This window comes from Pelodiscus sinensis, chromosome 21 (genome assembly GCF_052426305.1).
Source record: "Pelodiscus sinensis isolate ZL-2025 chromosome 21, ASM5242630v1, whole genome shotgun sequence".
In the NCBI taxonomy this organism is placed as follows: Eukaryota; Metazoa; Chordata; order Testudines; family Trionychidae; genus Pelodiscus; species Pelodiscus sinensis.
In genome coordinates, this window is record NC_143072.1 from 20,501,336 (window position 1) to 20,623,231 (window position 121,896).

Genomic DNA, 121,896 nt, shown 5'->3' on the forward strand with positions numbered 1-121,896 from the left:
CTTACCACCGCCCCCGCTGAATGTGCAGTGCAGTCACTACAAAAGTTCTCAACACTCAGCCCCCTACTGCGTTCAGCTGATACGCGCGGCCCTGTTTTCAGAAGGGTTCCGTATGCAGCCATTGTGCTAAGCTCTTCTGACAGGCTGGCTAAATGGGAGCTGACCCCTTTACCAAATCTTGGCCCAGCTGTTGGGGGTTAACCCTCAGAAAATTCTGGCCTCTGGGTACACTTCCCTCTCAGTGTTGCTGTGGATGCGTTAGAAGAGTGACTACCATGTAGTACATACAGTACACTGAATCTTTATGGGTCTGGAATCCAATTCTGGATCATGTCACAGACCTGCAGCAGGTTTCCTTCATCTTCCTGTGCTGTCCAAGTAGCTGGTAAACTGAGAGTCTGGAATCTGATGTATAATTTGAGCCTTCTTTCCCCTCCCCCCCCTCCCCCCTCAGCATTGTCCAATTATCTACAGCTTCAATTCTACGGTAAAGAGTGTAAGATGCTGAACTGAAAACCCGGATCCCAGCACTCCAAAATCAGACAACATTCAGGTCTAGACCCAAATTATACAGCTTGTCCCATGACTATGTAAGGGGACAAATGCCCAGGCAGGTGGAGTCCTAACCAAGTAGGCCGTCTCAGAGCCACCTCAAGGGAGAAACCACAACTTAACTACAAAACTTTCAGTTGAGCTTTTGCTAAGCACCAAGTGGACCAACTCTGAACTCAGAGCCTTTTAGTAAAAGAAAAAAAAAGATACCATGGTGCATCCCATAAAGAAAACAACTATTTTTGTCTTGAAAGTTGTATTGTTCATTAAAGACACCTCACATGACCAAGCTGCTCAAGGAGTTAAATGTATTAAGCAATTTACAATTAATATAGAACTCATTCCAGAGATATCTACCAGAGAGTACAACAGGGCAATTAACCCACTAATACACTAGGCTATTACATCGCTATGTCTCTTATTTTAGCCTGAGGTGATTTGAAACGCATTGGATTAAAGGATATTACAGGAGATAGCATGAAAAATAGCTTAATGTAATGAGCCATCCCGTGATGTCTGCTATTAAAGATGATTTGCAGTTGAAAACTACAACATACAGTAGTTCAGCCATTTAGTAACATGAGTATATTTAACCCTTTTCTATACTGAATTTGTTAGCTAAATCAGGATGGTGGTTTCTCCCTCCCTTACCCCACCTTCAGTCCCTTTATCGGAGGATTATCAAACACACCTCATTAAAGTACAATAGTATCTTTGGGAGATTGGTGCCGGAGGTTGATAGAAAACCAGTAATCTGCTAATAAGTTTTTAAAAAGGAAATCCCCGAGAAAATAAATAAGCTCAGACCAAAGGAGGCTATTTGACTGTCAAGGCATTTGTGAAATGGGAACTTGTAGCAAATTTCTATACTAGCCTTAGGCCTGTTATATCCGTTTCAAATGGGAACTCAAACAGAACCGAGAAACAAAAGCACTGTATCTTATCATCTATCACTATCCATCTTCTTAAGGAAATAATGTTACCTTGCTAGAGGCGGGCTTAGCCGTTTGAACAAGTTCCACCCATTGGAGGAGGCAAGCCCACAGGAGAAGCCATGCCACAAACACCTCTATGCTAATGTGAGGCTGCCTGGAGCAATGGTGAGTCATAGCTCAACCTTATTTGATTTGCCCCTCCCCAAGAAACTGGACCCACATGCTTCATTATGCATAAGGGTGTCTTAAAATACAAAACCCACCTACGGGCCCAGGTCTGTTCTCGTACCAATCACAATCCAGAGTGACTCCAATGGGGAGACAGCGGTGGAACTGAAATCCGGATCTATTTCTTCAAACAGGTGCAGGCTCCTCTGCGCCCACTTCATAAAATCTGGGCATTGTGAGGTTTGAATGATTTCAGATAAAGGATTGGCCTTGTGTAACTGCTAATTTCATCCTTTAATTAGGCTTCACTCTTCTTCCTTTCGTTCATATTGGTTTATTCTCTAAAGTGGATTTAGAGATGAATGTAGATCCATGTAAGTAAAGCACTTAAGGATGTGCTGAAATTTAAGCAGAGGAGAACTGCCACTCATTCAAAAAACACGTCACTGAACAGGCGTAAAAGTTGTGCAGGTTGAACATCTCCAGTCTGGCACTCTCTGGTCCAGCAACATCCGTGGTCTGGCGTGATTTTAGTCAATTGTCCACTTATCAGGGGTATGGCCAACTTTGTTATAAACACTTTGTTATAAAGATGGTTGATAAGCCTTGAGTAGGAACAGGCTTATATAGGGTGTATCAGTCCAGTCAGACATTATTAAGCAGCATTGCAAGTGCTGCTCTATTTATTTGCTTCTGTGAAATAAAAATAGAGAGACCCACTCACTATAATATTGACCTCCCTGGTTCAGCAAATTCTCTATTTCAGCACTGGACAGTTCCCATGGCTGCCGGACTAGAGAGGTTCAACCTGTATTTGGAGAATATTTGGGTTGCCAGCTGGCAATTGTTATAAGGACCCTTACAGCTGCTCACACAAAATGCTAGCTTGCCGTTGCTGAAGAAGAGGAGACTGAAATCTCCATTGCAGTCCAGGTGACTTCACGTACCTCGCCTTAGCAGCGGCTCTCTCTTAGGGGCATGCATGGTTATGGATAGCCAACTCTAAAAGCATCTCCCAAAATGCTGATCTCTTTCTCAGTGATCAAAATAAGCGGTAGGATTGGTGTTAAATACAAATAATTTGGTTCCTCTGAATTAAAATTAAACAGGGACTTCCATTGACCGCTGAGTGATTTACATACATGACTTTGCATACCACACCAATCAGAGCCCTGCACTTAAACGTAAGGATCCACCAACCACCAGGGACTTTCAGACAGGTGGACCCAGAGCTACACAGAGGCAAACGTTTCAGACAAATAGTTTATCTGAAGGAAAATGCAGTTTCAGGTTGACCAAACTATTTGTGAATTCAGGTTGAAATCAACCCAAAATAATGGGGGCGGGGCGTGAAGAATTAGAAAAAGTCCAAACATTTTTTAAATGAAGCGTTGGACTTTTTTGTTTGGAAATGCAGTTTTACTTTAAAAGTGATCTGGATTTAATTTTGCTTTTTAAAAAGGCTACTAAAAACACCCCAAAACTTAACATGTCATTGAACTCAAAACATTTTTCTCCGTTTTTGGTGAGAAAAATGCTAAATGGTTCGAGTCTGATTTAACCCAAACCAAAAACAATTTATGATTTTTCCAGTTCAGCCACCAACCTGAAAATTCAATTATTCACTCAGCTCTACCTAGTGCCTTGGTTTGCTCTATGGGGATAGCTGTTTCCTTGTTGGCTAATGCACTAGACTTTATTTATTTTATTTCTTTAGATTTAAGTAAAAGTGGAAAAAAGATACACCTATAGAATTGTTCTAGGTGCCCAGACACATAATCTTGTAATAGCATAATATATCTAACAACTCCAAAACAACCAAGAATGCAGCAGGAAAAAGGCAACAGTGAATCATCCCACACCATAGAATCATAGAACACTAGAACTGGAAGGTTTGAGAGGTCATCGAGACCAGTTCCCTGCCTCACAAAGACCAAGCACCATCTACATCATCCCTGACAGGTGTCTTTCTAACCTGCTCTTAAATATCCCCAGTGATGGCAGTTAGCAAGTGTTTCCTAATGTTCAACCTAAACCTCCCTTGCTGCAGTGTAAGCCCATTGCTTCTTGTCCTGTCATCAGAGGTCAACGAGAACAATTTTTCTCCCTTGTAGCACCATGAGTGTGTCTAGACTACAGGTTTTTTTTGAAAAAAGTGGTCTTTTTTGAAAAACCTTCCCCTGCCTCTAGACTACTGCCGTGTTCTTTCGAAAGTAAATCGAAAGAACACAGCAGTTTTTTCGACTGCAGAAAACCTCGTTTTGCAAGGAAGAATGCTTTTTTTCGAGAGTGCTCTTTTGAAAAAAAGCGCTATGTAATGCAAACTGTGCTTTTTCGAAAGAGAGCATCCAGACTGCCTGGGTGCTCTCTTTCAAAAAAGCAGCTTGCTTTTTCAAAAGCACTGGTTGTAGTCTAGATGCTCTTTTTTGAGAGAGGCTTTTTTGAAAGTATCTTTCGAAAAAGCCTCTTTCGAAAGAAGCTTGCAGTCTAGATGCAGCCCATTTTAGATACTAAAAAATTGCTAACATGTCCCCTCTCAGACTTCTCTTTTCCTAACTAAACAAACCCAATTTTTTCTGTCTTCCTTCACAGGTCATGTTTTCTAGACCTTTACTCATTTTTGTTGCTCTTCTTTGGACCCTCTCCAATTTCTCCACATCTTTCTTGAAATGTGGTGCCTAGAACTGGACACAACACTCCAGTCGAGACCTAATCACCACAGGGCCCAGAGTAGAGTGGAAGAACGACTTCTCGTGTCTCGTCTCTAGGAACATACTCTAAACTTGCTCAAAAAATCCAATCAAAGATATGGCTTTTGCACAAGACTTGGAACATCACCAGACTCTGGCTACTTCAGTCCAAGGGAGTAAGGCTCAGATCACTGGGGCACTTACAGGGCATGCCCTATCAGGAGCCCCATATATAGGAGACCAGTTTTCAAAGCCACAGCTAAAAGTCGGTTAGCTCCTTGATTCTTTGCCAGTGGCTATTTTTGTACCATGCATCTAAAGAGGATAATGTTTATTGTGCTTCTTTCGCTGGGCATTTCAGTCCTCTTTGGCTTTTGCCAAAGTCAACAGTGTTGAGTCAATAGTGTGACGCTGTTGCAAAGAAAGCAAACATGATTCTAGGATGCATTAACAGGTGTGTTGTGAGCAAGACACGAGAAGTCATTCTCCGCTCTACTCTGCACTGATTAGGCCTCAGTTGGAGTATTGTGTCCAGTTCTGGGCACCAGATTTCAAGAAAGATGTGGATAAATTGGAGAAGGTCCAGAGAAGAACAACAAGAATGATTAAAGGTCTAAAGAACATGACCTATGAAGGAAGACTGAAAGAATTGGGCTTGTTTAGTTTAGAAAAGAAGACTGAGAGGGGACATGATAGCAGTTTTCAGGTATCTAAAAGGGTGTCACAAGGAGGAGGGAGAAAACTTGTTCTTCCTGGCCTCTGAGGATAAAACAAGCAGCAATGCGGTTAAAGTGCAGCAAAGGAGGTTTAGGTTGGACATTAGGAAAAAGTTCCTAACTGTCAGGGTGGTTAAACACTGGAATAAATTACCTAGGGAGGTTGTGGAATCCCCATCTCTGGAGATATTTAAGAGTAGGTTAGATAAATGTCTATCAGGGATGGTCTAGACAGTACTGGGTCCTGCCATGAGGGCAGGGGACTGGACTTGATGACCTCTCGAGGTCCCTTCCAGTCCTAGTATTCTATGATTCTATTGATGTCCCGACACTAGACAGCTCTCCAACTGACCTAACTTTCTCAGGGAAAATATAGTACCAGTAAAATGATGGCCATGTAATATACTAAGAAGTTCTTTCCTCTTATTTCTTCATTATGCCGTTTCTCCTGAACTGAGATAAGCAGCCAGACTGATAAAAGTGTTTAAGTATCTATTATGCATTGGGAGCTAGGTGCCTTATGAGCTTTAACAATCCAACCCTAACTCTTTTATCCTATCCTTCATGTCTGGATATTTTTGTACCTGAGCTGACTTAAATGCCACGAGCCCTATTTAATTTTTTTTAAACAATCTCTGTTTGTGCAGAAGCAGAAATGGTTAAAAATGCCAATTAATTTTCACAAGACACTTTACATCCCTGCCTTCCCTCTCCCTCCCCTTCCCCCCGCCCTTCCCCCCACACACAAACCCTCCTGTGACAATGTTCGGGTTTGCAGCTAAAAATGAAACCAAACACATTCTCAGTTTTTATTTTAAAATTATTTAAAAGCGGAGATGAGGGGGCAGCCTGCTAAAAATATCCAGAAAATGTCAAGCGAAGAGGAACATTTCCTGCAGAAATTTTCATGTTGGTTAAAAATCCATTTCTCAAGTGGGGGAGGGGGCAAAGGGATTTTTAAAAATTTCAACCAGCATGGAGGAACATAGGAATCACGAGATTGGATCAGAGCCATAGTCCACCTAGTCCAGTGGCCGGTCACTGTATAAGAATTCCACAGAACTCTAAAGAGATAACATCATAAAAGGTGGTGATGCTGAGGTGAATTTTTATAGTTAGGTAGTGCGGACAGTTCTTAGGTTTCACACACAAATACAGTCACTTTTTCTTAACTATCGTCGCCCCCGCTCCCACCCCCGCTTCATATGTTCTCTCATCTTATTTTTGGAGGAGGTCCTGTGTCATTAAAATATGAAGGCTCTTACCTCTGCCCTTCAGGCTGCCTCCTTAGCTAGACGTTGCTTTGCCATCTTCACTTGATAAAGCCAATCCTTGCCATCAATGAAGCTCAGTGAATCAGTCAACCAAAGGTGCTGAAGAACAACCAGGCCGGCATACAAGAGATGAACCATCACAGTGGAGAAAACCACAAGGATGTTCTGGTTCCCCTGAAACACATAATTGTCCTACTAGTGCTTTCAACACATGAGATAATCTCGGTTATGCAGCATTTCTATTGGATGCGAGGTAGCCAAAGCACAAGGTCCCTTTCATAATATTGAATAAGGATAACAAACAATACTGAACAGTTTGCATTGACATAGGGCCTTACATCCAAGGATCTCAAACAAAGGATCCTCATAAAACAAGCGAGTAAGTATTATTATCCCCATTTTACAGACTGCCCGCTGGATGAATGCATGACACTCCGTTTTATTGTTATAAGAACACAGCTGCATTTTGCCAATGAAAGGCTATGTCTAGACTGCAGGCTTCTTTTGGAAGAAACTTTTCCGGAAGAGATCTTCTGAAAAAACTTCTTCCAAAAGAGAGCGTCCACGCTGCCAAAGCACATCAAAAAAGCGATCTGCTTTTTCAAAAGATAGCGTCCAGACTCACTGGATGCTATCTCGCATGTAAACTGTGATTACTATGGGTGAAATGGCCACCAGGGCACCTGTGCTTTTTCCTCTTTCCTCTTCTCGTGAAACAACTCCCTCTTCCCTGTCTACACACACCTTTCTCCAAAAGAGCTCTTTCAGAAAAAGGCTTCTTCCTCATAGAAAGAGGTTTACCAATGCAGAAAAACCCCTCTGTAGTGTGGACATACCTTCAGAGGTTAGTGGCTGGCGATGCTATTGCAAAGTGAGGAATAGATCCCCATTACTCTCTGTCCTAGTGCTGCTTCTTAGCTGCCTCCCCTTTCCTGCAATCCATTACCCCACAAGCGCACCCTGCCCCACAGGCTTCAGTAACTAAATCCTCTACCATAATCTGGATGATCTTAATTAAGAGTTTGATTTGTGTTTCATGGGCATGTTTCAACCACCTGGCTTCCAGGGTATTCCTCGGCACCTGAAAAACAAAATAAAATAAAAAGACATTGTTTATAAAAAAAAGAATGAAATGAGGATTTTCATACAAAAACAATACCAGAAATGATTAACAGTAAGGAGTAAAACAAGTTGATCACAACTCTCAGTTTGGGATCAATCCTCTGTAAATCAGGAATAATTTCCTAGATGTCCCTGGGGTTACCCCAGTAAACAGTGGAAGCGTTGATAATGCTGCTAGACAATATTGACCTCCCTTGGTCCGGCAAATTCTCTGGTTCAGCACCAGTCACATCCCGAGGGTGCTGGACTAAAGAGGTACAACCTGTATATATAAAGCCTCTGAAATGAGGATCATCATCATTGATAATGATCCTCATTTCCAGAAAAGGGTTTCTCCTCTGAATAATTTAGAAGGCATATGACTGAAAAGGATGAAGGGGGGGAATAAACTCAGCATAAAAATCTCCTGGGTCAGCGGATCCTGACCTGAGACAATTCTGTATGGAAGTGGAAAAAGGAAAACAAAGCAAACCGCTTCCCCAAGTGAAGCACACACTCAACAGCCTCCATCAAGGTTCTAGGTGGAGGATAATGTTTCTCCATGAAACCTCCTAGGCAGGGTGGGAGCGAGTGTGGGGGAAAGAACTCTTTCTAATCAAAGAACTCGTCACTGTCACTTTGGTGCTAGCAGATGCCATGAGCAATCACGGGGATTCCGTGCCTATGAAATGCATTATTAACAGGTTACATTCATTGCTATCTTCCCCCCCTATTCCCGGCAACACGCTTTCTTTTTTATTTTACTCCAGGCTGTCTATATCCCAAGTGGCAGGGGAACCTGTCATTTCTTATTTTCTTCCAAAGGAACAAGTGATTTTGGAAGAGAGGAGAGGATGACCAGGCCTTTCTGACCTTTTCTCCTTCAATTTCACTCCTTCCTTCTCCTTGAACAAAATGGCAATCACACTAGGTGGAACTGACAAACTCATCTCTGTGTCACACTGTTACATATACAATCGGCACGTCACTTGGCATCAGGCGAAAGAGAGGAGCTATTGACGGTCGTGTGGCCCCGTGATGGGTCTAATCTCTTAGTAGATTTAAGCTTTCCTTCTGCGTCTCATGCTCTTTCGGAGTCTACTACTTAGTGCAGGGTGGGGCTACATAACTGGTGGATGTTGAATTCCATAGTACCAATGAAAAACTGCACTCTCCCTTTTTTGAAGTGTGTTTTTGGCTCATATGTGCATCAGCAAATTTTCCCATGAACAATTTAGACAGCGATCATTTGTGCCTTTCATTGTAAAAGATCACAAAGCACTTCACAGATCTTCATGGACTAAATCTTACCACATCCCTGTGTGGTGGATAAGTGTTGTTACCCCCATTCTACAGATGGAAAACTGAGGCAAAGAGACCTGCCCAACATCACTCAGAGCCAGTGACTGCAATCAGCTAGAACTCAAGAGCTCTGCCCACTATTCCATTGCTTCATCCCAAAGCCACACTCCACTGAAAGCTAAGGTGAGACGGTCATGGGAAAACCCATGTGATGGGCCAGACCCTTCTTCATCCTACCTTCTAGCACAACCATGATGAGAGCTGGGGTACAAAAACAACTCATCACTCTCAAGAGCCTGAGTAAGACACAACATAAACTAGCCGATTCACTTCTTTGAAGCTGCAAAGTTTGGAACTGTGGATCGTTTTTCTCTCCTCCATTCACCCTTACTCCTCTGTAATGCAGAAGGCAGGGTCACAGCGCCGCTCACTGCCCTTCATGAGGAGTCAACGGGTCTACCCAGGAGCGAGGGTGACAGGAGTGGCCCGCCATGGAGTGCCAAGAGAAGGTGAGGGATTAGAGGGAGAGTCACGAGAGCAGATACATCAGAACACGAGTACTTTTTTAAGCACAGAGGCATCAGGAGACACAATGAAAGGTCCGTTGGGAGGAAAAAGCTTTGGTGGCTCTGAAGGCAAACAAGAACCCCTGTTCAAGAAAGTCTGTAATCATAGGCCTGTCTTTAAGCAAAAGACTTACTCATGTGTATAAAGTTACTTGTACTATCTACAAGGGCCTCATCCTGAAGCAGGAATTTTCACCATTGACATAATGGCCACAAGATCGAGCCGAGGGAAAGAGAGAAGGCTGAGGTACAGGGTGCATAAGCTGTTCTAACCCAGGAGTACCCCAAATCAGCCTCTCAAAATTCTACTCACATGACCATCAAGGGCAAGCCATCATTTTGGATGGGTGAGAGCCCAAGCCGAAGATTAACATTTGTCATCCTTGTCATCATAATGATGAAAAGCGCAGAGAGCATCAACATCTATGGGTTTGTACAGAGCCTCGCACAATTACGGGCCATATTCTCGACTGGTCTGTAGGCACTTCCATAATTGGCATGATTATAGCAAAAACAATGGTGAGGGCCATGCAATTATATTTTGTCCTGGGGGTGGTATTTCCATAGGAGTTTTGTAGGAAGCCGTAGCCCTATATTTGTCCATACTCCCGTCTTTCTGTAGAAGTTGCCCTATGACATCCAGTTCTATATAATTTATTTGATACTGAGTGGGTTTTGCCTATCAGAGGGCAATGTTTCTGCCTGTCTCTGCCTACATGCACTGAACCAGCCAGCACACTCCAACAAAAATTCTGTCTTTACCAAGAGATTCTAGCCTAAGGCAGACTGCTATTCAAGCTGACTCGAGGACTGGCTGACTCACGGAGGTTCAGGAGAAGGAATCAGGGGATTTAAAAGCTACCATTATGAAATCAAAATGTGCCAACAAACATTAAATTGTACAATTTAGATAGTGGTTAGCAATTAGCACTTGATTGGGAGGGTGGAGGGTTGTTGTTATTGGGTTGATTGGTTGGTTTGCATTTAAAACAAAAGTATTATTTAAAATTTAATATGAATGTTTTAAAATTACTCTTAGGATCTCTTCACTTATAAAAGAGTAGGACAAATGCTGCAGCTTTTTTTTAAGAACAAATGGAATGTTTAACCCCCAGCCCCTATCTCACCCCTAGGTAAAGCATCATTTTAGTTAAATCAGTGTAAATAGTTCTACCTGGAATGCATTTACTCAAAACTACATATTCCTGGTAGGCATGATGTACCCTTGATAATTATTTCTAATATTGAATGGAAATGCATAGGAAGACAGCAAGGTCTTCATTCAGTGAGCGATTTTTCCACAGAAAACTCCCTTTTTTGAGGGTGGGAAGGATATTCAATGGTAACAGGAAGAGCACAGATTTTTGCACTCCTATAAATCATTATTACTGGAGTATCCCTGAGGGAATTAGGAGAATGAATCAGTTACACATACCACAATGTCAAGAAAGAAAGAAAGAAAGAAAGAAAGAAAGAAAGAAAGAAAGAAAGAAAGAAAGAAAGAAAGAAAGAAAGAAAGAAAGAAAGAAAGACTAAGTAACTAACTTTAGGAATCCTTTTATAATTCCCTTCACCTACTCCATGAACTGAACAGGCGATGGGATAAAAAAAAAGAGGAAGGAAGGAAAAAATATTCCGCCCAGCGCGCAGATTATCATTTGAAAAGATTCTGTGGCTATGTTTTTGTCCCTGGGTGATGAAAATGAAATTGTCTGATGTGTGCACTGTGTTAGATTTACCTTTGCAGGGTTCACCCACAATCAGTAGAGAGGGGTCATGCCACAATATGTCATCTCACAGCTCCATCACACCAACTCCAATTTATACGAGGAGGTATTATGCATTTCAAAGGAACCCCCTGCGCGTGGCTCTTGTTACTGATCTATATCACAGCTCGGCTGAGGGAAGATTAGTTCTGCTGCAAAGGCAACTACCCGTATTTGTTTATTATTATATTCTCCTTAAAGATGCACTATTCCCTTTTTTCTAAATGTCTAATTTGAAGTGTGCATTAAAGATTTCTGGAGGGTGGGGTAGTGAGGGGGAGTAAAAGGTGAGAAAAAAAATTGTACTCTCCCATAAGGAAACCTTAATAGTCTTAAGTCTCCCATGTGCCCTGCTCATTAAAAAAAAGAAAGAAAAAAACTATTTAAATGCAAATTTGAGTTGTAACTGGGGACTCCCCCAAAAGCTTCTCTAGAAGCACTAGGGAAATAGGATTCAGAAATCTAAAATGGCTGACAGCAGTTGAATGCCCACAGAAAATGCTTCCCTTCAAAATACCCTTTTCCTCTTTCCCTCTCAAACCCAGCTATCCCTGGGTTCTTCACTCCCCAGTTTTTGCAGCTGTGCGCCCTGGTACAGTTTGGCTGACTCGCACTCAGTATTAGTTATCACTGTTCTCCGCCACGAGTCTGTTTTACCTGAGGCAAAACACCACCCCGGCGAGCTAAAACTGATAATATTAGCCTTTCAACTTGTGCTCACTGTTGCTTTAATCAACGTTTTCTCAGAAAGTAGACATTTTTGTTCCTGATAAAGGCTCTGAAGGATTTAATGAGGACACAGAGCATTACAGAACCTGAGAAGCCACGACGCTTTATGTAAATCCATATGAATTTCTGAACGCAGCTTCACGTTGAGGAAGGACACCAGATCAACACACACAGAGAAAAGAAATCTCCACCAGCATCCAATAATTCAATGCAGCCTTTTATCTGTGGTGTCAGATTTCATGTAACCTGCAGCCCCTACACTTCAACAAGTCCTGGGAAGTTTTTGTAGCTAAAAATCATATTAGTCTGATGAGAAAAAATGATATGGCAAAAAAGGAGAATTATTCTAAATGGCTCACCTCAAAACCCTGCCTGGAATCTTTATGGCTTTAAAAGTAAAGCTGCCAAAGCAGTGAAATATCTCATTTCTTTGCCCACAGGTGTAACTAGCAATTTGAAATATGCATATACATACAGCCTGATTTGTTGTTATATGCCTTCCCCCTGCCTGCAGTACAGTATATACCCTTAATGTTCCACCGTAGATGTGCTGCTTAGTCCTGCTGCTTAGTCCTGCTGCTTAGTCCTGCAGTTTCATATAACGCCATAGAAGTGCACCATGTACCACATGTAAAAGAAAAAATAAAGTTCCCACCCCAAATTCACAAGGACCCTATACGAATCTTGGATGTTATGAAAATGGGTTGTAAGATCAGACACTAATTTAGTGCCATCATAAGAAAAAGTGCTCACAAAAATTAAGAGTTGTCCAGTAGGACATGCAGCATTATTGAGTTATTTATGCATTTTTATTATATATGTATGTCTCATATATTTGCTTAATTATGGTACAATTATATAATTTGTTATAAATAATTATTAGAAGTAGGCCATATCCTGAGGTCCACTGACTATTTGAAGGACAATAGTTGGGAAAAGGGAGAAATTAGAGAGAAAGTGAACAATGTATTCCTGAAAAGTTATGTTTTTTAAAAAAGATGAACAGAATATGCCTGTCTTAGCTTTCTATTTCAGTTGTCCACACAGCTTCTGTACTAGCTTTAATGGCACCAACTTTCTGTATCTCTCCAATGGGGCTGTGGCTATCCCTGGATATCAGTGTTGTACCTTACTCATGACAAGGCACTGATACAAATGACAAGGAATCTGGCTAATGCCCAGTTGTGTTGTCACTGGAGTTAACAGGGATTTTGCCTTAGGTTTCAGTGGAGAAAGAAAACTCCAGTTTAGAACTGAGACCTCAGAGCCAAACAGAGCATGCAGCACCGTGCTCCAGCAGCGATGTAAAGGGCCCAGGATTTTGAATCATCATGCCCCCCTGGGCAACTACCCCCCTCTCCTCATCAGTGGGCCTGTGCCCGTCTGTCTCTTTAGTCAGAGAACAATCGTCTGGGTTCAATTCCCTGCTCTACCGCAGACTTTCTGAATAACACGCAGTCTCTCGGGGTCGGTCCGTACTACAGCTGCGAGCGAGCCTCACACTTGTGAACTAAGAATGGCCATTTGGGCTTCCAAGCTCACCTGAGTCATTAGGCTTCCGAGCCAGAGCTCACGCCAATGCCGGAACACCCACATTGCTATTTTTAGCACGCTGGTGGGAGCCCCATTCTGCCTGCTGTGGGAGGCTTGCCCCCAGCTGTAGTGTAGACAGACCCTCAGTGCCTCGGTTTCTGCTATGTAAAAAAATGAGCATACCAGTTCTTCCCTACCTGCCAAGTGCAGTGAGAGGAAAACATATGATAGAGCCTGCAGCACTCAGACACTATGCAGGGGCAGTGATGTAAGTCCCTTAAACAGACTGAATTCCCCTCAAAGCCTAGCTCTGGGCATGTTTTAGCACCAGTGGTTCCGATCACCCAACTTACTGAGGTCAGCATGGTCTTGCTGTGTCACGTTGGGAAAGACACTTCACCTCTGTTTCCTCTCCCACTTTGTGTCTGGTCTGTTCAGACTGTAAGCTCTTTTGGGCAGGAACTGTCTCTCACAAAACAGAGTTCCAATCTTGGTGCCATCCTCTAAGTGCTCCAGTCATACAAATAATAAACACTTCTCTGAGACACATCTTGGTGCAAAATCCCCTAGTGGGTAGAGCACTGTCCTGGGACACAGGAGACCAGGTTTCTATTGCCAGCTCTGCCCTAGGGTATGTCTACACTGCATTGTTCTTTCGAGAGAGGACTGCAAATGCAGCCGAACGAAATTGCAAATGAAGCGCAGATTTGAATTTCCTGCGCTTCATTTGCATAATCGCGTCCGGCCGCTATTTCGAAATACCCTATTTCGAGATAAAAAACGCTGTGTAGAAATAACCTTTCTTTCGAAATAACCCTTAAACCTCATTTTATAAGGAGTAAGTATTATTTCGAAAGAAGGGTTTTTTTGTCAAAATAACCGCGTCTACACAGTGTTTTTTATCTTGAAATAGAATATTTCGAAATAGCGGCCGGACGCGATTATGCAAATGAAGCGCGGGAAATTCAAATCCGTGCTTCATTTGCAATTTCGCTCGGCTGCATTTGCATTCCTCTCTTGAAAGAGGAATGCAATGTAGACATATCCCTAGGCCTGGACAGGTCACTTTCCCTCTCTGTGCCTCGGTTTCTCCACCTGTAAAATGAGGCAATGATACTAAACCTACTTTGTAAAGGGCTTTGCGATGTAGGGGTGCAACATTTAAGATGACAGTCCACACATTCCAAAGGCAGCTTCCTATGCTCAAGAGTCCCAGTCACTCTCCCAGAAAGAACTGACTACTGGGATGGAACGTACTGATGATCCCATTCACAAACGCAAGTTACCAATGGGTAAACGTACAAACGTACCCTCTGTACAAGTACCGATAAGCACTGAACAGATCGCCTCATTTTTTCAGGAAGAACGGCTCTTGTGCAAGCTGTCTACACAGCTCCTTTTTGCGCAAAAGCCTCTTGCTCACAAACGGCTGCTAATTAATTATGCAAATGAAGCGCAGTGATATTCTACTCCATGCTTCATTTGCATAAGCTTTTGTGGAAGAAGGCTGCAGTACAGATGTAGCCTGAGTGGGTCATGAATTGATAGCAGCCTTTCCTACGCAGTTGGCCCTACATGCTCACTAGCTGTTCTTGGTAGCAAATCTGAAAGCTGGGTTTATTTAACCCTTTATTTTAATGAAGGGAATTTTAAAACACCTGAAAGGTGCTGCATGGACAGCTTGATGAGCAAAGTCCCCCATTCAGCCTAAATGCTATTCATTTCAGTGCTGGCGCTCTACACGGTGCCTGACCAATCTCACCTGGACGGATAAAGGAATGGGGGAAGGATGTGAGGTAACTGTCCTCTTGTCTATGTATTCCTTGTCCTTTCTGCTGAGACAGTCCACAACACTGTGAAACAGTGCCCACGTCCCGTGGCTTGAACCTCGCAGCCACACACAATCAGAGACTCACTAAAACGGAAGGCGAATCGTGTCTTAGTGTTTGGTCTTTTCATACCAAGACTGCTTTATAACACACACAAAAATCAACAGCTTGGTCCCCATCCCCACGACTCATGGTACAGTTCATATTATATACAGAAGGTAATGTTTGCATTCATTGTATTAGCATAGCCTCTTCCATCAGTGATGGAAGGGGACTTTCCATCGCTGTAAGTGATCCATCCCCCCAAAGGGCATTAGCTAGATCTGCACTCTCTTCCTTCAAACTAGCCACATATACACTTGTGGCGGGGGTAGATTGGCTTAACAGCAGGGTTCAGAGAGGTGTCATTTTTCACACCTCGGAATTCCGTAGCTATGTCAGCCTAACTCTTATGTGTAGACCAGGCCTAAGTGAAGTTGGTAGGTTACATGGGGTTTCAGTCAAGGCAGACCTTAGTTTAATGTGGCCTGGTCTATACATACACGTATGCTGGTCAAGGGTGCAAAAAAACCCATACTCCCAAGCAACACAGTTATGCTAACAAGCTCCTTGGGGCGAGGCAGCTACGCCAAGCACACAGGGCTTTAGATGGCATAGCTAATATAATGGGGGGAGACTGCGGGGCTAATATAATGTGGGGGACAGAAACTCCTGTCAGTGTACACTGTGCCTACGCTGGGAGGCATAGGCTTTGTAGTGTAGACATCACCTGAGCCGCTAAGCCCTGGGCTACGTCTACAGCATGGGTCCATCTAGCTATGTTATTCGGAGAGGCAAAAAATTCACACCCTTGAGACATGTCATTAAAATGACCTAAAACCCAGCATAGACACCACTAAGATCTAAACTATACCAGAAGGTCGGCTTAAGGTACGCAACACCAGCTACATAAATAATGTACCTTAAGCAGAGCTTGGAGCTGCCTCCACAGATGCTCCCATCAACTTCCCTTACTCCATGCAAATCACCCCAATCGGGGACACCCTCAGCATTCAACTTAGCAGGTGCTTACTAGACTCACTAAATCGAATGCTAGAAGATCAAACTCCGGCGCAGTAAATATAGACGCAGCCTCAGTCAGTGGAAGAATTCTTCCATTAACCTAGTTACCACCTCTACCAGGGTAGATTTACTACAACCACAGAACCCCCTTTCCCTTCTCCCGTCCCCCTGTCTCCCTTCCCCCTCTCCCCCCCCGTCCATTGCTATCGCAAGTGTCCACCCCACGGTGCTACAGGGACATAGTTGCAGTGCTGCTGCTGAGCCAGTGTAATACATGCAGTGTAGAAACACCCTAAAATAAAACTATAGGTTCCCAACTCCTAAGGAAAAATTAGTATTTTTAAATGCCAGACTCGAGGCTTATCCCAGTAGGCTAGAGACATTGGCGAACATTCTCCCTAGCATTGCATTGCAAAGGTTCCGTGACTTATCATTTTGTTCTGCCACTTTTTTGCACATTTTTTTGCAAAAATAAAAGATACATGTTCCCCCTCTTATGCTCTCCAGAGACCAGCCTAGAGAAAACAATTTATAATTGCTCCAGATTTATTAAGGTGGCAATGGTTCACAATCACACATAATTTTTATTTCTCTTTAAAATGGTCTTTTATACTGGGAGTTTGAGTCAGGGATGTGTGGGGCTCTAAAAGACGTGGGCATGTTTAAGTATGCAATGACCCTCATTAACTGCTCAACTAAGCTCATGCTTTAGTACAGTGGTGCCCAGCACTGACCTCCCCCCCCCCCCCGGAAGACAGCCGTGATCCCCTTTCGCAACCCACAGATTGTGCACCGCTGCTTTAGTAGAACGCAAGAGACAAGGACCTAGCTGTCCATTAAAATGCAAAGGGTGAAAAAGCAGCACTTTTGGGTAGGAGCAGTAGAAGAGTTTCATTCTTCACAAATGAAGACACCGCAGAAACCAGGCCAGTGTTTCAGTTGCTGCCTTTTCTTGCACTTAGGTAGATTCATGTCTAAGTCCTGCAATTCAAGGTTATTGTAAGAGGGGACAGTGACACAACCTAGTGATATTCAACCTTCTCCCTCAACCTCCCTTGCAAAGGCAAGCATGGGAAAGGCATAGAAATGTGATCTTTGGTAGTCAGTGCTGGGAAAATCCATAGGACAAGCCAGTTCCACACCTATAGCTCACAGAACCCAGCTGAACCTTCAGCAGAGGGAGCTTTCTGTTGCGTTTAATCCTCTCTAGTCTGATCCTCTCTGATCCAGCAACATCCACGTTCCAGCATGATTTTAGTTAGCCGGGTATTCACTTATCAAGTTTCCCGCGTTCCCATAAAGTGTGTTTACAGCCACCAGTCTTGGCTCTCAGTGTTCTGTGCTGTTATTTAGCTCTAATTTATCCCTAAGTGTCTTCTAAGAGCCCAGTATGCAGTGGAAGTGCTGGTAATGCTGCTAGACAATATCAACCTCCCAAAGTTCAGCAAATGCTCTGATTCGGCATTGGTCAGGTCCCAAGGGTGCTGGACTAGAGAGGTTCAAGCTGCAAGTGTATTTACACCATGACTGGTCACACTGATGTTAGTGCGTCTTTCTGTGGAGTATGGTGCTATTCACCAGGGCATCAGAATCTGGTGCCAGGTTAATAACATGCCTAGATTTTTTGTTGAATTTCAGCTCCCCAACAATGCCTAAGAGTTTTCAGCAGCAGTGAAAATCAGGCCTATTGTCCTTAAAAAGAAAACCCTTAATGACTTCTCTGTGCTTTGTATCTGAGGAGACCTTCTATCCACCCACCATTCTACTGATGTTTATTTTCTGCTTTCCAATTCATCTTGCATGCTGTTGAAAAGCAGCATTCCGGGGCTTAAAATATTTGTGGTCAACAAGCAACTCTGCACCCTGGCACATTAACCCTGTGATAATTATCTTTTGCAATCAACAGCTGGGCATGTTGCAGCTTATATTTTGGCAGTGATGACTTGCCTTATTTTCCTTCTCAGCTGTCACACCAGGTGTAAAAGCCCCACCCCAGGCATGACAAGTTTAATAATGTGTAATAATGACATTGGAGTGACCGGCACTGACTTCTTAGGAATCTACACAATGAATTCTAACCATCTGGCTTTCTTTGCGATTCCTCCACAAATCGCCACCCCTCGCTCTGGGCCAGATCCCATGGCTTCAAATGACCATGCGCTGGTTCAATTAGGAGTGGAAAATTAAAGGTGATACATGTCAACCCTTTTGCTGCACCTTCAGCGTGCTAGCATGAAAGATGAAGAGATAAACTCATATGAAAGAAAATGAGAATATTAATTAACACTGGAATAGGCTCATATTTCACTTTAAAGTACAAAGTACATTTATGTGGAATTTCATCTTACCCAGCATTTAAATGTTTTGTACTTTCAGCACTGCGTTAAAGCAAACGCAAGGTTGGAGAGCCAACTACAGCAATGACACGAATGGAAATCTACATGTGTGTCCAGGACCAGGATTCCCATTTGGTGCAAAACAATGTCCTTGCATTAATGCCAATGAAGGCATGTTAATTTATACCTGCTAAGAATCTGACTGGTAGTTTTTCTCAGGGTTTTTCCTATCAATCACCCATGAAAATCACATTCTACATAAACACCAATATGCTAACTGCACTACCGTTGGTACAACTTTGTTTCTAGGGGCCTAATTCTGCTCTCATTTACTCCAGTGTAAATTGGGAGTAATTCTGTCGAAGATAATGGAGTTTCACCAGTGTATAAGTAGGGTAAGAGACTGAAATAAAGTTTAATGCAAATGGCCATTTTGGGGAAATAGTGCTCCCAAAAGCTCCAACGTGAATTGTGAATATTTTTTGCTTAAATGAAAAATCTTTGCAGTATGGCTCATTAAGCTCCTTCATAGCACAGATAATCATTGGAAAAGAAAACTCAGAAACCCAGGGCCAGTTTCTAATCCCATTCATCATGGTGCAAATCCAGAGTAACACTATAAAAGCTAGATTCTGATCGCTCTTGCACCAGTGCCAATCAGGAGTAAATACACTGAAGTCGATGGAATTACATCTGTACAGAACTTGTGAGAGATCAGAATCAGGCCCAGTAGCTTTTAAGTCATTCTGGATTTACATTGGGGTAACTGAGATGAGACTCTGGTCCCAAGCCTACAGCTGTCTTCACGCTAATATAAAGTATCACACACATATTTTCTGAAAGATTTAAAGCATATGGGTGATGGGGTGGGCAAAGGGATTATGCCCCGCCTCCCCTCACATTCTTTGCCATTGAATTTCCAAGAGTTCCTGTTAAGAAAGAAAACTGTCTTCTCTTCTCCCTCCATTTCATTCTTGTTCTCAGTAAAACCACACTCATTCCACTACTTTGAAAGCTCATACTATGATGGGTGAAAACAATTAAATGAAAGAGAGTGGTAATACCCATGGGAAAACATTTTTAGATATGATATTACAATCTTGTTTCAAAATTGGATTTTGCCAAGAGGAATTACAGTTTATTATAAAACACATTTTCTTTTAATTTAATTATATAATCTTTGACTTCAGAAAAAGGATGCTTAAATCAGACTCATTTGAGTTTCTAGTGTATTCACCCATCACCTAGGGCAAATTGGTTTAAATTAGCAGGTGACTATATAAGTTCTAGATGTGTCAGACAAAACTTTATCTGTGAACTCTGTATAAATGGCCATCTGCCCCAGCCGCACAGCAGCAGAAATCATAGGGATTGGGGAGACGAGTTTTTAAAGAACAGTTTTTGCACTGCTCTCAACAAAACCAGATTTGGGACTTTTTTTCCCCCTTTGTTAATGTTTTGCCAGGTCAGTTCATCACACTGCATGTCTGCACTACGCCAATAAAAACTGATGACCTGCAGTTAGTTTCTACCAGGTGCATTAAATTCCCATAACGTGAACAGATCTTGCTAAGTCTACCATAGCCTCTTCTTTTGCAGAGATTACATTTCCAACCTAATGACAAGTGCAGTTTGTTCAGACATTGTAGGCTCTAGCAGCACAGTCATTGAACTCTTCCTACAATCCTTCATGGTGACCCAGACTACCAGAAGCACAATGCTAACGGGAGGCTTGCAAAATAGCTGGAGATGGACAATATTTTGTGAGTTAAGTTTCGCTAATCCCTTCCCATCCCACTTTTTTTTTTAATTTCCATAAAACATTATAGACACCTCTGAGCACCAAGTAGAAATCTGATGGAGAACAAGGAAGGTACCAGTTTCATTGTGAAGGCTAATTGCTGCTAAGTAGAATTCAGGTCATTTATGCCGCATGCTTCTGCCACCTGCCTGCTTTACTGTTGTCTTTGCAACAATCCGCACAGCACTGGCAGAAAGCACTTCTGGCTCTATTAAAGAGAGATAACCTCACCTCTCTTCCCCTCACCAAGATGTCTCCTCTTCCCATCATCTGCTGCAGGAAGGAAAAGTAAGGATGGGGTTGCCAAGCAGCACTGATTCTTTGCACTGAGGCGACACCTGTCATTCAGAGATTTCAGTGCCCTTTGGAAAAGAGAGAACTACTCTCCTACAGCTGGAGAAACCAATGCACAAAGAAGTTGTGACTTACCCAAGATGATAAAGTCAGCGAGATTCAGGTCTCCTTATTTCCTGTCACCACTCTAAGTACCAGACACCGCTGCCTTTCATGGAAAAAAAAAATCACAGGTGCTAATGGAAAGTGGGCAGTTTTGCATACAAACTAAACTTTATTGTTCCACATTTCTATTCAAATCAGGAAGACGAGCTACGGATGCTGCAACATCCATTTGATTGTCAGCCCTGCCTGGACTATCCTTATTTGAAAACACTGTACTTGTTTACACGTGGGAAGAATCTCGTGAGCTGGCAGGTCCTAAAGACTAGAAAATTAAAATGCTCATTGAGACCCAAAATTTCAAGCACCTCCACGTGTGACATTTATAGAAACAAATATGAGCATGTGGACACTGCACTTTACAAGTCAATACTTTACTATGGTTCTGATAGGAGAACAACAGCTTGCTTTGGTGCTACCGAAATTTCCATAGCAAAGGGAAAACACTGCAGTGCAGACAGCAGTGTCTTTTTAAAAGCACATATGTTATGAATAACATCACATAGGACATCTTTTATCCTAGATCTCTAAGCTCTTTCCAAACCATACTGGTATCATGTCTCATTTTGCCCAAGTAAAATATGTGCTTGCGTGCATACATGCCAGGTTCTTCAAACTGGTGTACTCCCAAATATTGTGTCTGCATGTCCAGAGACCTATTTTAAAAACCTGGCCACAAGTATCTATGGGTCAAGTCCTTTGTGTTGCAGAACTCCTGAGCTCTGCTAAGCTCTCATATAGAACCGGGTCTAATTTTGCATCCCTCCAGCGAAGTTTGCCCAGCTATTGCTGTCACAGCCAACCACTGAATGGTAGACACGTGTCCTGACTTGCCAAAAAAACCTGGATGACTTTTTCCTAACAACTATGCCAGAAATTCAGCCATAATTATAAGGAAAGAAAACACTGCCAAATGAAAGTGCAATTTTAGGTTTATAATTTATTGTACCCCAATGGATCTAAAATAATTAAAACTTAGACAGGTCCTTGGCTAACGATACTTTCATTCCTAAGAGCTGATAGCCAGTATGGAGCACACTCCTAGGCTATGTCTAGACTGCAAGCCTCTTTCGAAAGAAAGCGTCTAGACTGCACGCGGAACTTTTGAAAAAGCAAGCCGCTTTTTCGAAAGAAAGCAGCAAGTGAGTCTGGATGCTCTCTTTCTAAAAAGCCCTGTTTGCTTTCAAGAACGCCTTTTTTCGAAAGAGCACTTTCGAAAAAAGGCGTTCTTCCTCGTGAAATTAGGTTTACCGCCATCGAAAGAAAAGATTTAATTTCGAAAGAATGCAGCTGCAGTCTAGACGCAGGTGAAGTTTTTTCGAAAAAAGGCTACTTTTTTCGAAAAAACCCTTGAGTCTGGACACAGCCCTAATGGGCAACTTTCACTGTAGATTCAGATTTCTATACCACAACAGCATTAGAAGAGAAAAACTCTTTAAAAAAGACCCTATTTAGTGGGCAAGATGGCTTAAGGGCAAACACTAAATAAGCCCAAAGCAATTCTCATCAGAAAGTCAGCAGTAAGAATCTTTTTTTTTTTTTCAGTTATAAATTCCGAAGCCCTTACTAACTGGAGGGAGAAAAAAACAAAGTTTTGTAAAGGATTTTAAAAGGGGGATCCTGGTTTGTATCCCACAGTCTGTCTGCTGGACTGGATGGGAAATTATAGGGTCCCAGTTTTACACAGGCAATGTATTCTTTGCATAACCTAAAGGTACAATATGTTCCTAGAGAAGAACACTATGTAGTTTGGATGAAGATTTTCAAAAGCACAACGGTGAGTCAGGGCCCAATCCCCGCTGAAATGACTTTCTATCAAGCATTTGGGTTGGTAGGTACATATACATGTGACTGCACACGCATGCCTATGATGTCTTTCAACAGGTGGTGGGCACCTACCTCCCCTTTGTCTTTGAAATTCTCCCCGTTAGCTACTTAGGTTCTGATCCAGAAAGATACCAAGTCCTCCCAACCCTCCTCCCGCCCACCCAGTGACTTCAGCACTTTGCAAGATCAAACCCTAAATGGACAAGTCTTGCCGGTCGCTAACATGCAGATGTATTCCAAGTGTTGTGAAAACACATGATCTCAGCCATGGCTGGCAAATACACATTACAAGGGGCTGTTTCATATCTTTGTAGTAGCAAATCTCAGCACTTAACCAGTAACGCAATAAGTCCTATCAAGAGCACGCTGAAAGGTGGAATAAATTTCATGGAGAACAATGAGGGTGATGTATGCATATGACCAACCCACAATAAAACTGTAGAATGGTAGAAAAAAATGCATACAGTCAATACAATAAAATCAGCACAAATATAGGCTGTGTAAGCAAATAAATCTAACGATCCAAATATTTTACAACACGCACAGAACACAATTTTTTCCCCCCCAGAAATCTTAGGGTAAAAAAAAAATTATACTGTTTTGCATCTCGGTGTATTGTAAAGGCATCAGCGGCTGTCTGCACAAATTACCATTCATCTAGGCGTTGTTGTGGAAATTTTCAAGGGATTTGCAGTAATTATATGACAAAATGCTTGCAAATCTCACTCATTGCTGAATAGAAACACACGGGTCAAAGATTGAACACTCTCAGCTTGGTAATTTGTAAATGTCAATCAGACTGGGGGCCACTGGAGGCATAGAAGCATAAGCAGGGAAAAGCAGAGCGATTCCGTAGCAACCAGAAAAAGGCTTTTCAATGCAGATTATAAAAGGCATAGGATAGTTTTACTTTTCAGCCTTTAAAAAAAAATCTAACTGATCACCTTGCACCAAAAGAAGAGGGGAGATCAGAGGAGGGAATTGAAGAAAGGGAGGAAAAACAGTTTAAATAAAACTGGTGAGATTAAATTAACTGATACATACATTCGCGGTGGTAGATCGTTTGCTCTGTAATAAATATGGACTCCTATCTTCCCTTCTCCAAGACAGCAAGGAAAGCCAAATAAAATTAAAAGATACAACAATAAAAATTATAAATGCATTGCGGTCCCAGAGCCCAGCCGCCCGTAATGAAGGCTGTTGCAGAGTTGGTTAGTGTGTTATCCATTCAGATCGTAAATAGGTAGAAGGAGTCAAGGTAAGAGAGGTTTATTTACCCCTCCCTCCCCCTTGCGCCCTCCCAAAATTCGCTTCACCACAGGATGTACTTAGTTTAGGATTTTGGTTTAAAAAATAGTCAACGTAACTACTTACATTTTGCTGAAAATGGGATTTGGAACTGAAATGTTTTGAATTCAACAAAGGAAATAACCCAACCATCTACCTCTCCATGGGGAATACCTTAAAGTAACCTGATTTGCCTCTAAGGAGAAACATCTTTTATACAAGACAGATATTTCAGACACAATTATAGATGAGATCCTGAATGGACACTGAGACTTCATGGCGCTTGCCCTTAGGAGTTGCTGGCTTTTTTGCAGCCTGCCCTCTATTTCAATGCTTTAAAAACTGACGTTTTGGTTAAACATGGCAATATCTTTTAAAAAGGACAAAATGACAGGATTCAATGTTTTGTCTTAACAAGTACTATTGGCAGGGTCAGAGGAATTCCCCATCAAGTCTTCCCCAATGCCAGCCTGAACCTCTGCACTCCCAGGAGGCTGAATAGTGGCACACATCAGGCAGAACACCATAGAAACCCTCAGACCTGCTGTTTATTTATTAGGAAATGGGCCAAAAGGAGGGGGAAATCCCATTGTCTGAAGACCATGCCCTCTGAGGCGCTTACCACAAGACGCTGAGTCCCTCTGCTCTCGTTGATGTAAAAAAACAGAACAAGTGGGGAGCATTCGGAACCTATTTGGAGCAACAGTGTACAGAAAAAATCCATCTCTTTCACATGGCTTAATGACAGCGGTCCCTTTGCTTTCAAGCACAATGGCTGTGTCTATACTGGGCCACTTATTCTGGAAAAGCAGCCGCTTTTCCGAAATAAGCTGCGAGCTGTCTACACTGGCCGCTTGCTTTTCCGGAAAAGCAATGATGGTCTAATGTAAAATCGTCATTGTTTTTCCGGAAAAACTATGCTGCTCCCGTTCGGGCAAAAGTCCTTTTCTGGAAAAACTGTTCCGGAAAAGGGCCAGTGTAGACAGCACAGTAGTCTTTTCTGTAAAAAAGCCCCGATCGCGAAAACGACGATTGGGGCTTTTTTGCGGAAAAGCGCATCTACATTGGCACGGACGCTTTTCCGGAAAAGCATCCTGCCAATGTAGACGCGCTTTTCCAGAAATACTTATAACGGAAAAACTGTTCTGTTTTAAGCATTTCCGGAAAAGGGTGCCAGTGTAGACGTAGCCAATGAGCTTAGCACCATTTCCCCCCCCCCCACACACACACATCCTATATTTTGCTTGAATTTGGGGGTTCATATTGCTCCTGAACCTCAAAGTAAAACTGAGTAAAAACTACAGAGCTTCATGTCAAGAGGACAGATGGGTCCATGCCACAAAATTCAAATTCAGATCTGTGAACTTGGTCAATGTTTTGTCCTGGGAATTTCAATGTGGGCCCCTTCCCAAAAGAGACCCATATTCTGTAAAGTCTGGGGGGTTGGGGGTAGTTCTGTATTGAGGGTCACAGTTTGGGGCTCATTTCTTATCCCCGCCATATAAAATCATGAATCAGCCCAGGTTTGTTCAAAAGGGGCTTGATCCAAATTCCACTGAAGTCATAAGAAAGTAAGACTATCCATGAATCACCAACACTTCCTCTGCTTATTGGGTTCTCAGAAGACATTTAGGGGTAAATTAGAGCTAACAGCAGCACAGAACCCTGAGAGCCAGGACTGGTGGCTGTAAACAAACTTTATGGGACCATGGGAAACTTGGCCACATCCATTATAATTGGACATCCAGCTAACAAAAATCATGCTGGACCCAAGATGTTGCAGGACCAGAGAGTGCTGGACTAGAGAAGTTCAACCTGTGGCTTCAATAGCACAATTCTTTTGCCTAAAGTTACACACACTTGCTTACCTTACTGACCATAGGACCAACAACATCTCCATATGGATGGAGACAGACAATTAGCCTTTCACCTCTGGAAGTACTTCTTCCAGAGCAGGTTTAAGGCATGCTGGTCAAGGAGAAACAGAACAGAAGCTGCTCTACCTGTGCCTAGAGGTCTTCATATTGCAGTCCTGTCAGTCCAACCCAGTTTCATGAGCAATAAATTCACTCGAAGATAAGGATCTCAAATACACTTCAATACTAGCATATTATTCTGCAGTTAAACCAACCATTTAATGGCCTCAAAATATAAACAACATGTTCCCTTGGACGTGGTAACTACCAGGGCTAGAAAAGTTAAAATAAACAGAGCCATATGCAGCAGCATAGACATAGGCTCTGGACAGAACATCAGTGCATCAATCAAGGAAATTCTAGAGACTTTTATGAATAGCAGACATGAGGGCTGTGCAATATATTTTATTATAAAATATAAGATTTTTTTGCCACATGATCCCAAGAAAAAAAAACTGCTTACGTAATTGCTTGCATGGAGACATTCAATACCCCCTCATTACAGATCGCTAGGTCAAACCTTGACCACACAAACCACACAAAGAAAGGAGGGCAAGGCTAGTGTCATTAATGACATGGCAAACTGGCAGAACTGAGAGGGACAGGCCATTAAAGTCCCATTGTTTCCTTGTTCTATCCCCATTGTCAGGGAGACAGACAGACTTGCCGGGCCCCTGGGCAAGGTGGGGGTAGCTCCACACTCCTGGAAAGGGCAGAGTCTTCGATGGAAGGGGGGGCGGGCTGGGCAGCCAGTCGTCAGTGCCACCCAGAGCATGCTGCCCTATGGTCTCTCCCCCTCCTCCCATCCCCCCGCCCCAAGCCTTCAGAACCACCTGGAGAGCACCATGTGGCACTCCGGTGGCGATTTAAAGGGCCCCGGGGCAAATGCCCCCTTCTCTGCCCCCATCAGCTGGCCTGCCCTATGTCTGTCCATATCCAACTGATGACCCTTGTCTTATTCTTTTCGTTCAGTGTTTGCACAGCAGCGAGCACAGAGCTTCTGTTTATCAGAGGCTGGGAATGGCCCACAGGGGTGGGATCATGTGATGAGTCCCTGTTCTGTTCATGCCCTCTGCAGGCACCGGGCATTTGCCACTGTTGGCAGACAGGACCTTCGGTCTGACCCAGTAGGGCCGTTCTTATGTTCACGGAGTTCTCAGGCACTCCTGCAACACAAATAATAAATACCAGCATTGCCCATGCTGAGAGGCCAGAGCTCCCTACAGACTCTGTGCTGATTGTCCCTGGCAGCCCCAGGCTTGTATTCCTGAGCCTCTCTCGTCCTCTAGGTCCCTTCTGGAGCCTGGTCATCTTTTTCCAATTCCGCTCATCGTACTACACAGCTTTGCTGGGTATAGAATCACTGCAAACCCTGCTGGATGTTATCTTCCATCTACCAGTACTGCCTTGGGCAGAATCCCACTACATGTAAGTGAAACCCTCATCGGGAGGAAGGGATTTATCCTGGGAATGGGGGTCAAGAACTTCCTGCTTTCCTTCCGCCTTCCGAAACCCCAGCTCAGCAGCTGAATCGGGGTCCCCCAGCAAGCATATGCCCGTGGAGTAACTGTATCTTACCACAGGCCTTACCTGCACAGGGCTTGCCCTAGTCCTTATTCAGTCTCTGTCTCTCACATCACCCATGCTCTGCTTAATGAGATTTTCCCTGACTTGCTTGGCAGTGCACATATCACATAGGTCCCCTAGATATTGGAAGATAATCGTTAACACCACTCCATCATTCGTACAGCTCCTAGCACAGTAGGATCCTGTTCCATGACATGGGCTTCCAGGCCTCCCCCCTGCCATGCAATAATAATAATGATGATAAATCCTGCCTCTGATTATTGCATAATACTCTCCTTCTGCCTCTATAGTAGGACTCATGGGAAATATGCCATACCATGGGCTTTTCTCACTGTACTTATGTTGGAAAGGTTTGCCAAACAAAATAGTTAATAAACACGTAAGAGTTGCCATTTGTTCTTGCAACAGAAGATAACAATTGTTTGTTCACACACAAAATCTACATTCTTCCCTGGCAGCGTCGCTGTATAGTAATTAACTTGATTCAATCCCAGCCATGGATGGTTTCTGACAGAAAGCATTTAGATACTAGTTCACTGTTATCAACCGTAACCTTTTGGTGTAAGTTTCTTCTTTCACTGGTTTAAGATTCTTTCCTTGTGTGCCTGAAATAAGAACAGGAATGTGCACTTGTTTCCTATCCGATTGTTTTATAGGGGGAAATCCTATCACTGTGAAGCACCGGGAATCTGATACCTGCTCTTGTGATTAGCTCCACCCTCAACTGAATTTAATGAATCTGAGAAAAAATTATGAAGTACCATAAAGCCACTAGTATCATAAAAAGTATAATAAAATTGAGAAAAGCTATTAAGTTATAAATACAACCAATACATGCAACATCACTCAGACAGCAGAAACTAGCTATAAAATAAAGACACTTTAAACCCTCATTCTACAAGTGACTAAGTCTCTTAATTCACAAGTCACACTTTCCTTTATGGCACCCAATCCTATTGTCTGTATCAAGAGTTTTATAACATAGACCTTCCTGTAGCAGCTAAAAATACACATGTAGGACAAAGGAGTTCATTCATTCCTTTCATATCTTTTACCATCTCTCAGCAAATGGTTACACAGGTCTTCGCTCTGTTCTTACGAAATGTCTCACATACCCGATTCCCTAAATACTGAGGAAGTGCAAAAACCACTCTGTGGAGTTATTTTGTCACACAAGAATGATACAGGATAAAAAGGAGTTGGCACACATTTATTAATAAAAAAATCTGAAGTTTTCAAATACTTTGTACTTGCAATCCTATTGTTCCAAAATATACACAGTGCCAAATTCTGTTCTCAGTTGTATCGATGTATCCACTGGGGTCAACTGAGTGACCTTAAACTGATTCTGATATAACCAAGAGCCGAATTTGGCAGAGTTTGCACACACTGGTCAAGCTTCTGAACCCATTTATGCATGAGTTAGTATTCGTAGTAGAACAGGTTGAACCTCTCTAGTCTGGTACCCTCAGGACCAGCCCTGAACCAGAGAATTTGCTAAAGCATGGGAGGTCAATGCTGTCTAGCACCATTACCAACACTTCTGTGGCTTACTGAGCTCTTACAAGACAGTTACGGGTAAATTAGAATTCAAAAGCACAGAAAACTGAGAGCCAGGACTGGTGGATGTAAACAAACTTTATGGGACTGCAGGAAACTTGGCCACATCCATGATCACTGAACATCCTCGTAACTAAAATCATGCTGGATGACGGATGTTGCCGGACCAGAGAATGCCAGACTAGAGAGGTTCAAACTGTAGTACCACAGCTCCTTAGAAACCCCAGTCTTGGGCCAAAACAAATTGAACATAGAAGATGGCTGCTGTCCTAGAGAACTTGCTATCAAAGTAATTCTGCTTTTACAACTATTGTAACAGAAATGAGAAAATGGCCCATTAGACACTTGTTACCTTACATAGCATTTTCATCTAATGAAACCAAGGTTTACATTACATTGGGCCTGATTTTGTCACACATACAAGCACTATCTTACTCTGTACATAGTCCCTTTGAAATCAATAGTACTATTTGCATAGCAAGGTGCTACTGAATGTGACAAATGTCCACTTGATATATTCCATGTTAACTTGAACACAGATAGTACTTGGTTAGCAAAACGACTACCCAGAACTGCTGCATTCACTTTTATAGGCTTTAAAAAAAAATTTACAGAGTGGAACAATAATATGCTTTGCAACAACAAAAATAAATGTTTACAATGTGTGTTCCATTTCGATCACTATAACCTTAAAAGCAGATAATTACTTATCAAGATTTCTAATCCCTGTGAGATCACTTCTTGCTTTAATTTACTTTAAAAGTCCTGCATATTTTGAATATTCATTGAAATAATTTAAAAGCCCCACTCACTGCCCATTATGTTTACTGTTAGCCCAATAAAACAAATAAGTTAATGATAATATTTACTATAATAATTTAATATTATTTCACCTATGTATTGGCTGAAAGGTCAGCTTTCTCTTCAAGTGTAGCCAATTTAGTGAAAATAAATAACTACTATAAAAATATGCTTCAGATTCTAAGTCAGAGGCGCATGTCTCTGTATGTTTGTTGTCTGTGTGTCTGCATTTCTGAAGGGATTTTTGCTGAATTTCTAATTTAATTTTTGGAAACAGTATTAGAGCAAAAAACCTACAGCATGATTTTTCTTGGAAATATTAAAAATATATGATGGATAGTTTAGTGCAATTGCTCTGTAAAACGATGACTAGACAAAAACACGAGTGCCCAGCGGATTGACAATGAAACATGACCTGAAAAACCTCTTATAATACAACAGGCATTAGAAAATACATTTACCAAACCATGTACTCTAACTTATTTTTTTAACAAAACAAAATGAAATAAATAATGTATCCACCTGCTTTACCATAATAAAAACAAGCAAAACTTATCAAGACAGCTTTATTAGCTTGTTGTCCCATCTTGAGCCTATGTGACTTTCTTATTAATGACAGTTCATTAAGACACTAGCTAACTCTGACAAGTCACTATTTACAATGGGCTCTCATGGATACACAAAGAGAAGCGAAGGGAACAACAATAAGTTTATGAGGTTAATCTTCATTAATTTTAATATATATCCTACATTCCTGGCAATTATTAAGTTTTAAACGAAGTTTGTTAATATGCACATGAACTGTTGATCATTTCCCAACAAGATTGTTTATACTTCATACTGGATCGTTAAAATGTCAGAGATAGTTTTAACTTTTTTTTTTAAAAAAAGAGTAAAAGTACTGAGACCATAACATTTGTGAAAGAGACATTCATACCACCTAAACCATGCAAACTTCAGCCTGTCATAATTAAAGAACTTGTTCTGCATGTCATGATTTCATTGAATTTTCCCACTTATAATAATGGACGGGGGGATTCCAAGTTTTAATATATATCTTTCATCATTTTCTTCATGTTTTGCAGCAAGCCTTCAGTGGTTTCAACTTAGCACATTTATAGCAGTTAGACTTTCTTTTCTAGAAAGGATTGATTGGCCTTACTGGTAATTTTCCTTTCATGGATTCAACAAGATCTGGGGCTTTCCCCCTGTATGATATGTATAAAATACATTAGTATGCAACTCAACCACAGACTTTGGAAGCAACTCACAGTCCACAAATGTTTAGCCAACTAAAAGCAGGCGTGAGGGGAAGGGCTTGTATAATAAAAATGTAATCTACTGGGCTTTCTATTTTTTTTCTTTCTTACACTAAATGTGTCTGACAGGAGGTAAGCAATGCCAAACGTAATCTGAAATTCATCAACACAAATGGCTGCTGTTCTTGAGTGGGCAGTAATCAGAGGCTGTGTGGCAGTAATTGGCTGCTACAATCTATCTCCTCTCTCACTCTGTAAACATTCCACAGCATTAGACAACAGCCGAGTTAATTTCAATACGCCTCTTGCTATCAAATGAAATTGGCAGGGTAAATAGGAACCACTGTTTATTTGCTACTTACCTCTGTCTTGTTCAGCTTAAATACTGAGTAAAACCAAGTGCCATTAGGTCAGAAAGAAACTATACCGCCAAACATCTGGCTGCAAGCGAAAATGATATTAAAGAGTAAAAGAGACAAACATACCAGTGTAATTTTATAAATAGGCCAATCATAGTTAAACAGAATCTTAGTCAGAGGCTTTCAGTTATACTTGAATAGTAGAGGAAATTTTAATTTCCAGATTACCTAAAGTAATATTTAATATAATAAAATTATCTTAGCAGGGAATGAGTTCTGAATAGAAATGTATTAAGAAATGGTGAGTGATGTATTGTTTATCCATGTGAACTAATGAGGTCACAAACATCTAGCAATGAAATTCTGGGGGGGAAATTGTATATGCAGTTGATGCCCTTCAGTCTGAGAGGTATATAACAACACAAAGGACTGAGACTGTTTCTATTACAACAATGAAATCAGTTCAGCTATGACAATTTACACCATCGGAGGACTGGTCTCTGTATAAAACTTTTACTATTCATCCAAACTGGCCTCAAAAGTTACACAGCACTCTAAACCAGGGTAGATAATAAAATGTAGGCAGGGAGCAGATATGTATTTTCACATTTATATCTTTCCCAGAAACACACTCAGCAGCTACTTGGAATAATATTTAGGAAAACCTCTGAGAGGGTTTTCTCAGGGGTTGCTTTGTAGCTCTCACCAACAAATTAAGAATCTGGTAATTTACTTAGAGCAGCTCGTTATTTTTATTATTAAACCCGGTAATGTTTCCAAATATAAAGACACACGGAAAGGGGAAAGGGTAGTTCTTAAGGAAGTTATTTCTAATCATTTTCCTTAACTTAATAAGTGCTGTTATCAAGCGTGGGTGGCAGGTAACCAGTAGACCAGATTCTTCGTTTGATGTCAATAGAGTTACACCAGCGATGAATATGACCCATTTAGCCTCAGAAGTTGAATCGCTGACCCATTTGAAAATGCTTAGCTAGTGGAGGTCTACAGCTGTGTGTGTCTGGTGGAAGAGGGAGGCAGCTTGTCCCTCTGTTTTTAAACCATGGGGCCAAAGAGAGAAATTCAAAGATTTCTGTGGGAAAAATAAAACAAATGTGGAAAGGCAGCTCTTGTCTGCTGAGTAAATGACATATCTTTTGAGGTTGTCCTCACTAGCTGTCTGTATAAATAAAAAGCCTCCCCCCCTTGTCTCCATTTTTGTTCCGCAGAGCAGACTGTGCTCATTGTAGCAGTAAATGGAGTTCTTTAAAAAGGTGTAAGGAAGCTTTCTGTGTGACTGCTAGGCTGCCGATGGATCCCATAGATCACACTGAAATACAATGAAGCGCTAAGGCCGGGCCCGATCCTGCTTCCCTGGCACACCCACCGGGAGTTCTGAGTGTACACTCTCGTCTCCATCAGTGACTCTGACAGAAACACATGCCAAAGCCACCACATTATTTAATAAATGATGCTCAATACAACACTCTCCGTTCAGCGTGCAGCCTGAACGTGGAGAGTTGTGCGTCACACTCACAGTTCCCGCCTCAACTGCCCTACAATTAAAGAATTTTTCCCTCAGAAAGAAGTGAATTGTTCCTGGTTTTAAAAAGAGCACCGGATTGCACAGTAACGAACTGTCATTCTCAATTAGGAAGCTGCAATCCTGCAGTCAGGGGGGTTTATTGTGGGGGTTGCTGTTTGTTTTGGGCTTTTAGCAAGGGATGTTTCCTCAGTAATTTATGAGAATCCCTTCAGAAACACTGCTGTACAGCAGAGATCTAGTAGAGAGATATCTAAGTGGGCAATTAGAGAGCTCGCAATGAGATGACTTTAGTGTGTCTGGTGCATCAGCCAGCTCCTTCTGACCTCAACAGAAAAACTAAACGAAAGTTGGATCAGGCATTTAGCGTAGAGCAAACATGAAATCCTTTCACATTCATAAGTAATATCCCTACAAGACATGCTAGTTCCCTGGACTAGGGCATTGCGTAGCCTTAAACACTGCCAATGCACACCAAATAGTTCTGGCATTACGGACTGGTGCATAACAGCATGCCGTTGTGAGATGCAGTATCTGCATCCTCTAGAAAGGAACCTTTTATTGAGAGATGCTCAGTGGATTTCTTAGTGCTCGTGGAAGTAAGGAATTGACAGAGAAGAGGCACCAATCCAGGCAAGCAGTAGACGCCTGCTTCCCACACACAGCCCTGCCCATGCTGCTCAATTCTGAGCAGCTACATCGCCCCTTCTCTTCCCATCTTAGGGAATAAACAGTCCTGGATTGCAGAGCCAGACGGAGGCATGGGCGAGCCGAGCAGCTGCCCAGGGTGCCAACTGCTGGGGGGTGCCTGACGGCAGCTGTAAGGGACACTCGGCATCCCTTACAGCTGCCATCAGGCGACACGCTCCTGGCCCGCCCACATCCCCGCGGTGTTGGCCAGCAGCGCCCTTTCCCCCACAGCCACAGGGCTCTACACGGCCTGGTGCGCGTGACGACTGGGCCGGACTGGGCCGCACTTGCGCCGTGCGCCCTAGGGGTGGGCCCCGGGCTGCACGCCAACAGCTGTAGCTGGGCCGCGCACCCAAGGGGGGCGGGCCTGCTCCCCACAAGCAGGGCTGCGCATGCGCCATGCGCCCGGGGGCGGTGCCGTGCGCCCATGCCCGGGGCGCCAGAATACCTTGGGCCGGCCCTGCTGGATTGTCCTGCCTTGTTTGCTGGCAGCACACAGCCCCTTCCTGGACAAGGGGCACAAATGAGGTGAGACTGACTATTCATCGTAGCAATTCTCACACTCCTGTAAACTCTTGTGTGGATGTTCCTAAATGGGTTTAAAAATGGTTAGGTGAGGTTAGCTTGCACATGCGCATTTATCAACACAGCCTACACCAGGGTTAAATCAAATGAAGAGCATCCACTCAGAGCTGGCACTGGTTTAAAATCACACTTATAGTTGAACTACTTCAGATCTGTGTGTGGACCAGAACATTCGAGTAGAAGCTGGTTACCTCAAGCACGTTCCTACCTCACACATTAATAATTTGCTCTTTCTTAGGTCAGGTCCACACTGGTGGAGAAAATCGATGCAAGATATGCAACTCCAGCTACATAAATTGCGTAGCTGGAGTCGACATGCCTTGCACCAATTTCCTGGGGAGGCCTCATAGTGGCAGGTCCACAGGAGAAACATTCCCAACTTCTCTTAGTCTTCACAACAGCAAGGAGTATCACAGTGGACGAGGTCACTCTCAACATTCTTTACTAGACCCGCTAAATCAAACACTGGAAGATAGATCGCCACAGACTCGATCCTCCGATAAGTGGAGACAAGGCCACAGACTGCAAGCTCTTTGGGGCAGGAAAATCTGTCCATCATATACCTTGCACAATGACAACTCAATTTCTAATCGACACTGCTCAGAACTTATGACAATCAAAAAATATTAATCATTTGCACACATAGGGCCAGGCTCTCCTCTCACGCTGGTTTTACACTAAGTTCTGTGGAATCTTTCCAGATTTACACCAGTGCAACTGAAAGCAGAGTTACTTAGGATTTGAACAGAGTTTGAACCAACCTGCTTCCAACCTATAAACCCAACACGGTTAATGGAATTGCAGATCGAATGGAATCAGGGGAGCGCCACTTTAAACCAGGATAAGGGACAACAATCATAGATATGAAAGTGCTTAATCAGAGGAGCTGTAACCTCACCAACTTGGCTACATTTACATAACAGCACCTAACCAGGTGGCCCTAGAAGAGACCTGCCTCTTTGTACACCTGCCCACTATACCCCTCACTTGCCCTCTCCTTTGGCACACTGCATTAAACCCTGACCAAGGTAGGGATTGCGGAAACACTGCTTGATCATCATTCTGCTTCCCAAGAGAGGGCCCAATCCTGCAAAGGCATAAGCGCACATAGGCTGCCCTAAGCAAAGGAGTTTAAATGTGTTTACTCCTATGTATATCACTGGGGCGACTTGCTGGGGGTGCTCATACTTATCTGGATTAGGCCCTGAAATGGTTCAAGCATTTCAACCCTTACACCGCTAAATTGCTGCCACAGGCAATGGGACAACGAAATTAGCAAACTGGTTTCTTTAAGGGAGCCACAGAATTACAGTGCTAGAATTGTAGCATACACCAGCAGACTCAGCAGCAAGGACAAATTAGGAATGAAAACTACTGTATTGAGTCCAGAAATGACTCACACGGAATCTAATGGCCTTGCCCAAGCAATCACTGAAGACTGGCACTCTTCCTTTTTACTAAATGTGGTGTCCTACCATGGGTGGGCTTGTTGTTTTAAAGACACAGCTGAAAAGACAGAGGCCTTGATTATGATGTCACTCACAAAGGTTTTACGCTAATCTAAATCGACTCACTTCTGTGGAGTTGCTGCTGATAAACACCAGTGTAAGAAAGAGCAGAATCAGACCCAAAGTCTCTGTCCCAAAATTTGCTTTACTTTAATGAATAGCCAGCATCTGGGGGGTTGAACCAGATATGCTGCTTTTCTTTAGGCCAGGGACAATGGAAGGGGAAGAGATCAGGGGACTGCTCATTAGGTTTTACCCCTTTGAAGGCTTCCCATCCCTCTGATATCTTTGTTTATCCTGTGTAAAAATTTTATGGTATTTTATAAATACTAATTCATCCCCAGATTATGCCTGGCAAGTATGTATTATTGTCCCCAGTTTATATGCACAGAGAAATTGAGTGTTACACAGCAAGTTGATGAGCCCAAGAGTGCTAACTCACAATCCCCTGCCCTAATCATTGCAAGACACGTCTTCTTTCTTGCTTTTGTAATGCTGACAGGCAGAACCGAACCTGGGACCTCTGGAACTTAGTGCATAAGCCTTGACTGCATGAATTAAAAGCCACCTGGCTCTCAGCTAAGGCTGTAGAGCAGACTTGTTATTCTTTCTCTAAGTGGCCTTGGTGCCAATAGATGGGGCTATGCACCATGCCCAGCAGGTGTGTGGGTTACAATGTACTTACTTAGGTCTCATGATTAACCTCATTTACATTTTTTTCTATTAGACATCTTGCTTCAGTCTAGCTCGTCTGCTTTCACCTGGCTTGTTTCATTTGTGGATCCTCTTCTCCCTCGTTTTGATAGGTTCCTTTCTGTGGTTGTGATTGGTGACTTAACTTACGTTCCGGGAAGAAGATTTAGTAGAAGATGACATAGGGCCACCCAAGCATCAGGGCAAAGGGGCTTGAAAAGTAGCTGGAAAATGGCTGATGCATTTCTTAGAGCAAATAGTATCTGCACATTTTATCTGAATAAACCGTACCCACAAAGAAGCCATGTTCAATATATACAGTGATTTTTATACTGGAATGTATGGTGTCCCTTTAGTTTATGTCATAACAGAAAATATTGGAGAGGTTCGGTGCTTAACAAGCTCCAGAACTGAAGGAAACAACCTAGAGGCATTCCAAAACCAAAAACCTAATGACTGCCACAAACATATCCCAATATTACAATAAGTCAAATTGGAAGCCATCATAGCAGGTTTCACATGCTGCATTTTTGACCCCACAATCAAAAGTAAAACATAAACAGTGTTTGCCTTCTTTAAATAAACAAACAAATAAATAAATAAAAGCTAGGTAAAACATTTAATTAGGATCTGAATTATATTTACAAGAGATAACCTGGCTCCAGATAATTGTGCAAGCTGATAGACTAATAGATGTAAGTGATACTACCATAAAAAAAAAAACTAAGAAAATTACTCTGAATTTTCTAAACTGCACCCAACATTAGAAGAAGTCAAAACCGTTTTCAGCCTCATCGTTGAAAGCAGTTGGCATTCCTTGTGTTATAGACTGGAAACATGCAACTAACAACCTCAACCTCCCCACCCAGCTACGTCAGCACAGAGGATAATTTCTTCTGAAACAACCAATTGCATACTGTAAGCACTTCCTTTGAATGTCAGAGATGCACAGCCAAAAGGAAAAAAAGAAAAACAACTCCCCACCAAATAGCTTCATCATTATTTTACTTGCCTTTTCTGACATCAGATTACTTTGTTTGGTTTGGGGAGGGAGCTTGGACAGGAAAATAATAAAGTAATACTAAAAGCCACATTTTCAAATTTAACAAATGGGGTCACACTTTTGAAAGAACTCAATAATTATTCTAACGAACACTTGAACATCTGGCCATCCGTGCCACTATGGGATCTTCTGGGTGTGCTGCACTTTGGAGAAGCTGGGCCTCCTATTGATGCCTTCTTGGTAATTGATTGCTTTTAAAAATCTAGCTCCAGCAGTGGGTGCTGAGCACTTGAAAATTTGGCCATGAGCTCTTTTGAAAATCTGGCTAATAGCATCTTTAAGGCTGAGTTTAATTCTGCAGACCTTACACAGGCAATACTCCCAATTAGGTCAGGCTCGAAAAAGTGACAAGTCACTCTACTTAGCCACTCCTGGAAGAATCCCTCTGAGGTGTTTAATTCTGCTGGGGTTTGATCCTGCACCACTGGGGTTCTTGGATGCAGAATCTGACACCTGATTAGGGAAAGTATCAATTTTCCAGACAAATAATTAGAAGGGGGATTGTGCATGTTTTGTAGAGATTTGCTTAAGTACACTTTGTAAAATCAAACTAAATCCTTTATGGTGTTTCCAGTGCAGCTGAAGGGAAGAAAAAAACAAATCCATTAAAATACCACTTGTATTACTAATAAATTAACCAATAGTCAAATAATAAAATACTGCTTTTAGGTACCCCTCTTATACCATGAGACTCAATAATATTATTTTTTTTAAATAAGATAAATAAAAATGGTATTTTATTTATCAGTTAAGCAGCAATCACAAGGTATAATGAACTGCAGATACTAACCAAATTCTAAAAAATAGGGTCATGCACACCTTAGGACAGTGAATAATAACTAAGGAAGAAGAACATGATGAAAATCACATGCAAGAAAACAAAACAAAAATTTGAAATGCCTTTCTGCTCCCAAGAAAAATTAAACCAACAGATGAAAACTCTTTGAGCCTGAAATAAAATCACTGCTATTCCCCTATTTAATCCCCTTTTGCAGCAGCCTGTTCCCCACCCAGTTATTTCTTTCAGGAAATCAGAATCTATGCTGCATATTTTCAAACCATCTGTTAAATGGGAAAAAATCACCTGTTTTCTGAAAGCACTACAAATATATTTTTTTTATTTCAAGAGGCATAATAAATTACTTTAATTGTGATTACTGTTCTGCCTCTTCAGGCCAGCTAAATAACCCTATTATACTGAACATGGCTTCAAAATTTTCTATGGCATGAACTACAAGTGAAAAGAAACGGAGTAATTTATTTGTTTATTCTCATTCCCGTTGTATTTGTCACCGGAGACTCTGCACCCAAACATCCATTTGCCGCTAAAGAGATGACAGAATAAAGAATGCGGGAAGAGGGGAAAGTGCCTTTTTTCAAAATTAAACCTCCTCCTCTCAGAAAGGAGACTGTAATTTGGGGTGTTAATTTCCAGTCTTGTACAGTTCCCCTTTCCTTGTTATTTATTCTTATTGGTACACCAATACATTCATTACACTTCTGTCTCCCCCCATACCCTTTTGTTTTGTGTGTCACACAGTGTCCTGCACTGCAGTACTAGGTCGCATCGTCTAGATGTACATTCGTTTTTGCCTTTTTCGGAACAACATCATCATCATTGTTCCCGTCTATGAAGAGCTGCTTTTGGCTGCAGGGAAAATCTCCTGGACAGTGTTTGCATATGCCAATTAGGCTGCATAAGAGAGGTGTTTGCCATGCTAACTGTGGCAAAAGGGACTGAATTGTCCATTGCCACATATTTGATTTGGGGCAGAATAAACCCTCTCTTTAGAGCAATACAAAGGCATCATTCTTCCTACTATCGTCCTAGACATCCAAGTCCCAACCCATCATGCACTGGATGACCTACCAGGTTTTTTTCGGCAGCTTCAGGGGATTACCAGCTTAGTCTGTACAGGAAAAAACAACAAATGGTCTGGTAGCACTTTATAGAACAACAAAATATGCACAGCCCACTTCCTTTGATGAACGGAGTTTTTTTCCTGGCTCTAAATGTATATGATAATAGCATAAAATTACAGAGCTGCTATAAACCCACAGGCTCTCTCAGTTTGACCCTACAGCTCTTTAGGTTACATATATCGTGGGAGGAACACCTCAATCGCTAGACATTGGGCCAAACTACAAAATTCAGAACCAGATCTAAATTTTTCTCATGTCCAGGGATTGTTTTGGATCCAGTGTTTTCCTCTGTTCCACTATAGTAACAGAACACAGCTGGAAAGTTTGGCTCCAAACCTGAATCAGAATTTTTCCCAAAGTTCATAGGTGCTCAGAATTAGGGTTATGATTTTGGCTCATCTCTTGTTTCTAACTAGGCTCAAATATTACAGTGTAGCTACTTTGTGAACATTGCTTACATGTTAATCTACAGTGTATTATTCTGAGCATCTCCTCCCTTTTTTTCTCCATGAAGAGACACTCTCCTACCATAACGTATTTTTCCTTTCCTTTCCTACCAGAGGGATAAGAGCAGTAGTCAGAAATGTCTTATTGGTTCTGAGCAGCCACTAATGCCTTCATATTTCAGCTCTCTTACTCCTCAGAGGCATCTAGTCTCTCTTATACGGGCCAAATTCTGCCTTCATCGACACACATGCAATTCCCACAGAACGGTACCCACGTATCTGAGGCCAGGGATTGTCCTGATACGTGTGTGCAACTCACTTGAATGTGAACTGAAATAATATCCATCCACGGGAGAATTAGAATCCAAGACAGCAGCCTTCTAACAGTGCTCCTGACCCCTCTGTCTTACCGATACCAAGAAGTGCAAGTACTTGCCCATTCCTCTACCCTAAAACTCCCACCTGAGGCCCCCAAGCTGTCTCCTTATTGCTATTTTAGTCTTAAGATTCTCCTTGCAGAACAGATGGAAATACAGGCAGGCCTTGCAGCAAAGATGATAAAAACAGCAAACCCTCCCTTTCATGACTATGCTATAGAGAGATGAAAGGAGCAAACACTTGACCCGTCCCCCCCTTTGGCCAAAACTGTCTCAACAAGGGACGGTATCATTGCTTTTCTGCCCTGCCTCAGAAGGGACACGAGCTGTACAGAATTGAAGGAGCTATGCTCACCAGATACACAACAGGGTCAGATTTACCTTACAGACCCCACGGGACAGATTCACAGCTGGTATCAATTGTCAAAGAATGATTGATTTCAGTGGCCCTATGGAAAGTTACCTCAGCTAAAGAGCTGCCCCCGGAAGAACATGGGGAAGATGCTACTGACTGGGAAGGTGAGGGGGCGTGGATCACAAGGAACACAAATCATTTGAGGCAGCAAATCAGCCGGAGGAGGACAGAGCTCACACTTAACTTCTTTGAGAGAGAATTGGATATTAAAGATATGTTGGAGGAACAGGAGAATGCTAGTTGGATAGAAATCACAATGGAACTGAGCACCCACAATACCCATTGAGAGCAATAGCTTTCAATGCAAGAATAAACACTGGGCTTTTCACCTGAATATTTTTGCCTTACTGCAGTGTGTCTCTCAATTTGGTCAGCATGCCTCCCTTGTTACACACAGGAAAGGGGATGGGGGTTTGCAGAGGGTGAGGAAATGAGCCAATCTGAATAGTTATTCGCCAGTAAAGAAACAAAATTAAAAATAATAAAAATGATAACTGAGAATTTTCTTCCCATGTGGTGGTGAGTAAAGACACCGTCATTGCCGCCTTTTTAATTGGCACTGAAAGTGTGATTCTGCTCTCATGGATGCCAGTGTGAATATGGGCTGAGTGCATTCAAGTTATTAGGCCCAATCCGCTGCTGGGGGAAACTGAAAAAGCAGCCTGATCTGGCCAGAGAGAGGTGTAACACCCATGTGAAAACAGAATCAGGGTATGGTTTCTAAAGCTTGGCTCCCTGTACATATTCTGGGTCTGATTTTTCCAGCTCTCCGACTCCAATTTAACACACACTTAACTCTTGGTTTACACTGGACTGGAATGAATCCTTGTCTTAAGACACACGCTGTGTTCCATTCCTGTCCCCACACCCGTGTCTGCCTTGATGATGCTTTTGAGAACTAATATTTAATATGTTTATCTCTGTGCTGCCCAGAGCCCTCATTCAGGATCAGCCTCTGCCCAAGGGAGGGGCTGAACAAACATGCAGGAAATCACAGTTCCTGCCCTGGAGAACATATCCTTCAATGACGGACTGAGATCCCAACGTAACTGAATGTCTCTCCCGTCTGATCAGCCCAGGATGTGTCTTTTCTAATTTCCCTCTCAGGCACTCAGTATTTTGTCAGTTCACTGTACATCCCCCTTCCTGCAACATTAACCCCTCGTTCTCCTCATTCACCCCTCATGCTCCTATCCTGATGCTCTCTCAGCCTACATACCCATCACCTGCTATTTTATTGCCTGTCCAGCTTTAACCTTTCACTGGTTGTCATTCACATCCCCGTCTCTCCTTTTGATTTTCCTAATCCTCTAGCCAGCATGGTCACCAACACTCCAAGTCTAATTCTCCCTCTGCTTATCACAGATCATCCCCCTACAGCAGCACATAGACGATGACTTTCTATTGTCCGATAACTATTTTTTTGTCTTTTTCAGTGGAAGTTCAATTCTTTCCACTCCACGTTTCTGTTTGTAACTCCCGTTTTAATGCATTTGGTTTTGTGTCCAGAGGTATAAGGGTTTTGAGTATGGGTAGTTTGTGGTGGTGTTTTGAACTAGAGGCATTCTGGTCTTTTAAATCAGTAAGCGGAGGCAGAGGTAGCCAGGAGATTCTAACAGAGCTTTGACAAGAGACAGGAGTTCCGATCACCTCGTAGGAATATGGTACAGGTTTGGCTACATTTTTGCAACCAGGTGTTGTGAGCTACAAGGCAGAACAAGGCCCTTCCGTACCAATCTCACAGTGCTGAACAATTTCTTCTGCTCCCATCCTCAGTGCAAGCCCTCAAAAGGGATATTGACTAATATCACAGCTCCACCTAGTGCTTTGTGTTAACTATTTCCTCTGTGCTGAGACACAGACCTGGAAGGCTACACTCCAGTCCATAAGCTTGGCCTGCTAATTTGACAGAGAAGGGAAAAAATTAAAACATATTAAAGGTGTTAATAAGTGACTTATTTAAACGGAGTATCACATATTGAACATTAATCACTTTGCAGTAAAAGTGTAATTAAGGAGTCAGTCTGCCTTCTGGGGAAGGCTCGCTTGGAAGCCAAGGGAAAATGGTCTCTTTATTAACACAAATTATTTTATTTGGCTAAAGGTAATAATTCTAAGTGAGGTCAACGGGACTTCTGCACACGAGAATGGCACTATTGCCCGGCCAGTGTTTCCATGGTGACTGAGCTAAGTTCATCCTCCACACAGTAATGGATTTGCTCTCTTACCACCGGTTTGAATTGTTTCTGAGAAAAACAGCATTAGATCTGTCAGACGCATCTTCTCCTTGCCGGCAAAAGGAGAGAGGGAAGGGGGTGGGGAGAATTGGAGACATTTGAGAAACACATTTAAGCAATATACGGGACTTAATTTTTTTTTAATAGTAAAACATTATTTCCCTCCCTCGCCTCTTTTTTGAGGCTCTGCGAATTCCTTTCAAATAAATGGTAAGGAAGAGGCAGATTGTGAAGTGATGATGGACGTGGTGAAGGTGGGAGGGGAAATGAAAAGTGGTGCCAACCTCTATTAAAGACCCTTAAAATAAATAAAATGCCAAATTTCTCTGTGGAATTCTACCTGATACCAAAGCAACGGTTCTTGTAAGATTTAGAAGTATGGGGTCTTTTAAAGATCCAACCCCAATCTTACCTACCGTGGTGTAATCACTGTCATTAGGGCAGGAGGAAAATAAGGCTAGTCTATATGCAGATTTTGTACTGGTATAACTATGTCACATGGGGAGTATGTATTTGGGTTTTTTTTTTTTTTTTGCTAGGGGGGAAGGTTACCAATATAGTTATACTAGTACAACTGTGGATGCAATAATACTGACATAAAGATGTCTTATATCAGTATCGCTAATTCCCCTTCCCCTACAGGAATATGCTGTACGGATATAAGCACTTTTTACGTGGCGTAACGGAGTTCACACTGGGAGGGCTGTACTGTTTTAACTATACCAGTATAATTCAAGAGACAGGGACAAGACCTGACAGAGATATCAGGCCTGACTAGTATCGGTAAGATCACTTCATTATCACTCATTTCTTTCTCTACATACCGCAGCCCTTTTCTCAGCTAGTGTCAGTCGACTTCAGTAGAGATACACCAATTAATACCAGCTCCGCAGCCTGGCCTAGAAACATGGGTCCATACTTAGGAGTCCGAGCAGACATGGTGGGAGAGGGGTTGATCTTACTTTCTGCGCCAGCAAAACAAAAAAAGTTTTTTTTTCCCTTTGAAAGGCTTCGCTAAGAAAGGGGTGGAAAGGCCAAATCGCAACCTGGGGAAGCTACCAAAAATATAAGTTGCAACTAGGGTTCACGGTGGTTTCAACAAAAATACCGGACACACTTGACATTACAGCATAATCTACATGACATCTTATTTAGAAAATACCAGACATTTATATTTTCTCAGTTATATTTTCCCAATTTGTTTCCTGAACAGAAAGCTCAAATACTGGATTGTCCGGTTCAAAACCAGACACCTAGCAACCCTAGTTGCAACCATGCTCATATAGCTGTTTTCAAGCAGATGCTCTTGCTTCCAAAAGAAAATAAAATGTTCTAATGAGAAAAGGTGGAAGGCCCGCTACAGAGTGGAAGCTGAGCCGTGAGGTGGGTTCCCCAAACTGCTACCCAAGGTTTTCCTCCAAGTTCAAGTTGTAAATGCTTGTACTTTTGAAGCAGGGGACATGGCCATGCCATGCAGTGTAGTGACAACCCTGACAGTCCTAAGGGATCATGGATATGTTACAGTACCTGACACGCCTCTAATGAATACCTTCCACCTGAGGACCTCAAAGCGACGCTGCACACCAAGGAATGAAGCAAACATATAGTGAAGTCTGGGGTCTCTTAGATCAGTGGTTTTCAAATTATGGGTTGCACCCCAGCACTGGGTGATGGAATGTCAGGCACTGGGTCTCGTTGCTGCAGGGGGATCAGGTGACCAGTGGGGGTGCTAAGGAAGCTATTTGCCTATCCTGGCAGCGCAAAGTGCGCTGCGCCGCTGAAGTGACTGGCAGCAGGCCCAACTCCTGGGATTGGGCAGGGGAGAACGCACAGGGCTCCACGCATTGCCCCTGCCCTGAGCACTAGCTTCGCACTCCCATTGGCTGGGAACCTGCTTCTGGGGTGCAGCATGGTGTGTGGTGCCAGGAGAGGCAGGATGCTGCCTTAGCACCCCCACTGCACCGCTGACCGGGAGCCGCTCAAGGTAAGTACCTTCTGCCCCAGTCTGACACACCCCGCCCCTGCAAAACAGGAGCCCCCTCCTATAGTCAAAAGCTCTCCTCCTCAGCCCCACCCCGGAGCCTGCCCTCTAGTCAAATTATGTTGGGGTGCGGGCATCAACAATTTTCTTCAACTGGGTTATGAGAAAAAAAGTTTGAAACCTGCTTCCCTAGGACATCCGTCTGTTCTGTCAACAGGAAGATTTGTGAATGTGGAAATGGAAGATTTTGACTCCTTACAAAGCATTGCAGGCCACTTCCTCACCATGAGGGTGGGGTGGGGTCTGGCCTCCACAGACTGCTGCTGGCTGCAACTAGGACACTGGGTGTTGGCTCTATTGGCTTTCCCCACTGCCAGACTGAGCTGAAAAAGCCACATCAATGACAATTCCCACAGGAAATAAAAGGTGAGTTTCTGGAACAGAATAAAAAAGCAAACAGACTGAGCAATGGAAGGAGTAGAATAGGAGCATAAGGGCTTGTCTAGGAAAGGTAAAGGATAGGAAATGAAATTCAGCTCCCTCCATTTAGAAAACATACCAAATGGCATTTCCTTGCTTGATGAACAGGATGATTTCTTCTGGATTTATATACTTATACCCTCTGGCTTTCCATTTATAAATCACGAGTGCGCTCCTGTTTTTCATAAAAATCACTGAATCCTTCGGATAAAAAGTGCTACCAAGATCTTAACAGACTCAGACTCTGGGCTGCTCAGAATCTAGAGCCAGGTGGAGATCTTGTAATGGAGCAAGTCTGAAATCGATGACAACCCAAATGCATTCTCAAAAGCCCAAGAATCCTCCTCCGTGCCATACTGAAAACATACTGCAAGAAGAGCTCCTATTTATAAAACCGGTTTCCTTTTTATCCAGAGATTGGGACCACTATTTTATGGAGGGTAAAGATACCTCCACTAGAAGTCATCAAGCTATATTTTGCACCAGCTAATCAAAGCAGAAGGCACACCATAATTTGGGAAGGGTAACTTTTTTCCTTTCATACACGCTTAGAATTAGTCTATTCAAACTAAGCTAATTCGAACTGGTGCATCTAGACCTAAAAACTAGTTCGAATTAGCATTTTGCTAATTCGAACTAGCATGTCCACATTGAGTAGACCCTGAACCGAGGTTAAGGATGGCCGGAAGCAGTGCCGGCAGGGCATCAGATTAGGACTTAGAGCGTGGAGCTGCTCTCTCAGGCTAGCCGAGGCCTGTGCTTAAAGGGACCCGACCCCCACCCCGGACAGACAGTTCTCAGGGGTTCCCTGCTCGCTTGTCTAACTCGATGAGGGACAGCAAAGCAGTCCTGGCTTGGAGTGCCCTGAGTGCTCACACTCGGCACATCACAGCACTCGGCCATCAACCCGGCTGCACTTGCCGCAGGGAGGGAGGTCAATCGGGGGGCTGCAGGAGAGCTTCCACCCCGAGGAGCCCGCAGAGCCATCCCAGTCCTCCCCATTGGGGGCTCGTACCCCATTCCTCCCTCACCTCCTTCCACTTACCCCTCTCTAGCCCCCCTTCCTGATGTACAAAATAAAGGACACGTGTGTTCAAAAATAGAAACTCTCTTTATTGGACAAAACTGGGGGAGACTGGGAAAAGGAGGTGGGAGAGGGGAAGAGAGAGGGTGGGAGAGGGGAGGGCAACTAAAATGATCAGGGGTTTGGAACAGGTCCCATATGAAGAGAGACTAAAGAGACTGGGACTTCTCAGCTTAGAAAAGAGGAGACTGAGGGGGGATATGATAGAGGTCTATAAAAGCATGAGTGGTGTGGAGAGGGTGCATCAAGAAAAGTTCTTCATTAGTTCCCATAATAGAAGGACTACAAGACACCAAATGCAATGAATAGATAGCAGGCTTCAAACTAATAACAGAAAGTTCTTCTTCACAAAGCAAATAGTCAACCTGTGGAACTCCTTGCTGCAGGAGGCTGTGAAGGCTAGAACTAGAACAGAGTTTAAAGAGAAGTGAGATAAAGTCATGGAGGTTGGGTCCATGGAGTGCTATTAGCCAGGGGGTAGAAATGATGTCCCTGGCCTCTGTTTGTGGAAGGCTGGAGATGGATGGCACGAGACAAATGGCTTGGTCATTGTCTTCGGTCCATCCCCTCCAGGGTACCTAGTGTTGGCCGCTGTCGGCAGACAGGCTACTGGGCTAGATGGACCTTTGGTCTGACCCAGTACGGCCATTCTAAGCTCAGGGCTCAGGATCGGGGGTCTCAGTGGACCACCTTGATTTTCATGCACACCTGCTCCTGGGTGGCCAGGCTGGCAGCTATCCTGCCCTAGACGGCCACTTTCCTGTGCCTAGTGCGGAGGTCGTAGATGAGGTCCACGATGTCTGCACTAGACCAGGCGGGCGCCCGCCTCTTGCGGACCTGGGCAGGCTCCCGGGAGCCACCAGCCTGGTCCCGGGAAGAGGCGGAGGGCTGGGTGGCAGCGGGTGGCTGGCTCGAGCCGTGCCAGGTGCAGGATCTGCTGGCTGGGTGCTGGCAGGCTTGCACCTGGCATGAGCACCGTAGCCAGCCCATGCCCCTTTAAGGGCTCCGGGGCCAGCAGGGGGGCAGAAGAGTTTCCCTGGTGGTGCCCAGAGTGGCCACCATGGAAAACTGGGGAGGGCTAGCCTCCCACTAGTTCGAATTAAGTGGCTACACAGCCCTTAATTCGAACTACTTAATTCGAACTAGGCATTAGTCCTCGTGGAATGAGGTTTACCTAGTTCGAATTAAGCGCTCCGCTAGTTCGAATTAAGTTCGAACTAGCGGTTTGCTAGTGTAGCGCCTATCAAAGTTAATTCGAACTAACGTCTGTTAGTTTGAATTAACTTTGTAGTGTAGACATACCCTAAGAGAGTAGACTCTACCATTGCAGGTGGATTCTACTCTTCTTTTCCCTCACTAAAATTTTCAGGACGGTAGGAATGATATTTAAAGAATTTGCCCCAGAAAGACACTTTTAATTGTTTTCTAGTACCTTTAAAGCATCACACTGTTGTAACATAGTTCGCATCCCCACCTAACGTTACAAACACTGTGCAAGAGTGGTAAGATATCTTGCTATTGACTCGCTACAGGGGAAAGCTAATAGTCTATAGCATGGTTTTAGTTTGCACAGTTGTTGGGAAAGAAAATACTCCCTGACCATACTGGACGCTGAAATGTTATTACAATGTTCCACAGCCATGATGGAACCATGTTACCAATAGGACTTAAGCTGCAATAAGTCACTCATTACCTGGAAATACCTTCAGCTCCTTAAGATACAAAGTCTCATTTATAAACAGAGATCAACATGTTCAGATAGATAGATAGATAGATAGATAGATAGATAGATAGATAGATAGATAGATAGATAGATAGATAGATAGATAGATAGATAGATAGATAGATAGATAGATAGAGGGGGGTGTGGGGATAGATAGATAGATAGATAGATAGATAGATAGATAGATAGATAGATAGATAGATAGATAGATAGATAGATAGATAGATAGATGGGGGTGTGGGGATAGATAGATAGATAGATAGATAGATAGATAGATAGATAGATAGATAGATAGATAGATAGATAGATAGATAGATAGATAGATAGATAGATTCAAAGCCTCATAAATATATTAGTAAAATCCAAAACCAACTTGGACTGTAAAACCATGTTTCTCTACACACACATTCATGCTTGCAGAACTCATGTGTTATTCTGTCTCTGGTAGATTATTGTCTGAATACAATAGTGATTTATCTGTCTCCCATGTCGTGCCATTCGTTTATGTGCAGTATTATACATCGAACATAGCATTAAGATTTTACTATTATTCTTACCTTTCAATGCAAAAGATAAGAGTGTAAATCTCAGAGACAATGGATATGTCAACAGAGTTGTTCTAGTGTTACAATTTGGGTAGTTTTTGGTATGTTCTCTCACCTTGAACGAAGCAAAAGCTAATATCATTTTTCTCCCACCATGCACTAAGAATTGGCTTATCATGGAATCAAACCTAATTTAATTGTTCAATGGCTTAACAAAGTTGACACAAGCAGCGTGTCCGATATGGGAACATTAGCATCCCGGGTACCACTGAAACATTCTGTCAGAAATGAGGGGGAAAAAATTGTGAGCAAAACAATTCAGTCAGGGATCTCAGGCGCATCAACAATTTCCTTGATCTCCACACCCCCTTCGCCCCCGCTCTAAAATATATGTCCTGAAGGTTTCTAAATAGAATATAAAATACCAAACCTGCTTTTAAACTTTAATCAATGAACCCTCAACCTAGTTAAAGTCAGCAGTAAAAAGATAATCAACAGACAAAAGGAGCACCTGTGTAGAATTCTGCAGGGTGCATGGGAAATTCAGGGGGAGTCATGAGAAATAGAAGGAATTCCCTCTAGGTCATTGGTACCAATCCAGCCCAGATATGGTACAGCTGAGAATTTTGTATATCTGACAAAAAAACAAGCAGTCCTGTGTAGATATAGATATAGATATATATAAAGGTCATGATACTATATACCAACTTCCTAATGGTCAGGGTGGTTCAACGCTGGAATAAATTGCCTAGGGAGGTTGTAGAATCTCCATAATTCCAGATATTTCAGATCAGGTTAGATAGGCATCTGTCAGGGATGATCTAGAACAGGAGTCAGCAACATATGGCACGCCAGCTATAAGTGGCACGCAAGGTGATATTGAGTGGCACATGTGGAGGCCATGCTACCACTGGAGCCTTGCAGATGGCACGCAGCCGCAAGCCTGCAGCACCAGATCCAGTGGGCAGGCAGGGAAGCGAAGAAAACAAACTCACCCCCCTTTGCTCCCCTCCATGGAAAAATCCCCCCCACTGCTGGGCGTCCACCTCGGTTGCTCCCGCGGGGCAGGCTACAGATTGGGCTGTGCGGGGCCTGGCCAGGCGGGATGGGCTATCACGGTGCACAAGTGGCCAGTGCCCTCCCCATTCCCTGACAGCAGGTTAGGCTGCACCGTGCCCGGCGGCGGTGGGAGGAGGCAGTGCTGGGGCTGAGGACCCTGCACATGCAGGACGCAGGTGGGGGATCAGGGCCCTTTGGGGCTTTGCTCCCACAGGGACTCGGTTTGGGGGCACATAAACCTTGGCACGCCACTTCTGAAAGGTTGCCAACTCCTGATCTAGCTAGTGCTTGGTCCTGCCATGAGGGCAAGGGACTGGACTCGATGACCTCTCGAGGCCCCTTCCAATTCTAGCCGTCTATGATTCTATGATTCCCACCTTGCTACCCAAAGAAACAAACAGTCTATTCACAAGTTACAGCCAGTCCCACATAACTTATTAACAGCTAGTCAAGATTAATCAAGCAAAGAAAGCTAAAGCGGGTCCCTAATTAGTCGCTGATGATAACTATATTTGTCATTCTCTCCCAATTAGTCTACTGTACATTTAGGAGTTTAATTGCACCTTGTTCTTCATTTAAATGTCATCACGTGCATATATTCTCTTCATTCTTTAGTCAATTTGACAAAAATTTGACATTAAATATAGATTATCTTTAGATTTTCATAATTAACACAACTGAACTGTCTTAGGCCTAAATATTTCTTCTTACACTATAAATCTAGCCAGTCTCTTATAACCATATATTGTAAAGAACTACAGGAACTCAGCTCAATATTTCTTCTAGCACAAATCTAATAGGCCTGTGGCGTAAACAAATACAGGCTGAACCTTTCTAGCCTGGCACCCTCGGGACCTGACAGCTGCCGAACCAGAGAATATGCCGGACCCCGGGAAGTCAATATTGTTATCAGCCCTTCCACGGCTTACTGGGTCCTTAGAAAACATTTAGGGGGTAAGTTAGAACTAAACAACAGCACAGAACAGTGAACGCCAAGACTGGTGACTGTAAACAAACTTTGTGGGACAGCAGGAAACGGTCACACCTATGATAAGGGGACATCCAGCTAACTAAAATCATGCTGGACCATGGATGTCGCTGGACCAGAGTATACTGGATCAGAAAGGTTCAGCTTGTACATGCACAAATACACAAGCACACATTTTCCTTCTTAATGTCTTTCAGCATTCCTGAGTATGTGATCAGTGTTGAGGTGTCTACACTTACTGCATGGTTGAGCATGGTCCAATGCTATAAAAACTTACCTCACACATTCTGCCAATGTATCTCATTACTGACCTAGACCATTTCCTATTATTCTATTCTATTCTTAAGCCCCTCAGAGCACCTGGTATGTGGAAGCTCTTGTCTAGGTCTCTCTTGAGGAGCAAGAACACCACCTGCCATATTGCACTAAACCATGGCATGGACAATGTCTTCTAGGCACGCGGGACCTACTTTAACTCCCACTGAAGTAATGGAAGCTTTTCCATTAATGGAAGATTTTCAGCTGTTGCTGAAACTGCTGCCCAATGACCTGAACTTCTGTGCCCAACTGTTCAGCTGCTGAATGAAGTGGATAGGTCCAGCCTATTTAACTGAACTTTGCCCCTTTGAGAAATGTGTTAAACAGAAAAGAATCCCCTTCGTGATACTAACACAAATTGGGTGTTCGGTGCAAAGATAACATACCATCAAAGTGGCATTCAAACATCACCTTAAAAAGTAAGGTCTCCCATCAGCCTCATCTCTATGTTTTAGACAACAAAGTAGAGGCGTAAGCCACAGAACACCTGATGCCAGGTAAGAAATGAGGCCAACGGAACGGTTTACAAACTCTCTCGTGGATCAGCACTGAATCATTTAGAACAGCAGTCTCTGTAGTTATGATACATTAGGAAAATCTGCAGCATTCAATGTCCCTAAAAATGTCTGTGGGGCATTTGTCCCTAAAAATGTCAGTTTAGTTTTATAGAGAGCTGTAAGAAAAAATTCAAGGACACTGGCTGGTTCCAAATTGCCAACGGGCTGCATTTTTTTTGTCCCCTGTTATTTCCTTAACCAGGCCTATCCTATTTTTAGCATTTGCAGTATTGCAGCACAACAAGAGGCAAAATAGGTATAAACACACAGGGAAACCAACCTTCACATGTGGGGAGAGAAAATACAAGGTTGTTTTAAACCCAGAAGTTTTCACTTGTGTTAGGTGAATAGCTAATTTACCACAGGGAGATATGTAGATATGTAGCTGGATGTACCATAGGCTGCAATGACTACCATGGTACAGAGTAATGGAATGAGAAGATGTAAGCTCTGCCCCAACATCACCTCATGTAACGAATACAAAAGATTTTTAATTGAGGGTATTGGGCAGCTGCATTCTCTCTTTTTAGCTCCCAGGCTATCTGAAACCCAGGTTGTGCTGCCTAGTGTCAACCACGCAAGGCTAATCCAAAGTCTACTAAAGATAATGAGACCATTTCCATTGATTTTAGTGGGCTTCAGAATAGGATCCAAGCCCTGGCTCAGACCAAACACTTTTGGAAAGGATCACTGCCTATCTAACAAGAACCTGCTCTCGTCTGAGGTTGTGGCCACAATGCTGCTCCAAAATGAACATGCCTCACCGGAAAGAGCCACTGTTGATCAGAAGCACATGAAATATTTAATATAATGTGAAAAAAAAGACAACCAAAATTAGAGGGGTTTCCTGCTGTTTGTTATGATTGTGAAAAACGAACCCTCTTCTGCAAATAAGCTGGCTAAATCACTCTTAACTCTATTCTTTTTCACCCACATCACTGTATGATAGATTAACTGGCAGAAGAATTGGGGGAGGTTGGTTGTTGTGGCTTTTATAAAAAAAAAGTAGTTACATTTTAAAAAATAAGTCACTTAAGAGACAAAGTCCCTTCTTCAAAAGTACCTGTTTAGGCACTTAAATTCCTAACTCTCATTGGAATGCAGGTGCCTTAGGGCATGTCTACACTAAGAAATTATAATTTTGAAATAGCATGTCCACACCACGGGGAAGCCTCAAAATTAGTCCAAGGCAGGCTCCGTTAATAGGGACACGCTACCTCAACTTACAGCCCCAGGAAGCACTGGGGAGTAATAACTTCGAATTACTCAGGGGAGTAGTTATTTCGAAATAGCAACAGCGGAGCATCCACATTACCACTATTTCGAAATTACTATTCTGAAATAAGTGTTATTCCCCGAGGAAAGCAGGAGTACAGATTTTGAAATAACCACCCTGCTATTTTGAAATAATGGGCTTAGTTGTGTGGATGCTCTGCTTATTATTTCGAAATAAGGGGGGTTATTTCGAAATAACTCCCTAGTGCAGACCAGGGCTTAGTGACTTTGGGCCAAACCTACAAGTGCAGCGAGGTACCTAGTGGCATTTGCAAAAGCCCCTGGATGTCTAACTCCTATGGACTTCAATGGGACGCAGCACTTGCGATTATTGGACAGTTATACTGAAAGGACCACACATGGATTTAGGAATCTAATTTCAGTGTAAGTTACTTCTGTAGAAATATTTCAATGAAATTTAAAGAAACTCCAGTTTAACTCCTTCCATTCATATGCCAAGCAATTTGCCTGCTGGTGTGAAGAACTCTGAGCAGGTTACATCAACATTCCTGTAATGCTATAACAGGATGGCCTTTAAGACAAGGCATGTTCAGTGTTACACCCGGAGAGTATTCAGTTCCCAGGGATCCAGATGAAAAGCTATTCAATGTATTGACATTCAAGAGAAAGCTATTGCTGAAGCTGCTGCCCGCTGACCTGAACTTCTGTGTCCAACTGTTCAGCTGCTGAACCCTGTTAATAGATCCACCATAGTGAGGAAAATCATTCAGACATACTCTGTGAGACCCACTGTTCAGTACAAATAAATGCAGTTGCTGGCACCCAGGTATAACCAACCACCACTTACTACACTTTGGTGCACACCCTAGCAGAGTGATGCAGGAGGAAAAATAGTATTTCCCAAATACACAGATCTGGCACTGTGCAGGAGAAAAAGTATTGCTTTCTTCTAAACCCGATCCTGTGCTCTCTTTCCTTACCTGTCAGCTGGCAGACAACAACCAAAGATGGATTAAAAACCACATCCAGGCCTTAAAATCATGCAGCCACATCGGTAGGGAAATTCTTTTTCCCCCTCCTTTTAATTAGGAATAAGCAACCTTTGTAACCACTGAAACTCCTGCCACCATCTCCAGAACCAGTGGGGCCTTTTGCACGATATAGGGTGGCAGGTAGGTGGTGAGGTGTAGGGGGTACACAGGCTCACGTTCCAGCTGATGAAGCTTTCATTGTCACACAAAGCATCAGGCGCTGGGAAGTTTAGCTACATCACCTCTCTGAATTGCCTTTGCCTAGCTGCATATCATGCCTGTTTACTAATCAAGTTTATTAGACACGTCTACTTATATACTGTGGAAGCTCATAAGGCTAGTGACCTGAAATTCAATGAGAAATTGAGAGAAAAAAGGCATCTGCAAGTCAGTCATGGTTCAGTGTGGGTTGCTTTTTTTTTTTTAATCTGCTGGGAGCTGGATCTTCAGAATGACTAATCATGGGCAATTCCCAGTCATTAGCTCAGAATTCAAAACACCCCCTCTCTCCTGGCGCTGACACGCATCCTCTCCACGGGGACTCTCCGGGCAGCGGAGGCCATCTCACAAAGGACAACCCCTGCAGGAGGGCAAAGCAGAGAGGAAAACCAGTGTTCGAGGCCTGAGCAAGGAGAGGAAATAGCACCCATGTGAGAGCCTCCGGGTCCCAGAATAGACATGAGGAGTGGCTGCTATTGGCCTAAAGCAGAGCCAGTATCACCCTAGACTCAAAACAAACAAACCTCCCTTCCCCTTGAGGCTCTCAAACCGCCCCCCATCCAGCAATGAAATAAGCCTTAATGACACTGACACACGAAGATACATCCGTGATCTTAGCCTACTTTGCTAACATCCGTGATAGGAGCACAGAGTGGAAGTCCTAAGCAGGGTTGTGAATAGAACACAGATGCTTTCTGACTCCCAGTCATGGTCTGTAGCCAGAAGACCACCCACCCTCTGCCAAAAATCAATATCCCCTGGTGTGTTCAGCGTCAAGTAATAACCACCCTGACACAGACTGTATCAACATCCAAGACTAGGTTGGCTATTAGGAAAAACTATTTCACCAGGAGGGTGGGGAAGCACTGGGACCATCCCTAGAGGTTTTTAAGTCCCGGCTTGACAAAGCCCTGCCTGGGATGATTTAGTTGGGATTGGTCCTGCTTTTAACATGAGGTTGGACTCGACTTCCTGAGGTTTCTTCTGACCCTTTGATTCTATGATTATATCAGCATCCCAACTACTCTTTTTGCACAATTACAATTGAAAGGCAAGGGAAAATATATTGTATCCCTCTTAAGCTAGTCAAATATTTACTCCCGTCTCTGCTCTCTTTTTATTACAGCAGTTACTGAACACTTAAAACATATGCTAGCCAGATTCTGATACTCCTGATGAGTGACTTGAGAGATTGACAACATACTTGATCCTCCTTCCGTCCTCATCCCCCCTCCTCCTTGCATTCGCCTTCACATGTAGCAAGCTGCAAGAGTTCTGGTTTGAAAGACTGATCAGATGAGAGACTGTCACAGACCCTCACTAGCTGCCTCACAAGAATGCAAACTCACCAGCTATCAAACTCAGGGCTCTCTCACTCTCTCAATCTCAATGCTTTTATTGGAGCAACACCTTCAATTGCTTGGGGATCAAATAAATAAATACATACACCACTAAACACAAAGACAAGCAGGGCAAACCGAGATCCAAGATAGCAAAAGTGGGCTGATAATTTGCAAAGGACGACACAGTAGAATTTTATCAGATTCTGTCTTCCCTCATGCATTGGCCCCCCAACCTGCAACACCTGAGTCCCAGGATAACCAACTGCTGGTTTCAATTGCTAAAAGCACTACTGTCGCCAAGAGCATGGTAAGTTATTCTGTTGGATAACCAGAGCTCAGCACAGCTGCTGATGGTCAGCAGCTCCTGTTTTCCCTACCCCCCCCACAAGCAGAGGTCAGGTTTAAAAAGGAGGAAAATAATTCAGAAAGCTGCAAGCTCCTACCTGTGCCTTCTGAAGAGCCTCAATGCACTGAAAAGCCCTATTTCCTATTAAAAGCAAAAATCTGTCGGTCTGTACGTTCCCTAAATGCTCCGTGGTCCTGCAAGTCCAATGCAAGGCAACATAGCAACTCATTTTCCTGAGAGGAGGATGCAGTTGAATGAATGAAAAGGGGGGAAAGGAAAAGAGAAGGGGGGGAAAAAACCCATCAAGGAGTCAAAAAGTGTATTAGAAGCAAATTTGGAAAGAAATCAATGGCACGTAATTAGATTTGATTTTTTTTTCTTCACATTTTGTTTGGCTGGGGGTTATATATAGAATCTCTCTATAGAAGGAGTCAGGAGATTACACTGGAGAACAGGTGCCTGATCATGAGACTGCGGCCACTAAAGCATGACAGTTCCATCATCGCTGTCAGGAGGCACAAGATAAATAAATAAATAAATAACAGAGAAAGCAGCACAAGGAACAGAGAGCGGAGGGGGGGGGTTGTCTTTCTTTTTTCTTTTCTTTTTTTTTTTTTTTTGCTGTCTTTCCCCATCACTGCTACCTTGGCTCATGCAAAAGCAGCCAGTCAGCAGGAAACAGTAACGTGGGAAACCACAGCCATGGGCTGGAATGGCAGATCTGATCTCTCCTAGGGGACATCGCTCTGGAGAAGAGCCTCCCGCAGGCACCTACTCAGCCGCTGCATGCCCAGCCTGTCTCAGGCAGCTGTGCTGGAGCAGCATGTCCAGTCTCCTCCAGATGCCTTCAGCCAGTCCTCTCCCATACACTCTCCCTGGGGCAGCGTTCCCAAGTGTCCCACTGGCCCAGACAGCCCCATGTATCTCAGCGGCGGCAACCTCCCTCCCAGTATGGCACACCCATTTGTATCCAAGGGCTTGGAATTACGCCACCTCTGTGGGCCCGAGTCTGCTCTCAGTTGCGGTATGTGAAGTAACGCCACTAACATCCATGGATGTACACTCACCTAACAGCAATGCGGGAGGAACTCTGGGCCTGCTGACTCCCAGCGAGTGAAAACCCAGCCGGGCAAAAACGTCAAGTCGTTTTAAAGGTGCCTTCGCTTCATTAATATTCCATCCACGACCACCCTGCTGAGGAAGGAAATGGAAGAGGAGGCTGGAGAGGAGAGGACGGCAGCAGTAAAAAATGGGGGAAGCAAAGGAGAGCATGAGGACAGGTCTGATTTAACAGCTTTATCCTGCAAACAGCTGGCCCCAGTAGGAAGCAGGGATGTAAAACTGCATTTAAAAATGGAACTGCGGAAATGCTAAAATTCCTCATGGTTATCTATATATAAGCCTTATGCTGCAGAGCCCACAACGCAGCCAGCTCCCCGGGAGCCTGCGCGCACCAGCTCCCGGCTGCCAGCCCCGCTCCCGGGGAGCCGGCTACACTGCAGGCTTTGCAAGATAAAAGTTATACTTCAGAGCCCACACCAAAGCTTTCTTGGGAGCAGGGGCCAGCAGGGGCTGCTGGTCCCACTCCCAGGGAGCCAGCATGCAACTGTGATAGAAACCGATAAGCTGATGCTTATCGGGTAACCGTTTAAACAGTTACACTTTTACATCCCTGGCAGGTAGTAAGCACTAAAGCTCACATCCTCAAAGGTATTTAGGTGCCTAACTCACAATCAATCAATCTACCATGGAGGATCTGAGGTGATGTGCCTTCTATTCGACACCCCAGGGCGGTCAACATGACACACCGTAGTAAGTCTTTGCAGGATGTGGCCTTCATATCTTTTTCTAATACGCAGGAACTTAGAGGTGTCCCAACAGGTCATCCCCATTGGCAGGGATGGGAGGAGGGGAAGGTTGCCCAAGACAGAATGGCAGGAGCAGACCCATCTTTCATCAATGGAGTGTTAATGTCACTCCCTAAGGATGAAGTGTAGGCTCCTGCTCTTGACTCAAGTTGCAGAGCACCTGACTCTGTGTACCAGCCGCCTGATTCCAGCCCTGCCACTTGCAGAGTGCAGGGCACCTCAGCAGGAGCGCTGGCGACAGAGATTCAATATGCCTTTGTTTCATTGGTCAGTGTTTGTCCTCGCCCTGCTGCGAGTGATCTCACACATACGACCGGCCCGATCTTCCAACGTGTGTGGCATCCACAGCGCACACTGAAGCTAACAGAAGCTGCAAGTGCATCAGATCTCTAAAAATCAGGCCACTTCTTAGGATATTATAGGCCGTAGTATAGAAGTAACGGGCTCCAATTCCACAACAATTGCTCGTAGTTCAGGTGGAAATCACATAAAGCAGGAAAAGGACATAACTAGAGTATTTCCAGGTCCTGCCATCTGCCTTATCTTACCCCTACTGGACACTTTTCCTGCCACAGTCTCAGCCGTATTCCTCCTCAACACATAGGCTGTATCTACACTGGGCCACTTATTCCGGAAAATCAGCCGCTTTTCCGGAATAAGCTGTGAGCTGTCTACACTGGCCCTTGAATTTCCGGAAAAGCAACGATGCTCTACTGTACAAAATCAGCTGCTATTCCAAAAAAACTATTCTGCTCCCACTCAGGCATAAGTCCTTATTCTGTTCCGGAAAAGGGCCAGTGTAGACAGCCCAGTAGTCTTTTCCGGAAAAAAGCCCCGATCGCAAAAATGGTGATCAGGGCTCTTTTCCGGAAAAGCGCATCTACATTGGCCACAGACGCTTTTCCGGAAAAAGGGCTTTTCCGGAAAAGCAGCCTGCCAATGTAGACGCTCCTTTTCCAGAAAAACTGAAAACGGAATAGTATTCCATTTTAAGCATTTCCGGAAATTCATGCCAGTGTACACACAGCCATACACTTTAACAGCTTACACCCTCTTGCATCAATTTAATGGCAATTTATCAATGCGCAAACTAAACCTGCTCTGAATTGGGCCGTAATTGGCCCTGAATTGGGCGGGGTGGGGCAATACCTGCAGGCATATGAGGACTCTAAAGGCAAGTGCTTTGTAATCCCTCTACCCCTTAGCACACTGGCTCCTCCAAGGAGACTGAAAGACTTCCAAGATGACCCAGAACCCCTACCCTGTACATACGTGTATACAAACACACAGACACACACACCCCCAGGCTGGGCAGAATGCTAGAGGGAGTCTGCCCAAAGTGATCCAGAATCCCCCTGTATGCAGGCAAGCACACACACTCCTAAGGCGATCGAGAATATCTGCAAGCATTCCCAAGGCAATCCAGAACCCCTACAAAATGATCCAAAATACCTAGGCACTCTGGAGTTCTGGAGTTTAAAATAAACATCCTTGCACACGGTCATCTAGAACTGCAAGAAACAGGAGGATGTTTCTTCAGTTAATGTGCATCTGAGAGGGTGGTTGGATGGCAAACAGATTGATAACTCTCCCTTTTTCTCTTTTATTTGCAACCACTACATTATTCCTAGTCTCAGAGATTTTAAGGTCAGAAGGGAGCATTATGATCAACTAGAGTGGCCTGAAATAACCTCAGAGGGGTGGCCATATTAGTCTGTAACTTTAAAAATAATGAGTAGCCTTGGGCACCTTAGAGACTACCATAAAATATATAATGTCTTGAGCTTTTGTGGGTAAGACGAAATATATACATATATTGGTTTCTGTTATTTCCACTCCACTTCATCTGATGAAGTGAGTTTTACCCACGAAAGCTCAAGACATTGTATATTTTATGGTAGTCTCTAAAGTGCCATGGGACAACTTGTTTTTCTGAAATAACCTGGAATTTATGGGCTGTGGGCCCAGCTTTGTGCAAACAGCGTTTTTGTCCCAGTGCATTGCAAAGCTCTGCACCCCTCCACAACAGTGGTATTTATGGGGGAACCTACCATGTAGTGTTTACTCTGACCTTTGTGGTACAGAATGATATTAACGTACCCTCTGCTGGAGTTCCGCACAGAAACAGCAAGCTGATCGTTTTCACATACACGGAAATCGATTACCAGGCTGTACAAGACGTCAGAGTTGCCGGATTCCAGAAACACAGGTCCCCTTCTTTTGAGCTGAAAAAGAGAATGTATAGATTTTTAAAGCACCGCTGTGATCATCTAATCTGACCTCCTTTACAAGCCACAGCATTGCACTCAGGCTACGTCTAGACTGCAGGCTACTTGGGCAAGAAGCTTTTTGCGAAAGAGATCTTCTGCAAAAACTTCTTGCGAAAGAGTGCGTCCACACTGCAAAACCACATCGCAAAGCAATGCGCTTTTGCAAAAGAGAGAGTCCAGACTGCCAGGACTCTCTCTCAAAAGGAAACTCTGATTGTTATTTACAGAATGGCCACCAGGGGCACCTGTGCTTTTTTCAATTGCCTCTTTGTGCAAAAAAACCCTGTTCCACATCCACACATACCTTTTTGCACAAGAGCCCTTGCGCAAAAAGGAGTTATTCCTTGTAGAAAGAGAAATTCCTATTGCGCAAAAACCCCTCTGCTCTTTTGATTTTTTTTTTTTTTTTTGCGCAAAAATGCCCTTAAGGTAGTGGTCTCCAACCTTTTCATACCCAAGATCACTTTTTAAATGACAGAACAAGCCAAGATCTACCGCCCTGCCCCTTCCTTGAAGCTCCGCCCCTTCCTTGAAGCTCCGCCCTCTCTATTCTCCTCCTCTCCATCACCTGCTATCTCCAACCCTTATACTGCTGCTTCTTTCACCAATTCTTCAGTAGGAAGAGGTTTTCCCAACATTTGGCCTGTCTAGACTGGACCAAATGTAAGAAAAAAACCCTTCTTTTGGAAGCCCGCTTATTCCTTGTGGAAAGAGGAATATAGAGGTGACAGAAAGATCATGTTTGCTCTTCGACTAAAAGAAGTGGAAAAACAAATGCGTCCTTGGATGCAGAAGAGTTTTTCTGGGATGTCTCCGGAATCCTGAAAAACTCTTGCAGTCTAGCCGTAACCTTGGTGGGTTGAGACAGGATATGTAGGCTCTGGGGTGGGAATTAGGGATTTGAGTGTGGGAAGGGGTGAGAGGTGCAAGCTCTGGGAGGAAATCTGGATGCAGGAGAAGGTGGATAAGGGGACACTGGCTTGGGGAGAGGGCGCCAGGCCGGGCAGTGTTGGGGTCAGATGTAGGGTTAGGGTACTAAGAAAGCCACAGACTTCTGGATGTGAGGGTTCAGGAATTTGGGTTGGGGTATGTGAGGGGCTCAGGGCAGAGGGTTCCAGTGTATGATAGGCTCAGATGTAGGGTCTGGGGGAAAGGGGAGTGCAGGAGTGTTATGATGCTGTGGCCAGATGGGGCTTGGCTCCCTCCCACAGTATGCCCAGCAGAGTAGCTAGCGCCACTTCCGGAATTGCCGGAAGTGGCGGTAAGCTGCAATACTTCTGTCCATCCCTGGGAAGCCGACACTACCTCCATTTTCACTTGAGGTAGGTAGTGGAGAATCTCGGGGATGGGGGGAAATGAGGGGGCCGGGCAGGATGCCTCACGATCAACTGGTCGAGACCTCGTGATCGACCAGTCGATCACGATCGACCTGTTGGTGACCACGGCCTTAAGGTGTGCATGCTCCGCAAGTTTTTGCGGAAAAAGGGCTGTAGTGTAGACCTAGCATCAGTGATGCCTACTCCAAATCCAACAACATGTCCTTGAAGTAGTGCATGTCTAGAAAGCAAGCAAGAGAGTCTCCACCACATCCCCTTGGCAAGATACTCCAAACTTTAATTACTTGTAATGTTGTTACGATGTGGCTATGTCTACACTGGAGGGTTCTTGTGCAAGAACATCTTGCACAAGAACACGTCCACATGGCCATGTGCTTTTGTGCAAGAGCATTCATGGCAGTGTGGACACATTCTTGCACAAGAAAGCTCTGATGGCCATTATAGCCATTGGGCTTTCTTGCGCAAGAAATCTCTGCCGAGTGTCCACACTGCACTCTTGCGCAAGAGCTCCTGCACAAGAGAGCTTACACCTGTTAGAAAACAGTGTAGCTCTTGCACAAGAAGCTCTCTCTTCCCATGTTCTACTATAACTCTTCTTGTGCAACAGTGGGCAGGCAGTGTGGACGCTCCACGGGTTCTTGTGCAAGAACACACCAGTGTAGACATAGCCAGGGTGTCTGTATTATCCGTAGTAAGATTAGAGTTCAGACCACATGTAGGCTGTTAGGAAGCAACATTATCTGTATCGAGAATGTTTCAGAAGACTATCAGTTTAGTATCACTCTTTTTCTCTCATACACTCTTGAGCACATCTGACATTTCATCTGTTAGAGGGCAGTAAACACACACACAGTAGGAGTTCGAAATTCTCAGTGGAAAGAGATTCTGTTACAATCCTACCTTCTATCTTGTGTTGAAGCGGCCATCTGAGTGACACATGGGTCTGTTAAGTATCTTCGAAATCTACTTCTATTACAGTCTAAAGGGGGGGAAGAGGAGAGTTCTTGTGATCTGAAAAACATCATAGGCAAATTTCTATATGCTTTAAAAATAAGGGTTTTTTCTAATTCCCTCACATGCACCTGAATCGGGGAGTTTTCTGTTAGGTTCTGACAATTAACCCAAATATCTGCCTTTGATTCCGAACTAGTTTGCAAGTGCTAAGTCCTCAGGATGATATCTTTTGGCACACACAGTTATTTCCTATGTAAATACAGTTAAATGTGAAATGCTGAAAAATGTTCCACCCTCCCATGATTGTATTATTTGATAAAACCCATCGTGATTGTAAACCTCAGCCATCCTTACACACAGATATTTCAGCTTAAAAAAAAACTAGCATGTTTTCACCTGCTTACTAAAGGCCTTTCTTCTGATAGATATTTTGACATTGAAGACAACATTCTTCACACAAAACTTAAAGTAACAGACACAGACGATTGGGGAAATCTCCATATTTCTGACTTCTGCAGCAAATTCTTTGGTGAAATATATTTATACACACCTCTATATCTTGATACAGTAATTCTTTGTGTAAATATTTATCTAATTCAATTCCCTCAAAAAACATATGATCGCATTAAATGATAAAAGACTTAATTTTCATATATACCCCCAAAAATATATATGCCAAGATAATTTGACGCAGCTGTAAAGTTCTTGTAAGATGTAATTCCAAATCAGCATATTTTCATTGCTTTATGCAAAACTTTGCATTCAGATAGCAGGGATAGGGGATGGAGGAAGAAAAAGACACTGCCTGAGGTCAAAACAGAGAGATAGCTAGTTCCTTCTCTCCACACTACAAGAAGTATTTGTGCATCAATTTCTTTTTCAATAATTGTATTCTCCGGTTCTGCATGATATCAAGGGTATTTTCCTCTTTAAAACATGTTCTATATCAAGATACAGAGGTCTGAGTGATTATACATGCATATGCTTGATTCTCATTTAACATCAGCTCTTTTTATCACTTTGGCAGTGTAAAGGCTCCCGTGTTGAAACCCATAACATCAGCAAATTAGAAGAGTTAACAGTGGAGAGTTACTTAGATTATAAGCTCTGTCAGACAGTGACTCTCCTTTTGTTCTGTGTTTGTACAGTACCTCACACAACAAGGTCCTCGTCCATGATAAAAATACACAATAATAGTGTCTCACACAGTTGACTGAAGACCCCCTAAGGTAACCAAGTCCGATTTTTAAGGTGGTATCACTGTTCTGATTTCTGCATTCCTTAGGCACAGAGTGATGTCAGGGATATAATCTGAAAATTCTCAATTTAAATCATGCCTTTAACCATAAATGCTTAAAAAAAACAACAATCTATGTTTAAATTATAATTCACACACAGAGTGAGGGAGGACACACTGACATAGGCATGATCTATGAGAGATGTCTGTGTAACCCACACAGCTAGTGTGGTTACTGAGCAATGCAAGTGGTACCAAGACCACAGCAGCAGTTAAGATCAAAAATCCTCTACAGCATGGGCTGGGTCCCAGGTAGCTTTTAGCTCAGAGGGTAGAGGCTCCTACACTCCACTTCCGAGGTCTCAGGTTCAAATCTGCATGGTACCTTGAAAGAGTTGAATAAAGTGTGGAGATGTTCAAGAACATGTCTCATAGCTGTTGCTCAAGTTAGGAGGAGAAATTGATGCTGGAGTCGAGTATCTTTGTCTAGTGATAAAAAAGGTTTCAAGTCCTGTTTCGCTAAGCACAAGAGGAATCAAACAGCAGGAGACAGTTTCCTTGCACAGAGTTCCAAACTACTTTCCAGCCAGCAACTAACCTAAAAGCTCTCTCCCCCTTCTAAGTTTTTCTCAGCGCCACATGCTGTGTCCTTTGCAATATGCTGCTTCTCTCTCAGCTGTTTCTTCTCATGCTTCTCCGGCAGAGACAGACTCACACACCTTCACCAAACAACCCCTAAAATCCACATGCATTTGTTTTGTGTGGTGACATGTGCCTGTTGTTTGTCGTTCTCTTTGGCTACGTCTACACTGCAGGCGTCTTGTGCAAAACCGGTTTTGTGCAAGAGAGCGTCCACACGGGTCAAAGTGCATCGCAAAAGTCATGTGCTTTTGCACAAGAGAGCATCCACACTGGTGGGATGCTCTTGCGCAAAAACTTCCCCCCCGGAACTACTTTGGAGAGGGCAAAAGGGCACCAGGACTTTCCAGGGGCGGGGGCTGGAGCTCCTTTGAGACACGTACTTAAAGGGATCTCCCTGAACAGCCATTTCTCTCCTGCTGCGTGCTTTGGGACCTCTTGTAGGGACTGAAAGCTGTAGCTGTAGTTGTGGTGGTCCTCTGCCTTATTGGACACCACAGCTTAGAGCCCTAGTGCCTTTTGTGCATTTTGCCTTCTCCTTGCTGTGCCATGGAGCCAGGGGTGGCCCTGTGCCTGCTCTGGCCCCACACGGCCATTTTGGATGCCTGCAGTTGCTGCTCCATGCTGCTGCACTACTCCTGCAGGAGCTCGACACTGAGCTCGCTCTGGACTCCCTTTCCACGGATGCGGTGGCGTCCCTGTGGCATCCCCACCCAACAGTGGAGAGGCGATATTGGAGACTGGACACCAGTACCGACTGGTGGGACCGGTTGGTCCTGGAGCAATGGGACGACCAGCAGTGGCTCCAGCACTTCAGAATGCGAAAGCAGAGGTTCCTGGAGCTGTGTGCCTGGCTCGCTCCTGAGACGTACCACCCGGCTGTGGCCCGCCATCCCGGTGAACAAGAGGGTCGCCAGCGCCCTGTGGAAGCTGGCCACCCTGGACAGCTACCGCGCGGTGGGACACCAGTTCGGGGTGGGCAGGTCCACAGTCGGTGCTGTCGTGATGCAGGTAAGTCCAAGGGGGGTGCTGCACTCCCTGCCCGGCGGAAGGGAAGGCTCCAAGCTGGGGGGTGGGAAGAGTGGGGGGAAGCCCCATCACCCAGGAGCTTGTGCCATCCCTCCCTCACATAGGCCTGCTGGAATGGGGGGAGGGGCTGTGGGGCAAAGGGGCCCTGGTGTGTTTGGGGGCAGAGGGCATCGGAGGGGGGCGGGCAGCACCCAAGGGCTCATGCACCTACCCTGCCTCATTTGGTGCATTCCCTGTGTTTCTTCTGCAGGTTGTCCATGCCATGCAGCTGAAATCTGTATGCAGGAGAAGGTGGATAAGGGGACACTGGCTTGGGGACAGGGCACCAGGCCGGGCAGTGCTGGGGTCAGATGTAGGGTTAGGGGACTAAGAAAGCCACAGACTTCTGGATGTGAGGGTTCAGGAATTTGGGTTGGGGTATGTGAGGGGCTCAGGGCACGGGGGTCGTGGAGGGTTTCCTCCTCTGCCCACAGGTCCAACAGAGCCTCAATCTCAGGCTGGGACCAGCAAGGGGCACATTGCTTCGTGCCCCTCTGGGCCAACTGGGAATCCTCGGGTGGCTGCTGGGAGGGGGGTGCAGGCTCTCAGGGTATATCTGGAGCGGACATCCTGGGGCTCATGGGTGCAGCAGGGCAGAGCCGTGCGGTGGCGCTGCTGGCTGTGCTTCTGCTGCCGCGTGGAGTCTGCAGGCACGTGTGGGGTCTGGCAACCAGGAAGTAAAGAGCTGTGAGTGCGGGTATGGAGAGTCCAAGTGGCCACTTGGGTTTTTTCCTGGGAGGCCAGTTCTTGTGCAAGAAGGTTTCTTCCTGATCAGAGCTCTTGCGCAAGAAGCCCTGTTTTCCGACGCTATACTGTAAATTTACTTGCGCAAGAACGCACATGCAGTGTAGATACCTGGCAAGTTTTTGCGCATGAAGGACCATTCTTGCGCAAGAAGCCTGCAATGTAGACACAGCCTTTGGGTACATCTACACGGCAGGGCTAAAGTTGAATTAAGCTACGCAACTTCAGCTACGTCAGTTGCATAGCTGAAATCAAAATAGCTTAATTTGACTTTTGGTGCTGTCTACACAGTAGGAAGTCAAAGGAAGAACACTCTTTCTTTGACTTCCCTTACTCTTCATGAAATGAGGGTTACCACGAGTCAGAGTAAGAAGTCCTCCAGCTCAACATTATTTCGAAATAAAGGCTTGTAGTGTAGGCGCACACTATGTTATTTCGAAATAATGTCAGTTCCTCCAAAATAATGCAGCTGTGTAGACATACCCATAAAGTTTAAGGCCAAAAGAGACCAATGCACCATCTATTTTGGCTGTTTTGGCTGCTATTATTTTAGTATGTGGTTCCATAAAAGGGGCTTAATTGTTTCTTACATTTATTAATAACAAAGGGTGGCTTCTAGACCTAAGCTGCATCTAGACGGGCAAGTTTTTCTGCAAAAGCAACTGCTTTTGCAGAAAAACTTCCCAGCTGTCTACACTGGCTGCTTGAATTTGCACAAGAACACTGACGATCTAATGTATGATTGTCAGTGTTCTTGCGCAAATACAATGACTCTCCCGCTCGGGAAAAAGCCCTCTTGCGCAAATGCTTTTGCAACTGAGAACCGTTTTGCGCAAAAAAGCCCCAATGGCAAAAATGGCGATCGGGGCTTTTTTGCACAAAACCACGTCTAGATTGGCCACGGATGCTTTTGCGCAAAAGCACTTTTGTGCAAAAGCATCCATGCCAATCTAGACGCTCTTTTCTGCAAATGCTTTTAACGGAAAAACTTTTCCATTAAAAGCATTTGCGGAAGATCATGCCAGTCTAGACGTAGCCCTACTGTTTCCACCAAGGCTTATCGCAACCCATAACAATAAATAATATTTTATTTAGTGCTTAAAGATCCAGAGATATATAGAAATCCAAAACTGTAAAGTTGGGATTTTTTGTTTAGAAGACCTTTTTCAGGTACTTTGGGTAGTAGTTTTTAGTGATTTTTTTTTCTTTCCTCCAAAGATATGTAGAACTGGACTGGTGCCACCAATGAGCCAGGCTTTACAGCCAAAGGTATACAAAACAATCATCCCACTACATTTTTTAGTTCACCTACACTTTTCTAAATTATGTGGAAACTATAGGAAATGTGATGGGAGACGTACACCCCAATATTCCTTCTGATTAGCCTGTTGAACTCACTTGACACTTGGCCGCTCGAGTGACACTGCTGTCCCAAACATGAGTGACGTGCTGTCCCAAACATGCCTTGGTCCCATGCTTCACTATCACAACCGTCTTCTCTGGATATTCAGCAAGACAGGTATGGATCTAGCATTCATCTTCATGAGTTTAGAGGCAAAGTCATAACTCAGATTTAAACTCCCAGCTGTGAAACAATTGGTGAATAGCATACACCAAACTCTGGGCTGTTTATAGAGAGTGTCCTGCCAACTCTGTTCCTCACGACTCTTAATGGGGTCACCATTAAGCCAATCACCCCTTCATGATGCTCCCTATGCAATGACTGATGAGATTTTTTTTCTCAAAATGGAAGATTTAGAGCCCAGCTCAGAGCCCATCTTTTTGGTGGGAATAGCCAGTTAGAGATCTTCCTTCTTCACTCATTTTTCTTAGGAGATAAAGATGAACCTATGCTGCAACGTTCACACCAACACCCACATTTCACCATAATTAAGGGGTGCCCAGATTTGGGGACTTGGATTAAAGCTCACTGTTTTCTCCATCGTACTTATTAGCTCATTCCTGGTGACCAAGGTAAAATCTTCCCACAGCTTTGCCATTTTGGACAAAGAGGTTTAGTAGCAAACCCATTTCCATCTTGCTATATCAAATGTTCCCTGTGGCATAGATACACAGAGGTCTGAGTAACCCTAGCATGTACTGAATAGCCACTGATATCTGGCTTCTTTGGGCTCCAAAACTTTTGATATAAGGTCAGAGAGGTGAAGTCATTCACACAGTTGTGCACAGATTGATAGCTATCAAACAAGGCTCTTTATCCCCCAGAAGTTTCAGGGACAATTTTTTAAATTCTACCCTTTAACCTTGAAAATTAACCTAAAATGTTGGCTGCTGTACACATGACTTACTAAAATAAATTGCACCCTTAATTATGAACACCCTCCATTCTTCTGTGCTTCGGGCCACGCTGGATCGGAGGCACCTCCCCCTTCTAATGAGTAGTTATTGAACATGTTAACAACAATCAACCCTAATTAAATACTCAGCTGTTGAGAGGAGACAATGTTTATCAAAAATGCAAGAAGAGGGGAGCGCATCTTCTGTTTTCTATAATTAATTGACACTATTCCCCAGGCAGTGCTTGGAAATCGAACTTGGGTTTATTCACATCTGTTTCGCACACACACACACACAAAAGATATTCCCCTTTTAGCAACCCTGGAACCTTATCATTACACTTAGGCGAGCCTGCAGACTCAAGATACAAACAACACTTCTTTTCCTTCACAGCCACAAGAAAAGTCATGCTCAGCTTAACTGGAAACTTTCCCCTTTTGTTTACATTTGTGCCAATCAAGTGTAAAGCCACAGAAGACAATGGAGTTCCACTGGTGTAGTTGCCGTACATGAATTCTGAATAAAAGCCTATGTAACGACAGCATTTGTTGGATAAATCCTTGACACAGAAAACGAAGGGCTAGAGCCACACTTGGCGTAAATCAGAATAGCTCTGATAGCTATGCCAAATTACACCAGCTCACTATTAGCCCCAAGGAAATCAGGTACATCTGCCGCAAGATCAGAATTAAAATGGGAGGGGAACCTCCCTCACAGAGGGTACATCTAAACTTCACCCCTCTGTCGGCAGAGGAATGTAAATTAGTATTGAAAGTATAATGGAAGCCACCGCCTTTTTCCGAAACTGAGCTTTTTGAAAAAAAAATGGCAGTTTAGATGGCCATTTTCGAAAGATCCTGTTCTCCTCATTTTTTGAGGAGTACAGGATCTTTTAAAATGGGGCATTTCTGTCAAAAATGCCCCATCTAAACTGCCAGTTTTTTCCAAAAAGCTCCGTTGCGAAAAAAAGTGGCAGACACCATTATGCAAATGAAGCACAGGATATTTAAATCCCAGCTTCATTTGCACTTTTGATACGTCTAATTTACATCCCTCTGCTGACAGAGGGGTGTAGTTTAGACGTAGCCAGAGTGTTGAAAGGATGGTGCGTTCTAAAGTGATGTTATTGCATCCTCCACTTCAGACTGCAAAGTACAAAATCTACCATGAGCTATGCTGGAAAGAGCAATAAACACCTCTGGACTGTTTAGGCAGCCAAACACTCCTTAGTTATGTCTCCTATGAAATGGCAGATGACTGAAAGCTGCCGCAGCAAGGGCACAATCAACCAGGTTTGTGTAGGGAAAGCGTCTCTTCATCGCACCCCGTGCACTTTGTAAATAAATAACTCCTTCTAAAAGATGGCCCAGGACCTCAGTCAGCATGTGTAAATCAGCATAGACCCACTGGAATCAAGAGCAGTACTCTGATTGACATTGGTAGAGAACTGGGCTCTATGTTCCTAGTCCTACAATAACATGTTCTGATTAATATAGGTCGAAACCCTATATTCCTCACACTGTACTGTCCCCATAGTGATTAAACCAGTTCTTCTCAACTTTATCCTCAGAGGGACCACGGCAGAACCTCTCTTCAGGACTCTCACCCGTTTAGCTAGATGGAAGGGCAGAATGATTGTGATCCCCTAACATCCGAAAATCATTGAGTTAGAGCAGCAGTGGGCAAGTACCAGACCACAGGCCAGATCCAGTTCACCAGGGTTAGTCCCTCTATATTTACCTGTGCCTCTGCAGGTATGGACAATTGCAGCTTCCATTGGCCACAGATTGCTGTTTCCAGTCAATGGGAGCAGCTGGAAGTGGTACAGACTGGGACACCACTTCCCACAGCTCTTATTGGCCAGGAGCAGCGATCCACAGCCAACAGGAGTTGCAAGCACCAGTCCCCGTGCAGGTATAGGTAAGTATAGCGGCAGCAGCTCACCAGGGACTAACCCTGGTGAACCACTGCCTTCTTATTCCTCACCCCTGAGTTAGAGCATACCATGGAGGTAAGAGACCTGGGAAAACTCTGAGCAAATTATCCCAGTAAAACTAATGGCAGCTTTGCCTGAGTAAAGACTGCAGTCCTTGGGCATGTTATTTTTCCTAAAATAGAACTAATATCTCTGATCTGTGAATTAGGCACCTGCCGGATTTTATTGTATCCATAAGAGACTTTGGTCTTAATTCTGCTCTTAGTTACCCCAGTATAATTCTAGAATAACACCACTCACATCCACTGAGTTGTTCTGAGTTTATACCATTGTAATAGAGATGATAACCTGGCCCATGAGGAAAGAAAAAATCTAATCAACATGCACATCGTGATATTTATTTGAGCTGCAGAAAGTAAACTTAGGCTTTCTCGTCACAAGCTTTTTTCCATCGAGATAACTTGATAGTGGAAACCTTTAAGCCACACACACAATGCCCCTCTAAAATCCTGAAATAAAATGTGACACCCCACTCCCACCACCGATTATCACTCCAAAAAAGTATGTGTTTTCATTCAGATATGAATTCCATGTCAACATGTGTTTGCCTTGCTGTAGAGAGTCAAGGTGCATCTCAGCCGTGGGGTATCGGGCTGATCTGAACTAGCCACATCAGAGTAAAAATTACTGTTGTCTTGTCTCCATTAGGATTTTACATTGAGTTAGCTCTCTGAATGCAAACACACGCCTTTTCCAGTGAAGACAGAACCTTTGATAATCGGTGGGGTGCCACCTTTTATTTCTGGGGCATAGGGGGAGATTTTGAATTGTTTGCTTCTTGCACAAGCCCCGCTTTAAACCTGTTCCTGACTCCTATTTTCTGCCATCCTCATGCTAAACTGTCCTCCCTGATGAACGGCTGTAAATCCAGAATAACTCCTAGAGGCAATGGAGCATCTCCACCTTTGCTTACAGTCACGTGGGAGGAGAATTTGCCCCCCATCCGATCCTACAACCCGGAGTTCTGTGCAGGAAAGACATAAGCGTCAAATGGCAGCTAAGTGGGAAATGCTTAGCTGTGACTAAAATCAAAACACCTGAAAAGCAAGCGAGGCTGCATTCTTCCTCCTCCTAAATGTCAGCAGGAGGCCCTGCTCTCTCAGTGCGCATGCATAATGGGCCAAGTCTGAGAGACAAGGCATTGGGAATGAAGAATTTCCTTCTAGTTCACATTAGCTTCTTGCCGTGTATTCTACCTCATATGACTAGGGAGAGATCCCACAACCCCACCGCCCTCTTCCATGCCTGAAGGCACGGAGCATAATGCTCATCCCAATACTTAGCATTCCCGACGGATGCTGTCCCCCTAAAGGCAGAGATTCCCATCTGCACTAGAGAGTCCAAGAGCCTAGAGGCTTCCATGGTGTAACTCAGCAATCTGAGCTCAAATTTCTGTTGGACCTCAGCATTTTTTTTGTTTTTGTTTTTTGTTTAGATTATAAATTCTTTTAGGCAAGGATTATCTTTTTGTTCAGTGTATGTACAGTGCCTAGCATAATGGGGCCCAGTGGATGATTAGACTCCAACATGCTACACTAATACTAATACTAATACTAATACTAATACTAATACTAATACTAATACTAATACTAATACTAAGAAAGTGGAATACAGAAGCAAGGCAACTTCTTGGAGTGAAGCTGATAGAACCAAGAGAACCCTTCCCAATCACCTTTGGAATTGGCTTGCCATATATACACCGCTGTGACCACAGCTGTCCATGGGCAGACGGCTTCAGAAACAGGATTAATGCACAAGCATGAGAGAAACCAACAGTGGAACGATTAGAAAGGAATTAAAAAAAAATCCACTTACTAGAAGTTCATGTCACCCTACTCAGTAGGGTCAATGCCATGGTAAAAAAAGCCAATTATCAGTCTACATGAGCATTCTTACCAGTCCTGACACCAGTACAGCTGCACCTGTGCCTAAAATTCTTAGCATAGATGATGCATCGCCACTGGCTGGCCCCTAAACCGGAGAGTTTTCTTTATTTCCTGATTACATCTACTCATTTTACTCTCATGTTTAAAACACTAACCCTTGAGGGAGAAGCCAGACTGTGACGCTGGGGGGGGAGGGTTGTTTTTTGGTATTTTTTTGCTGAGTTATTCCACAAACTCACATTCGGCCCCCAAGGGCCACTAAAGTTTCCTCTCTCACACAATCAGCTGGTGGTTCCCGAATCACCACAACTCGGGTGGTTCCTGAATCACCAGGAAATTTAATGGAAAAAACTTCCTGGAAGCAAACTGAGGTCCAAGCAGAAATATATACAAAGAGGTGGAACTGCTAATGGTTAGCAGAAAAGGCCGAAGCACATCCCACTGGAGTCATATGGAGAACATTTCCCTTCTCTTTGTTTAGTCATTTACTTGTCGTCTTTTGCTTGTCCGGGCAGCTGTTCCTGGCTTTTTACTCTCTCATCCCCATTCCTAATCCTGTTTGTCACATCAACAGCAGTGAGGGGGTGGAAACGCCAATGAGGATTATGATTTATGAGGAGGGGAAAGAGTAGCTGAACCAAATAAATTAAGTGGGAAAGATCCTATTTCTATGCATATGTTCTGGGCAATTAAGGGCACATCTGGGCAGTCTCATCACCCTGGCTGTAGGGCTATGAAGTGTCTGTGAATCATGATTATTGAGGCTACCATGTAGCCTGGTGGGAGAAGCACCCCAGTTTCTTAACTTTTCTCAGTGCCCAGCAGCAGAATTTCTCTCCATCCAGCTCCACGCTTCTGTATATTAAGGAGGAAGTAGGTAGAAAGAGAGACAGGGAAACTCCCCTCCATCAGCAGAGAATGGACTCTCTCACAGCGGACTGGCCATCAGCGCCAGGGAGAGACTTAAAAGGACTATGTGGCTTGAAGTCATCTCCTTGGCTAAGTGCCTGAAACAGCAAGAGTCCAGCTGGGCTGAAAGTAACCACACCCCTGCCCTGCACAGGCATAACAACGCACACTGCAGGGTTCAGTCCTGCCCCTTACTTCTCTCATGTGTCAGCGGGGGGAGATTCAGAAGACTGGAAAAGGGCAAATATTGTGCCCATCTATAAAAAGGGGACTAAGAACAACCCAGGAAACTACAGACCGGTCAGTTTAACGTTTGTCCCAGGGAAGATAATGGAGCAGGTAATTAAGGAAATCATATGCAAACACTTGGAAGGTAATAAAGTGATAGGGAATAGCCAGCATGGGTTTGTGAAGAACAAGTCATGCCAAACTAATCTGATAGCTTTCTTTGATAGGATAACGAGCCTTGTGGATAAGGGAGAAGCGGTGGATGTCATATACCTAGACTTTAGTAAGGCATTTGATACGGTCTCGCATTATATTCTTATTGATAAACTAGGCAAATATAACTTAGATAGGGCCACGATAAGGTGGGTGCATAATTGGCTGGATAACCGTAGTCAGAGAGTTGTTGTTAACGGTTCTAAATCCTGCTGGAAAGGGATAACAAGTAGAGTTCCGCAAGGGTCTGTTTTGGGACCTGTACTGTTCAATATCTTCATCAATGACGTAGATATTGGGATAGAGAGTACGCTTATTAAGTTTGCAGATGATACCAAACTGGGTGGGGTTGCAACTTCTTTGGAGGATAGGGACATAATTCAAAATGACCTTAGCAAGTTAGAGAAATGGTCAGAGGTAAACAGGATGAGGTTTAATAAAGAGAAATGCAAAGTGCTCCACTTAGGAAGGAACAATCAGTTCCATACATACAAGATGGGAAGCGACTGTCTAGGAAGGAGCATGGCGGAAAGGGATCTAGGGGTCATAGTGGGCCACAAGTTGAATATGAGTCAACAGTGTGATGCTGTTGCAAAAAAAGCAAATATGATTCTAGGTTGTATCAACAGGTGTGTTGTAAGCAAAACTCGTGAAGTCATTCTGCCGCTCTACTCTGCACTAGTTAGGCCTCAGCTGGAGTACTGTGTCCAGTTCTGGGCGCCACATTTCAAGAAAGATGTGGAGAAATTGGAAAGGGTACAGAGAAGAGCGACAAGAATGATTAAAGGTTTAGAGAACATGACCTATGAAGCCAGGCTTCATGAACTGGGCTTGTTTAGTTTGGAAAAAAGAAGATTAAGGGGGGACATGATAGCGGTTTTCAAATATCTAAAAGGGTGTCACAAGGAGGAAGGAGAAAATTTGTTCCTCTTGGTTTCTAAGGACAGGACAAGGAGTAATGGGCTTAAAGTGCAGCAGGGGAGGTTTAGATTGGACATTAGGAATTTTTTCCTAACTGTCAGGGTGGTCAAATATTGGAATAAATTGCCAAGGGAGGTGGTGGAATCTCCCTCTCTGGAGATATTTAAGAACAGGTTAGATAGACATCTGTCAGGGATGGTGTAGACGGAGCTTGGTCCTGCCTTGAGGGCAGGGGGATGGACTCGATGACCTCTTGAGGTCCCTTCCAGTCCTATTATTCTATGTTCTTCTGTACCATTCCAAGAGGAAAGAGCTGCTAAGGGGAAACAGGGTGAATTCATTTCCCTGCAATCCCAGCAATACTACTCAGCAACCCCATCCTGAGGAGTGACGGAGGTGGCAGTTCCTCTCCTCCCCAGCTATACTCAGCTCAACGTCCCCAAGAAAAATGGGTCCTGGGCAGTGTTCCCTGTAAGCTGTGTGCTTGGACAGCCACCCAGGAGAGAGTCAAATGCTGCCCAGCTGATTAGCAGCCAGAAGTATGTGTTTCTACTGGTGGGACACATGTGCATAAGCCTCAGCGCATGTAAAAATGTATTCCACACACGAGTGGAAAAATTAGTGGGATCATTGGTCCTGGGGGATAGCCAGTGATTTTGTTCACATAAAGCAGTAGTAAGACCCTTAATGTTCCCTCTATGTTAGAAACCAACCGCCAGATTTTGATCTTATTTCTGACTTTAATGGAGCTAGTTCAGTATTATGGAATCTGGCTGGCTATGTAGAGGTGCTGGTTTTTAAACAGGTTCCTCGAGTGAGGAAATAAATTGGGGAAAGAGACCGTACAGGTAATCGTGCTCCCACAGCAACATGACACGCTGGTCATTTCAGAACTAACCTTGAGCCTACACTGTGGGGAAAGAGTAGTAGGTGGTACGTATCTAATTATACCTGTGCCAAAAGCTTAGAGGGAAGTAGCTAAAGATAAAAGGGATGAGAAAAGGGGGGAATGTACATAATATTTCTCATGTGACATTAAAAATGAACCCCTCCACAGCAGAAAAATCATTTGAATGCAAATACATACCCCTCTAATGCTTCATCTATGATCTTTGGAGGTCTTCATAACCAGAATGGGCAGACAGAGCCGGCTAATTCCCCACAGTCTCACATTATTGCCAGCTTAAATATCTACTCAGCAACTGAGGACAAGAGTTAAAATTTCCCTAATGGAGGGAAAGTAAGACGATTAGTGTTCATGAGTATTTGAACACCAAATCCTAGGAAGGGTTCCAGATAAGAAAACAGTGTTTTCATGGTTTGTACATGAATGTAAAACAACAGGAACAACATAATTCTTTGTTATACTTTATGCTCAGACATTTAGACTAGGCCTACTGAATATTCCCCATACTACAGGTTCCTCTATTACCCACTGCCAGTGTCTCTCAATATTCCCCATGCCACACACACTCATTTTAATGTTACTAACTGCACCACGTATGGCTTTCTGCCCTAAGCAACCCTCCTGAAGGCTTTCAATGTTGCACCACTGACCAAAATTCCTGGCTCCTCTGAATACCGTGTATTCTGACATTGACACTGTACACCTACAATGTGGATGTTTGAATACTACCAGCTCTTTTAAATAGCTACTCTTTCATGTACCCGTTCGTGCCAATCCTACTAGCCCTTCAGAATACTACCCACCATTCCCGTATTAAAAATCTTATTAAATACTCAGCATGCTCTCATATTAACACAAATTAACTGTACTGAATATTCTCCATGCTACATAATCTCCCACATTAATGTTACTAACCTATTAATACTTCACAGACTGCATACTTCTTAATACTATCGGTTACTGAATTTTCCCCACGTCTATCCGACTAGCCCCACGCTGCATGCTCGTATCAAGAGTACAAGCTCTAATGAACAGTCCTCCACCCTGCGCACATGAATATTACCAGCTCTCCTAAATATTGCCACTTTCAGGAGTAGCAAGTCACATATTATAGACCATTATACTTCAAGTCCGAAGTGACCTCAAGTTGTAAGCTGAAATATTTTGTTCCCTCTGCTGCTATGAATAAGAAGTTAATATATTTGGGGTTGGATCTGGTCATTTTAATCCTTAGAGACATCATTCTGTCTTTAACCCCTTCCCCCTTCCATGTACAGCCGGCAGACGTTTGTTCCCATAATAGGACCCTGATCGCCAATTCAACCTGTCAATACCCAACCCAATCACCATGAAGAGAGAGCACATTCTTGCTCCAAGCATCACTGCTCAGACTCCCATCCTAATCAATAGGCAGCAGCAGCTATTGATGACCCTGTTGAGAATTTCATTTCAGTTTGTCCTGGGAGATGGGCCAGCGTGTACAGCGCCACATTCGCTGACTGAAGCTAAGAAAAGCAAAATCATATTTAATATGAACCAGCCTTTAAAAAAATCAGAGTCTGGGAGGGAGCAGCATAAAGTCTGGTAATAAACCTTCAAATATTAACTAGGTTGCCGCCAAAAAGAAATGACAAACAAGGGTTCTGGAGTTTGCTTTGAAAAGCAAGGGCTTCCCTTCACACATCTCTATCACCCTCCGTTGTGTTTCATCCATTGTATCTGACACTGCTAACGAATTACAAGCTACTGGTAATAAAATACACCAGAAAAAAATAGATTAAACTTCACAGAGGCTCTGTGATACTTGTGGAATCCTGATGCTGCACTGTCCAGTGGTGAAAGTAACTTAACGTTCCTTACAGGTACTGTCTTATTGCAACTGCCAGTACTTTGAATAGCTCCCCACAGGCTTTTGCCGCAGCTCAGCCAGTTTTTGCCGGAGCTGTGCACCGGGACACACCCTTTTATTTTCACCGCTGGCACTGTTCCTGACAAAGAGGTCTTCACCTTGCATTTCCTCTTTGTCTAGAGGTTTGGGTAGCTTTATTCTAAGAAATTATCTGCACAAAAAGTTCTCTGCAAATTAGGTTTTGGTTTGTCTTGGCAAGCTTATAGGTTACAATAATTGTTAAATGATGCTTTTGATAGTGTTCCTCTGGTGAGGTGCTCAACACATTTTTACTAAGACTATGCATTAAACCACACCGCATCTCCATGAGATCCGCAAGTATTGCTCCCTCATTTTTACAGCTGGAGAAATTGAGGGACAAAAATTAAATGACTTCCCTCAGACCTTGCAGCCAAGCTGGGAACAGCACCCTGATCTCCTGACTTCTGGGACTTCATGGATTTTGGATGTGGCCCTGAGAGAGACGAACACTAAATCCTAGGAAGGGTTGTTTGACATGCTAGCAAAAGACTGACTCAACTGTGAAGTTCACCCCTGTGCAGGGGCCCTGCACAAGTCCTATGTACCACTGACGTCTCCACAATAACCATTGTGCTAGCCCTCTGAAAATCTCCCCCGGAGCAGTCCCTTGAAAATATTAGCAGAGTGATTAGCTGTACATCTCCCCCGCTAAAATGGCCTGATTTTGTTTCAAATGGCTTAGAAAGAGAGGACTTAGATGAATCATGACCCTAGTATCAGGCCCATGATAAAAATTTCCTTCTCACATTAGATTTCATATAATCAATATGAATTTCTAAGAAAGTTCTGGGTTTTTTTAAAACTAAGCTCCTGCCCTAAACTGCAGTTTTCATAAATGATTGGCTAATGGAGCTGGGGAATGGGGTGGTTACGACTAATAAAACTAAATCTTTAGCTCCACATGTGTTTTATGAAAGGCTCTTACCGTTTATTTTAATATTACTGTAAACTAATGTTATTCTTTTCAAGACTTTGGAGACATTTGAAATACAGGCAAAGGACAGGGGTGATGTATTTAGGAGAAGAGATGCAGGATTCTGTATTTACTTTAAAGCAATTATTGAAGAGTGTACTTCAATTTAAAAAAAAAAAAGAAAAAGAGACTGCTCCTTTTTCAGGCCTAAAAACATGATTCAGCAATGGCTGTTTCCCACCCACAGAGAGCCTGGAAATGCAGGTAGCCTATATGAAAGCAAAGGTTATGCCCCCTTTCTTTTCCACTGGAAGCGTGCAGTAGCCACCTCTTTACTGACGCACCGAGAACTCAACCAATGACCAGAGTTAAAAGCATGAGCTTCTACACAACTTCCGCTCAAGAGACAGGTTCTGTAACTTGCAGCCTGGACCAGACTAGCATCCTCTGTGGACCAAACACAAAGAAGGACACGCAATGCATCTGTGGGTCACAGCTTAGAGTAATCAGGCAAACTCACCGCTATCTGTCGTGAGTAAGGATTTCAGAACATGGACCGTATTAGCTGAAGAGCATTGTAAGGGCACCAAAGAGGAAATAAATGCATCCTGTCTATCTAGCTTTGCATCCATCTATCAAGGTTCTTATATTGGTACCCCTCACCATAGCATTCAAGTGCTTATGAGATTCTAATTCACCTCTAGCAATGTACTATGGAATTTGTATTTTTTTTAAACTATGGTATCAACTGGGATGTTTGAACAATAGTGAATACATGTACCTTCGCCAATACAGGGTACATGCTTTTATAACTTAGTAGGCTTGTGGCTTAGTATTACTGATTTATATCATCAGGATTCGGAAATAAATGCATTGCCCCCACATTCCACTGTGATATAGCCTAAATACCTACAATATTTCTGGTAGTAAACAATCTCCAAGACTCATTTCTTAGAGCAGCAGCAGATGGTCAAGAGCATTTCCTGAAATTGAATATTATAATGAATTTAGGATAGAAAAAATTTACATAATAATCTTTTTTAGATTCTGATAGTGAAGAAACCTACACAGAAACTGCTTCTTTTCAGCTATTGGAATTAAAATATAAATCTTCAAGTACTTTAATTATAAACAAACTGCTCCCTATTTTGGATCCGTAAAAAGAAACTGAAAAATTAACTACCCAGTGAAGCTAAAGGCCACATGTCATACTTAATTCATCGACGAGTTTAACTCTTCTGACCCTTACTCTAGGCTCACCAACTAGAGGGGGACCAGAATGAAACAACAAGGCACTATGTTTGTCAGAACTCAGATATAATTTTGCCAGTCGTAGTTGTAGGCTGAGAACGTAACTAAGCCTAGCAAACCACCGGGATAGCTATACAAAGTGTGACCCTGCAAGCCTTGTTCGTATTATTCATCCCACTGGTTTTCAGAGTTGGCAGCATTACTCACAGGCGAAAGGGGCATTGGATCGGGATCAATTTTGAAGTTGGATGTTGGCCATGAATTTCCATGATGGGTCAAACTGGGTACTATGAAATAGCCCATAAAGAAGGCGATAAAACCTTAACAGAGTGATGGAGAGGAGGCAGGAGAACGCGGTCACTGACTTTGGCCCAGGTGCAGACAGGGTGATGGCATCTTTGCCCTTCATGATCTTTAGGAACCCAGAGCGGCTCGCTTCAGTCATGTGCGATGTGGAGGCGGATAACCCCCGCAGAGGCGTGTTGTCTTAATTAGAATGTGAAAAGGGCAGAGATCACTGGCTGAAAGGCTCTGCATTAATGCAAAGGAAGCTAATTACAGTATTGCAAAATACGGGTACCGCAGAGGCACTGAGACCATTGAGACGGAGAGAGAACTGTGCCCTACAGCCTTGGCTAAGCTCATGCGGTAGAGCAGAGGTGGAGAACTGAAGGTCCAGGCTCCAGATCCAGTCCCCAGCTTGCCTGCATCTGGCTCCCAAGGCTCAGAGCTTCCCAGACAGCTTCCAACCTCAAAGCCTCCCCACCCCACCCCAAGACTCCTCCTGTGGGGCTGGAGCACCAATGCTGACTCCCTGCTGTGAGGAGGAGGGAGCTCTGAGCCTTGTAGGCCGAAGTCAGGCAAGCCAGATCTGGATCTGACCCACCGGCTCTGCTTGGCGTAAGGGGTAGCAGCTCTGGCGATGCTGCTTCCCTTTTCCCCAATTGGCACAACAAAGTGCTGCCTGGAGGCTTTCCCCCCCGCTGTCCTGATTGGTCATAATCATGGCCAATAGGAGCAGCAGGGGGCGGTTCCTGGGAGCAGCAGGAGACACAGAGCCATGTGTGTCCCCAGGGAGTTGCATCAGGTAAGCACCTCCCTTTGGCCAGATCCTGCACCCTCATGCAACTCCTGCACTGTCCCACCCACCCAGACCCCACACCTCAAGCCTGCTTCCTGGCAGCCTCCTCCTACACATTGAACCCCTCATTTTGGCCCCACCATGGAACTATAGGGAGCCCACAAAATCTACTCGCCCAGACCCCCTGAATCTCTGGTGTGCGAGGGGAATGTGGGGGGAGCGTCTTTCTGCTTCTCAGTCAGGGGCTTCTCACTTTTGTGCAGCCTCGACTGATTTTTCAGTGGGTCAGTGGCCCCTGACTCAAAAGAGGTTCCCCATCACTGTGGTAGAGGCTCATAGCTTTAGCCCCTCAGGTCCCAGGTTTAGACCTGCCTGCTGATAACCCGAGTCCGTCGGTGTTACATATGGAAGACATGAGCCCTGCTCAAAGGATTAAAATTCCACACCATAACTATACAGCAACAGGATGCGTAAACCCCCAAGAGGGTGGGAACACACAGCATGGATTTGCTCCAAGGCGGGTGGCTTTTCACCATACAAATACAAGGAAAAACAGGCTCGTGTGTCAAGAATATTCTTTTTTTTCCCTTAATTGTGCCAGTCTCATCCATAGAAAGGGTAGTGCTGAGCCCTGATGTAAGTTGGGGGGGCGGGGAGTCCTGAACAGCCTCTGGGTGTTAAAAACAAAAAGCCCAGAATGGGTAACAGACAAGGAGGAAAGTAAAAAGGAATCCAGATTTGAACTCTAAGGCTACGTCTACACTGGCGACAGAATGTGACTCGCAATGTACTGTGCTGTAACTCTCCCGTGTGGGCGCTCTGGGCAGCCACCAAGTGGTTCCTAGTTTGCATCACAGCAGCCCTCTTCCAGCAGGATTCGATTAATGTGAACTAGAAACTTCTTTGTTCATGTCCACAAGGAGGAATTACAGGGCAGCACGTTAGCACTCATTGCTATTCACTTTCCCTTCATCTGAACTACATGACCTAAGGCATTAGGCATCATCCTTAGACTGCAAGCCGTATGGGGCAGGGACCATTTTTCAGTGTTTGCACATGCCTTGCACAATGAGGTCCTGAAACCAGCATTCCCTGTAAGCTGTGCACTTGTGCCACCGCTCAGGAGAGATTCCAATGCCCCCCAGCTGATTAACAGAGCACCCACTGCTAGGTTTTGTGTTTCTCCTGGTGGTGCACATTCGCCCATGCTTCGGTGCACATACAATTATATTCCGCACATGCGTAGAAAAAATCTGCATATGGATGGAAAAGATTAGGGGGAACATTGGTCCTGATTCCTGACTGGGGCTTCTGGACCCTACCACAATACAAGAAATGCCTGCTAACAACATGGATACAACTTATTATCACTGGGAATCACCAAACACTAGCATTAACTGATTTTAAGAACATGTAAGCAACCTTTCGAGAACTAACTTTTTACAGAAAGGATAAAAAGAGAATTGAATCCATTCAATGTCTGTACTAACACTATACTAATATTTAGTGTTTACATAAACTTTGCATATTAAAACACTGTTCAGACACTGTATAATTAATAAACTCTACAACATCACCATGAGGTCGGTGCGTAAGCAACATTATCCCCATTTCACACACAGGGAGAGAAACAGAAAGGGAAAGTGACTTACCCAAGGTCACATGGTGAGTCAGTGGCAAAGCCAGGCTCAGCAGCAAGGATTTACTTCTTGTGTCCACAACAGTGCTATAAAAAGCATCAGGTGAAAGTGGTGTATACAATGCAGTCTAGACTGAAAGCTATAAAAGGGGAACATCTGACAGTCTAGCCTAGCTGGTCCGCTGGCTGTTTAAAGGGTCAGTTTCTTACAATTGTAAAGATTTCCAAAATGACTTTGAAAGGTTTCATTCAGGGGAAGTCCTGTGGGCACCTCAGAGACAAACAAAAATATATAGAAACATGAGCTTTCATGGATAAAACCTACTTCTTCAGATGAATTGGACTGGAAATAACAGAAACCAAGATATGTATAACAGCAGAAGAAGCACCTGTCAATTGTAGGATCTACGTTAATGAGGCTAATTAAGTAGGCTGGATGTGTCCCATTCATCTCTTTTGATTTGGAAATGCAGGTGTTAAAAGCAGGAGTAACTGGCTTTGTAATGCTTCAACCAGTTAATGTCTTTATTCAAGCCCAGGGTAACACTGTCAAATTTGTAGATGAATTCCAGTTCTGCAATCTCTCTCTTTTATATATATGTATCTCAGCTTCTGTTATTTCCAATCCCAGTCATCTGATGAAGTGGGTTTTACCCACGAAACCTCATGATTCTATTTATTTTTCTTAGTATCTAAGGTGCCACAGGACTACTCACTGATTTTACAGTTACAGACTAACACAAATACCCCTTTGAGACTCATTCAGGAGTGTGTATCTCCTGAATATGCTGGGAATGAAGCACAGCAAAGAAATTCCTTGAGTAGCCCATGTTTCATCATGACTCACAACAGCACTAGGTAATTTCATTTCCATAAATATCACCCCTGGTTGGCAAATGATTCTGAAGTGTTGCTGCTCCACCAGAATGGCATGTGGATTGTAAGTAGGTTGCATGTGTATAGGGGATATGCTGTTGGAGGAGATGGCATGCCTGAGCAGTGGCCCTGACACAGTCTTGCTCACCATCCGTAAGGACCAGGTGCTACAAACTGCATAGGTTTTTAGAGAGAGTAGAAAGGCCGGCTTGTGAAAGAGGATAGCTGTAGCATATGTCAATCTGCCCTCTTAGAGCCATTGCGCCTTCTTAAAGCCAGGGCTGGATGAAGGGGGGAGCTAGCTGGGCAGCTGCCCGGGGCGCCAACCTATAGGGGGCACCTAATGGAAGTGGTAAGGGGTGCCACGTGCCTGGGGGCGGGGCCGCGCATACGCCGTGCGCCCAGGGGCGCGGCATCCTTACCATGTCAATCAGGTGCCGCGCACCCTGGCGGGGCTGCGCATGTGTCGTGTGCCTGCTGCCCAGGGCGCAAGTATGGCTCGGTCAGGCACTCCTTAAAGCAAAAGTCTGTTGGTGCTTGTTGAGGGGCGCGGCGCCAATGCCCCCCCGGGGGCACGCAGGCCCCGCCCCGCTTCGCCTTAAGCCCCAAGATCCCCGTCTATCATGCTCCCTATCACCACCCCCCCCCCCCGCCCCGAGTCCAGCAGGGTTGGTCAGTCCTAGCTGGCCCACTCCTGGTGGCGTTCAGGTTCGCAAGGAGAGGTAGGGGGCCTCGGGCCCGCCCTCACTCCGAGCCCCGACCCAGGGCCCTGAGGACTGGGGCTCTGGGCCCCAGTTCTGGTTGGTGGGGGAAGGAAGCTCCACCCCCGCAACACACCAACCCCCTGGGTTCCAATACCCTGCCCTGGGTCACTTCCTACCTCCCCCACTGAGTCGCCGTGACAGCCTTGTCCGCGGGTCTCCGCAGGAACAGCCCAGGATCCTCCAGCCTGCCTCCCGGCGGTGTTCTCCTCCCCCCTCTTGCTGGCAGCAGCGCCTCATTCAAGCGTCTTGCTGCCGCCACGGCTAGTGCATCGGGGGCAGAAATGCCCCCCCTTCTCGCTGGCGCCGCCCCCACTGAGGGGCACCTGCACCACCCTGGGCCGCGGCGGTTCACCAGCTCCACGGCCTCCCTGTCCTACTGGGGCCAGGGCTGCCCAGCCAGCCCGCACCCCGGGCTCTGCCCCCGCCCTCGGCAGAGCAAGCCGCGCAGGGCCGAAACCGGCACGGGGCTGCCGCTTCTCCCCATCACACCGGGGACGGCACCGGGTTCGTGCAGGGCACGGGCGGTGCCCCATCACACACACCCTCCCTTAGCTCTGTCGTCTCCCCCTTGTCTGAGTCTTTATGCACCCGGGAAAAAAAGTCTGCGTTCCCGTGCGCCTTACCCGGCCGGTGCATGATCTCAAACTGATAAGGTTGCATAGTGAGGTACCACCGCATCACCCTGGCGTTGTTGTCCTTCATTGAGTTGATCCATCAACAGCAAACGCAGTTAATTCAGCAACTAATGTCGCAAGCCCAGGAGCAGCAGAGGCAACTGATCCGGGACCTGTGCTACTGATGTCCCTAAACAATACTGTTATCACAGGCAAAGTCTTCTAGTTCTGACCAAGTCATTACTTAATTTTTTAGGCTACAAAATGAAAAATTGTGAGACTCATCTAAATTTCAGCTTCATTGGATCAACCAGCGCTGCACTCAGCTACACAAACTGTCTCCTTTTTATCTCCTTCCCATTGCTCTGTCTATACCCATCATGTCATGATTGTAACTGCTCTAGGGCATCTAGAACCCTGGAATCCTATTCCACAATTAGGGGTCCTAGGTACTAGAGTAATACAAATAAATAATAATAATAATAATAGAAATGCTCAGAGACAAGGCTGTAGTTTTTATAGTTACAGCTCATATCCCTTTTATATTCATGGGTATCCGCAGATGTGGATGTGGATGTGGATATTCGTGGCTCATTTTTGCGGATACACATGAGTGTAGTTACAAATTTTGTATCTAGAACCCTGCAAATGTGAGGATATCCGCTTTATTTCATAGGCATCCACATTTGCGGTGTGACAAAGCTCCTATGAAAACCCGGTGGGCCCTGTGCTTCCTGGTGGGTGTGCTTGCCTCAGTGGCTCACAGCAGCCCACTGATTTAGGCACCTCGCCCAGGGCTTTAGTTTGCTGTTTGTTGAGCTCTTTTCATCATTGCCCGGTGAATGGTAAAATAGGCTGTGGCTAGATGACATCTCTCTTTCGAAAGAGGGATGTAAATTAGACACATCGAAATTGCCAATGAAGCCAGGATTTGAATTTCCCACACTTCATTTGCATAATCGCACCACGGCGTTCTTTCGAAAAATGTTATTTCAAAAGTGAAACGGCAATCTAGACGCAGTTTTTTGAATGATCCTGTAAATCTTATATTTTGAGGAGCACAAGATTGTTCGAAAAAGGCTTTTCTTTTCGAAAGAACCGCATCTAGACCACGGTTTCACTTTCGAAATAGCGTCTTTCGAAAGAACGCTGTGAGGCGATTATGCAAATGAAGCACGGGAAATTAAAATCCGGCTTCATTTGCAATTTCAATATGTCTAATTTACATCCCTCCTTCGAAAGAGGGATGTAGTTTGGATGTACCCATAATAGAGAATAAACACCACGGTCCTTTTCCCTGAGTGGAAATGGGGAAGTAGGTGTTTGGGAGAACCGGGGCCCACCCTGTACTCTGGGTTCCAGCCTAAGGCCCTGTGATAGTAGTTGCCTGTGGGAGTCCCCGACACCTGCTATAAGGCAGTTCCAAGCCCCCCGGGACACTTCCCTAGCACCTCCCTTCTCTCTGCTTCGTCCTCCTAGTGTTCAGTTGTTCTTTCCTTTCCTCCGTCCTCTCCTAACTTCAGGCTGTTTCTTTCATAGCCAGTCTGAACTGATTCTCTTAATTACCCCCAGGTGTCAATTAGCCCCGGGTGTCCCACTGCCCTGATTGCTTCTGCTGGTTCTAAACCAGCACCTCCCTGTTACTCTGGGAACAGAGATCTCCTCAGTCCAAGGCTTATATATCTCCCCTCCACTTCTTTTTTACAGCCCTCTGCTCTGACCCTGTCACAGCGGATATGGATGTGGATATCCACAGCTCATTTTTGTGGATACAGATGAAGATATAAATTTTACATCTAGAGCCCTGCAAATTTGTGGATATCCACTAAATATCGAAGGTTATCCACATCTGCAGATATGGATGCAAATATCCGCAGCTCGTTTCAGCAGATACAGATGTAGATACAAATGTTGTATCCGGGCAGGGCTCTATTTATGGTCCTTTATAAATCATGGCATTATTTTGCTGGTTTTATCAGATCAACTTTTAAATGTGCTGAGGCTGAAGGAACTGTTACAAGTCAAGATAACATTTCTAGGTACACATCAGTTAACTGGGTCTATTCATTTGAACAGCGTGGGAGAGGATTGAAAGATATGCAGACTAATTTTCAAAGGTGCAGATTGGCCCCAATGTCCCACTGAAATCCATCCAGAGCAGCAGGTGGCTCGGAACCGTGGCATATCAGGCCAGGTTTCCCTCATTCAAGCCAATACCAGTTACTGTCTGTATTACTCAACCACAGAAATGTGATCACAAATGGTGGACTGGCTAAAAAAAACCACCCTCGTTAAAGGCTAATTCAAAGCACAAGGGAAGTTTCTAAATTTGAAATGTATTTGCGCTGTTCAGCTTGTTTTTCTCCATCTTCCAATGAGCCTACCACTATCGTTGCCAATGGAAGATTCCAGCCACAGAAGGTGGAATACGCCAGCTGATCTATCATAATCGGACAGGCTCTTTAGGGCAGCAACACACTATACTTAAGGAGAGTAACATTCTACAGGCTCAGACGTGGGGGAGCATTATCTACACCAGCATCATTTTTGGGTCAAGGGCCACTGACCCACAGAAAAATCAGTCAGGGGCCCACACACAAGTGAAAAGCTAAAAAGAAAAACCAAACTCACCCTGACGTGGCCCCTGACTGAGGAGAAAGACCCTCCCCATGTTCCCTTTGCATGCCAGAGCCTAAGGGGGCCCAGGCTAGTCGATTTTGTGGCTCCAGCCCTATGGTGGGACAGTGGCAGGGCTGAACCACCAGCACATGCTCCCCAATGCTGGGGGGAGCTCCAAGCCTTAGGGGCTGGATCCAGGCAAGCTGAGGACCACATCTGGCCCCCAGGCCTTAGGTTTCCCCACCTTGATCTACAAAGAAAAAGCCAATTGTGGGGGGATGGGATGTGACAATGCCAGGCTGTAGCCCTGGCAATGTGAAATTGCTGAGTTATCAATCCCTGAGAGTAATGCCGACAAACCTTTAATTATAACTATAGCCTAAAGCATCATAGTTGGAATCAAATGTTAAAGTCAAGCAAATCTTGAAGATGTTCAAACATCACCGTGAACGGCGGGGGAATAAGAACCTCAGCAGGAGCGAATACTGCGCAGCCCACTGCATTTTGAAATACAGCTCTTCCATGTGTTTTGTGAGGGTCGATTGGAGCCCGACTGACAGCCTTAGAGACGGATGGTCTCTGCATAGTCACAGAATATGCACATCATGGACAGTAGCATGAGCACTCCAAGGCACATAAGTATCCAAGAGGGAAAATGGACTAGGGGTGGGAGATTTTCAATGAGAGAGTCAATGGGAGCTTCACTCACACTGGTGCCTTGAGAAATTTCCCCTCTGATGGCGTCAGCTAGTGATATTAATGACTATTGTTTACCATGTGCATTGTAGAGGTGCCTAGAAACCCTAATCAAGGATCAGGCTCCCTCTTATGCCGTGCGTACACATAGCTAAAGACAGGCCACACACAAATAGCTTGCAATCTCCGTATCCGGGGACTAGCCCCTTTTAGCCTTTCCACGGAGCTGCTCCTCCTGCAAAGAGTTTATAAAAGCAAGGAGAGAGATTAAAAGGAATCCTGCTCCCTCTAACATTCACCATAATAATACAAGAGATGAAGGGAAAGGCATGAAATAAAGCAGCAACAAATGGAGAGTGGACAGTTCAGAGGAGAAATGCCCCTCGAAAATCAAAGGGAAAAAGCAAGACAAAAAAAGCCACAAAAACAGATAGAAGAGAGATTTTTTTAAATGGGCAACAAGGCCCTTTCTGTCTCCATGACAGAAAATCACCTGCTTTCCAGACCTTTATCCTCTGCGGGCCTGTAGGTCACTGGAGGGGTGGGTGAGATTGGTGAGCACGACAATCCAGACAACATCACGTCCTAGAAACTCTGCGACAGCACCCTGGGCAATTGCAGCCAAGCAGCCTTGGATTAGACAATTTAAACATCTATTATTAGAACTGGCAGTAAGACTCAAGGAGAACCAAAGGAGCCGAATCCAAAAGAATTCAGAGACACAGCCACTTTGAGTATCTCAGGTCCCTTAAAAACAAAAAGCAAGACGCAAAAGCAGCATTGAGCCTAAACAAAACAGCATGCAGTCTGAGCATGAGCAAGGATCCACATAACAATCGAAGATCAAAACACTGCATGAACTTTAAGAGAAAGTAAAAAAGCAACTTGTAATTACTGATGATTAAGTCATTGAGGAATCTGTTAAAAGGATGGGGGAAAGACCAGCAGGAATCAAATAGTAAATCTGGAATGGGATGCAGTCAGAATTATTGCAGTACTTAGTATACAGCAGAGAGAAGCAGGGAAGCGAAAAAAACTTCCATTGTGCCCTCTGCAAGGTTGCCAAAATATATGTGGATTTTTCACCCCAGGGCCTGATCTTATAAGATGGTAAGGGCTCTTCCTTTTAGAAAAGCAAATATTTAGCCTGGATACAGAACTTTGAGAGCATTTTCCCCAGGTAATACTAGTAACTAAAATAAGCACATTACAGTTTCCTGGTTTAATTTTATATTTCCATTTCTACCTTATCTTTTTTCTGCAAGCATCATTAAACTGCACCATAACAAAAAATACACAAACTGTTATTCTTTCAAGAGAAGCCATAAACCACCTCAAAGCTTTTCAAGTCTATTCTTATCTCGTACATTTTCCTTTGGTGTTGGGTTGTTTGTTTTCTTCCTTCCATGCATTTCAGAAAGGTAGTTTTCCCTGGCATTGAAAATGAGATGCTGCCTCTGAAAACCCCTCTGGAGGATTAAATACATAAAATATATCCAGAAAATAAACCAGAACCTCATTAAAATAATTTTGCAGGAAGAAATCCTATTTTACAATGGGTTTTCAGTATCACTTAGAAAATTCTTAAAGTCACATATATATGTTCTTAATTCAAGACCATCTATTAAAAAAGGCATTAGAGAAGGATCTGAGAGGCCATTTAGTACCCTTGTTTATATCAAAATGCATATTAGGCACAGATGCAATCTAAAGTAAAATATTTGTGATATAGTTTGAACAAGCGCAGCTTTGCTGAGAGGTGCTAATGAGGCTAGGTAAAGCTGTGAACATGATGACAGACACTGCTGCTGCCTAATTTATTCTGCTGGGTAATACAAATCTTAGCACATCACACTTGCATCCCAGTCACTTTTAAATATTATAATTCTGCCAATTCACCTATGATCCATTTTGGAAAAAAAACCAGGTGGTGTTTTTTGTGGGAGAAGAAGGACTCCTATGTACACCTGTTATCTATCAGGCTTCCGGAGAAGTATGTCTAAGATTGCAAAATGATTCAATTCTTCGGAGTTGAACTGAACATTAAACATAATGTTTAACCGGTTAACTGATTAAATGGAATTTTACATCCCTAAAAGAAACCCCCTTTTAATTCTGTATACATCACTAATAAACATCAGTGCCAAGTATTATTCACCTGCACATGTACGCCTTCATGCCAGTGATGCAGCTTTTCTAGTGAGTGCATCACATTGTGCAATCCGTGGCTAAAGCAGACACAGTAGAAATAATTCTTGACCTGAACGTTATTTTCAAACAGTTCAAGTCATTTGGATTAGGAACAAAAATCCTTAGCCAGAGACATTTTTTTCTAAATGGTTAAGTATCCATCTGTGCCAAACCAGGGCTAACAGAACTTTTGCTCTGTGAAAGTGGCATTCAAAGGAAGAGCAGCTCCAGATCTTAATATCCTCATGATGTAAGGGATCAAATTTTTAGACCTTAAAAAAAACCAAATGATCCATCACTTACTGAGCACATGAAAAACTCTGCTGATTTTGCAGCTTCCAAAATAGATTTAAAAAAAACAAACAAAACAAAAAAACTGGCAGCATTAACTTTGCATCAAATTCATACTCGGTTGTTACACTTTAAAAATATATAACTTATTGATTATATGCAAGCATTACACGCAACTCAATTACCTTTCTCAATATTTTAAGGCACATGGTAGGCAAATAAGGAGTGATTGCTTAATATACACAGACCAGTAATATACGCTCCATTTCTTAGCTAGGGGGAAAAAATCTAAGTCAGAAAAAAGACAAGAGATGGACTGTTATATTTGAACCCCAGCGTGTTATGTCCAACACTCATGGTTTCAATAAGTGCTGAATACCAAACTTACTCTAAACATGTAGACTACGTCTACAGTGGCATGAATTTCCGAAAATGCTTTTAACGGAAAAGTTTTCCGTTAAAAGCTTTTTCGGAAAAGCACGTCTAGATTGGCAGGACGCTTTTCCGGAAAAGCACTTTTTCCGGAAAAGCGTCCGTGGCCAATCTAGACACGCTTTTCCGCAAAAAAGCCCCGATCGTCATTTCAGCTACTTTCAGGTAGGAATAAGAGATCCTCCGGAAAAGGGCCTTATTCTGGAGGATCGCGCCAGTCTAGACACTCTTTTCCGGCTTTTCCCCAAGCCGGAAAAAAAGCGGCGGACATGTATATTTAAATCCCGCGGGAGATATTTAAATCCCCCGTGGATTTCCCTATTCTGACTTGCCTGCTTTGCATGCCTCTTCCGGAGAAGGGGCCAGTCTAGACGTAGCCATAGAGATCAAACTAGCCCGAGAATGTAAGCTTTTCTATACAGAATGGTACCAGATCAGATTTCATGTCATATAATCGTTTGGTATGGTATGGTACACGCAATTACCAAATCCACTAACCACAAACAACTTTAAAACAAAATAACACAGCAGATGATGCAAACCAATGCATACCATGTTCAGCAACAGTAAGTGTGCGACATACCATACATGCAAAAACTTACGCACAATAGACCTTGCAAGGGAGGTTAGAATCCCCATCAGCAAGGGGTTTTAGGAACAGTTTGGACAGATACCAGCCTGATGCAGTCTTTCCTCAGTGCTGGGACTAGATTTGGTATCCTCTCAAGGTCTCTTCCAGAACGACATTTCTATGATTCTCTCTTACTGGCTTTTTTAATAGACCCTGCTAAGCCCAGTAATTGAGGGCATAACAACAATATGTATTTCCATAGCAATTTCCATCATAGGATCTCAGAGCACTTTACAAATATTAGCCTTGGATTTTTCAACTAATTTAGGAGAATTAGATGCTGAAATTGCATTGAAAATCCAATGACAGCTAAGTAGGTGACTCCCCTAGCTGCTCCCGAAAACCCCAGACTTTTTTGAATTTTAACCTTATAATATTCTTGTTTTACTAATGGTGAAACTGAAGGATAGTGAGGTTTAATGAGCATCGCATGCATCCATATAATGTTTTGACTTTCTGGGTCAAAAATGAATGTTAATATTTGTGTAAGATGTCATGTATATACAAAGTGCTTAAAATATGCCTTTAGCAAACAAAAAATGATTGTATGCAGTATATGAGTAACATAAGTCTTACAGAGAATATCATCACACTTAACCAAGGTTCACTAGCAAATACCACGGCTTTGCACACTTCGGCCAATTACAGAAAACTTACATGTATCCTAGGTACAGAGGACACATTTGAGCTGTAATATATTCCTCTGTTTGTTAAAAAGAAAAAGGCAACTAATAAAAACCAACTTTTTTATAAAAGCTCCCATTAAAAGCCATGTGCCACTATGTGTGTGACATTATTAAAACACAACATCAATATCAAACTCAAAGCGAACACTGCCATTTTATTAACACATCAGTTGTGGGATGATCAATAAAAATTTACTTTAAATCACGCCATATGTCGCTTCCAACAAAGTTTTATTATTCAGATTCATCAGTTAGTGCCCCAACCCCCATGCAATTAAATCCCATTTAGCGGCAGCGACCTTTTGATTTGAACTTGTCATTCCTACAGCTGGTTTGGAGTTTAACAGCACTTTTAAATAATGAAAACAAAATGTCCTGTGAATTAATGGCGGAGTATTGAGAACCCTCCACCGGGAAATTCCTTCCGTGCTCCCACTTCTAATGGTAACACACACAAAGTGTGTGGGGGGGGGGGCGGAGGAGTACAGGCACATTTTAACATGTTGTAGCATATTTGTAAACATCGTTAATCATGGATTAGCAGATGGTAATGTTAATTGCACCTGTGGAAGTAACAAGACCTCAAGGTTGATTACATTTACAAACTCCGATTATCACTAGAGTGCGGCTGGAGGATTCAACACAGTACCCAGAGGTATCATTTATTCAGGAAGAACAGTCTGCAAAATGAAACAACAAGCAATATTTTCATCATGGCCTCTTTATAAGGGTGACACAAACAAACTTGTGACAGTTAACTATGGTGGGAACCTGGGATATTCAATGGGTGGGGCACTGGGTTTAACAAACATGATCCGGCTAACAAATAATGCCTTTGTAACTCTCTTGAAAACAGTTTCAGAAAAAAGTAGGAGGAACTTTTTTAAAAGCTCTTTTAAGGGCATAATCCTTGGAAATACTAAATATTTCTCAACCCTTATTGATGGGAATGGGAATAGAGGCAACCTGGGCCAGGTTATTAAAGGTATTCAGACTCCTAAAAATGCAGACAGGCACCTACTGGGATTTTCAAGCAGTGACCCTTGTCACTTTTGAAAATCTCATTAGAACCTAGCTCTGTCTTTGGGCACTAAGTACCTTTAGAAACCTGGCCCATGAGCTTAGTGTCAGTGAAGTCAATGTGACTATTGGACTGTGATACAGGGCCTAAGAGCCAATCCAGCATCACATATAACAGCATGCATTCCTGGGGAGTCCCACTGGAAATCTACATAAGCAAAGGGATCTGCAAGAGCAGCTCTCAATGAAGAATTGGGGCCACATTATTTTGGTATCTAACCCATCATCCTCTCAAAGACAACACAGAATCACTTTACACAGATTTCCAGCCTTTACACTTCAAATCAGAGCAATGAACAACTAGACAGGTTACTGCAAAACCATTTTTAAATTCCTAAAAAGAACCAGTTGAGATTTGGGATGTGTGTATTCTGTTTTCACTTTTAAGGTTTGGATGCTTTAGGGTTTTGGGGAGGAAGGTTAATTGGTGTCACTTCTTACAAGGGATGTGTGAGAGCCTCAAAGAAATGAAAATGCAGGTAATCGTGTGCATGAAAGATGAGGTATGTATGTGCAAACTTCTCTGTACAATTATCAAAGCACTGAATAAGGGGCCCAACATCAACCCCGATAGAAGTGAGAGGTAGCTCTTCTAAAGCTAAGAGAGTTGTGTGCGCTTACACCCAGGTTGAATTTAACCCAGCATGAGGTAGAGTGCGGGAGTTATGTGGGCTGGGGAGGGGGTCCATCTGTCTTAGACATTTCAATTGTGTATGAGCCAATAGAAACAGGCTTAGCACACCAGGCTCAGTGTTGCACAGTGTGGTTAGTAAGCTTAGAGGTTATCATGATTATGTTGAGACAAAAAATACATCCATTTTGTGCACTGTACAAACAGGTAGAGTGCAGGCACTGGCTAAACGGAAAACTTGAGAACTTTATTCCCTAAATAGCTGAGGGTATGTCTACACTAGCCCCCTAGTTCGAACTAGGGTGGCTAATGTAGGCATTCGAACTTGCAAATGAAGCCTGGGATTTAAATATCCCGGGCTCCATTTGCATGTTCCCGGGCGGGCGCCATTTTTAAAACCGACTGCAATAAGGTGTAACAGTTAATCCGAACTAAGGGCTTAGTTTGGATTAACTTCTGACTGCTGTGTGTAGCTGCGGGCAGTCAGTTCGAACTAAGGGGATTTTAAAATGGCGCCCGTCCGGGAACATGCAAATGAAGCCCGCGACATTTAAATCCCGGGCTTTATTTGCAAGTTCGAATGCCTACGTTAGCCACCCTAGTTCGAACTAGGGGGCTAGTGTAGACATACCCTAAGACATCTCTAAAATAAATGTGACATCAACATACCTTTTAAGATGATATCACAGCAAGAGTTAGTGATGCACTGTATGTATGTTAAGGAACATTGCCAAGATACAAAAAAATAGGTATCTATTTCTAAATCCCTCACCTGAATTACAGATACAAAATGTGACCTGGTCAAACCTGAAAGAATGTGCAAGCAGAGATGTTCAAAGAAGCCTGAGGGTACAGCTGCACTGCAGTAAAACTCCCACCGCTGGCTGTCAGCTGAGTGTGGTTCGCAGAGCTTGGACTGCAGGGCTATCAGAATCCGGTGTAGATGCCCTGGCTAGAGAGTTCTGAGACCAAAATCTACACTGCAATTGTACAGACCTCAAACCCAAAGTGGTTTTATTTCCATGCAGAGATATCCAAAAAGCCTTGCACACCAAGGCCTCTGTTAGGCAAAAGCATTTGACTGTGTGTTTAGCTTTGTGCACGTAGCTAAGTTTCACACACGTCCATGCAACTGAAGCTCATGCTTAGGGACTTATTTTATATATTACTAGAAGATTTACCTGGCCTTGCTCAAGTCCTTCAGGGCAGAGAATTCAGGGGCGTAGTGGCTGCAGGAGTAAGGGGCTTGGGATGTGGGAGGCTCATGGCAGGAGTGTGCCCACCAGCTTCTCCCTGGGGCTGGCCCAGTACAGCAGGAACCAGATGTCCCCATCCACTGGCTTCTCCCTAGGGCCTGTGCTGGCCCGTCTGCTGGCTGTTCCCCAAGGTCAGCCTGGGGCTGCAGGGGCTGTGCTGACTGGTCCAGTGGCTGTACGGGCCAACCAGAGACTGCTCCCAAAATTCGGGGTGCTTGTAGCCCCCTGTGGTCATTCTGGGGTGTAACTGTCCCCCATGTTTGTTGCCTCCCGAGGTTATTCATAAGGATCACTGTCCGTGCTATCACACCCCTTCCTTTCTGTTTGATGAGAATCGCATTCTATGCGCATCCCATTGTCCTGGCACAACCAAGCCCTGACTTTGCTGTATGTTAGGAAAAGAGGAAGCTGATATATACTGAATTTGGCGGCCCCAGCTCTGACTGTTTAGGAGTTGTTGAACAAATTCACTCACAGGCGGACGGACACACAGAGGCACAATCTCTCTCAAATATATAGCAGAATACGTGTCTTGCAGTAGTGCTCAGGTACCACTATCAAGGTGCTGTACAAAACAAACAGATGCTTCCTTCCCCCCGAGTATGTATAATATGGTAAGAAACAACAGGTGGATATAGACAGATGTGAGAGCACAAGGAAACAAGGAGACAATATGGATCACCATGGTGGGCAATGGTCTTAGCACGCCAGATGCTTTATCGCTGTCAAGTTTTTGCAGAGTTTTAAGGTTTAGACACATTCTTAAAAGCTTTCCTGAATTGGGCCCATTCCAATTGATGGGATTTGGGTGTCCGTAGCCTTTAGGCAGCTTTGACCTTCTCAGCTTTCACCTCCTTTACTTTTCACCATTTGCATGGTCCGTTTACTTTCTGCACTTCATTTACTTTGAGCAATGAAAATGGAACTGTTTCTCTTCCACTTTACAGTCAAGGCAATTCTCCTGCACTAAAACAATACTGGCCAAATTCCTAACATAAAGGAGTGGGAGCAGGGAAATGATTACATTAATTTTTTAAATTTAAAATCTTTCAATTGAAAATAAAATGTATTTGTATTTTTAGAAGTAGCCTCCATTTGAGTATTTGCAATTTTGCATGCATAAGCACCTAAATTTGCACTAACATCTGTGGCACACCACAAGGATTATACTTTATTAACATTGTGTGTCTTGTGGAAAATCCTAGAAACCCCAGTCATGCCTCACGGTGTTACACACAGTACAAACATAGAACAAGAAGGCAGTTTCTGCCCCAAGGAGCTTCCAATCCTTGTATACATACACATCTCATTGAGACAAATACTTAATTTTAGAAAGAGGTTTTTAGTTTGGAGGGAGCGTTGTTTGTTTTTGTTTTAAGGCACAAAACCTAAATTTGGAGCTTAAACTAAATTAACAGAGTCCCTTTAAATAATTCCTCACTTGGACAGTAAAAGTTGGGTATGAAACAGATGTGCTCAGCATTGTCCGGGAAAAGACACAATGTACATGAAGTATCTATTGAACTAATAAGGAAACTATTTTGCCAGTGTGTTTAGACACTTTTGACTACTGAAAAATCATTATAAAAGGGCAATTACTAAATTTTAAAATCAATTTGGTAAATATGTTCCTGAAAATAATCCATGACAAGCAGCAGGGAGGAAAAAAATGACTTTCAAATTACACATACACATTATTCATATCGAAGTATCAAAGACATGGTATGTACAAACAGAAGTAATCAGCCAACATGTTTTGATCTTGTAGATGTACACCAAAATGACAATTAATAACTTTCTTTATGATATGAAGGTGGGAGTTTTTTTACAGTTACATTACAGGGACAATTATATTCAAGCTTAAGGCTAAAAATAATGAAAGACTATAAAAACTACATTTTAACATTTAAAAATACCCAGGAAATTAACTGGAGAAGAAGGCAATGATCCAATTAATGAATCACATTTATTAAATCAGGGGGTAAATTAGATAGCATAGAGCTCTGTCTCAAAGGGCATGATCCTGCCGGGGGAGGGGGGCAAAGACCCTTTGGTTCCTGTTGATTTCAAGGGGATTTAAGGGTGCTCAGTGTTTCATAGGAAGCCTTCAGTATCTTGCAAGATAGAGGTCAAAATATGGGGAGAAATTATGATGGCAAATTACCACGACTATCCCAGCCACTTGGTCAACTGCTGCAGTGAAAGGATATGCATCTCAGCACAGTGAAACAAGGGTGAGAGGCATCATGTAACCCTCCCTCTGTGGGGATTTGGATAGGAAGAACCCTAGAGAACAGAGAATGCAGTCCTGACTGGGTGTTAACACATTAACAATTCCTTTAATACAGTACATATAAATACAGGAACAGAGAGGCATTTCTAAGTACTCAGTGCAGCTGTGGAATTGACAATTTGAATCATGCCCGTGTATATGTGTACACACCATACATACATGTGTGTCAATACACACCCATACCTTATGTCTACATTACATCTAATATGGTCACTAGCACACTGAATACATTTCCACAGAGATTTTGTAGTGTGTTAATCCACACAGATTAATTTAAAAAATTAAAAAGCATTGTTGTCACCATGAAACATATACTACATCATGGTCAGCTCCTCTCCTTTGATCCTCTCATGCCAAAGCAGAATACAAAAAGAACGTATAAGACCACAAGGATGAGAAAAAACAGGGAAGAAGGCAAGCTGTCTTGTCATCCTTTTGGGAAAATGCAATTCAAACAACTGCCGTTTCTTATTTTGATATGCACTTGCAAACTAATAGTGAGATCTATTATATTTATGGAATAATCTACTAAGACAAATGGTGGAAACCTCACTGGTTGGCACATTTAAAAACAAGATTGAACAAAGCACTTGCAACTCTACATACAATAGAGACCAATACACACTGTCCAGGAAGACCTAATAGGCTTTCTCCACTTTTAAGCTCTTCACACACTTAAATTCAACTTCTTTTAGGCTTACGCTTGTGAGTAGGCATGAATGACTTCTAAAGACAAGAGCAAGATTAGGCTCTAAATTCTCACATTTTGACCTCCCTATATTCTCACTTCCAAATGCATTTCTTCTTTCTACAATAGTGGGACACCCCCATTTACACTGCCACACGTTGTGATATCAGAAGTCAGCATCACAACTTCACAACATACAAGAGCTGGGTGGCAATAAACAATAACACGAAGGATAATACAATGATGTAATGTTCCAAAAGTTCCCATCAGTCTCCACTCACCTATAATTGCGTATCAGAGTTGCTGTAGGTAGAATGTATGCAAAGTACTTCTGGAACCTTCAGGAAATGGACAAAATATTTTTACGTTATTTACAGCCTCCTCTTTGTTAACGTGTAACTTTGCATCACTATGCTCGCACTTCAAATTACAAGTTAGTTCTCAGCATACATATAGGCTCGAATCAAACTTAAAAATGTGCCTCCCTTTACCAACTAATTACATTAAGAAATCAGTCAGTAAACAGTCAGAAAAAAAAATATATATATATATATATACCTACCTATAGGTCAAAGAAATGGCTTTATTCTTCTCTCCTAGTGTTAACAAGGATGGATTTTTGTTTGCTTCTATGTCTCTAGAATCTTTCTTTCCTCCACAAATGCAAGAATGCATAGTGGGCACCACCTAATGGACAGAACAAGGGTTTTCCTCAATAATAATCTGAAATATAGAGAAACAATTCATACGTGCCTTTCTGTATCCCTAGCCTTTTTTATTACTAAATTAAAACTGACTCATTCTGCACAAAAAACCTAAAATGTTACATATCTACCAAAAAAGCATGACTACTCTCCAGCAATCACTTATTCAATGTCACCTAATAGAAAGCTCTCACCTTTACATTTGATGACTATAAAAAGCATGAGTTCCAAAGAGTTGTGTTTCACAAAATAATAATTGTTTGCCTAGCAGTGTTTTATATTCTCAATTAAGGGCTGGAGGGGATAATATAATTAAGCATAAGCAGTCTGTTGCAAGGATGCTGAGCGCACGCCTCTCCCCTAGTTTATAACAGGAAACACAAGTGCTGAACACCTTTGAAAATCAGAACAACTAAAGGTAAAATGTTAAGAATTCAACACAAAATCCAGATGAACACAACCTCTTATTCATGTGTATTGCAGTTACCACCAAAAGGCCATAATACAAAGTGTCTGCTAGGCACTATATGAACAAATAGAAAAAAAAAGTCCAGTCCTGAAGAGCTAACACTCTAAATAGACAGATGGGATAATGGAATGTTACTATCCCCATTTTACAGAAGGGGAACAGAAGCACAGAAACATTAAGTGGCATGCCCAATGTCACACAGAAAATCTGTGGAAGAGACCGTGATAGAGTCCTCTCTCAAGTCTCAGACCAATTCCTTAACCTCTGTGCCAACTTTTTCCTCTGACTTTGTCTAATGGGAAAGTTGAAAAGGATTTAATGTAATTGGTTATTAAACCAAGATACCGGAGCTTGCAGCCTTGTATATAGTTAAACCATTGCAAATACATGTGGATACTCTTATTTTAGTTTCGACTTACTTTGGTTTAAAGTACTTCCTCACTCAATTTAAGCTACTCCCCTACCAAAATGAGTGTGTCTACACAGAGGTTTGACTCAATTTAAATCTATTGGTTTAAATTTATACCTTAGGTTATACCAGTGCATCATTCCCAAGTCCTCTGTTTTATTAATGTAAAAAGGTACACACATTCTGTGTTTGGCAAAACAATTTGAAACCATGCTTTAAGAAATGCCAAGAGCAACAACTTATAACAAAGGCCAGTCAGGGGGATCTTGCTACGAACTGCACAAGGCAGGCTTTGCCTGCATTAAAGGAAAAATAATGGGTGCAAAGCAGCCACAAGACAATTCAGTTCCTGAAAACATTTGGCAGGTTAGTTTTAGAAACAAGGCAAATGCCAATGAACTTTGCCTGTGCAAGGCTGCAAGTTCCATTCCCTTTGTGAGAAACCGTGCGCTACATCAAAGTTTTGAAGCGACTATACGGGGCCAAGGGTAACGGAAGAGAAATATTAGTAAAAACAGTGAGCCAGAGGCACGCACCTCAGATAATGCAAAAAGAAATCCTGAAGGAAAAGTAACAAGCAGCAGGATTATGATGATGCTGTGTATTTCAGTTCCTAAGCACCTACCCTAAAGGAAATATTTCACAGCAACAGATTTCCACAGAAACCTAGCACGAACAAGAGGGTGAAATGGCTGAGAGTGAAATAAACAATGAAAACTCCCTTGGCAATGTGAAAAAGACGCTCAGCCAGAACCTCAATTGCTGTAAATCAGGTAGCTCCACCTATTTCAATGGAGCTACACTGATTTACACCAGTTGAGCGCCACACCATGGGAGCAAGCCTGTATTCCTTGTACATCTGAAATTCCCATTGATTTCAGTGGTAGTTTTGGGTAAGCAAAGGAATGCAGGAGCCATCCCCATAATTGCGCCAAAGATGGGCTGCGGTGAAGAGAGAAAGCAGAAACAAAGGAAAGAAAGAATTACCCTGAAAAATAATCCCCTAACAGAAACAATTGGGAAGACAGCATTGTTTAGACCAGTAATGGGTAACCTGTGGCCTGAGGCCACATGCAGCCCATTGGGATTCTATGTGTGGTCCATGAGATAGCAGGGTTGCCAGATATACTGGTTTGCATCTGTGTATGGTTTTGGGTTTTTTTCCCCTACTGGTTGTTACTAAAGTGACAGGCACGTAAAAGCAAAAGCATGTGAAGTGAGGTATGTGCTGATTCCACATAACATTGTGAGAGCTGGGTGCTCCCTCTGCAATCAATCAAAGTGCTGCTATGGTTCTGCTGGCACACCCTGCAAGTTCTAGGTACACCAGCACAGTTAGCAACACTACCCTATCCTGGGAGAGCCTCTTGGGTTACGACAATCTTGTGGGCCACTGAGATGGAGGAGAGCCACTCATGCAGCCCACTCACTAGCTTAGGTTGCCTCTCGCTGATATAGTCTGAAAGTTCTTTGTAGAGTGTCTTATTTATTATGTACTAGCACCATGATCCCTGACCTGATTGTGGCCCTTAGGTGCTACCAAAATTCAAATGTAGCAGACCCAGAGCATATAAGAGAACCTTCAGCATCCCAGGAAGGAATTCACCTATATGAAAACGTATTAGGACATCACATTCTTTCCTACTAAATAAGCCGAGGCAAATCCAGGTGACAGAATAGACAGCTTTTCCAAAGACTCTGAAATCAACCATCTGAAGCATCTGAAAAACTTTTCAGATTCATAGACAGAATTTACACACTTCATTTAGCTGAAAGGAAAGTTTAATTAGTCTCTGTGAGGGTACGTCTACACTAGCCCCCTAGTTCGATCTAGGGAGGCTAATGATGGTGACCGAAATTGCTAATGAAGCACGGGATTTAAATATCCCGCGCTTCATTAGCATGTTCCAGGTCGGTCGCCATTTTAGAAATTGACTAGCCTGAAGTAACTGCCCGCATCTACACGCGGCAGTGAAATGGGATTCCGAATTAAAGCCCTTAAATCGAATTAGCTGATAAACCTCATTCCAGGAGGAAAAACAGCTAATTCGATTTAGGGCTTTAATTTGGAATCCCATTCCACTGCCGAGTGTAGATGCGGGCAGTTACTTCGGGCTAGTCAATTTCTAAAATGGCGACCGCCCGGGACATGCTAATGAAGCGCAGGATATTTAAATCCCGCACTTCATTAGCAATTTCGGTCACCCTCATTAGCCTCCCTAGATCGAACTAGGGGGCTAGTGTAGACGTACCCTGAGTGATTTAGCTGCTCATTGGGAAGGTGGGATGAGTAAGGTAAATTATTTTAAATTATCCCTAAAGGGCACTGTAAATCAAGGGTTAGAGAGTGAGATCCCATGCAAAGGGACACAGTAACTAAATAAAATAGTCAAGTTGCAAGTGCTAACATGCATTTGGTTTTCAATAATTAAAAAAGTATAGTTTCTAAGCTAGAAATATTTGTAAATGAAACCTCTACCACAATCCTCCCCCTAAATACGAGACAAAATAATAACGGCCATACTAGGTCAGACCAATGCTCCATCTAGCCCAGTATCCTGTCTGCTGACAGCGGCCAATACCAGAAGTCCCAGAGGGAGGAAACACAACAGGTAATCCTCACATGATCCCTCTCATGTCACCTATTTACAAACAGAGACTAGGGACACCATTCCTACCCATCCTGGATAATAGTCATTGATGGACCTAACCTCCATGAATCTATCTAGCTCTTTTTTGAACCCTGTTAAAGTCCTAGCCTTCACCACATCCTCTGGCAAGGAGTTCCACAGGTTAATTGTACACTGAGTGAAGAAAAACTTCCTTTTGTTTGTTTTAAATCTGCTGCCTATTAATTTCAGTTTGTGACTCCTAGTTCTTATATTGTGGGAATAAGTAAATAACTTTTCCTTATTCACTTTTTCCACACCAGTCATGATTTTATAGACCTCTATCATATTCCCCCTTAAGGCTGAATATCTTGAATTTCCAGTGACTTCAATGGGAGTTGAGGATGCTTTAGTACTGAGCATCTTACAGGATCAGAACCATAATGAAAGAGGAATATTCACAATATGAATGAGAGAACACGCTAATGAATCCATAGCCTTGTTCCTCACCCGGGTTTACATATGAGAGAGAACAAAAGAAACAATTTAATACAAATCTACGACAAATCTATAAACAGTTTTATTTCAATGGAATTTTTTTCCTCAACTGAGTTTCATTATAGGTCACACCTGTCACATGATTAAGTTCACAGATTTATTTTACAGTCAGATTCAATGCAACATGTTTTTAGATGTTCAAACAGCAATGTACAATGGGAAGCACCTTCACACTATGAAGAAAATACTGAATGGGCCTGATTCTACAGTCCTTATTCCAGCAAAGATTTCACTGGGAATGAGCACCGTAAAGGAGCATTAGTGCAAAAAAAGTCTATTAATTTTAATGGATGTTTTGCATCAGTAAACTTTTAGAGACGTGGCTCCCTGTTTTTAAAATCTAGCGTTTTCTCTGTCACATTTTCTTTAATGTTTTCTCTTGAAGTTCGTGTACTCAACAGGTTCTTGGAGTTGTTAGCAGCTTGATGAAGGAGGCACGTCCAGTGGACAGATGGGACAATGTTCAGTGACAACTTAGAGAGTAGGACATAGTACATGACCTGGAATGGTACCTGGAATCTTCTAAAGTTTTAGTTGAATGTTCCACCGCAGAAAATGGAGTGTTTACTTTCTCCTTAGCTTCTCAGGAGCTCACAGATGTACGAAGACTCTGGATGTCAGGGTGTCTGCCGCTACTGATTTTCAGTGAAACCACACCACACTGAACTGTTTTCCCTGCTCAGGAGAGTTGGATTTCAAAAGATCTACATAATGCACAGTAAAATCACATTGTGTTACTTTATTTTTTGGCTGCATATAGAATGCAAAAGAATCCCTGAAAAACAAAAACAAAAATATGTCATTAATAGAAACTCGCCCTAAAAATTTTAGTTTTAAAGAAACAGGAATTGCCATCACTTTGAGTGATGACATTATTTTTACCAGTAGCTACAGAGACGTTTAATGATTCAATCCCAGGTTGCAATGTTCTTCCAGGAGGGATAATTAGCATCCTGTGGCACAAATTTCGTGTCTCTGAAGAGAGCCCATACCCTTCATTCCCTGCAAAAAAAAAGATATTGTAAGGATATGTTCATGGATTTGTGTCGCCAACTTCACACAACTCTGTTTTCACAACTCTGCCACCAATTTCTGAATAAAACTGTCAACAAATGTCTTTCTAAAGTAAAACCAGAACACCTTCCTGACAAATGCTGATTGATTCACACGAATTGTCCCATTGACTTTGACAGGACAATACACATGATCAAGAGCGCATGAATAAAGGTTTGCAGAACCCAGCTGTTAAATTGTAATCCGAGGTAACAAATCGCAGCAAAGTATCTAGTTTTCTTTACTGGACCATTTCAACCATTCTGGATTTGTTTGTAGAAGTCTAAGGAGTTTCTGAGCCAGTGCTAATGCCTTGTGCTTTTGCAACACTTCTGTTACAAAACCTCATAGCACCCTTTTATGGGCCAGAGGAAATTCTTCCCCATTCCCAATGTACAGTTGACCTGGTTCATTAGAAGAGGAAGCTTCATAGTGGCCACTGCTGGAAGCTTAATATAGGAGTTGATGGACCGATGGTCTGATCTGGTCCTTCAACTCCTATGTCTCTATTGATATTGACTTTTTCAACCTTTCCAATAGACGGTACTACCAGCTGGGTGCAACTCATGAGCACAGAGAGTTTAACCAGAGGCTTCAATCGATTAGTTGCTAAACCATCCAACAACCCTAATATGTTTGACCTGATACACTAGTGAAGCAGAGTAGAAATCTATGTCAGGTCATTAGTAGTAGTTTGGCTCTCACTGTCACAAAGGAAAATAGAAAGGGAGCTGCTTAAAACAATTCCACTTTCAGACAAGGGACTATAGAAGGCCCTGACTAACACCAGAACCATCCCACCCACCTCCGACTCCAGATCAGCTCCACTACCAAAAGGTGTTCATTACTTTTTGGACTCCGCTGGGGCACCTCGCACAATTTAGACAAATACAGAATAACACTATTTGCAGCCAACAGAATAGATTCTTGAAACAGAAAGGAACCCATTCTCCTTTCTTAGCCTTGCCACAAAAGCAATTGTAAAGGGTCATCTCCACTGTATTTTAAACTTATTACTCTAGAACCCGGCTGCTGTTCTACATGTTGGAATTGCCTCTATAAAATGTCTGCGAGCCTCCATCTGCTCATGCTGTCTTTCCAATCTCTCCAGTCTTTCCAAGGTACTTAAACTGCCACCAGTACTATACTATCTGAGCACCTCAGTCTTTAATGTGAGAAGGGGCAGTGCTATTATCGCCACAGAATGGACAGGAAACTGACACGTGGAGCAGCTAAGTGACTTGCCCAAGGTCACCCAGGCAACCTGAAATGGAGCAGGGAACCAAACCTGGGACTCCCAGGCTAGCATCTCAACCCTCTCTGTCACAAGATGGCTGGAAAAGTCAGGATTTCACCTTTCCTTCTACTTTTTCTTGATTTGATAAAGAAAAGTTTTATAACTTCAAACAAAATTTGTCCCATCGGCCTTTCACGCTCATATTCTTGTGTGTTTCTTCGGCTTGAGACAGCAGCTATTGTCAGAGGTGTAATGTTTCTTGGAACACTCCCTTTCTCTCACTGATAAGGGTCTTACGATTCCCCATAAAAGCAGCAATTTTGCTTCCAGCTTTTACAAAGCTTTTTATGGCTTTAGTCACTTAAGATAATTAGAATCCATAAATTCAGGGCAAAAAAGACTTGCAGACAGAGCATGACATGTGGGAGGGAATGTTGTGGAATCAGATAAAATAATACAAGATGCTAGTTTATATTGCTGCACAAAACATTTACCACTTCAGCCCTTTGACTTTAATCTCGTAGTTTTGTGTCTCAAGAATGCAGCTGAAACACAATAATTTAATTATTTTTGTCCCCACTTCTGACTGTAATATTGATCAGGGTGTGGCCTGATGACTCAGGGTGTTGATAATGGAATGCAGAGCCTTTCCTAAGTTAGGAATTGTCAGGCTGGATCAGACCATGGTCCATTTAGTGACCAGCAGAGATGCTTCAGAGATCAGTGCAAGATATTTCCTAACACCTGATTGTCAGAACTTGGGTTAAGCCATAAAACTTGATGTTGAAAATCCCATTTAGAATTTATGTTATCATTAATTATTGTAATGTAGAATGATGACCGTTCAAATTCAGCTTATGAAAAAATGAATGTGACTGATCTAAGTGGACAGGTGTCCAAATAAACAAAATCAGAGTAGGCACCTTTAGTTCCCAGATTTAGCACCCTGGCCAAGGATTGAAAAGATATGCCGAGCTGGCAAAACAGGAAAGGGAGCTAATCCTGTCCCAGCCCATGCGGAGACCATCAGTCTCCAGGGCAGTCAATTCTGTTGCCTTAGGCACTGGCTTTGCACACAGACAACATTAAGAAGTATTGTTCAGATCATTCTCTTTGGCAAGCGAGCAAGAACATAGCTGACTAGAAGGCTGGGAAGGCAAATCCAAGTCTGTAACACTTTTCTTATAAGACACTCTGTGGGAAGCTTGCTTCCACACTAATTTATTGCTGCTCTTCTCTGTTTGCTGCCACAGGTACACTACATATTTAGATCCAGGACATTTCTTCAAACAACCTCAGCATCACACAACTCCATAACATTCTATTTCTTTTCAGGGAAGAATTAGTGCTCAGCAGAGAGTTGAAGTCATTACTGTTGTAAGGTTTGGGAACTCTTCTCATGCATCTACCAATCAGCCTCCAGACTCCCCTGACAAAAGAATATTTGGACTTTTTCCTGGAGAATCTCTCATAATTCAAGGTAATGACACTGCTGTCACTTTCTCTTCCTTTCTCTTGCTGTTGTCATCGTTTCTGGTATGTATTTCTTTGTGGTCCATCATCTGCATTGCCAGCCTTTCTATTCCCTTTGTAATATAGTGCCACACATCTTGTAGAGATGCCAGATTTGCTGTGTCGTCTTGTCAGTATTTCCTGGAGTTCAATAAACATTTTAATTAAAGAAATGTCTTCAGAGCCAAGTAAATGGTAGAGTCGGGCAGGATTACAGCCCCCTCAATGGCTGATTGTCAGCATGACATTACCTTTCAGTGCAATGGTTCAAACCACCTTCATTACTTGCTGACACAGAGCAGCAAAAAGGGCTTCCAAATATGCATTCGTGATGAACCCGGCAATGTTTCTCATTTCAGCTGTAACGCCCACTTGCTTTTCTACCATTCAAACCATATAAACTCAGAGATTTCTCCATAAAAACACCTCTTGATAAATTCTTTGCAATGGTCTCCTTTGTCTGCTTAAGACAAGGGTTGGCAACCTTCAGCATGCAGCCCATCAGGATAATCCTATGGCAGGCCACAAGGCATCTTGTTTACATTGATCATCTGCAGGTATGGCCCCCCTGCAGTTTCAAGAGGCTGCAGTTCATCCATTCTCAGCCAATGGGAGCTGCAAGGAGCTGTGCTTGCGGATGGCCACTGTAGACAAAATGTCTCATGGCCTACCAGTGGATTGCCCTGATGGACCAAAGGTTATTGACCTATGGTTTAAGAGAAGTTTTGGGGCAGAAAGGGCATATGGCAGAGTCACTCTAAATGAGAAAAAGGTTGGAAGTGACGAAAAGTTAATACCGTATCCCCATGACTCCTAACCTTTTCAGGAGTCTGATTTTTCTTCCATACCCCAAGATTCACCTTTCTTAAAAAAGACTTGCTGACAAAATCAGACATAAAAATGCACAAGTATCACAGCACACCATTACTGAAAAAATGCTTATGTTCTCATTTTTACCATATGATTATAAATCAATGTGAAAATAAATATTGTACTTACATTTAAATGTATTGCCCGTGCCCATTTAATCAGTTAAATGGTTAAACCTAACATTTAACCGGTTAACTAATTAAACTGGATTTACCATCCCTAGTAGCCACCTGTGTGAAATGAGATGCTAGATCTTATTTCTGCTGGGACAGCTGTCCACATTATCAAAGCCACCCATTTTTCTTGGCAATCTCATGAGAGGCCAACCCTTAATAGCAGGGAGACTTACTGTACCCATGAACACAGAAATGCACCTGTTTAAGCACTTACAAATTTCAAGTCATGTATGCATACATGTACACATTGAACTCCCTGCTCACTCCCACAAGCAGTCAGCTTACATCAGGACTAGGGATGTAAACAGGTAACCAGTACCCCATAAGCATCACCATAAGATAACCGGTTAACCAATACCTGGGAACAGCTCCCGGGAAGGTCGGGGCAGAAATCAGCCACCCCACGTGCAGGGGGGTCAGGGGCAGAAACCAGCTTCCTCCCCTTCTCACTGGGCAGCCAGCTCCTGTGCCAGCCTTCCTTTATGGGCTCCCTGCCAGTTCCAGCAGTCAGAAGTCCCACGTACAGGTGGGGAGGGGCGGCAGCTGGCTCCTGCTGCTACCCCTCTTCCCCCCGCACAGGGTGCCAGCAGCAGCATCCCCGCATGGAGAGGGGAGAGGAGAGACAGTATCCCACTTAATTGATTAACTGGTTAAACTCTAATCAGGACAATGTGAAGAAATGATGCTGTCATTTGTCCTGTGATACCTATTCTATGACTAAAGAGAGAGTTGGGTTACCAGTCTCTAAAAAAAACAGCATTAAATTTGCAGGGGGCTTTTATGAAAGGAAAGATTTTCAAGCTGGCTCTTTAAGCTGAAGGGAAAAGAAAGAGATACCCACTGCTCTCCCATCTATCGCATCACTAGACATAATACACTTGCAAAGGGCAAGTAAATGTTCACCTAAGAAACTTAGCACAGTCACTTTATAGGCACCTCCGATATGACTTTCTAGAACAGAGTGGCTGTTTTACATTACTTGGCACTTCGTTAAGTGTTAGTTAGAGTTAGTGTGACGAAGACAACACTGCTACATCAGCATTAGAGGTAACATCTCCACATCATGCACCTTCCCCCCAAATTAGAGTTTTACAACGTACCATACCTATGACCAAAACTGTGGGTTTATTCCAATGAAATTCTAAGCAGTTGATGACTGGGACCGTTTCCTTGACCTCTGATTTACCGACTGTTCCTATGACTTCCCAGCCTTCTTCAGTTTTAGTCTTAGAAAGAAAAGGATCAAAAAAGTAAAATATGATTCCATGTTCTTTAAACCTACAAGACCAAACACAATCTTTTAGATTTTCAGCACAAACACTCAGCTAGCCTATTTTGCTTATTTTGGTTTATTCATTTTTTAATACATCTAGGTCTAGTTTTGAATTAAAAATTATGCCAATATAGCTACACCATCAAAATCCTGCTACGGTAGAGATAGTTTGCCACAGATTCAGGGTGACTGCACCTGTAGCCAGTGTTCTCTGTAAGCTGTGCACTTGTATGATTGCCCAGGAGAGGGACCAGTGCTGCCCAGATGATTAGCAGAGGACTCACAGCTAAGTTTTCATTTCTATTGGTAGTGTACATTTGCCCATGCCTTGATGAACATAACAAAATTTACTCTGAATATGGATGGAAAAAATCTGCACACGGATGGAAAGGAATAGAGAGAACATTGCCTGTAATCCCATGGGCCAGCCTAGGAATTCCCAATCAGTTCTCATCACTTCTCTGGGTAGGGACCCTTCTCCCACTTGCCTCTGATTGGGGATTTTTAAATTTGCACAGCTCCTTATTGTGATATCCCCTAGCAGGTCAGCCTGCTGCACACTGCTTTCTTTCTGCGGGCTATGAACAATGTATTCCCAACTGTCACAAGTTTCTACAGAACTCTTTCCAAACACACACATTTTTTTCTAAAAGTAGAAAAATGTACAGAGAAAAAAAATAAACAGATGTAAACACACACATATCAGAAGTTACCATCAGTCTTGTGAGGCCTTAGTAAGCCAGTCTTTCCAACAGGTCCTCCTTTGCCATTTGCTGGGTCAGAAAGAAGGCCCTGAGTTACTTCAGACCCAGCCTTTTAATACCAAAAACCTTTTTTTTGTCTGTTGATTCCTGGGGAAACCAGTTTGAACCAGTACATGCAAATCTCCCAAGGTGTTCGCAACCTAAATAATTCACCTTAATCGCCCTCCACTGTTTCTGGTTCCTGGCGGAGCAGTGGTAACCCTCCCCACTGGAGTAGAACACAGTCATACAGAAATTTAATACAGTGGCCCCAAAGACACTGCACATGGTTACAAATATCTGTCACATAGCTTATACCAGCAAAAAAGTGCTTTTGCTGGCATAATTTATTCCAGTTCGGTGAGCAAAATAAACTATGCTGGCAAAAGGATATTTTTGCCACTGCAGCTGCATCTCTGCTAGGATTTTTGCCAGCATTGTTCCATCATTAAAAATCATACCTGTAACCAATGCAGCTATGCCTGCAAACTTTTGAGTGTAGACCCGTCTTAAGAAGCCCAGACCAAAATTTTCAAAACTTGGGTGCTTAAAATCATGCCCTTAAATATGCAACTTAATTTTCAAAAACTCTGAGCTCTCCCAGATCCCTCATCAAGCTAGTGGGTCAATTCTGCCTACCTTGTTCAGTGGCCTCTTAGAAAACTAGTAATCCCATTTTATTTGATAAAATCTCAGTACAAGTGCCTTAATTTGGCCAGTGGCCCTATAACTAGAAAATCAACTTTAACAAGAGTCAAGTTATTGCTTCTCGACAGCCTAATTTCCTGTAAAATCTGCACTTTTTACATTACACTACATCAAATTTACACTCCTGTGATGCCAAGGTTAGGCTGACCACTCTGGGTCCAATTAAATGGACTGCAGAAATGGCCCAAAATGTTAATAAACTGAGCTTTATGGTAAGAAAGTGATTCTTCCAGCTGTTTCAATTAAATGTCAGTATCTTTTATGTGCTTTTTATCTCACCATCATCCAGAGCTCTGGCTGCCATAGATGTACGGTGGAGCTGGAGATGGTTCCCAGCTTTGCACTGGAAAGGAAGGGGCTAGACATCTCGGTAGCTCCCTGATGGTCAAAAGAGGATATGGAGGGAGAAAAATACTGACTGCCTAAGATCTGCACCAACCAAAGTTGAACCAATAAAAGATCTCACTTTACTCGCCTAGGTCTCTCTAATATCTTGGGACCAACATGACTACAACTACATAGCAAATAATTATAATCACCACAGGCTTTGCTGTGATATGAATTCCATGCAAGCCTCTGGTAAGGTTGCCAACAGCCTGGTATTTTCGGCTCCAGTCCGGTAAAAAAATTCAGAGAATACTGGACACCTAAGATGTCCAATATTTTCTGAATTTTTCCCCGGCCAGGAGGCAAAAATGCCAGGCACCTGGCAACCCTACAATCACTCAGTGCCCGGCCTCCCCCCACCCCGAACCCTCCCTAGCCCCCAACACTCCCAGCCCCCCAATCCCAGCCCCCATGCTTACCTGGTTCCCCAAGGCTGACGGCACAAAATGGTCTTAGTGCTCAACCGCTCCTCTATTCCTATCCCTACACTCACTCTTAAAGGGGACATGCTGTTTAATTTTAATTTTTGGGGGGGGGGGCTTAATAAGTCCTGGGAGTCCTTCCCCCCCCCCCAACAACTTTGGTCTCCCCCCCCCCTTTTTTCCCCCTTCAACAGAATTTTTTCCCGGTGGGGGTTTTTTTTTTTTTTTTGGAGGGGAAGTGGGGAGAGTGTTCAGTATTTTTGTTTCAACCATCTGGCAACCCTAGCCACTGGCATCCAAACACACCTCCAAAACTGATCATATACTCTCACAAATGCAAGGATATATTTTGTTGGTTTATTTAAAAAGTCTTCTCAAACCCTTCTTCTTTGAGGGTATGTCTACACTTGCAGCCTAATTCAAACTAAGGCTGCAAATGTAGGCATTCGGAATTGCAAATCAAGCCCGGGATTTAAATATCCCATGCTTGATTTGCATATTCCTGGCTGGTCGCCATTTTTTAAACTTATAAGCCTGAACTAACTGCCCGCGTCTACACAGAGCAGGGAAAAGGGCGTTTGAAATAAAGACTTATTCCAAACTACCTGTTATTCCTCCTGAAATGAGGTTTAACAGGTAGTTTGGAATAAGGCTTTATTTCGAATGCCCGTTTCCCTGCTGCATGTAGACGCAGGCAGTTAGTTCGAGCTTGTAAGCTTAAAAAAAAAATGGCAATCGGACGGGAACATGCAAATCAAGCGCAGGACATTTAATCCCGGGCTTGATTTGCAATTCCGAATGCCTACATTTGCAGCTTTAGTTCGAATTAGGCTGCAAGTGTAGACATACCCTGAGTCATTCATCAGAGGCTTTATTATGGAGCTCAAATCTCGAGATTCCTTTTATAACTGCCCCTTCAATGCAGTGAATACATTGGCAGCATTTCAACCCACCCACTTTCTCCTTTCCTCCACATTTTAACTGCTGCACAATGCTGCCCTCCTGTGGCCATCTTTTGAGAAGCAGCCTCTAGCTCAGGAGTAGGCAATAATTTGGTAAGTGGTCAACAACCACATTTTTCTATAATATTAATGGAGGGGGCATGGGTCAGGGACAGAAGTTGGATACAGGAGGGAGTTCTGGGTAGAGAACTGAGGTCTGAGAGGGAGTTTGGATGAAGGAGGGAGTTGTGACTTAAATTCCCCCTAAGCTGCACAACCACGCAGCTTCTTATTAAGCTCTGCACAGGGGTTCTGGGCAGTAATGAGGATAAATAGCTCTCCCCAAACCCCAAAGCTGCTGCAGCTGGAGGAAAGAAGACTCTCCCTGCCGGCCCCAGCATGGAGCTGCCATGACTGGAGGAAGGAGCCCCCCACTGGCCCCAGCATGGCACCTCCCAGGTAAGCCCAAGCACCAACTCTCTGCCCCACCTTGAGCCCTCCTCCCCAGCATTTGAGCACCCTGGTGCACCCCAAAGCCTTCATTCCTGTCCCCACCCCAAAGCCCAGATACAGCCCAGAGCCTGTACCCCCTCCTGCACCCCATCCCCTGCTATGAGCCCCTCCCCAAGTCTGGAAGCCCCCTCCTGCACTCCAAAACCCTCATCCCCAGCCTCACCCCAGAGCCTGCACCCCCAGTCAGAATTCTCACACCCAAACTCTCTGTCCCAGTCCTGAGCTCCTCAATCCCAGCCCCACCCTAGAACCTGCACTCTGAGCCAGAGTCCTCACACTTCCGCACCCCAACATAAGGAGGAGGTTAGGGATGTAATAGTGTAGTCAATTAATCTCTGCTCCAGGCCTGATCCCCCTCTCACACTCAGAAACCTTTGGCCCCACTCCTGCCACATGAATTTTGTAATGTACACCAGCATGAAGGTGCACTACATCCCCTCCAGGTTGCACAACCCCTCCACGTTGGTGCACATAAAATTCATTCCGCTCAAGGGTGAGAAGAATTAGAGGGAACATGGGTTGTTACCTGGGCAAGGGACTGGGATGCAGGCGGGGGTGCAAGGTCTCAGAAGGCATTTGGGTGCTGGAGAGAATTCTGACCTGGGGAAGGGATGTAGGAAGGGGTGCAGGATCTGGGAGGGAGCTGTGACCAGGGGCAGGGGTGTAGGAAGGGGTACAGAAGGCTTGAACTGTGACCTGGAATGGGAGGGGATTGTGACCTGGAGCAGGGATACAGGAGGGGGAGCAGATGATATGGACTGTGACTGAGGCAGGGAGTTGGGGGTGCAATAGCGAGTAGGGTTCAATGTGCAGGCTCTGGCCACGAGGCACTTACCACAGACAGCTCCTGGCCGGCAGCCCAGCGCAACCCTCAGGTAGGCTCCCTGCCTGCTGCGCTCTCACATGCTGCTCAAAGCAGCTGGCTGCTAGGACCAGCATGTGTGTTTCTGAGTGGTGCATCCTTTGGGATGGTCTCTGCATGCTGCAAGTGCCCACAAGCATGGCCCAGGCAGTTCCTATCGGCCAGTTTATAAAATTGTTCCTATATGAAGCATTCAGATCTACACAGATTGATACACAGAGAGAGCTACTCATTTGGCCTCACAATGCAGTTATGTGACGTATTTACTGATTTTTAGCTCTCCTAGAAAGCAGACGCTGCAGTGTATTTTGGCTTAAATCATTGTCTGCATCCAGTGAACAGTTCTCCCAGAGATGCTTTGGACCCAAGACTGTCACTGCTAATCTAAAAACAGTTCAGGATTTTTACCTAATTAGATTGTAAATCCACGGGGGCATGAACCATCTTCATTTTATATATTTGTACAGCACCTAGTACAAAAGGGGCCTTGAGCCATGACTGGGATCATCGGCACCATCACAATACAAACCAATAAAGTGTCTTACCCAGACTCTGACTGCAGAAGACAGAGTAAGTGGCAGTTCTGTTACTGGTCAGTTAATATGTGATATGGTGGCCTAAAATCAGCAGTTTGGTTTTTTTTTTCTTTATTGATAATTCCCTTCACTGTTTAAGAGATATTCATACAAAAAGGTTACAAGGTGATTAATTCAAAAGCATCAAACCAGGTACCACAGAGGCAAATGCCTTTAATTATAGATATAGCTATAGATAGTAAGTGAATGGGAGCTAGTTACCTATATGTCATTTGTGCCTTTGAAAACCTCCCGCTCTGTGATCGAGAATAGGTATGTAACGGCTTTCAACTGTGTACCAAATGTTGTAAAAAGGTGATTTCCCTTACTGACAGGCCACATGATCTAGCTGGGAAGAGGGCCGGAAAGTTCTTGGAAACTGTAGTAGTAAAAGGCGGCAGGCAGGAACGAAAGGAAGGAAGGAAAGAAGGAATGAAAGCAAGGAAGAAAGAAAGCTGGATTCGTCTACCTTCAGAAATCTCTGCAGATCATCAGTGCCGTATATTTCCAAAACCTCCATGGCTCCAGCACTTGCTTTGCTCACCATAGGAGTAAGGGGGCAACTGTGAGTGGAGAAGCCAAGAAAAGTCGTAAGTTAAAACAAAGCAAAACAAAAAACCTGGAAAACTGTTTGTGCTACTTCATCCTACTGCCTTCATGACTCACTTTAAATCAGTTTGCAAATGATTCCACTTGCTACGTAGATACTCTTTCTTATAGGGAATGGGCAGCTCTGACAAGAATATAAGGAGGAGGTTAGGGATGTAATAGTGTAGTCAATTAACCGATAAGCAAAAACTTATAGGTTAATGCTGTAGACTACACGCATTTCCCTCCCTCCCCCTTGCCAGTACATTTTAACAGGCTGGCCAGCAGCCCAGTTCTGTTCTGGCTTGCGACAGGCTCCGCATTTAAAGTGTATTTGCTCAGCCCCCTCCCAGAGAGGAGCTGATGCCATCCCACACTTCTGCCTCTTTATCAGAGGCAGCAGTGCAGGGCAACAGGAAGAAGGAGAAGCAGAAGCAGAAGGCTCCTCAGGAGTGAGACTGAAATGCACTGGCTGCTGGCCTGGCCCCTAGGAACTATAGAACAGTTGACTAATCAATAAAAATTCATGAGATTACTCGACTATTCAATTAACTGATATTTAACATCCCTAGAGGAAGTTGGAGGTACACTTTTAAGCACTATTAACACAAAAACTAACTTAAAAGGTTAACAAAATTTCTCATCAAACCAAGTATAAATACCTGTGGCCTGCTTTATATGTACTCACTGCACTGGTGACCATTAGGGATGTAAAATCCCGTTTATTTGGTTAACCAGTTAAAAGGGAGAATGGGGGGTCGCTTCAGCCCTACTGGGCTGAAGCGCTCCCCACCTGATGCAGCCACCAGAGCAATCGAGGCCAGGCCCACTATAGAAAGGGGTTACTTCGACCAGCTGGAGCACCTCTGCTTGTGGTGAGCCCCCACCAGTTAACCATTTACAGCCCTAGCACCCTGTCCTCCCACCACACACATCAGCAAGACTAATCCCCAATTTGCCTCCCTCGGCAGATGCCATTCGAAAGAGAGAAGGCAGGAAGAAGTGAGCTAGCCTTAGTTTCCTTCCCACCATCACTAGCCTCACAAGGCTTCTACATTATCCTCCTTAAAAATCTCCTCTTAAAACCATCTCTGCCATGATGCCTACAATGCAATAGTTAGGAGTTTCTGGGACCATTGCTCATCATCCAGCTCATAATCCTCTTGCTATTTCCTTGTGCTCCCTGCCTGTCTATCTCCACCTGTTGTTTCTCACCTTATACTTAGATTCTACTTTCCTTTGGGCAGAGATTATATTATGTGTATGTCCAGTGCCTAGCACAATGGCACCCTAGTTCCCTGATTGAGACTTCTGGGTACTACAATAATACTTCTAGTACAAAATAATCAGGTTCCCTCACCATTAAAATGAGGCCAGAGATCCAAGAAGAGCTAGCAGATGAAACCTTCCCCACCTTCCATCCTGAAGGAGCAGAGTTGCAGAAACAAAATCAGCTGATCTGTCCCAAAGCAACAGGCAAAGCAGATATCTTAATACTGCCATTATTTACATAGCACCGTCAATTCCCAAGGCACTAGACAAATAAAAGCTCACAATCCCTCCCGACCCAAAGAGTTTACAATCTAACAGAAACTAAAACAAAACATGGGACTGCACTGGTGAGAGGAACATCATAGGAAGGCCCTGTGGAAAGGAGGGGAATTTAGTAAAGGGCCTGAAGGAACAGGAGGATTCTTGGTAGGTAAGAGGGGGAAGCTTTTCTGATTATTGGAGGACCCATAATTGAATATCAGAGATCAAAGATGGGGAAAAGTAACAATAATAATACCAAGCTCTAATTGCTTTTCATGGGTCAGCATTATTACTCCACTTTACTGATGGGGGAAACTGAGGCACAAACTCAACTAAGGTTGCCTAAGGTCACTCAGCTGGCCCAGGGAGCAGAGATGAAAATAGAAGCCGGACCATTCCAGGCCATTTCTTTATCTGCTAGACCTATTTCCTCCCATAGACAGAGCTTCAGCTGCCAGAATAGTTTCTATATCTGTTTACAGTGCACTTTGGGGGTCATTTGGGATAAAAGGAGCTATACAAATACACAAGACAGTAATATCCATTGGAAGCCAGCAGTAATGTGAAAAGCCCCCCACCACAGATGCATAGTATAGAATGTACCTGTCCTTTAGGCTGGTCACCACCCTGTCAACTCCTAAGTAGTGTGCAGAACGCACCACTGCACCCAGATTCATAGGATCTTGTATCTTCTCCAGCACCAGCCAAATCAGCTGTGTGCCCAAAACAGTAGCAACTCCAACCTGGGAAACTTCAGCTTCTTCCAAGCTCCTAGGATGGAGAGGAGTGGCCTCTAAGCAAACCCCCTGGTGGACTTGGCCTTTGCAAAGGGTATCCAACACCTGCCTTCTGACCCGGTGCACGGGGACCCCGCGAGCCTTAGCTCGTTGGGCAAACTCTTCCATCACAGGCCGTGCGGAGCTGCTGCCCGACTTGAGGAATAACCTGAAAAAGTTCCTCTTTGACTGCGAGAAAGCCAGGGAGCAGGGTGCAATGCCAAACAAGATCTCTGAACCTTTGGTCCTTTCAAAGGACATAGGCTTTGGGGCAGGTCTTTTCCGCTCTTTTGAAAAGTCATCCTCTCTCAGGTTCCTAAACTCCTCACTGGAAGATGCAGCCTGCCCAGTGTTTCTCATGCTAGACTTCCACTTCCACTGCAAATTCTTCTGTGGGGCAAGGCCTATATAGCTCCTGGGGGGAGGATTTGATTTAGGGATCATTCGTGCCGCATCCTCAACTCCAGATATTTGAAGCTGGTGACTGTCATGGTGGTGTGAATTTCCTTCATCCTCAAACCCAGGAGGTGATGCAGATTGTGGTGGTTCCTTCTCCTGAGTTGAAAAATGTTTGGCTGCCTGAAAATGATTTTTGCAACTAAAAGCAAATGAAAGTCTTGCAGCTTTCAACATGCTGAACTTAAAGATCTGCACCATGTCCATCACAAAGGCCATTCTTCCACTCAGTCTCTTCGCTCGAAACAACTGTCCTTTGAAAAGGGAGATAAAGAGACAGTTGTGCAATATGGGTTAACATTCCACTAATATTTACAATTTTAAAACATTCTCATAATCAGAAAAAGGATTATTTGAAAACTTTACACTTAATTTCCACATCTCTACGTCTTGCCTGTGTTCCAAGTCATAACTGCTCTTTCTTGAAAGTTTTTAATATTAACTTATTATGCTCCTGGGAGAATGAGCTGGATTCCATTCTGACTTATGCATCACAAACAGAATTAGCTACATTCAAACTAGTGATTTTATATATAGTGTAATGGGGTAACCATGTAACCGCTGAAAATCTCTGTGGTTACAGAATTACCTGTGCTGCAGTCAATGTAATAAAAAGCTTAGCTTATACTGCAGAGCCCACTGTGAAGCCTACCCGGGAACGGGGCAACTAGCCCCTGCCGGCCCAGCTCCTAGCCTCCTTGCTGGCAGCAGAATGGGCAGTTCTTGCCCGCACGGCTCCCAGGGAGGTAGCTTCGCTGAGTGCAACCGACACCAGTAACCGATAAGCATCAGTTTATGGGTTAAACAGTTAGTCGTTTACACTCAAACATTCCTAATTCAAACTGCAGAATTTTTCACTGACAGCCGTATGTATGCCACAAAAAGCATCCAGCTTGACTCTCAACATATAGTCAAAATACTCAGAGCCAGATTCTGAGCTGATGGAAACTGGTTTAGCACCATTCAAATAGATACTATGCCAATTTAAAGAAGTGGGTTGTGCCCCACTGCGGCTCTTCCTTTTAAATGTATTAAGAGCCACCAGGATGTTCCCGGTCTGATTTTCTTTTAAATACACAGCTATTTAATGCAAGCATTTGTGTCAATAGCCTAAACTCTTTAAGAAGCCATGGGTTGTGCCATGTCATATAAGAAAGTATTTCATAAATTTGTAATAAAGTTGTCATAGTATTACCTATCTATATAATATATTGATGACAGCCATGAAAAATATACAGAATATACATATTTTTGTGTTAAGTATATATATTTATAGAGCTAAACTCAACTAGCAGAACTTTACTCATACTGAATATTGTCTTTTAGTCTCAGGGGAGTAGCCACGTTAGTTTGTAACTTTAAAAACCTTTTAGAGACTAGCAAAAATATATAGTATCATGAGCTTTCGTGGGGAAGACCATTTCATCAGATGAGTTGAAGTGGAGGTGCTTAATGGCCCCCACTGACATACTGAGCACCTTACAAACTGTAATGTATTTATTGTCACAACACCCCCATGTATTAGGCAAATCCTTCTTTCTTCCACTGACCTATTAGGTGACCCTGACCTAGTCACTTCCCCCTTCCATGCCTCATTTTCTCCATCTGTAAAATGGGGGAATTATGACTTCCTTTAGAATCAGACTCCAATTCATTTGATGAAGTGGGTTTTACCAATGAAACCTTATGCCCTAATAAATCTGTTAATCTCTAAGTTACCACAGGACTCTCCATTGTTTTTCCTTTGTAATGTGCTTTGACATATACTGATCTCAAGCACTTGATAACAGCTAGCTATTATTATTCCAATTTTCAAGACAGGGAATAGAGGCAAAGAGGAGCTAAGCAATCAACCCAATGTCAACCAGGAAGTTTGAAGTATTACAAAAAGAAACATAGTTTCCCAAGTTTGAGGCTTATATCCTAACCACTGGACCATCCCCAAGCCCCTCGTGGACAAAATTTCATGAGTCTAATATATTGCTACAGAAATAATAACAATAATCATGGCAGAGCACCCAGCTGCACCAAGTCTGCATAGATCCTTGCTGTGAATCCTCAGTCATCTTCAGGGCTTGCTTTTGTTGCAAACCAGAGGATCAAGGTATGAGTCTGCTATTCTGTAGCATTACAAGATGGAAACAGCCTGTGGGTGAGAGACGTAGGGGGACAGGATACGAAGGCTATGTCTACACTGGCAGCTTCTTGCGCAATAACTCTTGCAGAAGAGTTCTTGTGCAAAAACTCTTCCACAAGAGAGTGTCTACCCTGGCATGTGCTTTTTTGCAAGAGATGTGCTTTTGCACAAGAGCATCCATGCCAGGGTAGACGCTCTCTTCCACAAGAAAGCTCTGATGGCCATTTTAACCATAGGGCTTTCTTGTGCAAGAAATTCATGTTACCTGTCTACGCTGGCCTCTTCTGGAAGAGCTCTTGCACAAAGGGGCTTCTTCCTGAGCGGGAGCATCAGAGTTCTGGCTCAAGAAGCCCTGATTTTATACATTAGCACATCAGTTTACTTGCGCAAGAACACGCGGCCAGTGTAGACAGGCAGAAAGTTTTTGCGTAAGAGCAGCCGCTTTTGTGCGAGATCGCGCCAGTGTAGACCCAGCCTTAGGCTGCGTCTAGATTGGCATGATTTTCTGGAAATGCTTTTAACTGAAAAGTTTTCCATTAAAAGCATTTTCGGAACAGAGCGTCTAGATTGGCATGGATGCTTTTCCGCAAAAGCACTTTTTGCGGAAAAGTGTCCGTGCCAATCTAGACGTGCTTTTCCACAAAAAAGCCCCGATCACCATTTTCAGGATCGGGGCTTTTTTGCGCAAAACAAATCTGAGCTGTCTACACTGGCCCTTTTGTGCAAAAGCTTTGTGCAAGAGGGACTTTTGCCTGAACAGGAGCAGAATAATATTTCCGTAAGAAGCACTGATTTCTTACAGTAGGAAGTCAGTGCTTTTGCAGAAATTCAAGCGGCCAGTGTAGACAGCTGGCTAGTTTTTCCTGAAAAGCGGCTGATTTTCCAGAAAAACTGGCCAGTCTAGGCACAGCCCTAGTGTCTAGAGCTCAGACACAGGACTGGTACTCCAAGATCGCTATTCAACTCCCAGCTCTCCCATGGATGTTATGCCACCCGGTCATATTTTCTCCGCCTATGGACAGGATAATGCTTCCCTATTGTTGCATAAATTGCTGGTTTCGTCCCCTTAGAGGCTAGTCTGATTTACCCCAAGAAGAGAGTCACACTTTCAGGCTGGGTCCAACTCAAGTTTATTGGTTGCAACCAAGGTACGGCTAAGGAACTCAATGTTCAAAGCAGAGCCGACCCTGAGCGTTGGCTAAGCATCCTTTTTATACTTTCTTTAACTTTCTTATCTAACTTGGCACGTCTTGATTTGTTACCTTAGCTTCGTGTTGCCGCGTTATTGGTTAGCATATTTCAACTCTATTCCATTCAGTAACAACCACCAGTATAGCTTACTTAAGCAATAGCAATTAGCAAATTTCCCTAACTCAAGTAATACGTGTACTCCAGTCCTTGAGAAATGGGTCTAAACAGCTAGTTCCCCTTTTTACTACAGCTTCTAAAACATGCGCAATTAGCTAAATGATATGTGCTGTTTCAAGCTTAAGTAATGGAAGGGGGAAGAAGCACACAAGAGTCTTTACTATATTTTACTACACTATGTCACCAGGGCACCGCGATAAGGCATGGACGGGAACACGCAGATGCCCAGACACTGTGGTGAGGGGGGCCCCGTAAGTGCTGCAGAAATGGGGCTTGTCATGGAGAAACCGAACAGGAGCCCCCACCCCTAAGCTGCTGAGACAGGCGAATATTCTCTGGGAAGCAGGAGAAGGCTGCTCTGTGTGTGCAGCCCCCCCCCCCCGGGAAACGTGCCTTGGCAGGGCTGGGAAAGCCGCGGGCCCGCCCCACTCTCCCAACACACACACGTGTACGCCCTACACCCCCCCCTCCGTGTCCACCTCCACACGTACACACCCCCACCCACGTGCGCACCCCTCCCCCACATCCCCGCAAGGACAAACACGTGTACACCCCACACACGGGAACCCCCCCAACACACACACACACGCGCACCCCCGCCCACCCCCCCACACACACACACACACACACACACCCCACACACGCACGCGCACACACCCCCCTCACGCGCGCGCACCCCACGCCACACGGAGCCGCGCGCGCCGTTTCCCGCCCGTGGCGCGCGGGCGGGGAGCTCTAGACCCCGCCCGCCGGGCCTGCCCCGCGGGGCCGCTTCGGGCTGGGCGAAGGGGTCACCGAGACCCCGCGGCGACCCGTTGTCGGAGCGGGGGGGGGGGGGGGGGGACGCTGAGGCTTCAGCAAACCCGCCCCGGCTGGGCGCCCCCCCACACACCTTACCTCACCCCACTTCCGGGTCCGCGCGCCAGGCCCCGCCCCGCGCCCCCCGTAGAGAGGAGAGGCCAGCGGGGCGCCCTGCCCGGCCCTGCGGCGCCACCTGCTGGTCGGAGTGGTCTGTTGCTGAGTGAGTGCGCTGCGGGGGCGGTGGGGGTAGGGATGTGGCAGAGGCCATAGCAGGTCTAAGGGCAGCTGGGAAGAGGGCACCCGCCCAGGGGGCTGCAGATCAGGAGGGCGGGTGCGGGGATTACTTCCCTCTATTTTTCCCCACCCCTGTGCAGAATAAAT

General features: G+C 43.8%; 1 protein-coding gene and 1 long non-coding RNA gene across 9 annotated transcripts in view; both read right to left on the bottom strand.

The window, feature by feature from the left end:
• LOC142819251 (uncharacterized) overlaps nucleotides 1-8,699 on the bottom strand; it is a 24,484-nt gene extending 15,785 nt beyond the window's left edge. Inside the window, exons 1-2 of the long non-coding RNA XR_016347669.1 lie at nucleotides 7,330-8,699; nucleotides 6,327-6,509 (exon numbers count right to left, since the gene is read on the bottom strand). This is a non-coding gene — a long non-coding RNA (uncharacterized LOC142819251). The remainder of the gene's footprint in view (nucleotides 1-6,326; nucleotides 6,510-7,329) is intronic.
• A 51,054-nt stretch (nucleotides 8,700-59,753) lies between these two features.
• On the bottom strand, nucleotides 59,754-121,687 carry MRM1 (mitochondrial rRNA methyltransferase 1). Of its 8 annotated transcripts, XR_016347639.1 has the most exons (10): nucleotides 116,581-119,946; nucleotides 114,326-114,419; nucleotides 110,436-110,534; nucleotides 108,538-108,658; nucleotides 103,467-103,586; nucleotides 103,097-103,359; nucleotides 98,398-98,522; nucleotides 98,117-98,173; nucleotides 62,175-62,253; nucleotides 59,754-59,892 (listed from the first exon to the last, which is right to left on the bottom strand). XR_016347639.1 is itself a non-coding variant. In XM_089772060.1 (7 exons), exons 2-7 carry the CDS (start codon nucleotides 117,426-117,428, stop codon nucleotides 103,319-103,321), a joined length of 1,323 nt encoding a protein of 440 aa, XP_089628186.1. In that variant the 5' UTR covers nucleotides 117,429-117,463; nucleotides 121,612-121,687; the 3' UTR covers nucleotides 102,585-103,318. The 8 variants fall into 8 exon arrangements, 6 of the variants coding, with proteins under 6 accessions (XP_089628186.1, XP_089628187.1, XP_075760879.2 ...); XM_089772060.1 differs by lacking the exons at nucleotides 59,754-59,892; nucleotides 62,175-62,253; nucleotides 98,117-98,173; nucleotides 98,398-98,522 and adding an exon at nucleotides 121,612-121,687 and having other exon boundaries at nucleotides 102,585-103,359; nucleotides 116,581-117,463; XM_089772061.1 differs by lacking the exons at nucleotides 59,754-59,892; nucleotides 62,175-62,253; nucleotides 98,117-98,173; nucleotides 98,398-98,522 and adding an exon at nucleotides 121,612-121,640 and having other exon boundaries at nucleotides 102,585-103,359; nucleotides 116,581-117,458.
• Nucleotides 121,688-121,896: the final 209 nt, after the last annotated feature.

Coding starts and splice junctions, on each gene's coding strand:
- MRM1 (XM_089772060.1), bottom strand. CDS start 117,428: ATGGCCTTTGTGATGGACATGGTGCAGATCTTTAAGTTCAGCATGTTG. Junction 110,535..114,325: donor ATCTGCAGAGATTTCTGAAG/GTAGACGAATCC, acceptor TTTGACCATCAG/GGAGCTACCGAGATGTCTAG. Junction 103,587..108,537: donor ACCCACAGTTTTGGTCATAG/GTATGGTACGTT, acceptor TTTTTTTTGCAG/GGAATGAAGGGTATGGGCTC.